General features: G+C 39.0%; 1 protein-coding gene across 1 annotated transcript; it reads left to right on the top strand.

Annotated features, from left to right (window-relative positions):
* Nucleotides 1-37,389: 37,389 nt before the first annotated feature.
* On the top strand, nucleotides 37,390-126,815 carry LOC134662406 (phospholipid-transporting ATPase IA). The gene is made up of 22 exons (XM_063518621.1): nucleotides 37,390-37,565; nucleotides 89,323-89,452; nucleotides 94,526-94,709; nucleotides 95,139-95,299; nucleotides 96,187-96,384; nucleotides 96,984-97,108; nucleotides 102,085-102,237; nucleotides 103,507-103,616; nucleotides 103,944-104,117; nucleotides 104,336-104,516; nucleotides 105,256-105,429; nucleotides 106,569-106,744; nucleotides 107,791-107,922; nucleotides 109,768-109,926; nucleotides 110,965-111,162; nucleotides 113,106-113,264; nucleotides 117,666-117,802; nucleotides 118,556-118,676; nucleotides 120,907-121,098; nucleotides 122,060-122,178; nucleotides 122,838-122,972; nucleotides 126,713-126,815. The coding sequence occupies exons 1-22, from the start codon at nucleotides 37,442-37,444 to the stop codon at nucleotides 126,813-126,815; spliced, it is 3,345 nt and encodes a 1,114-aa protein (XP_063374691.1). The 5' UTR covers nucleotides 37,390-37,441.
* The last annotated feature ends 2,672 nt before the right edge of the window (nucleotides 126,816-129,487 follow it).

Below are 129,487 nucleotides of genomic sequence, written 5' to 3'. Positions count from 1 at the left end.
TATATAATATACAAATACGTAAATACTTAGAAAACACCCAAGACTCAGGAACAAATATCTGTGTTAATCACACAAATAAATGCCCTTACCAGGATTCGAACCCAGGACCTAGGCTTAACAGGCAGGGTCACTAATACCCACTAGGCCAGACCAATCGTCCGAGTCCGTTGTTCTTGTGTAGGTAGGTACAAGCGTTTTCACTGGCAACCCATTGAATCGTTGGCTGACAGTGCCGATGGAACAACAATCGCTAGAATAGCTTAGGTGCGATAGCTTGTATGCTTGCAACACTGAAACATATATGCAAAGAGTAAAGTAAGTATATACATATATGTATGGGGTGTAAAGTCATGTTTACCTGCGTGGGGCTATTTTTTAATACCTACTTCTAATAATAAAAGCTAAGATGCAAGTTAACATTTGATAACTTGGGTTTAAATTACTACTTATATACAGCTTTTTTGCTGTTTTGATATATATGACACCGTAAGATTGTGAACCCGTTAGTTTATAATCTAACGTAGGTTAGATTATAATCTCCCTACCGTCAGTTTATAATGTAACTAGCGAGATCATAATATGACGAGTGTTTACAATTTTACGGTGACATATATATACCCCACGATATGACTAAATATGCCCCATGGGTGAATGTTAAAATGTTTGTAATAATTTAAGACCTTATAATTAAAGCCGTAGCCCGTAACTAATCCCGTTTACATTTAAATTGATTCCTTTGTGTAACAAAGATTATGTAGTATTTTACAAAAGGATGACTTACACAATGACGTCGAAGATAATTAATGCCCTTTGAATAGATAGATTATTGATTTCACGAAAGACCATCAAATTACTTATAAATCTTATAATACTTGGGTGGTTTTACGGTTTATACGACAACGGTTTCACTCACTACTACGTTTGTCGTATAAACAGTTTAAAATATGTCTCACAAAAGTTTAATATCGATTGGTTTTACGGTATTAGGTACATTTTTAAAATTCACAAGCATTATTATTTAAAAATTAAAACGATGTCATTCACCTACAGATGCGTCGCCCATTGGCAAACGATTATAGGTAACTACTGTCACTTATATGATAACACTTTGTTATCTGCCCCACACAAACAAACAGTCATTTGTAAACACGCGGGCGTCGCGTCGCATTATTTACTTAAGTATTCTAAAAATTCCTCGTCAAAGTTAAGAAAATTTGGTTTCTAGTTAGTGTAGATTTCGAAAAGTGCTCTACAGTAACGAGTGCTTGTGTGACTGAGAGATAGTTGCATGTGTGAAGTGTTGTTTATGACAGTGGGTGTTAATAACTGTTGGTGCGAATTTCTACACTAACCTATCAACCAAGTGACAACTAAACTTATGGACTCTGATATCATTGAAGATAGAAATCTTAAGAATTTAAATATTTGTTATTATTAAGTATTGTATTACATGTAGTAGGTACATTGCTAGTCATATTTTTTTTAACATACCTATCGATAACAAATCAAATTGAGATATCCCAAAACGAAGAACAATTTAGAGTGTGGCAAATACCTACTTTTGAACATGAACTGTAGAGAATACTTAGGTAATTTTTTACTTACTCGTTAAACTATAACAGGGTGAGATTCTCTATATCTAAAACTATTGAGGATAGAAAATAACTTATTGCATTGTTATGTGTAAAGGTAATATATTATGATGTCAGATATTTGGTTAGTTGTTCTATGATGATAACTGTGCCTACCTACATGTTATCGAGGACTGCCACCGCATAAAAGCTTGGGATTTGCGATGTGGACGAAACGTGAGTGCAAGTGTGTTTGTGAAGCGCTTACGGCGTCGTTCCTGCGCTGGGGGACCTGCTGCAGCGACTACCAAGTGATTAAAGGTTAGTTTGTTTTGTTTACCTACGATAAACGATATAGAAACTAATATTGTAACTGCTGTAATCGAAACTACAATGCTTTATAAAAAAAAAAAAACACTGACCTGCCGGGGCTCGAACTTGTAACGTAAAAACGTTACGTAACCTTGGTTAAATTAAGTTATTAAATAACTAATATCCTAATAATAAAATAAATACCTTAATAATAAAACACTTACCTAAAATACACTAAAATTAAAATACGTTAAGGCTATATAAATACTTAGTATCAAGTCTCAGTTTGTTTCCTCTTTTCTGCGACGCACTGTACTTCGCGCAACATTCCTTTGTTTCGAAGTAACCGGCTGTTGGCGTTCCCCGCCCCGCGCCCTGCTCCCGCGGCGGCCCACTCGCCAGCGCTGCGGACAGAGAGATCTAGCTTTCGAAGCCGGCGCACGTTCGCTTTGCCTCCGCGCAAGCGACTTTAGACGTAGCCGGCGAGTTTTAATAACGAATAATATTTATTCGTTTTTCTTAAATCTGTACTCGTTCAGTACTAATTTATTAAATTCAGTTTTGAAATCCCCTTTGGGTAAGTGTTGAACATTTCTTATGCTTATTCTAAGCAGGTAGATTTAAATGATATTTGTAACGGCTATTTCGCTATGCTACTTCTTTGTGTGATTTTACTTGCCACTTAATTCAAGTACTCTTGCATACATTTCACTCTTAATACATCTTGTTTAATTGCTAAATTGTGTTTCTTTAAAGTCTATAAGTTAATTTAATTTCCAGTAATTATTAAATTCAAAATTTGACCGTTAGATCCTATACTCAGTTTTGTTTTATAACTTGTTATTTTAAATTTAGCATCAGTGCAAAGTGTAAACTCCGTCTGACTGTACCATTCCGCACATCACCAAACTTTCACCATCATCATCACGCAGTACTGCTTCTCGCTTTGTTTCTTGCCGTGCCGGGTACAGTCAGCGGAGACATATTAAGAACTTTTCTTCACACAATGGAAATAAATTCCAGGGAGCCTAGTTACGGCTAGAACCGTAGCCGAGAAGACCGGTCTGGCAGTTCCTGAGCGGCCCCAGCTGACGTCCCTCAGCTCGTCCGCCTCCGTCTCCCAACCCGCAGTGGCTCCGGTAGCATCAGGGGAGTACTTGCGTGGTGGAACTGTCCTCGGAGCAAAATCAGTACCGGCCTAGATCGTACCCTACCCTACGACGTATTCGTGTGCTTGCGGCGGAAGTTAAGGGAGAATAAATTTAGTTCGTTATTTTAAAAACTACAGTTTCATTTATTCTTACCGCCAACCCGTAGCAAACTCGCCACTTCGGGATACCAGACTCTTACCAGCGTCTTACGACGTTACGGTACCTAAATGTCACTAGGCGCCGCCCTAAGACGTATATGAAAGGTATGGTGATAATCTTCAATGACAATGGGTAAGTCTCGGTAGCCCAGTTGGTAGGTATGTAATCGGAGGGTGAATTTTTTAATATTGCCTTTATTTCTAAGCATTATAGAAAGTATATAAACTCAGAAGAAAGAGTTAACTAACAGCATTAGGTATACCAATGAACAAAATACTAGATAAACTGCAAAAAACGGTATCGTATTGGGTCGTCCCATTCGTTTTTCGTCAAGTTCTTAAATTAGTCTTATTCTGCTTTCGTCACTCATTCTACATTGAAAGCCACCGACGATTGTGACGAATGTAGAATGGGTGACGAAAGCATAATAGGATAGGACTAATTAAAGAACTTGACGAAAAACGAATGGGACAACCCAAGACGAAAACCTACTTAAGACCTAACCTAACTAGGGCTTGCAAATATTCGAAACTTTCAGATATTCGACTTTTTCTGACGACGTATTCGAATATTCGAATAATTATTCGAATATTTTAAAAAATAAGAAAAGGAACGAGAAATCGATTTATTATCGTTTTATTCAAAAGCTTTTATCACATATTGCTAAAACTAAGGATATTTGGCAGAAATCCACTTAATTGAATAGATTTTATCATCCTACTATTTATAAGATACCCACATTTATAAAAACAAGTAAAACGCCAAAATTAGACGTATTTAATATTTCTAGATAAAACTTATTATAAATGCGTCGTTGCGTGAAATAATATAACTTTAACCATCCAAACACCTAGGTATGTAAGATATTTTTTTCAGTAGGTAATTATTTTCCGATTTAAATTACTCAGAGGCCTGTAAAAAGGCCTTTAATTTCATTGTATTTTGAATCTTTATTGACTTTATTTGTTTTGGCAAGTTATTACTCCTAATGGTCGGCTAATTATATAATATTGGAATATTTAAGGGAAAAAGTTAGTTGAGTACTGGGTGGATTATTCGTCAGCTAAAGGTGCATGGTTAGATTACCAAGTTGGGCAGGTTTGGTATGATTAAATGTGAGAATTGCGATAAGTGGCAAGGTTTAGACTTCAAAAATTCGCTTAACGTACGCTTGTACTGAATAAACAGAATGACCCTTTAACTTAAAACTTACGCACCGTAAAAATAACATACTTTTTGATTTCGTTTTCTTTTAAATTGAGTAAGGTTTCACTGTATTCACGAAGTCTATCGAGAGGAATACAGTAAAAATATTATTTCCTTCGTATTTGGGTACCTGCCGTTCCTCATTCACTGTAAATACCCGTAAAACACACAGAAACTGTAACTACAGCGGATGACATAGATTTTTTTATAGTAATAAAAAATATTCGAATATTCGAAACCTGAGCGGCCGAATATTCGAATATCAAAACAGGTCGAATTTTCGACAAATTCGAATATTCGAATTGCAAGCCCTAAACCTAACGTATATGTATTGTATTTATGTACAACCTTTACATTTTTTTTATAAATTAGTTAGACCAATACACCTAAAATAATTACATTTATGTAACTCATAATACCTATATTAAAAACGCAATTAACACTAAATAATTACAGTTCTTAAGCATGTATTTTTGCAGTTCACATATTTGACAAAAACATTGTCTACTGGATAAAGGGGCGGATTACCTAATACACACAAGCACATATAACCCTCAACTTCATAAAGAGACAATGCAATATATTTACGTTTAGCCATACTAGCCATAGCTGTGAGCAACGGTCCTTGACAACGCGACGCTAATAAACGAAGTTACGTCCAATTTTTCTGAATGTCAGGAAATATCAAAGTTTGTTTAAAGGTCGCAAAACCACTTCATCTTTATAAGCCGTATAATGGTCATGTTAAGACGAAACAGGAGCTGAGATTTAAATATTTTAGGTAAATATACCCGTCTCGCTAACGGAAGCGGCTCCTAAAACGTGCGATAAGGACAAGGCGAAAAATCCTGCGTAAAAACCTCAAAAATCGAGGTTTCGTACTCGACTGTGTCCTCCTCCAAAACTTAACCAATCGTAACCAAATTTGGAAATCTAAATGATTATGAAATTATCTGTGTCGGACCGTTTTGCTTTTTTGTCTAATTGATATCAGTTTTGAATACCACGCCTCTCATTGCTGCATAGTCAATTAGGCCATTTTGCCCATTTTTGAAGGGCTCTAGCAAAAACAAAAATATCAAAAAAAAGCAAAACGGTCCGACACAGATATTGACAATATTAATCTGTGTTGAAAAAATCATTGCTCTAGCTTCAAAACCCACGGAGGAAACAGTCGAGTACGTTTGTATGGAGAAATGACCACTCCTGTTGGCTCTTAATACACCATCTACGCGTGGTAAAAGTAGTATGTCCTGTCATACAACTTTTTATCTGTATACAGTAGTAGGCATTGTTGTACAATGCATGACATCAATGCTCTCCAAACGGAATCTACGTATTATATAGATCTGCATCCCCATACAGACCTCTCGTCAGACCGGGCCGTGTCCGGGCCGGAGCTTCCGGCACTTCATATTAGAAAAGTAAGCGCCGGAAGCTCCGGCCCGGACACGGCCCGGTCTAACATGGGTCATCCTTTATTTATAAATGATCGAGCTCAAAATACCTCGGGTATTTATAAAATTAACTAAACAGGTTTCGTTGATTTTAAAATCATTGCATAAGGCTGCTTGGAGATCATTGGTGAAGTGCTATCGTCACGAGTAGGGTTTGAGATCCGGATATCCGAAATATCCGGATATCCGTCAAATCTAAGATCCGGATCCAACGTCTCATAGGGTCCGGATATTTCGAATCTCACGGATCCGTTAAATATTGCATTGGTCGCGTTATTGGTACGCGATAACGTCATAAAATAAATACAAATATTGCTTAAACTAAACAGTAGTAACAGTAACAGTCTTAAAACGAGCTACCTGCATGCCTCCTGACTGGAATAAGGGTAATTATTTGTATGTTTTAAAGTAATTGTTATCAGGTTTTCGCTTAGTCGCCTTTGGGTCGTCTACCTGAAACATCATTAGTGCTTGTGCGTGTTGTTATCAGTGACTTTTTTGTGTTATCGTGTCGGTTCCCAGTCTTCTGTTAACATAAATAACATGTGCTTGATGTACTGCTAACTGAGTAAGTAATATTGATATTTTTTTCTCGTTATTAAGAAGCTGTAGCCCAAATTTCTTAATTTCGCGAAACTTTTGTAGTAATTTTACATTATTTTGCAGTAATTAACTGGATTTATATAAGTTTTATATATACCTATAATGGAAAATTGTTGTAATGGGGACTGAATAAATGAGTTAGATACTTTTTCTGAGCCATTTTTCTCAATCTAACGACGGAAGGTATAGCTATTTTACCAAGGTAAAGTACGTTTTTTAATAGTATAATTATATCACACCACAACGGTATAAAATAATAAAAGTACATAAATGTAACTTTTCTCCATTTTCTATTTTGTGAGCTTTATAATGGCAAATTTAAGAAAAAACGCCGAAGTTAAGGCGGTGTTTTTAGGCACCTTTAGAATTAATTCTTCTGAGCAGATATATAGATATAAATTTGCTTTAATTACTTCATTTTTGGCGTTTTCGGTTACAAATCGACTACAGCCTTCTAAAAGAAAAATGCATAATATTATTAATAGGAATACCTAATTAAGACTACACTGAATATCTTATTATACTTATTTATATCGTTTTGAGAGAACAATAATTATTATTAATAATTATAATTAACTAAAATATGAACATTTTACTAGCTGTTCGTTGTATGTACCTAAGTTGTAAATTTCGTCACCTTTCTTTATACAGATCCGTATTATCCGAATTATCCGGATCCGAAAAATTGACGGATCTTGCAAACCCTAGTCACGAGGATACGAGTCCGACAAATAAGTAAAATCATTAAACATTTCCCGGACTATTCCTTGTTACTACTGAATAATAATGTCTGATTGTGTACGACGACCTTACTAGTTAATACAGTTAGCCAATTACGCTACTAAATATTACAATTTTACATTTCTGGTGGGAGTAACAAAAATACCAGTATTTTTTTACTCCCACCAGTAAAAAAATACTGGTATTTTTGTTACTCCCACCAGAAATATAAGATTATAATATTTAGTAGCGTAATTGACTATTACCTAAACGGATTAAAACGATAAAAGCTTTAACTAAATAGAAAAGGTAAAATTTTTCGGCGCTCCCCGACCTTGTCCTGAATGAATGATAAATGTGAAGGCAAAGAGGTGGGGTCGTATAGTTTTATAATTCCATTATAACGCGTAGGTTCGGCGCGACTTCCTCGTGTCTTTTATTTGAAGCCTAATTAAAAATTATTTATTATTGTCGAGGTTCGGAAGTAGCTACTTGCAGGCTGAGGATTCGTTTTAAACGGACGACCCTGAGAGTCCGTTTAATTGAATCCGAAGCCAGCAAGTAGCCTTCCAGCCGAGTCATATATAGTGCTTTTCTCAAAAATGGTGCAAGAAATAGAAATATTTTACAGAACTTACAGAAGCAACGTTCTAATTTTCCATTAATTTTCACAGAAAAAAATACAACCATTAAAAAAATTAGCTTGCCGCCTTTAAAAAAAAAAAGAAGTGTATTTTTCTGCTGAAAATACGCCAACCTATTTGAGACACCTAAATAGTCGCGGTACCAACATTAAGCCTGTAACAGACTATCGCACCGCACCGCGACCTTGGAGCGTCGCACCCATAAGTGAGAGCGAGAAAGAGATATCTGTTTCTCGCTCTCACTTATGGGTGCGACGCTCCAAGGTCGCGGTGCAGTGCGATAGTCTGTTATAGGCTTTATAATAATAAGTGCTGATCATCTGTTTGGCTGTTTAAGGGACCTATGCCTTCATTTGATATGGCCATTTGAAGTTTTAAAAAGTTTGGAACTCGTTAAATAATGGAATTTGTATGCGACATTGCAGTCCCGAAATCTTGGAGGATACAACTAAACGGAGTAGCCATTAACAGGCTTTCCCCTCTGTCGAAAATAGGCGGCCAACGGTCATACACAATGTATGGACTGACGTTTATCTGACATGGCTATTTTTACGTTACGCATACATTTGACGTTCCCCTCCCCCGCAAAAATCGGCAGACTGTTTTGTACAGAAAATTACAGACATGGCGTCTCCGTTTGATTATATCCTCCAAGCCCGAAATCGAGACTGCAATGTTTTTAACTTTTTAATTTTTTGAATGACCATAAACGACGCACTTCGCGACCTATTTTTTAACCGGCAACGTCGACTTTGCCGTCCATTTTTGAGAAAAGATTTTTTTTTTATTCTGTAGAGACCTTTTAATGTGGTCGGTTAACGAACTGAAATAGGTATCTGACGAACCATTTGAACGAATATATGGACTTAAAATTTTAGTGCTACTATTTGACTTTATTGATTTAAATTTGACTTTATTGGAGATTTTTTTGAAACCTATTTATTCGTTATCTTTATTGCTAATCGTTTTTAATAAATATAACGATCATAATGAAGATACCTAGTAAAGTTGCCGCGAAGAGAGCTTTTAGAAGTTTGAGACAAGCTGAGTTACCGCAGCAGGTTTGAATTTACGACTTATGAGTAATCACAGTAGGAATTACTTTGTGTTACCTATGTAAAATGCTGGCCGGAGACTAAATAAGTAAAATTTATAGTTAGGTAGTATAGGTATGTTAGGTACCTATGTACTTATTTTCGTTAACGGTGGCTATGAACGTAGCTTCGCCACGAAACGCTACGCCGTAGCGCGTAGCAGGTAGATCCCGTAGACTCGGGCCAAGATTACTCTGCACAGATTTTGCAGTGATATACAGGCCAATTCGAACGTACACTGATATACCTACTAATATCACAATGACATCTATTTACATATATCTAACTGCGGCGCTATCATGGTCGTATTTTTATCACTTGTCATGTCATACGTCACCTTCGCACTTATATACTTGTTATATAGAAAGTGACAGGCATGATGACAAATGATAAAATTAAAAAGCCGACCATCTTATAGCCCTACTGATGTCATTCAGTTATAGTGCATTTCTCTTGTACTTGTCCGTACATGTATTGATCCGGGCGAGACTCACTATAACTAAATAACATGATTCAAATATCATTCTGATGTCAGTGTCCGTTCTAATTGGTCTGATAGTGAGGAAGTGCTAACACAAACTTAAATTGCTATGAAATATTACGTTTAAAGTGACACCTCTACTTTGTCACTTTAATGTCTGTGCATAGATTAGTTTTAACGGAATTTAGCTTCTTTTTTTTTGTCAGAGGTGATGAGGTGAGATACGAATTCAACTAATTTTGGTTAATTATTTTGATGGTTCATCAGAACCACTAATTTAAAAATTCAAAGAGTATAATAATGGTCAAACTTTTCTCAGTAAATGGATGCACGTGCCGTGAAGACTCTTTGGGCCCGATTCGGATTTTGTAATAGACATCTATTAGATATCTTTTAGACATCGCCAAGATACGATAACGATATGTTTAAGATCTAACCTGTCAAATTTGACATTTCCGTGATTCTGGAGATACTCTTGAACGATTTCCACAAGATATTACTTAGAGATCTAATTCACGTCTAATAGATATCTAATCTATCGTAAAAGTAACATTGGTTGCCCGAATTGCACTGCAAAAGAGAACTAGTTGAAATCTAAACTATAACGTATCTAGTACGTGTCGTCTCTTGTGAATATCTTGAAGTTCGAATACGGCAGTTTATATTTAGATGGCATTAACGGTAACAATTACATATTTAGTAGAGTTACACTCCACTGCCTGCAACCTTCGCAACTAACGCTCCAATATTAATAACAGCTGTTGTATTACCGGTGGCTGTTTATCGGTACAAGTCAATACTGCCGCGGGCTCGACCGCGGCCTCGCCCACATCCGATGCCGATTACCTGATGTTCCGGTCTATCAGAAATGTGATCAAAAGGTAGATTGTGAGCGGGTTTCATATATTTGTTTGCGGATAAACCCAACAAACTTAACATTACGGTTCTGCGGAACCCTTGTTTAATACAACTATTAAATAAGTGTTTTTATTTATTTTAAAATATATTATACAGCGCATTGGCTGTTAATGCTGTAACGTTGTGTTTTTTTTGTATATACTTATAATATAGCATTAAACGAAATAAATTAATTACTTAATAGAGTCTGTGCGGAAAGAGAAGAGTCGTGGGATTTGAGGGCGCGCCAGTGGTATTTTATGGTTTTTGCTATGCTGACAACACTGGTCACGTGATTATAGTACGACACTAGAGGTCATGATACTTGAATCCCTTTTGTTCCGGTTTTTTGCCACGGCTTTCTAAACGGAGCCTTGTGGTTGTGTCGGCTCGTCAACTCAATCCTCTAATTTAGCGCAGGCACTAGTTTTCGTTTTAAAACACACTCTTGTTTTTATGTCTCTGATACTAAAAAGTGACAGTGCGATTGACAAAACTGCTAAAACTAGTTAAGAATCTGCCCAATACAACTGTCATTTTAGTACCAAACAAGATAGAGTCTCATTTATGTACTGCCTAATCTGTGCAGTCCAACAGTTATTTTAATACAAAACCGGGTAGATCGGGTAGAAATTGGGCAATAGAACTGTAATTTTACTATCTGGGATATAAAAATAGAGCATAAGTAGGTAGGTAGGCCTTATTGGGGTATGTCCGGTTCTCTCATCTCACGATATTTTACTTCGCCGAAAAGTCACTGCTAAATATGAAATATAATTTCGTAACTAACAGAACCTAGTAAACGAACTTACAAATAAAGAAATATTTTATTACAAAACGTTTTATTCTTTGTAATCGAAGTCTGAATTAAAATAACAACTTATGTTTGAGCTAGCTTCGGTCTTTTATTCGACATACCGTAGGTACTTTTACTCAATCCTGAAAAAAAATTACATATAAATACGCATAAAATGGCAAGTATCAAGACTATTTGCCAGTTATTTTAAAAATCATGAATGACCTGCATATTTATAAAAATGAATATATTTTCAATGAATATACTTACTGATTATGTACCGGAGACAAGTTACTTAGGCGGCTTATTAAATAGGTAATTATTGAATATTAAATACAACATCAATACCCGTGAATAGCGGAAACACGTTCCGCGAATTTTTGTAAGTCGATAGTCGGCTTTTAGTCGATTCTTCCCGCTGACAAAACCGAACAATGTTAAATATAATTTTCTTTGTGGCTTTATATACGGTTTTATCGTGTTTTGAAAATATTTTATACATAAAACTTGCGGTTTTTGTTAATAAAAATATACAATGACAGAAGTTTGTTTACTTTTTACAAGATAGGTGTCATAGGTTTGATTGCCATATAAAATTGAAAATGATAGTTCCCGTTTCTGCCACGACTCTTCTCTTTCCGCACAGACTCTACATTTCGTGATTCTTAGTAGAAATGAAAATATAGAATATATGTCATTCATTTACTTAGGTGTCACCCTATTTCACAGACAGAAATTTCATAGAATATCGTTTCTCAGAAATTATTTCATATATTATTTGGTTCATATACTTTCAGTTCCAATATTATTGTTTCATAGACTATTTACTTGGTTGAAACATATTTCACAGAAATTCAGTTGAATGAATATTACTATCAAACTTTTTAAATTTAGAAACTTATCAAACAGTAGAATTATGTTTCGTGTATTCTTGTTTCGTAGACACAGATTTCATAGATTGTTATTTCATAGGAACTGTTTAATATAACATTTAGTTCGAGTATTTTCTTTTCAAATATTATTATTTCAGAACTTATTCACTTCATTTAAATTTATTGAAAAGAAACGCAATGCAAATAATTGTAATATTAGAACTGCGACCCCCGCAGAAACAAATTGTTGCTAGAAAAGTAGGTTAGGTTAGAACTGCGAGCCCCGCAGAAAAAAACTGTTGCCAGAAAAGTAGGTTAGGTTAGGTTGCTAGAAAAGTAAGTTAGGTTAGGTTAGAACTGCGACCCCTGCGGAAACAAACTGTTGCCATAAAAGTAGGTTAGGTTAGGTTAGAACTGCGACCCCCGCAGAAACAAACTGTTGCTAGAAAAGTAGGTTAGGTTAGAACTGCGACCCCTGCGGAAACAAATTGCTGCCAGAAAAGTAGGTTAGGTAAGGTTAGAACTGCGACCCCTGCGGAAATAAACTGTTGCCAGAAAAGTAGGTTAGGTTAGGTTAGAACTGCGACCCCCGCAGAAACAAACTGTTGCTAGAAAAGTAGGTTAGGTTAGGTTAGAACTGCGACCCCTGCGGAAACAAACTGTTGCTAGAAAAGTAGGTTAGGTTAGAACTGCGACCCCTGCGGAAACAAATTGCTGCCAGAAAAGTAGGTTAGGTAAGGTTAGAACTGCGACCCCTGCGGAAATAAACTGTTGCCAGAAAAGTAGGTTAGGTTAGAACTGCGACCCCCGCAGAAACAAACTGTTGCTAGAAAAGTAGGTTAGGTTAGGTTAGAACTGCGACCCCTGCGGAAACAAACTGTTGCCAGAAAAGTAGGTTAGGTTAGGTTAGAACTGCAAGCCCCGCAGAAACAAACTGTTGCTAGAAAAGTAGGTTAGGTTAGGTTAGAACTGCGACCACCGCAGAAACAAACTGTTGCCAGAAAAGTAGGTTAGGTTAGGTTAGAACTGCGACTACCGCAGAAACAAACTGTTGCTGGATTATATAAAATTAAATAGATTCAATAAAATACATTAATAAAAGACTGAATGTTTTAATGTAATTTTAATAATAAGCTGAATCGATTACAGTTTTACATGTATTTATTTAGAAGACTAATTCAACAAACATCTATGATTTAATTTCTGACAAAGTAAGTATTGAGTTACTGAGCCTTCTATGACATTAAAATATTAAGTTTAATAAAATGAGAAACACAATTCTATGAATATGCAAGCTTCGAAACAAGTTTTATATAAACTTAATATTATAAGGAATAATAATATGTGACCTGAAATTTCATAAAATGAATTTCGAAACATTAATTTTCTGAACTATAAAAAATATACAAATAGAGCTTCTACAATGTATGTGCACTGGAAGTTGATCATTCTATGAAATGATAATATGAGAAACATTTTCTATGAAGCGCAATTCTACGAAAATGTAGGATATGAAACAACGTACAACCAATCTTTGTACGTAAGTGCAAACATTGTAGGAAGAATATAAAAGAAGGAATTAAAAATGTGTGAGCTAATACGCACCCTACTGAGCGAGTTCAACCTGTAGCTCTCAAATGAGATGCAATGCGATGTCACAGTCGTGTCGGTGCATTAATAAACTCTGAATCCTTAGTGAGCAAAATTCACACTACGCGGCTCAGCACAGAGAACAGTTTATAATTGTCGAGCTAACCGATATAAGCACACTAATAAAATTGTTTGCTTGTAGCGACAACTATTACATTTAAAAAATTACACATTAGTATTAATCCCGTTAGATATTTATAGGCGTGTGCTACAATAACCTTTCCAATACAATTTCCCTACGTAAAAGCCAGCCAAATTCAGATTTACAAGCAAATTACAAGACATACCTACGCAAACAAATGATAGTAATATAATAGCACTACAAAGCAAGGCTGTCTTCATTCTCTTTGGTTTAGGTCAATATATATTCTTAGTGAAAGGGTAAATGATGACGGCTTCCCCTAGACACGTCATTAACATCGACCCTGGACGCGTGTAAACACGACCACTTATTATAAGCTTCAAGGTATCGATTACTAATTGTTAAGTCGGCTTTTTTATAGGTAGGCAGTTTGACATGAAAAACTGGCCAAGTGCGAGCAAGGATTCAATACATCTCACATGTTTAAAATAAAAACTTAAATGGCCTATAACTGAGCATTACTGTCATAAAGTTGATCAATATTTCTATTTAAATAATAAAGGCTTTAGTTGTTTGAAGAAAAATCATAAACAACTTTGGAGTCTACATATTTAATTACACAAACGGGTCTACCGCGATATAATTGTTTTTACCTTTAATTCCGACGTTTCAGCTGAGTTGCACCAGCTGTGGTCACGGAAAGACATTAAATATGTAATGTGTTTGTGTAATTAAATATGTGTACAAAACGCGAGTTTAAAGTGTTATATAGGTGAACCAGGATCTATTGAGGTTGCGCCATGTTGCGGAATTTCACTGGAACTAATTTTTTCATACTACACTGAATTGTCACCCTATACATGAGAATAACAGCGCCCTCTTGACAATTATCATATATTACTGGTCAGGCTATAACTTTGGAGTCTATTGATGATTTTTTTTTACTTTAACTCACCTAAAAGCAGTAATAATCCCAATATACCACATTCACTGCCAGCCAGCCAGCCAGGTGGGTTCTCTGTTCGAAGGGACTTTTTACTAAATTTATACGGTTTTACCCGTGTTTTCGGCTACGCTCGTAGCTAGGGTTGCCAACCGTACTATATTATATAGTATTGTACTATATTTTGGCTCTCTGTACTATATACTTTTGGAAAAATATATAGTACGCTATAATACTATATTTCCGATTAAACGTATGTTACACTTATGTTTAGTATTTTATCTAAAAGTACCATATTTTTTTGAAATGTACTATATTTTTGATGCCCTATTCTGGAAAATACTATATTCTACCAAAAAATAGTTGGCAACCCTACTCGTAGCGCGTAGCTCGCACTAGCACTGACAGGCCAGTTCGAACGTACACTGACATCAGAATGATATTCCGAATGATGTCATTTAATTATCGTGCGGCTCGCTCGCGCCAATACAATTACGGACAAGAACGAGCGAAATGCACGAGAACTGAATGACATCATTTAGATGTCATCTGATGTTATGACGTTCGAATTGGCCTGTGAATGTGTTAAATGAAACGCTTACGTTCTCGTCAAAAAGGTTAATATATTTCGGTACTCAAGTGTTGCGTTGCCAAGGTTGTAAGTGCCTTAAATAATAGACTTGTTTATGTTGCCTGTAAGTGCACTGACGTAGTCGTTTTTAGGGTTCCGTGCCCGGTGACAAGATAAGAGGCACTCTGTTTCTAAGCCGCTGCTGATCGTTTGTCAAAATAAAGATACGGGGAGGAATTAAATACCACTATAAGAATAATAACATTAGAAGGGAAATAAATAAAGATAGTATTAAAATAAAACGACCTTCATACCTTCAAGACAAGAAAATACCTAGGTACTTCCATCTTAAATACTGTCAACGCACTTACAACCCCTCTGGTGTCGCTTATTATGATACTCGTATCTCTGAACCGTAAATATGTAGAAATGTTAACGATAAGTGTACGTAAAGTAGTAATATTACAACGGAACGGAACCTAAGGCGCGCGTAATATAATAAGACTCGCCCTTGGCCAGTTTCTTGGGTTAAATGTTCCTATTATATGTATGTAGGTAGGTATATATTATAAATATATTATAGTTCTCGTCCTTAGGCTGTCTGTTTCCATTATCCTTAATTGTTGCTATATGCGAATACAATGCTATGTAGGTATATATCATGGAGTATTTTTGGAGGCCAATTCGAACTTACATTCCGATATCAAAATGATGCAATTTGGTTATCATTCGCGCGGCCATTTCGTCTCGTGCTCGTACTTCGTCTTACATGTACGCGGTCGAATGATAACAAAATGGCATTATTTTAACATCGTAATGTAAGTATTAAGTTCGAATTTAGTTCAGGGAACACTTATTTGACAAGGCTAGAGTGACAATGTATTTTAAGTGACATTAATTCAGTAATAAAATGAAAACGTGACAAGTATTCCGCGTCGACATAAATTGTTGTTCGTGTGAGTTATTTTAGTCGAAGCTTTTATAATGTAGAACAGAAAAGTAGATGAGGTAGGTCGTCTTTGAATGTCAGTCGCTGTTTGATTAATTAGTTTTTATTCATAAGTCTGGAAATGTACAAATATGCCTGTCAACGATCAAAAACGCGAACGACCAAAATCGACACGATTTCAAGTGTCATTGGAAGTCACAGACAATCCAACCTCTAGACATAGCATAGTCGCGCTACCCCCTCTGTCACACATACGGTAGCGTTACTCCATCTTCGAGTCAATCCCGTGCCGTGATTGGTCCGTGTCCTTGAACGGACCAATCACGGCACGGGATTCGCTCACCTCGTCCCCCCGCACCCCCGTATTTTTGGCAGCATCGGTTTCATGAAAGAATTGGCCTAAGCTCAGTCTAGAGGTTGGATTGTCAGTGTTGGAAGTATTTACCTAATTCCTTGTTAATTATTTTGTTTGCACCCACTGTAGGTACTGCACTGTAGGCACTGTGGTGTGTGTGTATTTCCTGAATGCAGTTTTTCATATTCCTTCCATACTCCTTCTAACCTAACCTAACCTTACGTTTACTACATTCCAGCGGCCGCTAGTCTCAAAAGTGGTTATTTTTTTTTAACTAACTACCTGTCTCTTTTGCACTCAAGTTCATATGCGTAATGGCTTCCCTGTTGTACACTTCAATTATCATTAAGAATAAATGAATTGATTGATTGATTAAGCGCAAGTGTGGTTCTAGATCTGCACTTTCATTCGATTTTCGCTGTTAACTGTACAATGCATTATAATTATTCAAACTGTTACACCGATATTAGATAAAGCCAAAGAGTTACGGTAGATATCGCTCGGGTCCCCTCGACCCGTATGGTGGAAAGATTTGCTGGCTATGAATGAGGTCTTGGTGGCTCAGATGGCAGAGCGCTGGAGTATCGATCCAGAGGCCGTGAGTTCAAGTCTCACCCAAGACAGTAACTTTTCCACTTTTAAATTTATTCAAAGAGTTAGAGTATACATGTCCTTTATCGATAGCTTTCGATTCGCTCTACATGGAAGTCACTAGTACAGTCAAACGCAGAGCCAGCATATGTCCGATGGTATACCTAATATTATGACCAAATAAATGCCGTAGAACCTTGTTACCATTAACTCGTGTATCTATAGTTATGTATAAGTATTTAGTTAAGTCTCTTCTTCCTTTTTTAAGCCTTTTGTCAATTTATGTTATTCTGAATTTCATTTTGAAAGTTATGCATGATTTAGACCTAAGTCATTTTATTGTATACAATTTTGCATAAAACTTGTATCTTATGAAATAAAGAACAATACAATATCTTCTTTTGTAATCCTTGTGTCCGGAAATTTTATTATATTTCTCACAAAGCCCACGAGGGCCTTTGATATACTTACGGTGATAGATAGGTAAATTATTACCAACGTTATCCATTTTATTTCACCGTTAGCCACCTACTAATTCGTGAAACTCTATGTTGAACAACTTTAAAGCTAAAACACTGGCGTGCAACACCAAAGTGCAAAATCTCAGAAGTCTAGGGAGTACCGAGTGAAAGCTCGGCAGTGCATCTCCGCGCGTCGAGCCAGCCGCCCGCCCTACGCGGCCCTTCAACCACCATATAAACTTTTACTACACTTTACACTAGGCCCAAAGTGTCTTTAAAATGCTTATTTATAGTATTTCCGCCGTATCTTTGATGTTATTGTTTTTAGACGTTATTGAACTGTCATGCACGAGTTTTCTTTAAGTTAAACTGAGTTTGTGCAGTGAGTTAGTTTGGAGCGGCATTGTTGTTTGGTTAGTGTTATAAACCTAAGTATTTCTAAATTAATCCTATGAAAGAGTAAACAGAGGAGGTAAATAACGTGAAACAAAGTATAACAGACAAAACAAGTATTTCTAGACAAATATAACGAGCCTTTACAATATTCAATAATAAATACATAGGTAACCATTTACCTAACATATAAAAATATTGGTTTTGTACAGTGGTTTGAATAAATGTTTTCTGATACTACTAAATTATATTGAACAAGAAATAAAGATGCAAAGTATCACGGTAAACTTCCAGTGGCGAGTACCTAAGGGCCACCCCACATCTAGCGTCTTTCGAGCGTCGGCGTCTACAACTCTGTGGCCGCTGCTCGACGCAACGTCGACGTTGCGTCGACGCAACTGCACAGCGACGTCATTTTCCATAGCGCTGACCAGACGCCGGTAGACGCCGACGCTCGAAAGACGCTAGATGTGGGGTGGCCCTAATTGTCGCGAGAGTTGCAAGAGTAAGCAATGTTGCTGACTCGAGCAATACAGTCAACTCGGTAATACTTTTACTACTTTTTTAATTGAGTTCGAAAAGTTAAACTCGTCGTGGCAGTTTAGCAGTTCAAACTGTTCTGCCTTTTAGCGTCAGTTCAGATCGTTTCTCACTGAGGTATAAGTTTAATTTCTTTAGTTTAAAATGTTTAAATGTATTTGTATACGCAAGTGGTTCGATAAGTGGAATCTTCTAATCGTCCTATACAATACTGGCATTGAAGACCTAATTAATACCTACTAGGTACAAAATAGATATTAGTATACGGATTTCGTTTTTCACGTTCTAAGTTGTCAATTTTCATGTTGCTCGTCAACTCTGACGTGTATTACCTACATTGTTGTTATTTTGATGTTTGGTAAGTAATAATTAAAATTTAAATACTCATTAGCGTTTAATTATATAGGTACATCAGGATTTAACTATTTCGATTTTAAAGGCAAACTTTCTTCTTCTGGGGGTTGTTCATCTTTAGGAATCACTACCGTAGGTGAACTATCGTTCTTTTTAACCGACTTCCAAATCTCAAAGAAGGAGGTTATCAATTCGGTTGTATGTTTTTTTTTTTAATGTTTGTTACTCCATATCTCCGTCATTACTGGACCGATTTTGAAAACACTTTTTTTGTTTGTATGTATATGCATACAGATTGGTCCCGTTTTTGTCAAAACCTAGTTCTGATGATGGGATCCATGAGGAATCGAGGGAACTCCTCAAATCTTAAAGGCATACATATAGTGATTTTTGTGTTTTTATCAACAAACCAAGCATATACATTCAAAAATCTGACATTTGATGAAGTGGAACTGCTGATGATGATCAGAATGGAACTCTTCAACGACGCATAGTTCACGTTTGGCGATTTGTCCTCTTCGTTATGTTTGTTAAGCAAGTTAAGTTTTTAAGCCACATTTTTGTCAAGCTCGAGTTCTGATGATGTGATCCATGAGGAATCGAGGGAACTCCTCAAATCTTAAAGGCGTGCGTATAGAGATTTTTGTATTTTCATCAGAAAATTAAGCATTTTTATTAAAAACTGTCGCATTTGATGAAATGGAACTGCTGATGATGATCAGAACAGAACTCTTCAACGGCCCATCGTTCACGTTTGGCGATTTGTCCTCTTCGTTATGTTTGTTAAGCAAGTTTAGTTTTTAAGCCACATTTCTGTCAAGCTCGAGTTCTGATGATGGGATCCATAAGGAATCGAGGGAACTCCTCAAATCTTAAAGGCATACATATAGTGATTGTTGTGTTTTTATCAACAAATCAAGCATATACATTCAAAAAAGTAACATTTGAGGAAGTGTAACTGCTGATGATGACCAGAACGAAACTCTTTAACGACGCATAGCTCGCGTTTGGCGATTTTTCTTCTTCGTTATGTTTGTTAAGCAAGTTAGGTTTTTAAGCCATATTTATGTCAAGCTCAAGTTCTGAACATGGGATCCATGAGAAATCGAGGGAACTCCTCAAATCTTAAAGGCACACGTATATAATTTTCTGTATTTTCATCATAAAATAAAGCATTAACGTTAAAAACTGTCGCATTTGATGAACTGGAACTGCTGATGATGATCAGAACAGAACTCTTCAACGACGCATAGTACACGTTTGATGATTTCGAATTTCGACTTTGACTTGGACTGGGACCCGGACTCGGATCCAGATCCGGACTCGTACCCGGATCCGGTTCGGACCCGGACCCGGACCTGGACTCGGGACTCGGACCTGGACTCAGACCCGGACTCGAACCTGGACTCGGATCCGGACTCGGACCCGGACTCGGACCCGGACTCGGACCCGGACTCGGACTCAGACCTGGACCTTGACCCGGAAAACCACTATAATATCTAAACTAAATAAACCACTATGATTACCTACCATAAAATGTAGGTATAAAGTATGATGAGGCCAAACCCCTCCCGCTCACCCCGTACACCGCACCGCATGCGCCGTTAAGTGGGTTAGGTTAGGTTTGAACTGCTATCCTCACAGAACCGAACAAAAGTGGATTAGGTTAGGTTCAGTTAGGTTAGAACTGCGAGCCTTACAGAAACGAAATGCTACTATAGAAAAGTGGGTAGTTTTACCTCCTTTTCTACATAGCGCAGCATCTACAATATTCTTTCACCGGGCCGTATAGAAGTCGGTTTTTTTTTCTTAAAAATTATCTTAAGTCTGTAATGTAATTTATGTTTAAATATTAATTCCAGCCTTGCTGATGTGAAGAGTGTACATTTTAGTGGTGCTTTTCGATTCAAATAGCTGCAAAAAGTAGCTCATTTGCTAGCAACTTGGCACCTTCACATGAAAGACCATCTAGGACATGTCTGAAGTGCGCCCTTGAAATCTGCAACTCTGCGGCATTGTAATATTGGTTTTCACCACAAAGTCAAAAGGTAGGCGGTGGTAGTATAGAGTTGCTAAGATAAAACTGATTTCACAACACATCGATTTCCTTGTGTTTATGCGATATGATATGTACACATGCAACTCAAAAACTGAGCGGTGAATGCCGAATGGCTCAAACCCGATAAATTATTAGGTGTGGGTGCGTATACGAAATCAAAGTATAATAGTCCGATGTTCTCCAATCATCATGGACATTAATTTAAACTAACACGTTTTTTATTCATTATTTAAACTGAAACGGGACCAAAAACGTAAAGTCACGTTCAGAACATCAGGAAAAATTATAGAAGTAAGTGCACGCAGTCAAGTATATCGTCTCTGTTTAAATAGATAATCAATAGTCACCAAGTTACTTTCAGATCTTAAAATTCTTCAGTACTTAATTACTTATTATTTTGCAGGGATAGAGTGTGGGAGCACTTCCAACCTTCATGTTTTCTTTCCGAGAATCAACCCCTACTTAATGCATATTATTTATTTATTCGACCAGGTAAAGTCCCATCATGAAGGGCTTTCGTTTACGCTTTGATGTTTAATTTAAAGGAAAAATGCTAATTTTGTAAAATATCAAGATTTACTATGTCACAAGCATAGAGAAATATAGTAAGACAAGAGTGCTCACTCCATCCATCAGTTTTGGTACCAAAAAGACTATTATTTTCATAGTCTACATCTAGCATCGAGTAGTGGAATTATCAGTACTGCTACTTGACAATAGATGTAGCACCGACCGAAAAGTCTTATGTTGTTGAGCGTGAAAATAATAGTCTTTTTGGTACCTACCAAAACTAATGTATGGAGTGAGCAATAAATGTATTTTTTCTCTATGGTCACAAGTTAACATTTAAAACTTTCGCATTTTGAACACAAACAAGAATCTATTTTGTTTGTTTCGACGCAGGTTTCACTGGTCTTGTTTACGGATTAAACGTCGGAAATAAAGGTAGGTAACTAATTGTTACCTTATTGCTAAGAGAGTTGAAAAAACGACCAGGGGGCCGACGGGGCCGATTTTTGAATTTCGATCGCTCGATTTCGTCACTCGAAAACCGGTGGAAAACGGCGAAATGCTAATTTTTGAAATAGGTACGAGCGATCGAAATTTGGAATCTATTGGTATTGACCACTCGATTTCAATTCTATTAGTAGAATTTAAATGCCTAGTAGTGGAGATATTAATTAACGAAATACACGAAATCGAGTGGTCGAAATTCAAAAATCGGCCCCCAGTAGGTATATATAGTCTTTGAAGTAAGGTAGGTTATATTATGTGGGTCTTAATGGTAAGAGCGCCGAATTAAAGTCACGTTAAGTTAAGTTACGAGGGGCGTTCAAAATATTCTCGGTATTGATATCTTACGACCTCTTCTAAAATTTCTTTCGTTACTGGCCGCTAAGGTTTATTCATTGACATTAAAAAAAAGTATAATTCGAACCGAGATGGTCTTTTGTTTTTCTGCAATTGCTGAACAAACATGAACATCATGTGCGAATTCACAATGTTAACTAAATTAGAACATCGATGCGTGATAAAATTCTTGACAAAACAGGGTAAAAATCAAAAAACCATAAAAGAGGAAATGGATTGTGTTTACCGTGAGTCTGCTCCTTCTTTATCTACCATTCAAAAGTGGTCAAGCGAGTTTAAACGCGGAAGGGAGAGTATTGAAGATGACCCTAGACCTGGCCGGCCTGTAGTAGCTACTTCACAAGAAAATATTGATAAAGTGGAAAAACTTATATTGGAAGATGGTCGAGTGAAGGTAAAATCTATAGCACAAGTAACCAATCTCTCTATTGGTACCGTACATGATATTATACATGACCATCTTAATATGTCAAAAGTAAGTGCAAGATGGGTTCCGCGAATGCTGACTCGGCTTCAAAAAGACATGCGTGTAGCTTGTTGTTCCGATTTTATTGACCTGTGCGGTGAAAATCCTGATGAGGTGCTGCAAAGAATAGTTACTGGAGATGAAACCTGGGTTCATCATTATGACCCAGAGGGTAAACAAGAGTCCATGCAGTGGCACATTAAGGGTTCAGCTCATCCCAAGAAGTTCAAGGTCATCCCTTCAGCTGGCAAGGTCATGGCCACGATATTTTGGGATTGTGAAGGAGTATTACTAATCAATTATAAAAAAAAAGGTGTAAATATCACAGGACAGTACTACGCTAACATTCTACGTCAATTAAAGGATGTAATTAAAGAAAAGAGGCGAGGAAAGTTAACCAAAGGTATTCTGCTTCTGCATGACAACGCCCCCGTCCATACTGCTCATATTGCCAAGGCAGCTATTGTTGAATGTGGGTTTAAAACTGTTACTCACCCACCGTATAGTCCGGACTTAGCCCTCAGCGACTTCTTTTTGCTCCCCAATCTTAAAAAGGATCTGCGTGGAAATAAATTTTCTGACGATGAAGCATTGAAGGCGGCAGTGGAGGAGCATTTTTACACGAAAGATAAAAAATATTTTTACGAGGGATTAAAAAAAATAATTGATCGATCTTTTAAGTGTATGAACATAGGGGGGGAGTATATTGAAAAATAAAAATATCAAACTTTTCGTACTTGTTTGTTTTCATTCTCATACCGAGAATATTTTGAATACCCCTCGTAGTTATATCTTTATTACCTACTATAATCGCATCACAAATACGCCGTTAGCAGAGATCAAAGCTTGTATGTTCGGTATCTCCTTTTTGAATCCGGGTATCCGGAAATCTTATTATGTTTCTCACAAAGGCTCCCCATCTTTCACAAACTGTGTTGGATAGGTAAATTAAATGTTTTATGAAAATAACTGTATAGGCACTCGTTTGGCTTTTTGACGAAAATAAAGCGTTTAATAAATCCAGTGAACTGTCAAATGTCTCTGCTTCTTGCACAGAATTATTATTTTTCATCCCCTGTTTTTTCTCAAAATGTTCAGTTTGAGTTTACTTTTTAACTATTTAATTATTAAATATTGTTGAGAAATAAAAAGAATGTACCTATTAATTATATAATATCTGGGAGAACGAGCTTAGCTCGGAAGACATATAAAACTGAGCGTTTTCCAGAGATAAGACCTAGCTAGATCGATCGAACCCCCATATAGCAAATTTCATCAAAATCGTTAGAGCCGTTTCCGAGATCCCCGAAATACCGTAAAACGGGGTGAGTAGGTTTCGCGGGGAGAAGTGGGTTATGAATGGGGAGAGAAGGTTTGAGAGGGGGGTGAGAAGGGATTTTAAGGCTACAGCTACAAAAATAATGTATTCCAATTTAAAATGGAGCTATAGTAATACGCATAATAAAAAAAAATCGATCCAACAATCTTCCAAAATCACCTTTGTATGAAATTTGTACGTCTCGTATGAAACACAATGTGTACCTAATCGCAGTTAGATACATGTAACTAGCATTGTTGAAATTCAATGTATGTATTTAAAAAAAATGTATTGTATTCTACATTTGTGGTCGAATGGTCGTGAAAACCTAATGAAAGCGGTGAAAGCTCAGCAGTGCGACTTCGCGCGGCGAGCCAGCCGCCCGCCCTACGCCTGCCGCCGCCCAACCGCCTCGTAAACTTTTACTTTACTTTACGCCCAAAGTGTCTAAAAGGCTTACTCATTATATGTATCGAGACTCGTAACTTCATTGTTAATGGTTTTTACACTTTATTGAACTGATGAGAGCGAGATTTCTTTAAGTAGATAAACAAAATGTGTGCAGTGAGTTGTTGATTTGGAGCGGCATTGTTGATTGGTTAGTGTTATACAACTAAATATTTCTAAGTTAATCATGTGGAACGAGAACCGTTTTTTGTGGAAATGATTACAGCATTTGCATTGAGTAGGTATTTAATATTCAATGATATTTATCTTAAACAAAATAATGCAAAAGTTTCACATAATATTCCAAATTGAAACGATATAAATAATCTGCCATACATGTATTTGTATAACTAATTGTACGGCATATACAATTGATAGGATTATTATATTATTACTTATACACGGAAAATAATAACTAAGTAGTGTCTATGTTGGGGTTAAAACTCGCGAGCATATTTACTCGTAACTTAAAACTGAATAGATTTCCAAAAAATTAATCGACAACAACTTTATATTTAATCATAGATTCTGCTCACAAAATTTTAAGAGAATTGGTTGAGAATTAATTAAAGGGATGTTTACAAAAACAACATATAACTGCTTAATAGAGCGGTTGACACTTTTATAAGAACATTGTTAATCGTTTCAGGTGTCAACCAGTGTAGTCAGTTATGTTGTTTTTGTACACACCCTTCAATTGTTACCTGCAGAAGGTAACATCCGGACATACGGAATCATTTTTGCCCAAGCTAAAACGGAGACCTTCGCTAACGCTCGGTTAAAAGTTGTTAAAAGTTTTTCAAAAAAGATACATTACTTGTTAGTATGCGGTATATTTTTATATAAGTATCTACCTATCGTCCCGAGTTTAACAGTTGTAATAATATTAATAAAAAAAACTTATAATAATCAAATAACTGAAAAATAAAAATAATCTAAATGGCATAGCTATAGCTAAGAAAGATCAAATTCTATACTTATATATTTTTTCCATAATGAAAATGGGGACTATATACCTAAAGTACCTAGATCGTTTAAGTTGACTTTGCTTTGGAGGGTTTGTTTGAAAAGCATCATATTTAGGCCGAATAATGAAATAATGAAAATGCTGATACAACCACATTTTTTAGACTCGATCAATGCTACTTAAGCAAAGTTATTCGGCTTAAAAATACTTCAAATACCTATTTATATTAAAGGAAAAATTTAAAAACTCGCCGCTTTCAGAACATCGGTCCGATCACTCTTGTGCAAGTAGGGCTTGCAATTCGAATATTCGAATTTGTCGAATATTCGACCTGTTTTGATATTCGAATATTCGGCCGCTCAGGTTTCGAATATTCGAATTTTTTTTATTACTATAAAAAAATCTATGTCATCCGCAGTAGTTACAGTTTCTGTGTGTTTTACGGGTATTTACAGTGAATGAGGAACGGTAGGTACCCAAATACGAAGGAAATAATATTTTTACTGTATTCCTCTCGATAGACTTCGTGAATACAGTGAAACCTAACTCAATTTAAAACCTAACTCAATTTAAAACGAAATCAAAAAGTATATTATTTTTACGGTGCGTAGGTTTTAAGTTAAAGGGTCATTCTGTTTATTCAGTAGAAGCGTACGTTAAGCGAATTTTTGAAGTCTAAACCTTGCCACTTATCGCAATTCTCACATTTAATCATACCAAACCTGCCCAACTTGGTAATCTAACCATGCACCTTTAGCTGACGAATAATCCACCCAGTACTCAACTAACTTTTTCCCTTAAATATTCCAATATTATATAATTAGCCGACCATTAGGAGTAACAACTTGCCAAAACAAATAAAGTCAATAAAGAGTCAAAATACAATGAAATTAAAGGCCTTTTTACAGGCCTCTGAGTGATTACAAGTTAATTTAAATCGGAAAATAATTACCTACTGCCTATTACCATGCAAACTTCCACCGAAAATTGGTTTGAACGAGATCTAGTAAGTAGTTTATTTTTAATACGTCATAAATCCCCTAAATACGGAACCCTTCATGGGCGAGTCCGACTCGCACTTAGCCGCTTTTTTTTTGTTCACAAGCCTAAGGGACGCGCATTCGACATCTACCGTAAATTCATCGCGTAGGTATTATTAGTAACCTATTGTAAAAATATCAATAAGCACTCACTCGTTATCTGTTTTAAATAAAATAGAAACGTAACATTAATAGTCAGAGTAAACATGCGTTTTAAACACAATCGCGTGCCTACATGGCCCGCTGACATACATTTTATTCAATAATTTATGCAAAGGGCTGACGGTATTGCCATTGCTTGCGCAAGTCAAGGCACGTCTTCAGGATAGCCTGAAGTTCTGAGGCCGTAGCCAAGATGTGGATTGTTTATCCACATACTCCAATCGAAAAGTAAAAATGTATCCGAATAACAGAAATTTCACGTCATATTTTAATAACAATACTCCCATGGCAGTCAGACAGTATATTAAATACCTATATTAAGATTGCTCGACATGTTTCGCTCGCTTCGACTTACCCCGTTTACCCGTTTTAATATATCTAACACGTGATATTATCCATACATTATGCAAGTGTTCTGTTGACATTTTCTACAAACGATTCTAGGCTAGGCTCCCTGGTTAACCTGAAAACTTCTTGCCCAGCCCGTGACCTAAGATGACCTATTATATGATGATAAATACGTGGAAATAATAAAGTAGGTACCGTAAAATGGGGTGAGTAGGTGCAAAACTGACATTCAAACCTCGATAACATTTTATTTTTACATATGCAAACTGAATGGTGCAGGTATATAATAAGTGTTCCGGACGTTTGTATTTTAGTTTTTTTTATTTTATTTTGGGTAGTTCCATTTCATAACTTTGACGATAAACAGGAAATCCCACCTCACCCCGTAGTCCCTCGTATTTGGAGTGAGTTGGGTTTTCATACAAAGGTGATTTTGGAAGATTGTTGGATCGATTTTTTTTTATTATGAGTATTACTATAGCTCCATTTTAAATTGGAATAGGTACATTATTTTTGTAGCAGTAGCCTTAAAAATCCATCTCACCCCCCTTTCATCCCTTCTCTCCCCATTCATAACCCAACTCTCCCCGCGAACCCTACTCACCCCATTTTACGGTAGGTAATATATTTCAGTACGGAAGTCAAAGACCGACTGATTTTTATTTCTGTGAAGGGACGAGACGAAGTAAAAATTAATTCCAGAGACGCGTGGAACTTTCATCACAGATAGAGCAATCATTTTCGAGCTGAAAGTAATCAGAAGTCGGGATATAATCCGAAACCCGTCAAGGGCCAACGTATTTTAAAAGCCCGTACCTTGACGCACTTAGGTAATCTATGATTAAAATATCACTTATTTAATACGTCGTGTTTATTCAACCCTTAGCTAAATTTTGAGTAGTGAAATATACGTAGGTGCCTATGTTACGTCATATTTAATGGCTCCTCTACACAATGGCCCAGCGCTGGACCAGCGAGATGGCCAAGCGATGGTTATGGCTCCTTTACACGATGGCCCAGCGGTGGACCAGCGCGATGGCCATGCGATGGTTGAGAGCACGCACTATGGAATGGGCCACGTGTAGATGCGTACGCGCCATCGCTGGCCCACTAGCACTACCTTTGATGTGCGGCCGAAAAACCGACACCGCGGCCACCCCATCGCAACCCTGCCGCGCCATAGTCCATCTGACACTACTACCCTCTCTACACGCTGGCCCATGTTAGTAGGCCAGTATGATGGGCCATCGTGTAGAGGAGCCATAACAGATTATTTTAAGGGACCAACCCCGAAATCGATAGAAAAAGTTGAACCACAACGCAGGTTTACATAAAATTTACAGAAATACAGGTAAAAGGCGAAGCGAAGAGGAGGAGGTTATTTCCGAAAAAAAAAATGTCGTGTTCAATTTTTTCATACGTACGTAATCAATACGACTGAATAAGACGCAAGAATATTACGGTGTCAGCAGATGCGGATGCGGATACGTGGACTGCAATCTAAAATAACGCGAATTCCTTAACCATATTCGAATTTTGAAATAGCGGTTCCCTCTATCTGGTTTTATTCCATATGAATAATAGCAAAGCAATTGCAAAGTCACCTGCTTCAACAAATGACGTACGTGAATGTAATTTTGCAATTTCATCTGCATGCGAAATTTCATATCGAGCCAAAAGGATTGAAATAATAACTCCACAGTCGTCCAATTCAATTAGTATCGTGTCAACTCACAAAGCTTACCGCCATGCCGTGACACAATCAAATACTACCGGACAATATTTAATCACTCAAAAAAATTGCGCATTTCATTAGCGTCCGGCGGAAAGCGTGTCCGACCGAAATAACGGTTTTATAGCAGGTGCCGTTCCTGTCGCTTGCCGAGTTGATCTTGTACGGCGAACCAGCATAATCATTTTTAATCTTTATAATATTTTATCTTGAGCACATTATATTCAAATCAGCTATTACAATTTTTATGATATAATTTCTGTTTTAAGATTTATTTGGTTTAAAGAACAATAAGAAGTTAAAGAACAAGAACAATAATATTTTATCGAATTTAAACTGTTGTGAGACATACTAACATTGAATAATTTTACGGCGTGCCGCAGTACGCGATACACGGCCGTCGTGACCGCTGCTCGCACTGTTAGTGCTTGAGAAAGGAGACCTAGGCTTTCCGAAACATGTCGCGCGAGTGACTTAAAACAAGTGAGTCTAAACCGTAAAATTATTCAATAATATTTTATTTCATGAGTAACTATCGCGGTAACCGAAGATACTATTAATAACCCGGTTAAGCTAGTTATTAATTTATTTTAGTAATACCACTGTATATATCTTGTTTGTAAATAAATGATTTTAAATATAAACCGGTTAATTGTATGAAAGAGGTTTGCAATACCAGGCCTTGGCCAAGATGACAATTAAAACGTAGTGGTTATATTCTCTTTGATGACAATCGCTTCTTGATTAAAGTCAATTGAAAAGTAATGAAAAGTAAAAATGTATCGGAATCCGTCAGATGCGAACGAAATACCTATGTATTATAAAAAAAAACGTTTCGATTGGTGTTTTCTAAAAACCATTGTTACTTAGCAAAGCCCCTTTTCAGTCTTCTGTTATTGCTCATGATGTCACGTTTTACTGGCTGAACTGAGAACTCGCTAGCTCGCGCAATCGTTGTCCGCGACGGGACAATGTGTAGCTTTTGGCTTAATTCGAGTCTGGGTGCGGCCCTAATGGTAAATGTCAGCAGTAGAAACGGTATCTAGGTAGGTACCTATGCATAACAAAGGCTTCCCTACTTTTGCTTGCAAATAGTTTTGTCTCCAAACAACTTTTCTACAGTTTTCAAAATAAAAGAAAGACAAAAAACTACGTAAGACTAGTTGAAATAAGATAGGTATTTAAGTGTACTAAATATTATATTTAGTTAATGTAGTCTTAAGGATAATTGCCATACCCTACCAGGGTGCCATGTGATATGTTTCTATTGTAACATTTGTAACATCTATTGTATTGTACCATATGGTTTGCAGTAAACGATATACTATACTATTACTAAAGTGGGGACACTTCGGGACCTTAATTATTAGTATTATTAGAAATTTAACGATATATAGAAAACAAACGACAGCTAATTTTAACAACGGGGTTAATGTAGTACTATTTGACATTACCTGAGCCACAATCAAATGTTTTGTCTTACCAGTTTGAAGTCACCCTGTATATTTACCTATTTCCGCCACTATATTGGTAGGGCAAATATCAATCGCCATCCTAAAAAGTAGTGCCTGCAAGGCCAATTATTGGGATTCAGTTGTCAAAAGTACAACAGAAAAAGCGGTAAGATAAGGTAAGGGATGATAGCATAGAGCATATACCTATATAATCAATGCTAATGCATAGGTACCGTATTTGAGTTTCCATTGGTTGCGAGAGCTTGCTCGTTGCAAATTCTTGTTAATCAGTAAAACGTGGCTACGAGATCCCGTTGGTAACTATATATTTGAAGCATTCCCACAGTGTGTTGATTACGAACGCAACGTTTGATTTTCCTGGGAATTCTGCAACAGGAAACAGAGTTTTGATTTTACATTGTTGTTACGAACTTAGAATTATGCCGAAAATGCCAGGCAGCCGAGTTTTGGTTTGATACCTACTCTTCAATAATATTTGTGGAAATGCTGAAAGTCGATAAAGTGCCAACAATACACATATGGATTCGACTTAATTAAATAAGATAACTTTCTTATTATTCACAAGCATCAATGTAGGTATTCGCGTTTACATAAAATGCAAGTTTTGTCTCATTGCAAGCTTCATTGGACCTATTTTAAGACTTTACCAGTAAGTAACTAATAATAAATGAAGATAAAATTATTTTTAGACCTATTCTTCCATTTCTGGAATTCTACAGTGTATGTGCCTAACTGGCGCAGTTAGTAGGATTTCACATTTTCCGATGTCTAATTTATCACTTTATAGAAATCTATACGACTACTCTTTTTAAATTGGTAGGTTTGTTAGTTACCTAAGTATTGACTAGTTAACAATTGTTAATTAGGTACTTTATAACATACCAGATTACACAGTTTGCCGATAACATCTATTTTATACTCTCAAAATACATTCCGGATGTTAATTTGAATTCAATTCCTAAAATAAATATTTTTGATGTTTACCGTTTAATGGTATAGTATTAGAAATTAGAATATTTGTCCCTATTGTACATACATAGTATATGTATAACAACTTTACTAGTTTCTAGAAATGTTATCGGCTACGGGCCTACGGGTTTATTGATAATCTGAAATAATACCTGCTAACAGGGTAATTTTTAAATTGTGTCGAGAAAAAATTTTTTTTTTAATTTTTATATTTTTGATATATTGTTACATATATCAAAAGAACATACAAAAAGCAATTTTTTGATGCATATGGTCAAGCTTAATACCCTCAGGAAAGGTAAATAAAATTAGTACATAGAGACGGTTGTGGCAAAGTGTACCTCAGTCGTGACATTTCAGCTATTTAATTAAAAATTTCACGACCACGTGTCTATATGTCACAAACGTGGACTCAAAATTCCGTGGCGGTGACAGATTTTTTAGGCCACGGTCGTGACAATTTGGAACATGTTCGATATTACCCAAAAATTACCTTTGAATTTGCAAATGTTAAATAATTAGCGTAATCTTCAATGTATGACGTATTTCTTATGTTACAAACAATAACGTGAAACTGGTACTTATTTTTAAATTTCAAACACGGCGGTCACACGTTAAGGTTGACCATTTTTACAAATTAACACAAATAAATAATTTTCGTCAGAACTTCTCCCATCAGCCATTTGCAAACAACACAGTGTTGCTGTTCTTAAAAAACTAAATAGGCTGCCAGTACCTAATAAAGATAATTTACTACCGAGTACCGCATGTTTATATTACCACGCGCGGCGGTGACACGAACACTGATCACAAAATGTATGTTGCTTAAAATTATATAAAGTCATTATATATCCATTCAATTTTTAAACAGTGTTGTAGAACAGAGATTAGTGTTTTATATTTGATATAATTTCTTGCAAAATCATTTCATATTTTTTTCTAAACAAATTAAAATATCACAAAATCCGGGGAAGTCACACTATACGGGCCGTGACATTTCGATCTTGTAATTTTTTTTTATATGTAGGTATATAATACTCTTATGACAATAAATTTAGGTTGACATAAAACTAGAGGTAAATTGCTAAGTATATTGATATAGAGATAACTTATTTTCTTAAAAATACATGCTATTCTTACGTGTAACACAAAAAAGACATAAGAATAAGAATTACCCAACAATATTAAGACTAGGTACCTGTCACAAATTGTTGTCTGGAGTCGCACTCCGAATATCCAAACCCAATGACGTCAGCACCATTACTGTTGCAGCCTTACTGTGTAGACGCGCCGGTGTCTCTGTAAATCTCCTTGATAAATTGAGTGAAGGATTCAGCGTTCTAATCGCGGCAGCAAGGCCACAACGACACCATTGCTATTTATTGAAAATCCACAGTGACGTCGCCATTCGAATGTTACCTTTATACGGGGTCGAAGTAAGTGGGTACGAACTTTAAAAAGGTTTTTAGTGGCAATAACTAATCTAATGCAAATTTATTTGGATACCTGTTATTTTGTCTGCGAAACGAATTAATTGGTGGTTATTCAAAGATGTAATTATGCAAATATTTTCATATTACATTAGTCATATCATATCAAACCAAAAACAAAAACATAACATTTAAATTCAAGAAACACCATTTCTAATAAGGATTTTTCTGGAATATGATTTGACTTATCGATATTAAACTTTCGTGAGACATATTCCCCCCGAAGCCCCCGAAGGCCCCGAAACATGTCGCCAATAGCGACTAAAAATTCAAGTGAGTGAAACCGTCGTCGTATAAACAGGTTATGATTTCACTTGTTATCGACTAAGAGTAAACAAGAAAAAGTAACTTAGTGGTAGCATCTGAAATGCAAATATTATTTTCCTTCCATCATTATTCTCATCTTCCATTTCTAGTATCTTTAGATTCGTCTGTATTTTCCATGTTGTTATGCTGGCGTACTGGGCAGTACGCACTGGCATAAAAATATGGATATGAAATCCTAAAGACACCGTTCGAATTGTGGCAATATAGCGAATGCCATAGAATATAATACATGAAAGTCAGTAAGTACTAGACTTCCGAGAGTTCAGAGTGTTTGTCACTGTTCCAGTATATATCATCTTTAAACTTACATCATTGTCTAATATAGAGGTGTTAGCCAGCCAGGCTAATACATAATATAGCGAGCACTAGGACGTTTATCTTGTGTAAACTTTAATCATTATTAAAGTGAATACCGAAGTAGTTCTTTATATGTTACCTACGTGATGTGTTCACGCTTAAACAGCTGCACTGATGGTGCAATGATATACTTCGTCACGGGTAGCATATTAAGTATTATACCTAAAATCGAGAATTTATTATTTATCCTTTAGCAAGGTTCGTTCAGTGGAGCGTAGATATACTCGTACCTGTCGCGTAGAATGATGATCCCTATGACAGTTTATTTTTATAAGGAGTAGCTGTCATGTAAAATGTGTGAAAAAAATTTTTCGAAGTTAAGCACATTAATTTATTAAGAAATGTAGCATTTTAGTAATAAAAATACGGTAAAAAAATATTTTGTAAATTAAGCCCAATCAAAAGAGATTTGAAAAAACTACAGGGATCATCGTTAGACGCGAGAGGTATAGTTATTAACCCTAAAAAGAGGATGGGTATAGTTTTTTTTTTATCCTTCTGTTGCGAGCAAAATTTGTTTGCCAGACTATAGTAAGTAGCTACACAGTAACGCCGTTAACTACTAGGTGTGTAGATTTTCACATGACAGGGAAGGCGCGGCCTGACCTGACGCAAGCTGCCGTGATTGCCGCGCCCGAGCGGCGCACCTCGCTCTGCCACCCTTCCGGCGTGTGTGTGGCCTATTCGAACTTCAGAAACCTGTCTTAAGGCCCTATATTTATAGAAAAAAAAAATCGGTCAATTGCGAGTCGAACTCGCGTTCCAAGGGTTCCGTACTTTACCCAATTTTTAACACTGTGTTTTTTATGTGGAACATGAATGAAATGTCTTTAAAAATCCCGTAGGGGTCGGATCAAAAACTACGTAATTAAGTCCAACTCACGCTTGACTGCATATTTTTAATAGGTTATCATCTATAGGTAAGGAACTATTTTGTGTATTTGTTTCACAATTTTAGACCCAGTAGTTTCGGAGATAAAGGTGGGGGGGTCGGACAAACAGATATACAGACCAGACGCACAAGTGATCCTATAAGGGTTCCGTTTTTTTCCTTTTGAGGTACGGAACCCTAAAAATCCAAACGAAACATAAACTAGTGGCTATGTGACCTGCAGATTTATGTTTATAGGTATATTATGTTTATTTTATGTTTATTGTTACTGCAAAAAGTGCGTCAATGTTCAAAACTAAACTTAGACAGTGGCTCCTCGAGCAGACGTTCTATGACTACAAAGAGCTATTTATAAGTAAACCTATGTCATAGAATAACATTAATATCGTCAGGTGACAAGCAAAAGTCACTAATTACTATAAAATATTTAAACAAAAATCAACCTACTTTTCGTACTAATATGGTTCCCTATGGCTATGAACTTGTGGTGGTACTTAGTGACTTTTGCTTGTCACCTGACGATATTATGTAATATACTTAATATAGATGGTCAAAGCAATTTGTCAGTAAATAGGAACCAAAAAACTATACTCATCCTTTTCTTTTGGGTGCTAGTACTAGTGTAAGACAAAGATACTATGATTCTCTCTCTGTCTATGTTTAAAATGGGACAGTCCTTTGACACACTTTAGATACCTACATATTGTAGTACTTGACTGACATGTAATTTTATATTATTAATAAATGATGATTTTGATTATGATTATTTTTTCTTCCTAATTGACGTGTGTGGATCGATGTACTTATACGTATTGCCTACTCGTATATTGATATTTGTTCATCTCTATTGTATGGGCAGTCGACACTCAAGTGAGGGTGAACTCACCGCGTACAAATTATCAAATTAATTTCAGAAATAAAAGTGCGAATAGGCCTCAAGGGCAGGCCCGGTATGTCATGCCTGTCGTTTAATACAGGTAAAAGCTTAATCTCCACTGCGGATTTTGCGGATTCAATAGTTGTGCCATTTTTAGGGTTCTGTTGTGAACAAGGAACCTTTATTTTTACACGACTGCAAAAAAAAAGGAGTGTATTGTTTTTGATATCCGGTGTCATTGGATAAATAGACTTGATAGCTCTTTTAACAAGAATCTGTCAGAAATCGGTGTCTCTGATATAGCCGCTCTGAACGTTCAACAAAATGTCCTCCCCTACTATCTTTTGAACCGTGGGTCAAAAAAAAACTTGGAATATATTGCTTCAAATATAAAGACCCAATAATAAAACTAATTTGAACATTATTGGTTGAGCGGATTTTGAGTTTTGGCAAAGAATTATCCCTTCTAATAAACTTCGAAGATAAGGTACGTTCCAACGTATATCTTTACCTTGGTACCTTTTGCTTATTTCGTTTTATAAAAGATAAGGTATGCAGTCCATTCAATGTGCACCTTGAGATCGTTTAGGAGGTCATAAACGATCTCACTATGCTTCGTGCCTTGAAACCCTCGCAACGCTCAAGATTTCATTTTTCGAACCACTCGCTATGCTCGTGGTTCAATTTTGAAATATTTCGCTTGCTTGGGTATCAATATTAGCACGAGAGGTTAAACAACAACTTTGCCCCCTTGTAAAACAAATAACTATTCTAACTAAATAGGCCTAACTGTAGCGCTCAGAAATCAATGCCGATGCCTTTATTTATGCAAACACTGCAGGGATCCCATTAATTTATTCATATAAATAAAAATTGATTATGGATGACAACCATAATCAATTTTTCTACGAAGTAGATTAAAACGAAAACAATATCTAACGGTTTTTAATTCACGATATTATATCAATAAGCGATGTACATCTTTATACCTTAAAAAAACGTTTACTAAATTAAACGATGTACTTATTTACAGTGTGGAAGCGGATTTGCGTCAGCTTCAAGCCGATAATTGGCAGGAAACGGCGCAGGATCGGGAAAAATGGTGTGCTCTCGTTTCGGAGGCCAAGATCCTCTTTGGGTCGCTGAGCCGTAATAGTTAGTTTTTAGTTAGTTACTTATTTAATTTCTTTCTCACGTAGGTATCTCTTTTACTGATAAAAGTGATATACATATAATTTTATATTAATATCCTCGATCGTCTTCCTCCTTATCGCCGGATTGGAGTTAAGTTTATCTTATCTTATCCTTCGAGTATTATCTGCTGGGAACTCCTTTACTCGTAGTTGCCGCCAACGTTCAGTGTAAAATTGTCGTCATGGTATACACGGGTGTAATCAAATTGTCGTTTAAATAAAACAGACGTACGTATACGCGAGTGTAATTGAATATTTTTAACGAGTATCAAGTACCTACGAGTACGTTCAGTCGGTAAAGAGAACAGTGAAAGTGTAAATAGTTTTAAACAAACATAACGTAGTGCTTTATAACTGAAGTGTAACTGAAAGAGGGTTTGACAAAACAAACCTATGTACCCAGGTCGATAGATGACCATTATCATGCAAAACATGAACCAACTAATGAATACGATACGCGCCACGCCACATGCCACGAATGACACTTTTATCCTACCTAATAATTAATGCAATTGCGGCCATCGCTAAAAGATAGGTTATTGATACTCGTATTATTGAAATTAAATGTATTTATTAGGGCATACATCTTACTACAAGACAAACTACATGACAATCCAGTGCTGGATATATTTCTAAGCGTTTTGCATTGCATTCATTAGTTTTTCACATTTTTGTTTTTCTTTTGATTATGTTTTGACGATGATAATATGATTTGTGTGAATTAATTCTGATTCCGTAAATTTGATGTCATGGCCGTGGTGTACCAATTTAATTTATCTATTTGAAACAACCATATTGCCCCTGATTTACCCTACCTATATTTATTTTACCCTTCCTATTTCAGCCGGATCAAATGTACAAAAGGCTCTTTTTACCACTTGATACTTAAACTGAAAATGTAAAAATATTTTTTTATAAAACGGCACTTTAATCAAGCGTCGATGTCGCTCTAATTTTTCAAAAGCCTCTTATTTTATCATGAATGAAGTGTTCAAGTGACTTCCACCACAGAAGACGAGTATGCGCGCTTGTTTCATATCCATTGCACGTTAGGAAGTGGAGTGTTTTAGTGATGTGTGTGTGGAGGCAGTGATGGAGGATGGCGTGGCCGGGCGGCTCGCCGGACACGGTGGAGCTGGCGCTGCGGCCTGTGGACAGCCGCGACACGCTCGAGTCGCTGAGTTCGCCGGGGACCCTCGTCGTGGAACCGCCGCATGATGACAGTAAGTGGATTCGTCTTTTTCGTCCTCTTTACTTATTCTTTAACCCGTGGAGCGCCCTAACAAGACACGTGTGCTAGTAACTAGTATAGGAGTTCCATATTACGGTAATTCTGGGGCGCTCCAGGGGTTAAGACATTTAATGGCAAAGATATCATGGTAAGTCGCATTAAATCCTAAACTGTAACGTTTTTTTGGGTCATACTTAAACCTGTTTCCTTGTAACCAACTCATAAATATTGATAGTAAGTGGCTCAGTCATTTTTGTCTTGTCAGGGTCTGATGATGGGATTCTACTGAAATTAAGGGAATTCTTCAGCTATTATTTTATATATTTATTTATTAATTAAATAAGTGACACAGCATTATAGTAAAAAACCAAGGCACTGTGAAACTACGAAACAAGATACAAGGAAACAAAAACCAATGACAAATTAACTAAACTAGATTTGTGCGACGACGTAACAGCGTGGCTCCGTAGCGTCGTCTTATCCAGTATTTTTTCCGAAAATATTAATTTGTTTTGATTTGAGATATTTATGCAGAATTACAAGCAGTACCTACCTAGGTACTATATATAGGTTTTGTACCTACCACTAAACAAGTTAAATTAAAAAAATTGAGATAATTTTGAAATACCTCGCTAGATTATTTGCGCCTGCTACCGCTTGTACGAAGTTAAGAAGAAAACTTTCAAATGCAAAAATAAAACCTGCAATATCGAATTCTAATACAATACGATATATGACGAGTAAGTACCTAAGTACCTAGGTACGAGACCTAACTTTCTTAGGGACGTTGCAAGTTTCCAAGGACTCAAAGGGTAGGTATGTACCTATTGTAGTGCTGGAGAAATCCTATTAACTTACTTAGATGGAAGTTTCATTCCAAAATGTACAATATACTTACAAGCTTTGTAGGTATCTGTAGGACAGAGTTGGACAGGATGTGCAACATTTTGCAAAGTTGCAATTGCAACGTTAGATATGGATAGAAATGTGTTGAGAAACGAAGTTTATGCTATTAAGTGAATTTATAAATAAAACTTATAAGAATCCTGCTAATGTAACTCTGTGCACCGATTTGGCAATAGGTAAACTTAAATATGACCTTCCTAGTCGATGCAAAGTGAGGTAAGACGGACTCTAAAAATGAAACGCTCAAGTATTAGGGGTGAATACTTAAAGAATAGGATATATCACTAGGCGTTTAGGCCTTAAATATATTCTATTCTATTCTATTCTATTCTATTCCTTATCTTAACCATAGAGAAAAAAATACATAGATTGCTCACTCCATACATCAGTTGTGATACCAAAAAGACTATTAATTTCAGTGTCTACATCTGGCATCGAGTAGCGGAACTATCAGTACTGCTTACGTGATAATAGATGTAGCAGTACTGATAGTTCCACTACTCGATGCTAGATGTAGACACTGAAATTAATAGTCTTTTTGGTATCAAAACCGATTTATGGAGTGAGCACTCTTGTCTTACTATATTTCTCTATGTCTTAACTAAAACGACACAAACGCAACAAGACGACGTGACAAAACGAAACTGACAATATTCAATAAAAAAGTATTAATAAGACTTATCTTTAAGGCTTCGACAGGCGCGTTTTCCGGGCGGGGCGTGAGCGGGGCGCTCCGTTTTTAAGGGGCCCACTGATTACCAGTCCGCCGGAAGATATCGGCCTGTCAGTTGTTCGGAACTGTCAGCTTTTTGTTTCCAACTGACAGGCCGATCTCGTCCGGCGGACTGTTAATCAGAGGTCCCCTATACATATAAAACGCTCACGCCCCGCCCGGAAAACGCGCCTGTGTGACGGAACTTAAGACTCAATAAACGCTGAAGTAGGTAGGTATATAAGTTAAAGGTACAAATACAAATGCATTTATTTCATTACTTTTGAACAATCTGTTCTTAGTTATAAGACTTATAAGTTAAAGATCACTAGGTACACCTTAAGTATAAAACATAGTCCCGCGTCTGTCTGTCCGCGACGAAACGAAGATGTGTATCATGAGGTCCGTTCCATTCTACGTTCAATTTCCGACAAACTTAGGGAACACCGTGCACTGTTGTTAAACATTACAGTAGGTGATACAAGGGGATTTCCACCCAGCTGATCGATAATCGCCTGCTGCTAACGAATACTCACTAGTTACATAACAATATTAATCGTATTCGTAAGTAGTTAATCTTAACTACAACAAGTCGTAACAAATTAACAAATGTTGTCTGATTAAATTAATTTAATACTAACTAGCGACCCGCCCCGGCTTCGCACGTGTTAACAAATTAATACATAAACCTTTCTCTTGAATCACTCTATCTATTTAAAAAAACCGCATCAAAATCCGTTGCGTAGTTCTAAAGATCTAAGCATACATAGGGACAGACAGACAGCGAGAAGCGACTTTGTTTTCTATTTATACTATGTACTTAGTGATGAGTAAAAATAGACAGTCGAACAATGGTCAGCAAAACATTGCAATGTAGTAATCATCAACAGCAGAGTTTTCAGCTTTTTTCATGTAACGATGACATTCGGATGAGCTACAACTAGCTAAGTAGCTACCCTTCGCTGTTTGAAATCTGCAACTGTATTATTTTTCGTCTCTACTTCGGCTTTGCGAGGCCCCGCGACCTCTAGGGGGTCGCGTCCCGCAGGAGGAAAAACACACATCTAAACTCTCAGTAAACAACTAACACCAGAAGGGCTATGATGGTCGTCTCTTTAATCATTTGTCACCATTCCTGTCACGTTCTAACAACTATGTACTTAAGTGCGAAAGTGACGCATGACATGCCAGGTGATAAAAACACGACCATGATAACGCTGCAGTTAGATAGACCTTGCATTATACCTAGTTCCAATCTCATGTGCTAAAATAAATTTATCATTTAGATTGGGCAGATTCGATTGGCGACTTTTGGTAGGTATCTGTGTTCACGCGACAGGCTATGGGCACGTCCCGGCATTTCGATGTTTTTAAGCTGAACTATCATACCTAGGATAGTTTGATACACAATAACTTAAGTAAATATGTTCTAATTTAAAGGAAATTGGGTAAACGTGTAGTTGAGGGCATTATATTTTAGTAATTAAATTTTGAGCCGTTTCCATCAAGGGGTTATTGAGCTATTAGAAGAGCTTAGAAGGCTAAAAAGGGACTCTTCGCATCGACAGTGGAATGTGATGTAATTTAGTTGAGCAAATTCATATGAAGAATGTAAAGCTGTGTGAGGCGAAAGATAAACGAGAAACTTCTATCAACACAGAGCCACGTGCTGTAACGCAAACTTCCACGGGGTACTGAGAGCAGGGTGTGTAGACAAGATGCCAATCGCTCACGCTCCGTAGCGTAGAGTAGCTAATAATCTCTCTCTATCACTCTTCCGTATTAGCGCGTCAGAGACAGTTGCGTTTGAGAGAGAGAGATACATTTTATTTAACACCAAATAAATTACAATTTACAGTAAATAAATTACGTTTCGTTGCCATTTGGCTACGGAACCCTAAAAATGAATATAACCTTTTTTTGTTAAGAATTTAATAGGGATTATTTCTTTCATTGACACTTTTTTCCTATATTGTATACTTTCCCCAAAAATTAAAAAAAAAAAACGAGAACCGGGACATATTTCATGCTAAAAGGGGGGGTTGCGTCAGGGGGAGGGGATGGGACACTAGTGTGCGTAAATCACCATACCCAAAGGTATCATACTACATTCATTGAATGCTGGCTATAATTTGTTTGTCTTCCCATACATTAGAACACAACTTGACGAAATCAAACGATTGGCATCTTGTCTAAGTACTAACTCAAACTTAAACTATCACGAGTATAACCTACTCTACTATTTAATACTACGTAATAATAGCGCTAATCACAGCACGTTGTCATTGCGCTACTAGAGTCAGACCAAGATAACTATGCAGTGATTTTTATAGAACAGACGTGCAAGTGTTATTTTAAGCGTCAAACTTCTATGTACCTCATTATGTCATTTTATTATACTGGACATAGGATACTTTATTACATGGAAATCACAATTGTACGCAGACCGAGTTGCGGACATCAGAAGACCCGGATAGGGGTGACATATGCTTAATTTTAAAGGTTACAGATTATCAGACGTTACATCACCACGTGACATCACTAAACTTAAGCCAAAACCGCTAAGCAGCCGCTTTACACAAATTAACCCCCAACACGATTTACGTGACGTCTCGAAACAGTCGCCACTGAACGGCTTCCCACAGTCGACCCGCGACACTCCACCATGTTGGTTCAGATTCTCATCATGATGTACCTCGCTACCTGCCTCGTGTTTTACGTAGCTCACGTTATAGACTATTATTTAACCGTGCTTTAATCGACTTTTTAAGTGTCATGTGGCTGGTGACAGTTTGGAGGTTCAAGCTGCTTGGTGAGTTCTGACTTCAACTCTTCGCCAGAATTCAATTGTCATCTAGCCCACTAATTAAAATTTGCCCAGACAAATGTAACTTTAATTTGTCAAAGCAAATATTTATAAAATACAATGGAATGGAAAGCCTTTCTACAAGCCCCTGGCTGGTCACTGTCCCTGTAGGTGCCATGTGTATATAACCGAAAGGCGAAAACAGAGTGCCTATCGGTTTTCTATCGGTTAAACTCGAACTCGAATAATATACTTTTCACCCCAGCAGCTCGAACAAGGGTACTTTGCTACTTAAAAACAGTGAGCAAAATGCGATTTTGTTCAATGTTTTTAAGTAGCAAAGGTCCCTTGTTCGAGCTGCTGAGGTGAAAACTTAATTATTGGTATATCTTAAAAAAACATGAGTGAATAGAGGTAAGTGATGAAGAAGGAATACATTTTTCGGGTTCTCTAATATGTTCTCACTGCTGAGGTGAAAAGTTTTGTGAACTACACGAGATCAAAGTTATTTACATCTCATGCGCTTTTGAGTCCCTTACTACGCTCAAGATTCTAAATTAGATTCACGAGCGTAGCGAGTATAGAATCTTTCGCTTGCACGGGACTCAAAATAAGCACTCGAAGAAATATCAAACTTTGATCTCTTGTTGTACAAATAACTATATACTAGGTTCGAATTTGAACATTGTTGTGCGAGAATAGGGTAGACAATCGAATGACTATTCCAATCACGGTTACGGCTGTAATTCGTGGTGGTACAGAGGGCCTACCGTGAACCACGTTTTACGTGTTACCTCCCTGTCACACTTACGTACGAATTTACAAGTCCGACAGAGAGGCAACACGTCGAACGTGGTTCGCGGTAGGCGCTCAGAATTGAACTTGTTATTTTTACGGGCCGTTATTTCAACGAAAGCAAAGCGCACGAAATCGACAAATGTTCCAATTCCCGCTCCAGTCCAACGCAATGAAACCTCTATTTTCCGATCGATTCATAATGATTTTCTACGTGAGTTGTCAGTTTCATATGATAAAGGTTTCCATATTTCATTTTGCCGATCCCTCGTTTACGCGAGAAAAAGTTATAAGAATAGACATTTTTTTTAACAAGCATGTTTACTATTATATATATACTATTAAATAGGCATTTTTGTTAAATCTAACCCTAACTTATTTACAAAACTCGTTGCAAATCCAAGGTTACGCTCCAGAGATCCTACAAAATTAATAGGACCAATATGTAAAAGTGCATTATTTAAGAATAACTGTCACATAATGTCAATTAAAGTTTTTAATCATTTACCATTAGATATTAAGGAAATTTCTGACATAAAAAGATTCAAACGGACATTGTATAACTGGCTATTAAATAATAATTTTTACAATATTAATGAATATTTTGACTTCCACACTAGCTAATGACATTTTCATTTTATTATTATTATTTTATTATCACAGTTGTTGACTGATTAAAAGATTGCATGAAATGTAAATAGATTTAATTAAGATGTATTTGTACATATTTTTGCATGCTATATACTGCTAAATGTGTGACACTTATAATTACAATAAGACCTACTGTTAACCACATTTAATGCAAATAAAGAATTTACTTTAAACTTTACTTTAAACTTTACTTTACTACTGACGTGGTACCGTAAAACGGGGTGAGTAGGTTTCGCGGGGAGAGGTGGGTTATGAATGGGGAGAGAAGATTTGAGAGGGGGGTGAGAAGGGATTTTAAGGCTACTGCTACAAAAATAATGTATTCCAATTTAAAATGGAGCTATAGTAATACGCATAAAAAAAAATCGATCCAACAATCTTCCAAAATCACCTTTGTATGAAAACCCCTCTCACCCCAAATACGAGGCACTACGGGGTGAGGTGGGTTTTCCTCTTTATCGTCAAAGTTATGAAACGGAACTACCCAAAATAAAATACAAACGTCCGGAACACTTATTATATACACCATTCAGTTTTCATATGTAAAAATAAAATGTTATCGAGGTTTGAATTTCAGTTTTGACCCTACTCACCCCATTTTACGGTATTAAACAAAACTTAAACGATATTCTCCATACAACTTTCGAAAAAACATAAGTACCTAAGTACGAGCAAAGATTAAAGTAAGTAGGTATGGTACGAGCCGGGTTCGAAGTTCGAACCACGGCGTCCGGCGTGAAATCTGCGTAAAATACCAGGTCCTATGGACTACCAATGCTTGATTTGATTTGCCAATGATGATATTTACGCTTCGCTATCTCGATGTAGATCGATTTCTAGCGATTTTTGATACGCCCGCTTATTCAAAGGATAGTACAGTCCAGTAGTATAATAAGTCAATTTAAGTCGATACTGTAAATATGTAGGTAATGAAAGTAAGACACATTACTCGGTTTGATCTTCTCTTTTGGACTGTTTTCTCTTGCTCGGTGATAAGGATCAATTTTGATTAGCAAACAAATGACAGTATATCCGGTTCTTTGTACATCCGTGGTGTTATCCGAAATGGAGCGCATTGGCTGCACCTGGCTAACGATTATTCATTTCAACAGCAGTTTATGGCACTTCATGCCATTTTCCTTTTTCCGCAGTATAATGTGAAAATAGGAGGCAAATTCAAACTGTCTTCAAAGGATAAACTTAATATCCGATATTGCTTTGAAGACATCTGCGAATTTTCTTTTACCATTCCTACAGTTAATCGTTGTCCTTAAGGGTAAATATGACCACCCATCATAATTACATTAATTACATATATCTATTATGTGTAAAATGGAACTGTTTAAATCGTGTATAAATAAAATCAATTAATTACCCGATAATATGATAAACAAGTTGTCAAAAGTCGCTTACGGTTGTTATAAGTCGACTACATTACAAGTACCTACCTACAATCGAATCTGCCATACTTTTTATGTAAGCGGAAACCCTCCACCTGGGCTTACGCCGTTCACTTCCCACGGTAAGTACCTCTCCAAGGCAAAACGTCATATAATGTTCCATTTGACCACTGACTTAGTGCGTTATTCTTCTGAGACGGTTGGAGCTACGTGCTATGCCGTAGATGTTGCTACGGAAGTGCTACGGCGCTAATAGGCATTGGACTTGTGATCTTGTTAAAGTGACACTTCGATATTGCGGTTATTCTTTGAACGTATTAATTCTGTTTCTTTGATTTATATCACTCTTCTTCCTCGCGTTGTCCCGGCATTTTGGCCACGGCTCATGGGAGCCTGGGGTCCGCTTGGCAACTAATCCCAGGAATTGGCTTAGGCACTATAGTTCTTACGAAAGCGACTGCCATCTGGCCTTCCAACCCCGGGGTAAACTAGGCCTTTTTGGGATTAGTCCGGTTACCTCACGATGTTTTCCTTCACCGAAAAGCGACTGGTAAATATCAAATGATAGTTCGTACATAAGTTCCGAAAAACTCATTGGTACGAGCCTTGGTTTGAACCCGCGACCTCCGGATTGCAAGTCGCACGTTCTTACCGCTAGGCCACCAGCGCTTCCAGATTTATATCATTGGAATTACAAAAAAGGCAAATGGGCATTTTGTGAACTGAGCATCTATATTTAATGTTGTACTCCCAACTTATGTGTTTAAATTTGGTATTTTCAAATTATTTTTACTCAGAGTTACGAGCTCCGTCGATTCTTACCGGGAAAATAAATATCCCCAATATTTCCGGTCTAATTGGTTTTGTTCCCAATACAACCTGCTACTCGATTAACCGTAAGAAAACGGACAAACAAAAAATGTATACAATTTTGGGGACCCTTTTTATCTCATAAATATATTAAGGATCGAACGAGCTCGTGATTCAGAGTGGAAATACATAATATAATATTAAGTACTTACCTAAAAAATCTAAAATTTAAGTTGGGGGACATATTTAAGACCAAAGAGAAATTGAACACTCTATTCTCTTTGATAATACTAAATATAACTTGGTCCACCAGATCTTGACAGTAGAAAAAGGCGGCAAATTTGAAAAATGTAGGCGCGAAGGGATATCGTCCCATAGAAAATTTGAATTTCACGCCTTTTTTTACTGACAAGATTTGGTTGACCAGCTATAGAAATGCCTAACTACGAATAATTTTAGTGAATGTGATAATTTATAAACTACTAATAGGGCATATTAGTAGTTTATCGTAAAAAATAAAACTTGAACTTTCTCGGAACCTCCTTTTTTGAAAATCGGCTAGATACATATATGTATATATATGTTACCTAAATTATAAAAACACACTATTCATAATATTTTGATTTATTAATTTACGTATGTTTAGCTATAGGTACTTAGTTTAGTTTTTTTTTATAAATTTTTTTATCATGTCATTTTTTTATTCAATGAATAAAGACTTGGTCTAGTTAAAACTAGATCAGTATAAATCCGATTAAATGCTAGTAGAGATACCAGAAATGGACCGAGATAATCCTGGCAGTAGGTAATATAATAGAAACCTTCATCTCCGCTAACTCGATTTTCCGTGGGGCTTGCAGCCGTCGACAGTCGGTTACAATTTGCGGTGCGAACGGAAATGCACTTTGATTGCATCAGATATTTACTTAGAACATAGATCACTTTATGATAGATGGAGCATGGGAAAAATGTCACCGTGACGCATGTTAAGATGGTCTTCAGAGCCCGTACCATGAGTACTGACAGTGTCAAAACTGACATTTACGCTATCGAGAACGTAATTTACTTTTTATACATCTCGTTTGCACAAATATGCGAGTACGAGCGAGATGTATAGAAAGTAAATTACGGTTTCGACGGCGTTTATGTCAGTGCCAAACTGATGGTAGCCGTATAGATGGTATGCGGATTCGCACGCCACTCCACTGTGCGAGCGACACATATCCCTTTACTAGATTATAGAAGAGCATCTGATTAATTTATTAGGTATATATCGGTCCTTGAAAACGACCGTTACTTTTTTGATAACATAATAAATAAATAAATATATTTTAAGACATTCTTACACCAATTGACAACCCACAGTAAGCTCAGGGAAGGCTTGTGTTGTGGGTACTCAGCCAACGATATACTAATATATGTAATGTACAAATAGGTACCTACTTAAAAATACTTTTAGAAAATACACTTGACACAGGAACAATTAAGTATATATGTGTTTATCAATATATCTTCTTCCTACTAGACCTGTACCCATTTACTTGGGGTCGGCCTTCCTTGTCCTCAATTTCCATCTAGCGCGGTCTTGCGCTACGTCTTTATTTAAATGAGCTTCTTTTAGGTCTTTTTCAACCGTCGTCCACCAGGTGGTAGGTGGTCTGCCTGAGTTGCGTGTAGTGGTTGGCAGTTTTAGGGCAAGCTTCACCATATGGTCTTCTGAACGCCTTTGGACGTGACCGTTTAAGCGTTTCTCCTTGACCTTTTCGACAATCGGGGCAATCTTGAAACTTCCTCTGACATACTGATTTCGGATTCTATCCAGTAGTGTGACACCGGCTGACCAGCGTAGCATACACATTTCTGTGGTGTGCAGCTTGTTCAGATGCTGCTTATTGGTTGCCCAACATTCTGACCCATACAGAACAGCCGGTCTTATTGCGGTCTTATACAGATGCCCTTTTACTTTGAGCGGCATCTTTCTGTCACACATCACACGCCTGTGAGTTGACGCCACTTCATCCATCCAGTTGTAGTTCTGTGCGTAACGTCATTGTCAATTTTGCCGTCATTGCTGAGAACAGAGCCTAGATATTTATTCTTGTCAGAGTCTTGTTTATTTTGGCTTTTTCGATCATGATCCTCACCGTTTGAATAGCGTCGGATGAACTTCTCTCTGCTACAAACCCGCATTGATTTTGTGTGAGCGATATAATGGTTTTTAATCTATTATTTAAGATACGCTCCCAAATTTTAAGCGTGTGAGACATTAGATTTATAGCCCTATAATTACTGCATTCTCTCTGTTTATCAATATATCACACAAATAAATGCCCTTAACGGGATTCGAACCCCGGACCATCGGCTTCATAGGCAGAATCACTACTGAGTAGGCCAGACTGCTCGTCATATGTACTTATGCATTTGCGGGAAATATTTGTGGGAGTGATGAACTACTGATAATCTTCAGATGAGCGACAATGAAATTCTTCGTGTAACTCAACAGCTTTATTTTACTCCTCACGATATTTGTAGGAAAACAACAATTGCTAATAGGAAAATAAACAACTCCACTCGCGATAATGAAACTAACAGAATTACATATTAAATAAAACGGTTAGATAAAATCTTCAGAAGAATAATTCTTTTACGTGGCAGATCACTGACACACAAGACAGCACACGCCTGCGCGATTGCGCGCATCGGCCAGTGCTCGCCACATACTGTTTTCTCGGGTTTCACCACAAAACAAAGAAGTGAAACGTTGTTCGATACAAGTGCGGAAAAGAGGAAATTCGAAACGAGTGGCGATAAATTAAAACACGACCGAAGGGAGTGTTTTAAATCGACACGAGTTGCGAATTACCTATTCGCACGTGTATCGAACAACGTTTTACAGTACATATGGCATATGGCACTTTAAAGTTTCGCCATACGTACGACGTACGACATACCATAATAGATATGCATAAAAAATATTTTGTTATAGGTGAACCAGGATCTATTGAGGGTGCGCCATGTTACGGAAATTTGTTGGTACTAATTTCTAGCAATGGCAACAATTTTCTCTATGATAGTTGTCAATATTGACAATGTAAACATTGCTTTGTCTAGTTTCGTGTGAATTATTAAATAAAATAAAATAAAATAAAAAATAAAAATAGCCTTTATTTCCCTGGAAAGTAGGTAGGTACATAGTTTTTTTTTTACTTATTAACGTATTTTTAAAAACTAAATAAAACAAAATTAAAATACTAAAAAAAAAATTAGGTGGTAACAATTGGTTTAGGTATTACGCGGGAATCATCCATTTTTGGACGAAGGCCTCCTCCATCTCATGCCAGTCGTTCCTGTTTTGGGCCAAGCGGGTCCAGTGGTTTCCGGCCACTGACACGATGTCATCTTTCCAGCGGCAAAAAGGATGTCCGTGTTTCCGTTTGCCCTCTGCTCGTCTGGTGAACCAGTGCACAACACGTTGACTCCATCGGTTGTCGTTTAGTCTTGCGACGTGTCCGGCCCATTTCCATTTAAGTTTCGCAGTCATTTCTAGTGCGTCGATGATTTTTGTTTTAGACCTTATGTCGCTGCTCCTGATGCGGTCCTTCAGCTTGTAACCTAGCATACTGCGCTCCATTGCTCTTTGGAAAGTCCTTACCTTTTTTCTACAGGATGCTGTTGGAGCCCATGTCTGACAACCGTATGTGAGAGTTGGTAGTACGTTCGAGTCCATTATTTTCTTTTTTATACAGAGCGGAAATTTGCCTTTAAATATACTTTTTAGTGACCAGTATTTCTTCCAACTTAGGGTGATTCGTCTTTTTACTTCTTTTTCGGTCCTGTCTGTAAAGCTTATGTTCTGACCTAAGTAAATATAGTCGTCTACATATTCTATGTTTTGGTTATCGACGCTGAGTGATTTTTTTATTGCATTTGTCATTGCTTTTGTTTTGTCTGGGTTCATATGTAACCCACATTTTTTGCTCTCTGTATTAAGGCTGTTTAACATTTCTTGAAGCTCTACGTGATTTTCCGATAGTAAAATAATGTCATCTGCGAACCGTAAATTACATAAGTATTCCCCATTAATATTTATGCCTTTTTTATTCCATTGGAAATTTCGAAAAATAAATTCAAGTAGAGCTATAAAAAGCTTCGGCGATATCGTGTCTCCCTGCCTTACTCCTTTCTCAATATTGAACGACTCTCCTGGTTTTTCTAGTTTTACTTTTGCGTTGCATTCCGAATAGATGTTTTTCAATAATGTTATGTATTTATTATGTATTCCTTGTTTTTCTAAAGCTTCCCAAAGTTTGTTATGTTTTATAGTATCAAATGCTTTACTATAATCAATAAATACTATGTAGAGCGTTTTTTTATACTCTATGCATTTTTCCATAACTTGCGTAACAGTGAAGAGGTGATCTATAGTAGAGTAGTTTTTCCTGAAACCGGCTTGGTCTCGTGTTTGGTTTTCGTCTATATCTTTTGTAATGCGGTTTAGTAGAGTCGTCGTAAAGAGTTTGTAGATAGTTGGTAATAAACTTATAGGCCTATAGTTGCCGATATTTTTCGGGTCTCCTTTTTTATATAGCAAAGAAATAGTACATCTTTTCCATGGGTCAGGAATTTTCTCTTGTGACAGGACTTGATTAAATAGATTAGTTAGAATTGGGTATATAGAGTCACCGAAAGCTTTTATTATGTCAGTTGTAATTCCATCTTCTCCTGGGCACTTATTTGTTTTTGATTTAAGGACGGCCGTACGAATTTCTGATTGTAAAAATGGCAGAGCTTTCTGGCTCTCCCTTATTGCATGGTCATCTTGTACGTATGTCTCTTTGCCCTTATCTCTGTATAGGTCCTGAAAAAAATCTGTAGCCACTTTTAATAGGTCCTTCCTTGTGGTTGCTAGGTTATTATTTTTGTTCTTTAGTTCCATGACCCACTTTTTGGTATTATTTAATTTTTTCATGGCTCTTTTACTTGATCCGGATGTTAGTAATTCTTCCAAGATAACATTATATTTATGTTCTTTCTGTCTATCTTTAATTTTTTCCTTTATTTTTTTATGTAGTTGTCTCAAACGTTTCCTGTCGTAAAATGTTCTATTTTGTATTTTTTTTAACTTTTCTCTTTCCTCTACGAGTTTTGCTATATCTTGGGTTATAATGATATCCCAAGTTTTACTGTTATTTTTATTGTTTGTTGGTAGCTTTCTGACGCACTCGTGGATTGTATTTACTATGTTGCTGTAGGTTACTTCCGGATTGGTATTGTATTTTATTTCCTGGTCTGTTAAAATATTTTTGAGTGATTCTTGCTCTATCGGAGTGAATGATTTGGTCTTCGGTTTATTCATGTGCTTTCTGGATATCTTAACTATTCCATTTAGAAATATCTCGCACCTAACTGGGCGGTGGTCGGATGAAAAGGGGATGTTGATGACTTGTACGTTCTTTAATATTTTTACGTTTTTTGTAAGTATATAATCAATTTCATTTCTGACTTTGCCGTTAGGTGATTGCCACGTCCATTTATTTTTTTCGGGTTTTTTAAACAGAGTATTAGTAATAACAAACCTGTTCTCTAAACAGAAATCAATTAATTTTTGCCCTCTTTCGTTTCTTTGGCCATATCCGAATTTTCCCAGAACAAGGTTTTCATCCAGGTTTGGTATACCAATTTTGGCATTAAAGTCACCAATAATTAATGTATTTTTATGGGTATTTCTTAATGCGCTGCTAAGGTCGTTGTAGAAGAGGTCCAATTCGTTATCTGGTGAGCTCTCTGTAGGTGCGTAGGTTTGTATTATTACTAGGTCGCTATGTTCGAATTTCATATCAAGACGCACGATTCTGTCTGAAAATGCTGTGAAACATTGTATATTTTTCCTTAAGTGTTTTTTAATCATGAAACCGACGCCGTTACGGCCTTTGTGTTGACCATTATAAAATAGTATGTAGTCATCATTTTCTTCTATTTGCTGACCAATTTTTTTTATTTCCGAGAGTCCTATAATGTCCCATTTTATAGCTTTTAGGCTGTGTTCGAGTTGAATTATTCTCGTTCCTTCTACGAGAGATCTGACGTTATAAGTAAGTATTGCTAAACAGCAGTTATTTTTTTGTTGCGATGGAGGGTTTTGGTCTAACACTCCCGCGGCGACCACCCGTACTGGGAGAGGTTTGTTTAGTTGAAGCGATGTAGTATGTTGATTACGTGAATTTATGGTAGGAATGGAGGGGGCCTTTGATCGTCATGCTTCTTCGTCTCTTATTACATACGACAGCATAGAGTTTCTCGCCTTGTATTTTTTATTTGAATGTATAATTAATGGTTCCTTATTTGCTTGTGTTGATGTTAGTGAAGCAGCAGCAGCAGAGGAAGATTGAATTGATTGTGGTGGGGAGACCGAGAGCTGCCTTTTATTTGTGTTAAGTCCAGCTTTTTTCTCTTTGACGACAAGCTTGTCATATTTTATAAATGCCGTGTTACCTTTGTTAATTTCCTCTTGTCGCTTTTTTTCTAACTCTTCCCTCACCTTTAATATTTTTGCTGGGAATTCCTCTTTTATATATATATTACTTCCCTTTAGTTCTTTTTTGTTTTGCAGAATCTTAATTTTTTTCCCTAACGTGCTAAACGTGACAGAAATAGGCCGTGGTCGATCTCCTTTTTTGCCCATTCTTCTAACTGCCTGTACTTCTAATTCCAATATAGAGACTTTCATCTTATTGTTTACAATGTCTATTATATTATTTTGAAGGTGAAAATATGACTTCTCGGATTCTTCGACTCCGAAGAATACTAAATTTCTTTGTATAGCGTTCCGTTCTAATAAATCTAACCGCTTTTCTTGCTCTTTTATCTGGGAATGTATATTTCCTAAGTCTCCGTTCAAGTTTTCGAATTTTTCGTCCATGTGTGTTTTAATACTTGAACTAATTTTTTCTTCTAATTCCGGAATTTGTGATACCTGTGTTTCTATAGATGCGAATTTATTGTTTAAGTCTGATTGCATCTCTCTAATTAATTTCTGTAATTCGTCCATGATCGTAATATACACCGGAGCGCCCTCTGTTGTAATATTGAGGCGTTGCAACGCTTGATTAGTTCGCTAGTTAGATCCTTGGGTTCGGAGACAAGTTATTGACTATTTGGTTTACTCTGTTCACAATAGATGGCGCTGTTCTCAATTCAATATTGTACAGTTGTAAAGTCCTTTGTTTATGTTGACTTTGGTTATGATTTAAAAAAAAATCACTTATTATAGTGTCATTGATATTGCACTGTGTCCATAGTAAATCCGCTTGCGTCACACAATCACTAAATTTGTATCATGTAATGTACGTTTCGTAATATTGTTCAAACTGTCAACAAAGTGATTTTTACGTTTTTTCCACTTATAGGGTTTATATTACACTGTCCACACTATATGTTGGTAAATGTCACTTTAGTCTTCTTTTCACTTAAGTTTTTCTATGTTCCACGTAGTTTTCCACATTTTTAATAATATTTAATACGGAGTCGAATGTTATCGGCCGCAGCCTACCCTCCTTTTCTACAGATTATGTGTGTGAATTATTATTAGACTGCAATAATCATGCCGAAAGTTTTAGATTTTACAGAGAAAAAAGTTGTAAATAGTGTATATAGTTATTTATTGGAAAAAAAACGTGCGGGAGAGAAATTTCTTCCATTAGAAAACATAACGAAATTAGCATCTGAATTGACGGGTAAGTTTCAAACTTATGGACAAATGTCACTATAGTCAGGTCGTCACGATTTGGTTGATGTCTTGTAATCATTTGATTTGTGTATTAGGTGTATCGCATGCATCGGTATCACGGATTGCTAGCGAAGGGCGTTAGGGCGGAATTAAACGACCAAACCTAAAAAAAAGAAAACAAAAAAAAGAAAATTGACTTTACGCTATTCATTTTATCTAAATCGAGTCAGCCATTTAAGCGTAAAAACCGAAGAAATATCCAAACATCAAACTTCGCACTTATTAAAGTTGTCGGAATAAAACAAAAATCATCTGCCAATTTCCATTGTCCCCACTATACAAATTGTTGCTATATAAAATTCAAAACGAGCGCCCTCTTGACAATACTCCCAAAGTTCTGGTTTACCTATATATATTTGACATTCAAAGTCACAAGAAATAAGGACTTCACTTAGACCTTCAGATTAGCTATCTGAAGGTCTCCACCAGACTTAGTTCGAAGCACCCGTTAGACAGCCATTTATTTTCTTCCGCCATTGCTCGCCTCAACGGAATTGAGTTATCCATATTGGTTACCAAGGTAAGAGATATTTCTTAGATAATACCAGATTTATAATTCCACGCACAATTGTTAGAAGCTATCTGAACGTCTAAGTGAAGTTAATATAAAAATAAAATAATTTTTATCCATATCTACCTATCTATTATATATCCATGAATGAGTATCAAAAGAAGACTCTATATTCTGTATTGGAAACCAGTTCAGAAAACATTATTTTTCTTCATTCGAAACCAGGTTTCCAAAAAAGAAAAGTAATTCTGTTGTCTAAACTGCCAGCCTATTATGGATAGCTTTATCCATCTTTATCCACGTGATAAAATAACTGTCACTGTTTAACACCGTGGGAAAGAAAGTGACGGACACCGTTTTATCACGCTGTCACGTAGACAAGAACGACCATCATATCCGTACTGGTTTCGAAAACGGCCGATGGGGCTATGCCATTTAACGGCCGAAGTTAACGGAACTCAATAAAAACACGGTGTAGAATGAGGCGAGGTTCTGTCGCGGCCGCGGCACACGCTGCGGTGACAGTTTCACGAAACTGCGTGTAGAGCAGCCGGCGATTATTTCAACCGGCGTCATAATGAGATAATGAATACGGTAGTGTCTTGGCCTTGCGAAGCCCTTCATTGATCCGCGCGTGGACGTTTGGTTTGCCTGTGTTCGTTTTTATTTTTTTTCTACTCCCGTCCTTTTATTTGTCATTTAAAGGGTCGTGCACACACCTTTAAACCCCTATCTTATAGTTGTCAAGACAAGTCTTTAGTCTATTCCCCAAAAAAGTATTTGTGCATACACGCAGTATCTTTTTGGCACTTTTAAGATACTTCGTGTAATCACCACTTAAAAAATATTGTATGAAATACATTGTTGCCAACCTAATTTTAACTGTCATCTCTGACAGATGAGTGAACCATAGACATGTTTTTTTTATTTCATTTATTCTTTTCCCGCCCGTACCCTCCATTCTTTGCTACTTCTTGAATGAAAAATATTTGTTTTTACAATTTTATTTCAAAGTACATATGTGCTTGGTCGTAGAAAAAGTATTGTATGCAACGTTGTTTAACTGAGTCAAAAAATACTCGTGGCGTCTTTATTAACAATTTTCGGCTTCGCCTCAAATTGTTACTCACGCCACTCGCCTTTTTTGACCTCTCTTAAACAACGGTTGCATAAAATAGGTACTATAATGTGTTTAAACGAAAAAACGGCCAAGTGCGAGTGAAACACGCATCGAGTTTCGTGTCAGATCAGAAGACAAGGAATTTTAATTTCTCGCTGACTCGGACTATCCTACTGAATTATATTATATATTCCAATTAGTTTGATTATTAAATCACGAGGAATTCTAAAATTCGACTTGTTTCGAACTTAGTTCAACTGTCGAAGAAAATTTAAAGTAGGTACAGTCCAGTAAGTCATTGCTCTATCAGTTACCTACTACCTATTGTTTCTATTACACGGGATTTAATCGCGTATAATTAAGTTTTAAGATTACCTCCGACGTTTCAGGACGCTCGATTCTCCTCGCTCGAGTGGTCTCGAAGAAAATCTCCAATAGATAGAATAATGTCTAAAAATCATGAAAGAGTTAATCAGTGTTTTTACTATTGATGTTGATGCTGATGGTCACAAATATCTGATGAACACCAAATAGTCAAGGCGTTAGAGTGCGTGTTCAAATATTTTTGAGCACCTCGGCCGCTCCGATATGTCTGATGGCGACTGTATTGATCTATTGTTGTATTGCGATGTATAGAGCTTACTCACAATACATTTTGTGCTGGAATTTAATCTCGTCTCTACTTAGCTTAATTCGACTCTCCCTAACAACTATGAGTAATTGGAGGCCAGACTCAATGCCAGTTCACCCGTAGAACGATCTGTTCATCTGTTGTTGAGTCGAGGAGGCTCAACATGGAATACTGAATTACTCACACATATAAGCGGATAGATGTATAACGTGCCAAGCGACAATGACCTATTGTAAAACGACACCTTTTACAAAACGCTTACCATTCAGTTAAACAAATGATTGGTATAATTAACATTATGTACTTATACCTATGTTAATTAAAAAATTTTACAAAAAAAAGGAAACCGACTTCAAAAACGCGATGGAATAAAATATTACCCTAAATATTTAGGTACCTACGAGTAAATGTGCTCCCAACTGATATATATGTTTGAAGTCTAACAAGTTTTTAGTGAAAATGTGTTTTCGGTAGTCAATAAAGTTGTACTAATTAATGCGGTTGTGCGATCACTTAGCGCCAATAGGCTCCGGCTGATCAAAACCAATGAAATTGTTAAAACAGAATCGAGCTCACGATTCATCAAACTGTTTAGTAAACAAACGAACTATTTCAGGGTAAATTACCCAGTTAACAGCGGGTCGCGGTTAGCGGTTACCTTGTGCAACTCCATTATTAGCTAACGTGACAATATTTGTGCTTTACTTATATTCTTGAGGTTTTCAATATTGAAATGTTTCGCGTATAGTATCGTACCTATAAGCGAATATCGAATATACTTAGTTACGAAACTTGAAAACAATGTGCTTGACAATAATTTAATCATAATGTAAGTAAAATGTGTAATAATATTAAATTACAATACAAGTGCGAAAAGTCGAGTAGCGATAAATTAAATCGACTCGAGTTGCGAATTACCGTACAACGTTTTACAGTAGGTACGTATATGGATGGCCATTAAATTTTTTGACATAGGCAGCACCATATGTAGGTACTGTAAAATAAATTCGGTACATTTATGAAAATATACACAAAATAGTTGACTTGAGTTGCATTTGGCCGGTTTTTTATATCGAGCCAACTTGACCTTTTTTTTCATGATTTTTTATCCCGGCAACCAAAGACTAACAATACTTCTGACGGAACCTTACTTAAAATTACACTGTTTAACTATTGTAATTAAAAATGGTAAGCATTAAGGCTGAATTTGGCTTGCTCCCTGCCATATTAATGCATTAAATTCTCAACCTCCGATACGACCTTCACCTTCAAGAAAAGAGCGTACAATCCCATCCCATCTAAAGGCCGGCAACGCACTAACAACGTAACAACTAACAACCCTTCTGGTGTTGCGGCGGGTGTCCATGGGCGGCGGTAATCGCTTAACATCAGGTAATCCGTCTGCTCGTTTGCCTCCTATTTCATTAAAAAAAAAACCTTATCCCAATTGAAGTAAGCTAAAACGTGTCTAGATTTGTGACTATGACAGTACACACACGTAGGTACACGGACAGGTGCGGGTTCTCACGAGGGCATTAAAAATATAGCCGGCCGCAACCGCGGAAAACACGGACGTACGAGTGTGTACGTTTAAAAATAAACTAAGCGGTTTTGAGCACAGTTTAAATGCAACTGCCTATCGATTGATGGTACAATGTGGTGCAAAGGATTTAATTATCTTGTTTTGTGCTTTACAGATAGTTTTAAGGGTGTCCGCTAGCTGGCCTATAGAATCCGCGGATCCTAAATTAAAATCTTTCGCTTGTTCGGGATTTAACAACAACACTCGCAAAAAAAACTAACTTTCATCTCTTGTTGCATAATAGTTAATATTTACGATACAAGTTCGAAAAATAGGAAATTCGCATCGAGTGGCGAATTTCCTATTTTTCGCACTTCGGTAGTGTTTTAAACCGACACGAGTTATATAAGTAGGTAGGTACATGTAAGTATTAAGTTTCTACCTTAACAACCAGTTTCGTTTTCTACGATTGTCACTTGACCAGTAATTGGGAACTCTAACTAAGTTAGCACAAGCAAAATGCCCAAGTGGGCAATAAAGGCCGCGGGAGCACAACTAGGGTTGCCAGATGGTCGGGATTTGGCGGGATTCTCCCGATTTTTAGCATGTGTTCCCGATTCCCGACAAAGTGGAAATTGTCCCGAAAAACAGCTGCACGTTATAAAACAATAATTTCAAGTTCCGAACTGTCGTCGAGCGAGCGAGCGACCCGTGTCGAGCGCGTCAGCGTTATAAAAAAGTCTATGGGCAGAGCAGCTGACGTAGTGCCAATAATGTAAAATATCGTTGTTTTTATAGATAGTCAACCAAATCTTGTCAGTAAAAAAGGCGCGAAATTCAAATTTTCTATGGGACGATATCCCTTCGCGCCTGCATTTTTCAAATTTGCCGCCTTTTTCTACTGTCAAGATCTGGTTGACCAAGTATAATACAATTACTTTAATTTGAATGTTTTTTTTTTCCCGACTTAAGTCTCAAAATCCCGAAAATTTTATATTTTTTCCCGATAATAGCGCCTTTCGATCTGGCAACCCTAAGCACAACAGAACGTGCCATTGCATTGGTGTCTCGTGGTTAATATAATAATAATAATAATAATAAGCCCGCAGGGCAGCTTGTGGCGAGCTGTTGGGGAGTAACGACCCCACGGACCCGAGTGCTCCAGAGAGTCCGTCAGGGTCTCCGTCTCTGGCGTGTCTTCGTCGGTTGGAGTGGAACCCCAAGGGGACCCGCAGGACTCTCGGCTCTGGCTTGCCTTAATTGGCCGTCCAGAGAGGAGTCGTTAGAGCTATATGCTCCAGGGGTGGAAGTGAAATTTGCGTAAGCGCGAGTTGGCACAGTGGCTGTTTACAGTCACTGGGTAGAAAGCGGTGTACACCTCTCGACACCCCTGAGCCGCTCACACCGATGTTGCTCCTGGTCGTCTTCGCGACGGCAGTTTCAGGGGCCCATCTAGTGCGCGGCAAGTCACCACCTGCCTCGATAACTTGTGTAAACCTTATTATGGCAGGTGTCCGTACGTCTTTGCAATAGCCCAGTCTCATAGTCCACCCAAACTTCAATCCATAGACCGGTATTCTGTTCACTTTTTTTCTACAATAGTCCCAATGCCTGCTGAGACCGGTTCATGGGTGTCTATTGTTGCACCTGTAAACGGGTCCCAGCAGGCGTTCTACATGACATTAAAGCTCTCCAAAGGGCCTCTACGTGTTGGATCTATATCCCCACGCAAGCCTATCAAAAGACCGGGATTTATAGGCCCGTGATCCCAAAAAAGGAGATACAAATAATAATAATAATAATCTTTATTTCCAAAAATACAAATTACAGAGTGTGGCGGGGTCTCCGCACTAGGCTTCGCCTGTGTCGCGGTGTACCAGGAATACATTTTAACCAACAGAATGATAGTTACTAACATAAAGTCCAGCTTTTGGCAAAATAAACTTATAACTAACAATCATATTGCATCACAAAGAAAGTAAACTATATTATATATAGTTAAGTACTTATGTATACATTAATTTTAAAGTACACTATCTAACATAGCTTCTGTCTCGGCATAGCTAAGAGAACTTAAGAATTTAAATAAGAGTTAAGTGTCTTGAGAGAACGGAGGTCTTCTTATAAAACACCGATGAGGAGGTATTTACTTTATTTGATTTTACAATTACGAGTTTAATTCAATATAGTTTAGAAGCGCGAGGGTGTACCGGTACACCGAGCGATTCGGAGCTCACGTGTAGCCTGGTCGCTGGATGCGAACAAGATGAGGACTCGATGAGAACTCTATGAGAACTGTCTTCCGCTGGTCGGGATGGCCGCTTATATTCATCCCGAAACCGTGGGGATGCGTTGTCTGGAGTCACGTAGGCCATGAGAAGTTTCTGGAGCGTTTATGCTGTCGCTGCCATTAAGATAATGAAGAGTCGATCCCGTGGGACCGGCATTAATTGACAACCGCCATAAAATAGGTGATGCATTACATGCGCCTGTACTTGTATCAAAGGGTGCGTTTGTTTATCCCATTAGGTGCGTCTGCATTCCTTCTATCGACGCTGAAGATAATCTTTAATGTCTTGCCGTCGGTGTGTTGCTGGAGGTCGGGGATACGTGGGAAGCGTTCCTTAACTCCTCCCCCCTTAAGAGAGAACTAAGGGGAACTTGTTACGCCCGTGTTCTCGATGCTGCTACGGCGTTGGGTGCACTTGAGGTATATGGCGCACCCGATGAGGCACATAAATATGCTTATGCTCCACACGCTGGGTATCCAAATATGTTGATGTATGTTTGATTTGATTGTTGATTCTAATGGCTTCAGGTGTATTTGTAAATCTTCATCCGTATATTGGATCTTATCTGTTTTTTGTTCTAAGTGCATCTGTATCTGCTGGACTTCTTCTTTGAATAGATTGTTGGTTTTCGAGATCACTTTAGTATATAGGTTCGCCATCTGTAGTTCACAGCCGGGATTAAGGTGTAGTTTATATGGCCCTTGGATGACTTCGTAAAACGTTTCATTGCAATTGATGGTTACTCGTTGTGGTCCTCTTGAGTATAACAGGAAATTGCCGTCGTTTATTGTTGTGATAGCTTCCTCTTCTTCTAGTTTCGTCGTAAGGCACGTGTGATTGTTTTTGAGAAGCAGAGCTTGATGGATGCAGTCAGGTGTTTTATTGGAGTCCTTCCACCAAACGTGTTTGCAGACCATCATGGTTTTCTTAGCTTTGCATTGTTCAGCACTTGGGTAGGCGTACCATGAGTTTTTAATGAGGATTGAAGGTTTTTGGATTTCGAGGATTAGACCATCATGAGTCGGGAAAGGGATGAGGTTGTATGCATTACCACTTTTGGCTTTAATTTCCGCTATTTTTGCAACAAAGTGTATGACATTACTAAAAGTGTAAACCATAATACGATCGACTTCTACATTGTTTGCCTCCTCAAAAATGTCTTTACAAGGTATTCCTGGCTTAGCTAATGTTATGCCTAACTCTAAGATATTAATTATATCTTCCATTAATATAAAAGTAGTTAAAATATCAATATTTGCCTTATTAGTAAAACTTACTTCGTACATAGTGTTTAAACGTTTTGTAATGCTTTTAAGCCTTAAGTCAACTTTGTTAATAGTTTCGTTTAAGTTGTTAAGTAATGTTTCTTGGTTATTTGTAAGGGTTTGAATATTGTTATTAATTTCTTTTAAATCATTCGCATCAGGGTTTCCAGCTATAAATTTAACAATTGTTCCAAGACCATCAATAAGGCCGCGTTTGGATCGACCAACGTTTTGGTTCATTAATCCTTTTAATCTTCCTAATAAATGGGTATAAAGACTGTTAATGTGGTAATTATCAGTTTGAACTCTATTAGACATTAATTTGTTAAGGATGTTAAGGATTTCGGTTAGATTACATCTTTTGGTTAGATATCTGTAGCCTTCTATTTCTGCAATTGGTCCTATTTTTTCGAGGTATATGCCATTGGGATTTTCTAACTTCTTGATTTGGTAGGGTTGACTACCCTGGACTTGGAGGAACCTGTAACAACAACAGGCCTCAATTTATTTGCTGCTCGTCGTTTACCTCGACTATCCAAATATATTTTTGGGGCTTTTGTGTCGCGAATGTAGGTTTTTCGGCGAGTACAAAATACGTTAGCTTGTTTATTAGTGGTTGGGAGTTTTTCGTGAGTTTCGACTATTGGGGCTGGTAATTCGGTATTCTTATTATATTCGTCTGTTCTTTTTATTTGAGCATCCCGTTTTATTTTGTATATATAATCGTAAACCGTTTTTAAATGTTCTCTATGTTTTTCCAATAGAGTATTTAACAACTGTGAATCATGGAGAAAGTTAAACAAAGGTTCCGTTTCAATATGTCCAAATAAGATTTCATGTGGAGTTAATTTTGTGTCTGATTGTATCGAGCTGTTGTATGCTATTAATGCGAGTTTCATTTTGTCATCGTGCGGTAGTTTATTTTTATATTGTTCACTAAGCAATCGACAATGTTCTCTCAACGTTGAGTGGAATCTTTCGACGATTCCGTGTGATGCTGGATTATAAGGCGTAGTGAAATTAATCTTAATGTGATATAAATTAACTAATTCCTTAAGTAGTGCGAATTCTTTTCCTGCGTCAGTCGTTATTTCTGCAGGGACACCATAGTGTGCAAAGTAAGAAAGAAGTTTTGACATAACTGTTGAGCTATTTTTATCTTTTAATCTTTTAACTACTGCGAAACGAGAGAATCCGTCTACTATAGATAAGTAAAGCTTGCCTTCAATATCAACAACATCGCAAAAAATATGATTAAGTGGTCGCAAAGCTATTGGTGGCAATAACATTGGTGGACGCATTGGATGCCGTTCGTATTTGCCTGCCTTACAAATAGAGCAGTTATTAATATATTCGCGGATATCGGACATAATATTTTTCCACCAATATTTCCTACTAATATGCATTAAAGTTTCGGTAATACCGCGATGATTCGTTTTTCCTTCGTGATAACTTTTTATGATATCGATTCGCTTTTCCTTTTCAACTACGGTTTCCACTATTTCAGTACAACGAGTTATACGAATTTGAGGATTATGTTCTTTAGTGAGGATCTTTACCATTTCTTGATATAATTCATCTACGTAAAAGAAAGCGTAATAGTGAATACCTGGTTTTAAATACTCGCGTGCAAGTTTCCTGAGTGCTTCTCCTGGTCGTTTAGATGTATACAGGCTAACTTCTATGATTTCGTTACCGTCTTCCTTTCGCACGTTTATATTATCTAATTTATTGTGTAGTTTAAAATAAATTTGATGTGGCTTTTTATTTATGACATCATTCATAATAGGAATTCCCTGGTGTATGTTGTCATCTTGTGAGTGCTGTGTTTGGGTTTCTTCGCGGTTATCATTGTAGTTAATTTGTTCATCCATGTCGCTACCGTTCTGAGCTAATATTGATTCATTATCGTTAAAATTAATTTTTACCCGTGACAAAGCATCTGCGTTCGAGTTAATAGAGCCTTGTTTGTATTTTATTTCGAAGTCGAATTCAGCTAGTCGAAGTCTCCACCTAGTTAACCTAGAATTGGGGTCTTTTAAAGACATTAACCAAGTTAAAGGTTTATGATCGGTGTAAATGATGAACTTACGACCATATAAGTACGGTCTAAAGTGTTTGCAAGCCCAAACTATCGCAAGTAGCTCTTTTTCAGTTGTAGAATATTTAGATTCTGTATCAGATAAAGTTCTAGATGCATAAGCGATTGGTTTTTCGACATTATCTTCTTTCTGAGACAAAACCGCTCCTAACGCTATGTCACTAGCGTCTGTGGTAACAATAAATTGTTGATCAAAATCTGGATACTTTAAAATAGGTTCGTTGGTAATTAATTCTTTTAGCTTCTGTACTGACTTTAAAAACTCATCATCTATTATAATCTTGGCGCGTTTTTTTAAACATTTAGTCAATGGTTTTGTTATTTGAGCATAGTTATTAATGAATCTCCTATAATAGCCTGTCAATCCCAAAAAGGATCGTATTTCTTTTTCGGTTTTTGGTACTGGGAAATTAACTATGTCTTGTACTTTGCGTTGGTTAGGTGTTAGACCGTTAGGTGTTAACTCGTGTCCTAAGTACTCTACATGTTTTTGAAGAAACTCAGATTTATCTGGTTGTATTTTTAAATTATGTTGTCGCAAGCGTTCAAATACTTTTCGTAATTTTTGTATGTGCTCGTCCAACGAAGTTGAGTAAATGATTATATCGTCTAGATATACGAGGCATGTATTATATAAGAGGTCGCGTAATATTAAATCCATTAATCGTTGAAATGTAGCCGGAGCGTTTTTTAAACCAAAAGGCATGCGTAAAAATTCCCAATGTCCGTGATTAGTTGAAAACGCAGTTTTTTCGATATCTTCCTCGTGCATTTCTATCTGATGGTACCCACTCGCGAGGTCTAGCGTAGTGAAGTACTGAGCTCTACCTAATTTATCCAATATTTCCTCTATATTTGGCAGAGGATATTTATCTTCGATTGTTTTTGCATTTAATTGCCTATAGTCTATGACCATGCGCCATTTAACCTTACCGGATGCGTCAGGTTTTTTAGGTACAATGTGAACAGGACAACTCCAAGGGGAATTAGACTCACGGATAATGCCATTTTTAAGTAACTCGTTAACTTGTTTGTCTATTTCCTCTTGTTGTTTTGGTGGTTTCCTGTAATTGCGCACATAAATGGGTGTATCATCTGTCAAACGTAATTTATGTTTAACTGTATGGGTAAAGGTAAGTGGCTCTTGACCCGTATGAAACACGTCTTTAAATTCGTGTACTAACTTGGTAATTTTAGCTTTTTCTTCCATATTCATGTGATCCGTTCGAATCGTTAATTTACTAGCTTCCGTTTTGTTTATTTTAACATTGTCTAATACTTCCGATACAGATTTTAATCCATTCGGTATTGATTGTAAGAAATTATCAAAATTATTTTTGAATTTTTGGGGCCTAGGACTTAGGTTTGTGACACCTAATCTATATTTGCCATCTATCACTGACACTAATGCACAATTAATGAGGACGGTGTTTGTCCCGATTTCAGGGATAAAGTATTCGCCGTCCGGTTTGTTAGATACACATGTAATTAGATTATCCGAGAGCGGATCGATTTTTGAGATTTTCTCCGGATAGTCTATGCTAATTGGAATTATTTTGTTTGGCATGATAAGTTCACCCTTTTTTGGATGAATTATTGCGTTAAGCTTTAAAATCAGGTCCCATCCTATCATTCCCGCATATTTGGGGTCAAAGTCATAGATCAAAAATTCATGTTCTATGTCTTCGCCTAACGGGTATAATTTTAAATTAATAGCTCCTCGATGTTTTGTTTTACTATGAGCAGTCGTAATTGTAAACTCTTTATCGATAACTTTATTATTAAAATTCCTATTAGACTTCAATATTGATGATCCAATAAGGCACCTATTACTACCAGAATCTATTAAGATTTTTCCTCCCCATTCATCTATAGTGATATATGGGAGATGATCTTTATCTAAATAATTTAATTTTACGTCAATTCGTTTTGTGGTCCTGTTTCTTGAAAAAAATCATCGCCATCATACGTGTTGGGGTCATAATTATGTTCGTAATTACCATTATGTTCATTGGTATTTATTTGTGTATTAAAAACTTCTACCGGTCGCGGTCTTGGCGGACGATTTACAGGTCGCCTACTAGTCGCGGTTCTCATTGAAATATCACTATCTAAATGGTCAGTTAATCTTTGAGGTTGGTGTTTTGGCGGGTATGTTTGTCGCCATTGTTCCGGAGTTGGTCGCGGTTGGTTGGCCCAATGCATTTGATTGTTGTTGTTATTTAACTGCAGATTAGGATAAGATATTTGTGCGAATTGGTTAGATTGGTGTTGATTTACGCGGTTTTGATTGCAATTCGGTTTTAGTATAGTATGTTGATTATAGTTTTTATTATTATAGTTAAATCTTGAATTAGATTTAAATGATTTTTCTTGTTTTCTCTGGAAGTACTCGGGGTGGACTTCTAACTCGTGTTTTAATTGATTATACGCGTCATCAAAAGTGGTGTGTTGCGCGGAACGGATTAATCGATCAGTCGCGATATCCAAGTGTTTACATAATTGGTCGATGCAAACGTTCTCCAAAATGGCTGTTGCTTGCGGTGAATCCGCTTTATTTTTCGCTGCGTACAAAAGTTCTTTTATTTTATCAGCAAATCCTAGGGCACTTTCGTTAGGGAACCGTTTAATGCGAGTGATTTCAGAAAGAATTTGTTCTATACTTCTAGTGTCACCAAATTTAGACCTTAAGGAATTTACAATTTCTTCTACCGTGTTGTTTGGCATGTGAGCAATTGCTTTAATTGCTTCCCCGCGTAACTTGCTTTTTAATATAATTGGAAACAGGGCCCTTGCGTCAGCGTCTGCTGCTCTAGCTAACATAGTAACTTGATTTAAAAAGAAATCTAAAGTTTGTCTATCACCTTCATATTTGGGCAAATATTTTTCGATCGTAGTATGATTCAGAGCCATTTTGATATTAAATTAATTAAATCCTATCACAGAATAGAACTGTCTCTTTTTTTTTTTAAAGAAAATAAAATGGTGGAAATGCGTACAAAATAATTAGGAAAATGAAAGGAAAATGTAGGAAAACTCACAGGGTAGCCGCCAGTGCGATGAGTACTGTGGTCTTCATAAGGCAGTGGTCGAATCTCTTCAGGTTGAAACCTTCCAGTTCGCGCCGACGATGTGTAGCCGCTGCTCGCTGGGAGACTCGCCCGTCGCTGTCACCAGTTAAGTGTCTTGAGAGAACGGAGGTCTTCTTATAAAACACCGATGAGGAGGTATTTACTTTATTTGATTTTACAATTACGAGTTTAATTCAATATAGTTTAGAAGCGCGAGGGTGTACCGGTACACCGAGCGATTCGGAGCTCACGTGTAGCCTGGTCGCTGGATGCGAACAAGATGAGGACTCGATGAGAACTCTATGAGAACTGTCTTCCGCTGGTCGGGATGGCCGCTTATATTCATCCCGAAACCGTGGGGATGCGTTGTCTGGAGTCACGTAGGCCATGAGAAGTTTCTGGAGCGTTTATGCTGTCGCTGCCATTAAGATAATGAAGAGTCGATCCCGTGGGACCGGCATTAATTGACAACCGCCATAAAATAGGTGATGCATTACATGCGCCTGTACTTGTATCAAAGGGTGCGTTTGTTTATCCCATTAGGTGCGTCTGCATTCCTTCTATCGACGCTGAAGATAATCTTTAATGTCTTGCCGTCGGTGTGTTGCTGGAGGTCGGGGATACGTGGGAAGCGTTCCTTAACTTAAGAGATTTTTTGCTTCTATGGTGGTGCTAGATCTAAGGTTACACTGTTTAAGTATGGAATTGTAAGTTGTCACTCTGATGCGATCTCCAAAACGTTTTCCAAATGAGGAACGTACTTCGGGAATTGGTAGATTGAAAATGCGTTTTTTAACTAAGGTGTTATATAAAGGCAGTGTTTTAGAGACTTTGTGTGTGTATAAACAGATTTTGTGTATGAAAAGCTGTCGGACGGTTAAAACTTGAGCTTGGGCGTAGAGATCAGAGGTTGGAAACCGATAGGATTTTTTGAGCATCACTTTTAGAACGGAGCGTTGGGCCCTTTCGATTTCCAACATACAAGTCTTTGCTGCACTTCCCCAAACTGTAATACAGTAGCTGATCACAGACTGACAAAGCGCAGTGTAAATCATTTTTAATAGGGATTCATCTGCTGAATTACGGAGTTTTTTGAATATATATATTGACTTTCTGATTCTTCCGGAGAGATTATGAATATGGTGTTTAAAGTTCAGGTTTTCGTCAACTAAAAGACCAAGATATTTTATAACATTAGTTTTCTCAATAGAATTACAGCTGCAGGGGTTTGTGGGAAAGTCAGTACATGAGTGGATTTTTATTGTAGGGTTGAAAGATGGTTGTGACGAGGCGGTTTTGTGAAAACAGAGGAACTTAGTCTTGTTGCAGTTCAGGGTTAGGAGATTGGCACGGAACCAGTTAGATGCTATTTGCATGCCCCTTTCTGTTGTGGTGACTGCGTCTTTCCAGCATGTATCATTAAAAAGTATTACCGTATCGTCTGCATAGCACAGAATTTCAGCATTTGGAATTTTGAGATTGAGGACGTCATTCATGTATATCGTAAAAAGAGTGGGGCCAAGAATACTTCCTTGCGGAACTCCGAATTTAACCTGTTCAGTAGAACTTTTAAACGATCCTACCCTGACAAGTTGCATTCTTCCCGTCAAGTAACTTGCGAACCACGACAATGGGACTCCATGCACGCCCAGATTTTGAAGTTTGCGAAGTAAAATTGGTATAGACACAGTATCAAATGCTTTAGCAAGATCTAGGAAGACGCCAATACATTTTTGGTTATTGTCCAAGGAGGATGATATTAGATTGATAAGAACAGATGTGGCGTCTTCCGTAGATTTGTTCCGCCTGAACCCGAACTGTCGATCCGACAGAAGACTGAATTTTTCAAGATAATGGACTAAACGATTGTTAACTAGTTTTTCTAAAATTTTGGAAAACGCACTGAGAAGAGATATCGGTCTGTAGTTACCAGGAATATCCTTTGGTCCCTCTTTATGAATAGGAGTGACGGATGCAGTTTTCCATTGGTCCGGAAAGCATCCGGAGCCAAGGCTGAGATTGTAAATGTGGGTTAAGGGAACAATAATATAATTTCTAACATACTTTATCAGCTTATTATTAATCCCGTCCAAGCCTGGTGCACTATCGACTTTTAGCTGTGTGATAATGGCATCTATTTCCTTGAAATCAGTTGGTTGCATAAAAAAGGATTTATCTGTTCCATTACTTAGTTGCAGATTACGCGCTAGGTCTTCCTCAGACGTTCCAGATTGTGAGATAATATTACTAGCTAGTTTTTGACCTACGGATGAAAAGAATCTATTACAATTATTTAGGGACTCTTCAGGATTTGGCGGCGAAATAAGTTCGATTGGTAAAGTGTTTTGTCTATTTAGGTTACAAATATTTTTAACTACATTCCATAGTTTTTTGGTATTATGGTTATTAGCAGAGAGTTCATGTTTTTCGTGTTGTTCTTTTAGTTTTTTTAAGAGATTATTGCAGAAGTTCTTGTATCTACTGTAGGTTAATTGCAATACTGCATCATGTGGATACTGTTTTGATTTTAAATGTAACCTGTCACGGTGTTGGATACAACGAAGAAGTCCAGGCGTCATCCAGGGTTTCAAAGTGAATTTTGATCGGGGGATTTTTACCAGTTTTGAGTTAATTTCCACAACCTTGGTAATAATTGTCACAAAAGTGTTGGCTGCGATGTTCGTGTTATTTTCATCTAAAACTTCACTCCAGTCAGTTGTTGAAAGCTCCTGGGCGACACCTTCATAATCAACTACGTTTTTAGTTCTGTCTGTTTTAACGTGATATGATAAATGCGATGAAATTTCTATAGCGGCTGCTTTATGATCTGTTATATTGAGCTCACACACAACACCGGTTACTAAGCGTTTAGTTTTAATAAAAATGTGGTCCAAACAGGCTCGTTCACGCGTAGGTAAGGTGATCGCGGGTGCTAGACCATGTTCAGCGAGAAGGCAGAGATATTCTGAAACATTGTTATGCTGGATATTAGAGGATAGTATGTCAATGTTAATGTCACCGGTGATAATTAATTGATTTACATGTCGGAGCGTGGCAAGTGTCTGTTCTAAGTCCAGAAGGAAGCTATTCGTGCATTTAAAGGATGGAGATCTGTATAAACCTAGAATTGTGGCCTGATTTGGGATATCTATTAATAAACAACAAGCTTCTTTAAAACGGGGTTCAGAAACGGTCGCGTTCCAGTAGTCTCTGACATACGCTATGACACCGCCATTTTGATTTATGTTGTGTTTTGTATAAAAAGAGGAATATCCTGGTATCTGATCTACAGTTAAAGTATCTTGTATTCTACATTCCGTCAGAACTAAGACGTCAAATTCAATATTTGTTCGGTGTATGTTAAGGAGAAATAGGTCAAAATTTTTATTAATACTTCGAATATTAAAAGTTAAGACTTTGAAGTTCCTTTTTTGCTTAAATACAGTTTTGCAATAGTCCGGGGATGGAATTTCATGACAAGGTATATTTATTACAGAGTCTAAATCGTTTGCCAGTTCAGCTCTAAACATATTCAAAAAAGAAAAAAACAGTTTTCCGTGTTGAAATAATAGAGTTCTTAGATTGTTTACTTTCGACTTGACTAAGAACGTGTAATACGAATATACCTTTGAAAACTATTGTGCACACAACATACGCATACGATGTACAATATAACTTAATAGCGGCTAACATGTATAAATAATTAGGTGTATGACAATGGCTCGGTAATTTAAAATCTTCCTTAAATATTACACTAAGGAAACGAGGAAATGCACGGTACAGGTATTTTTGAGATCTAAAACAAGACAGTTTTGTCATGAAAGTCACGATATAAGAATTCAGATAAACCATAAGACATATGATATGAATCATGGTGACATTTATATATTTTACCAGCAAGATTAAAAAGGTTGAATCTAGATTAATTACACAGGTTACTGAATGTAATAATAATGTAACTTGATTGTAAGTAATATGTAAATGATATATGTGGCGTGAAAAATGTAGTTTTATAGTTTTCCTTAGGATTGTCTTTAGGACGGTTGACCAGGGTTTACAATTAACATTAAAAATAAGCATCTTAACACATTGATGTAAGTAATCTTGGCATGCTGTAATATTATTACATAGCACTATACTAGTTTTATGATAAGTTTTTGCACGAGACAGATATTTTTGAGATCTATAAAGTGACTGGAGAATAACGCTTAAACTAAAATATATTAATAAAAGTATGTGTTGACTTATTTTTGTCATGACATAAATTAGTAATAAAATTATTACACTTATAAAGCCGCTACTAATAAGGCATGTCTCGAAACGGCTCCGATTGGCTATTTGGTGCTGGTCCCTGTCCCTTGGCTAACTTGTCCAGCATTGTTTCCGAAGATATTCGTACTATCGAACTGGTTTCGGAGCGACGCATGTATATGGTACCGTTGGAGGTCCACACGAATTTGAAGTTAAGCTGAGCTCCAGCGGCTCGAGCTTTACGTGAGCACTAACTTGATGCTGGCACGGTGCCTCCGTGCTTCCAACTGTTCACAAAGGGGTTTGCAGCTGCACTCTATTGCTATCTGTGTAATGTGACCTTACATTTATAAATTTATTTTAAGCGCTGGTGGTCTAGCGGTAAGAGCGTGCGACTTGCAATCCGGAGGTCGCGGGTTCAAACCCCGGCTCGTACCAATGAGTTTTTTTTCATAATTCATAATTCATAATTTTTTATTGCAACCATGGTACAGTATAGATGTCAAGTATAAATGTACAATGTCTCACATGGACCCTGTAAGGGCACAGCATAGCTTTCTTATAACAATATTATTATATTTACATATTATCATTAATTTGTTTCTATTATATGACAAAATTATATTGTATGTATTACATTATCTCAAAATCAGGTTCAAATTCCTAATAAATGTATTAGCTTATATAATTAATGTACAATATTCATATAATAAGATTAATTTTTAGTTATTATTTAGCTAAGTATTTATAAATGTCATTGTTTTAATTATAATAAATTATTTAGAATATCCTGTAACATTATCATCGAAAAAGTCCTTTAAGTCGTAATAACATTTATTTATTAGAAAGTCTTTCAACATTTTATTAAATTTTTTGTCACTTGTTTGAGCTTTGATGTCGTTTTTAAGGTGATTATATATTTTAACTGCCATGACGTTTGGACTTGTACTATGAAGTTTTAGTTTAGAAGTTGACGGCAATGCTAGATCATGCTTAAACCTTGTTTCGAAGCGTCGGGGCTGGTCTACTAACTTTGTAAATAGGTCCGAATGTTTTCTTACGAATTTACAAATTTCGAAAATATACATCGAAGTTAGTGTTAGAATTTCGTACTTGATGAAGTATGGTCTACAGCTATCTGGAATCCTAATATTCGCGAGGATGCGTACGCATTTCTTCTGGAGTAAAAATAAATCGTTTGCGTCTGTGCTATTTCCCCAAAGTATAATACCGTACTTGAGCCAAGAGTAGGCATAAGCATAATAGGCTATTTTTGCCGATTGTAGACTAGTTGATTTTTTTAATTCTCTCAGGGCATAAATGAACTTGAGCATTTTATTTTTGATTTTCGTAACATGTGCTTTCCAGTTTATGCCTGTGTCAATATCAAAACCTAGAAGGGTGAAAGTTTCTACACATTCCAGTTTGTGGCCGTTAAACGAATAATCAATTTCTAAAGCGCGCTTTTGTACTGGTTTAAATTGCATAATTTTTGTTTTGTTTAAATTTATTTCCAGATTGTGGTCATTGAGCCAGCTGACTACTTTATTCATTGTGTCATTTAGGTCTGTGTCCAGAGTGTCGTTATTTAGACATGATGTGAGAATTGAGACGTCATCCGCAAATAACACGCATGATTTGTCTATGACTTTAGGGAGTTCATTTATATAAATTATAAATAGCAAACAACTAATTACACTTCCCTGGGGTATAGAGTGATTTATGATTTGCTTGTCTGATTTCACGTTTTTCGGAACTTATGTACGAAATATCATTTGATATTTACCAGTCGCTTTTCGGTGAAGGAAAACATCGTGAGGAAACCGGACTAATCCCAATAAGGCCTAGTTTACCCTCTGGGTTGGAAGGTCAGATGGCAGTCGCTCTCGTAAAAACTAGTGCCTACGCCAATTCCTGGGATTAGTTGCCAAGCGGACCCCAGGCTCCCATGAGCCGTGGCTAAAATGCCGGGACAACGCGAGGAAGAAGAAGAAGACATTTATAAATTTATTTTATTTTATTTAAAATTTGATTCATGCAAGAAGGCATAGGTAATATATTACAAATACTTATTACCTACTACCGTTACCTACATTTTATAAACTGAAAACTAAACACTATGTAGGCGAAGCGACAAAACATTCCACGACATTGAAGTTCGCAAATTGCGGGCATTTTTCTTTGTCACTCTAATTACGCCTTCATTGGAGTAAAAGAGAAAGATTCCCGCAATTTGCGAAATTCGAATTTCGCGGTAGCCCCTCCGACTCTAAAATAATCTAATACCTTTAAATGAGCAATTCTTGTTTATTTATATATATGTCGAAGAGGGAGAGGGGCTAAATGTGCGGAGCTATTGATAGCGGGTGGTGGGCATGGTACCTCGATGTATTACTTCACAGCCAAAATAGTAGGTATGCCACCAACGCATGAAATAAACATTCAGACTCGTTAACCATACTAGTAGTGCCTACTATATTTCAGTACTAAATAATCAAAACGACCAATCACTATTTAGATCCAAAATTATTTAATTTAAAATAAAAAGATCACATGAAATCGTTCAAATCTTTATTTTTACAAAAGTAAGCTTCTAATGGCACATAAGAAATCAAAATAACACTTGGAATAAAACACTTAGTTAAACGGTTAAAGAACGTGAGAATCTATAAGCTTTCAGAATAATCCTTCAGGTATAAGCTTGGAGGATACAACTAAACGGAGTAGCCATTAACAGGCTTTCCCCTCTGTCGAAAATAGGCGGCCAACGGTCATACACAATGTATGGACTGACGTTTATCTGACATGGCTATTTTTACGTTACGCATACATTTGACGTTCCCCTCCCCCGCAAAAATCGGCAGACTGTTTTGTACAGAAAATTACAGACATGGCGTCTCCGAAGGGTATAAGCCTTCAGGAACGTAGCGAATTAGACACGAGCTTGGCTAACGTCCGATCTCTAGCGCGGTCCGATCAAGAAGAAGGAAGCCAGTTCCAGCGGCGGAGCCAACCGCTCCCGCCTCCAATTCAAGTTGGTAAACCTGCCTGACCAGTCTACCAACATAACGACAAAAATGCCCACTCGTGCCTACGTTCACTCAAGATACACATCTTGACGTTCCAAAGCCTTCTACCTGTCATCTTAGTTCAACAATACGCCTATAGATGGTGGCGTTATTCACTACGCAACTTTATTATTTCGTTACAAGCAAAATAATACGTAGCCAAACATTGCTAATCTACTTTATACAGGCGTTTAAAGCTATGAACTGTAACACTGCAATACGTCCTTCTGGTGTCTCGCTCCGACATATATATATATATATATATATTTCGGGGATCTCGGAAACGGCTCTAACGATTTCGATGAAATTTGCTATATGGGGGTTTTCGGGGGCGAAAAATCGATCTAGCTAGGTCTTATCTTTGGGAAAACGCGCATTTTCGAGTTTTTATATGTTTTCCGAGCGAAGCTCGGTCACCCAGATATTAATTATTATTGTTGTTACCTACATTAAGCTGGTTCTCAAAATAATAATTTTATTTAGTGTGAACCATCTGGTCGCATTTTATTGCTGAAGTTTATTATAATAAGCATCAAAAAATCAAGTTGAAAAATTAACTAGAGCCAGAAAACTCACTTAGTTTTCTGGATTTAACAACAACTACTACAACTAGAGTCAATAACAGGCATCAGGACGGCCTAAGTAGTTACGGGCATCTTACTCTTTTACTCCATTTAAGGCGTAATTAGAGTAACAGAGAAAGATGCCTGCAATTTGCGAACTTCGGTGTTCGCGGTTATATACTTGGTCAACCAGATCTTGACAGTAGAAAAAGGCGGCAAATTTGAAAAATGTAGGCGCGAAGGGATATCGTCCCATAGAAAATTTGAATTTCGCGCCTTTTTTTACTGACAAGATTTGGTTGACCAGCTATACATAGTTATAGTCAGTTCCATATTTACCGTAACAAGCCTACACATACAATTTAGAAGAAATCGGTCTTATATGTAGGTAGGTATATATATAATCTCCGATCTCCGAGTAATCGGTGAATATATCAAAAAAAAATATTCCGACTAATTGAGCTCAATGAGGACCTCCTCATTTTCTTCAAAGTTGGTAAACTGGTTCTGTCGTGGGTAAGTATATTTTGTGAATCTGCTTGGCAGCGGCAATGAACGGAGAGAGTATGTACCTACCTACCCAACCCACCCACATCCAGTAGACAATCGAATGTTGTATCAGGCTCTAGATCCACTGTCTCGTTAATTTGCGTGTTATTGGAAATGACACGCTGAATTGAACATAATCACGCTTAAAGCCAAATCTAACTACAACAACGAATCAACCGAACCACCTAATTTATTTGGGTACTTAATTTACCTACCTACGCGTAAAGTACTTACTTATTACCTAAGTATGTGCCACTAAAAATAATTGCCTTAAAATAATTTTCTCATTTCAAATAGGTACTTACGTAAAAAGTTTTTGGCTCCAAAATAGCCCAAGCTTTTGTTCATTCATTTAACATTCATAAATATGTATTTATATTATATGTATCGTGTATATTATGTGTGTAAAATTTTTTAAATTAGCTTTGCGGTTTATATTAAATTTTGTTAGTAGTAGTAGCAGTTGCACCGCCCACAATCTCTCTGCTTTGCCTTAAGGTTGACTGGTAGAGAATGCTTTTGGCATTAAGTCCGCCTTTTGTACGATAAGTTTTTCTTTTGTGCAATAAAGTTTAAATAAATAAATAAATAAATAAATAAATATCTGATAATTGATCTGAATCTGAGAATTAGTTCGAAGTAAATAAATAAGATTTAAAGTGTTTTTTTAACGTTTTATTAGTATAGTAAGTAAGTAGAGTAGCAATAATTATATTACTTAGAGCTAAATTGTTTAAAACAGACTACGATTACACTAAGTTTAGACTAGGTCCTTACCTACGCCATGCTCTTCACGAAAAACTTGGCGGGCGGGTCTCAACTCTGAGCGTATCGGAATCAAATCGGAATCTTATTCAAGGTTCTTGAGGAAAAATCTATACTACTGGCCACACTTGTTTATTTATGGCAACCGGATTCAAACTGTCACTGTCAAAGTAGTTTCAAATTACGTCACTTTGGCGCTAGTGTTGCTGGCTAATAATAGTGATGTACGTTTTGTGGATATCGATACTGAATAGATGTTTATTTTCTACATAATATTTTAATGTTTGAAGATTGATCCATTAATTTAGTTTTCTATTACATTAGACCGTCATTAAGTTTAGCTTATGTATTTAAAAAGTTTAGAATATTATAACTTTTAACGATAGGTATTTGAACTTTGAAGACTTTTGCTCCGACTGGTAAATAATTTACAGTTACTTACAGTAATTATTAGTTATTACAGTAGGTAATTGTGTTTTATAAATTCAATGTTATTGTGTGTATCTAATTACCTGTCCGATCCCAAGGGCTCAAATATGAGCCGTAAATAAATTTTCCAGATTTCCCACGAACTTCAAAACCTTAGGTTCCGTCAACTCCCATGGCTCAAATGTGAGCCCGCGATTTCGTACACCTATATTTCCAACGGCTCATATTTGAGCCCGAATATACGTTCCGTTTTAAACCTTATTTGTGACACGTAAGTCGTACGCTCGCTAACTGTCAAAAACTTGTGGGAAATACGGAGCTCGCAAAATGGCGGATTGTCAAATGTGACAGCGCTATCCTGTGTTGCCAGTAGTGTAAACAGAATTACCCGAACGTCTGAAATTTCTTTCGTGAATCGGAAGATATTGCTAACGAATAATTAAAAATGACGTGTTATTGTACAATTTAAGATAAAATACATATAAATGAAAATTATAAAGAAATATTTTAACTTTTTAACCATAGATATAATGTACCCATGTAACATGTTATGTTGAAATAAAGTGGCAATGTTATTGTGACGTAGGCAAGTGAGACTCTGGGAAGAGAAGACCATGTTTTATTAGACCATGTATTTATATCTTTCATTAACCCAAAAATGTGTATTATTATTTTAGGATATTTTATAGTGTGCGGAAAGAGAAGATTCGTAGAATGAACGGGCTTCCCTACATTTCACGACTCTTCTTTTTCCGCACAGACTAATTCTTTTTGCAAAAAAAATGTCGATAACGATGAATCCCAGCGCTTGTATGTGGGCGGCGCTGCTCCCCGGTCGATATCGATACCAAGTGTGTATCTTCGCTCCGCTCGTATAGCGGTTGTTTGTGATGTCAACATTACGACTCAAATTAGAAATTATAACTATTTCCATTATTTCCACGGCCATAATCTAACCGAAATAATTAATAATATTACAAATTACGCGATACTCGTATTTCGAATCGACTAAAGACTTAGAATGTTGGATCTAAGCAATTTTTGTAAAAGCTTATTTTTGTTGGTTTTTCACAATAGTAAAATCGTTTAGGAAGTAAATAATGTGTGTCAAATTTAGTGTTTACGTAGAGGAAGTGATCTCAGCGCGGTGCGCGTGTAACAAGCCTGTTTAGCGGTGGAGTGAACTGTTAATTAGTGATAAATGGATCTCCGGGAGTTGCGGGACCGCATGATGGCGCCCTTCACGCGGTTCTACCGGGCCATGGTGCTCAAGATGAACCAGCGTAAGTCTGCTCACTGTGTTCTGAAACTCATCTCTTAACCCCTCATCTCAGGGGCACCCCTGACTCCCAGGCGTTTTTGAATTTTCATGTTTCTTGTGTGACCCGATATCGGTATCGCGAATGACGGTGCGATGCTCAGGTCATTTGTCGTAGGGATTATTGAATCCTGTTTGTAGTAATTTGGTGAGTGTAAAGTGGTGGGTAAACAGGTGAGATGGTTGTACCTACCTATTTTATTCACTCTAGCATATAGCTTCCTCCTGCTCTTACAACACTTTAGTTAGTATTCCGCCATACACTGTAAAGAGACAGAGCTATGTTTTTATACTGGGTCTATGATAGAGCTATGTTTCAATTTTTAGGTAATACAATATAAGTATATGCATGCAATTGTATTAATTTCTATAATCAACTTTTACTATAGCAGAAATTCTGAAATCACAAAAAAAAAACGCCTGGTTTGTGTATATCGTGTACCTATTGTGTCAAGTTGAACTCGGTATGGGCATAGAGAAAAAAATACATAGAGTGCTCACTCCATACATCAGTTTTAGTACCATAAAGACTATTAGCATCTAGCATCGAGTAGCGAAACTATCAGTACTGCTACTTGACAATAGATGTATCCACCGACCAGAAAGTCTTATGCTATTGAGATAAGACTTTCTGGTCGGTGCTACATCTATTGTCAAGTAGCAGTACTGATAGTTCCGCTACTCGATGCTAGATGTAGACACTGAAATTAATAGTCTGAACTGATGTATGGAGTGAGCACCCTATGTATTTTTTTCTCTATGGTATGGGACACCAATTTTATTTTTTCAGGGTTGCTCTCATAAGGCAAATTGCTCATAAGAATGGGTACAGTTGTGTAATATATATCTTGTATCACATTAACAATTGCATCCTGTATAAAATACAAGGTGATGTCATTGTTGATTAATTGTTGATATGCAAAGTGGTTTATCATTTTCATAACTGCAACAAGCAATTTTCAGAAGTAAGGATTATTTTATGGAAACCCAGTCTTAGCAAGACTGAAGTGATCCCATAAGACCTCCGTGAACAAACTTTTGTACGGAGCTCTAAAATTTACGCCAGGTTAAAGCAAACTGTAGGAGTCTCACATAAGTCTTGATGGCTCAACTCAAACTGGATGGTATAATGCCTTCTAGCAATTTCATTAAATATAACTGAATTGTTTCACAGGCTTATATCAGTGACTTCTCCGTATTTACAGTGTTCATTAAACACATGCTTGATAAGACTTGTGATAAGGAATTCCATATCAAACCAAACTTAAATTAAAATTGTTGAACAGGAATATGAGAGTTTCTAGGTATAAATTAGTTTGTTCTGTTAGAAAACAGATGCCATATGTTGCATCTGGATCTTTGACGAAAATTGCTCTGCTCTTAAAACAATTTAACTAAAGTACTAGAAAGTACCAATAAATAAATAATTTCAATCCTGATCATATAATAATATCAATGTCAGTCAGTCAGTTAGTTAAAATTCATAATTTATTGACAATTTTTTTTTGTTGGCAATCTTTATTTCTTTGATTCGAAATTAGTTTGCATCTAATAAATATATATGCAGAAGTCTAGTCAAGATCCCCCTTTGTCACTTACCATAAGGACGAGATTTGCTTGTATCTTAATACAAATAACCTGTCAAAGCATCAAGCGACGTAGTGGGACGTTTAGCTTGGAAACAAGTTGTCTATAAAATTTGCCTTATTGAGCTTACACTGGGATTAGGTGTACAAGACAACCTGAAGATGTCCCAAAAATATTGATTTATGTGCATCTGAAATGAAATGAAATTAAATGAAATGAAATGATTTATTAATAACAATAGTTACATGTCACATACCATTTTTGGTATTATACATAATTTATACATAAATTTATTGAGTACACGTTCGCAACACTTTGACTTATATTAGAATAGGTAGGTTAAAGAACTCTTCATAACTATAAAATAAGTGACTCGCGAGCCATATTTTTAATTTATTCTTAAAGCCCCTGAATATTTCTTCATTACATGTTACATTCATTCATGAATTAATAAGTATGTTTTACCTTGTAAATGTATTTTCCTTGTGTTACCATTTATACCTATGTTCTCATTCAGTCCAAAAATAATAACACTAGCATATGCATCAAATTAATGTAACAGCAAGACAAGGAAAATATATTTATATGGTAGAATAAATATTCTACCATCCATTCTATATTATATCTAAATAGATATAAGTATATTTATATATTGGGTTATTTTTAATTGCCTAGGGTTCATTTAGTGTATTAACAATACACATCTAGAAATAGGTATATAGATAACATCCATAACCGATCCATACCAGGCGTGTCTCACTCCGCGATTTCGTCGCTTTGCTACAGGTAGCTAAAAGTACATCCGTTCGGCCCCAATTTTGGGGAAAGCCATAAGCCGCGCGTGGCGCTGTCGCCACCTAGCGGCCATATCTGTGCTGATCGTAACAGACGCGTTTTGTTAGAGAGTGAGTCTTCTGTACTTAGTACTATTATTTATTCTGTGTCCTTACTAATTAGTGCTCGTATAAAACTGTGTTCAGGTCTTGAAAATCAAAGTGAAATACGTATTTCTCAGAGACTATTTGACGTAGATAGCTAAAATGTGGAACAGGTATACCTATGCAGGTTGTACGCGTACAGGTACCTATAGCTATAGCTTACAGTGTATTACAGTGTTAGTGGTGTAACTACCACCACTAACACTGTAAATAGCGAGGTAACTCATGGGTTAACACCGAGGTTTAATCCATGAGTTACCTTTTGTAAAGACGGGAAGTATTGCTACGCCATGCACGCAGCTGCGGGCGTAGGCTTGTGTTTCATCTAGCCGAGGAGGACGCTCAGGTCCCGCGCCTTCAACTTGGCCCGCTGCCCGCCATCATGATACTCTCCGAGCTATCCAGGGAACTCAAACTATCTCCACATCAAAATTCATCTGAATCGGGTCAGGGTTTTAAGCGTGAAGAGGCATCGCATTTACGATTGACCGAGCAGACGCAAAGCTTCATTCTTTCAGTTTTCAGTCCACCGTTTTCCTCTATAGGTCGCATTTCTCAATCGGTTCTCGTGAAATTTTGTGAGCAGGTTCGATAATCATACCTATAAATTTATGTGGATGATTTTTTTTTTTTAATGGCGGAGCCAAAGTGAGGTCTACAGCTCATAGAGACACCATGATCTTTGAGTATATAGCCTAAGGAGATGTGATAACGTAAACTCTTCGAACAATTTTTTTCGCCACTTTAAGCGGGGGGCGAGGTAAACACCTACAGCACACCACCAAAAGATAAGTAACTCAACAGACACAGATTTAGCTGTTGCGACAAACGCACACTACAAAAAAAATCAACACATCAAAAATTACACGCACACAGACAGAGTTTTCACATAACTATGCAGCATACATACGAACATGATAGTGATGGGTCACATCTGAAGATTGAGTCAAATCAGTTTGGTGAATGAACTGAATTGTCTTATACTACCTATTTATTATAAAATTGTAAAAGTGAAAATTCTGTACATTGAAGATATTAGGTAGCCAATAAAATGATTGTTTGTATGTATGGCTGTCTGTATTTATGTGTCTTTGTGTCTTAGCCCGCACGCACAGCTAAACTGTGGAATGAACTGTCGCCCGCGGGTTTTCCGGGCTGATACATAGGTAAAGATATCGTCCCATAGAAAACTTGAATTTCGCGCCTTTTTTTACTGACATTATTTGCTTGATCAGCTATATTAAACAAACTGCAGTGATTGAATGATTCATTCAATCATTCAAATGTTGAGTCGCTTTTTTGACTTTGTCACATCCCTTAAGACCGATTCGTCCCCGTACCACTGTATTCATGTTTACATTTTTCTGTCGTTTATGTATCGCAACGGTTTTTTCTTTAAATGGAGATTGTACTTCAATATACATTTAATAGTTAGTATAAATACTTATATATGATAGGAAACGCGATCTTGTTGCGAATTTGAGCTATCAGATCGCCTTTTACACGATAATTCTGCACAAGTCACCATTTTTTAAGAGAAACGTCTCGCGACACGGAACGATGCATAATGGCGGTGAAGCGACTTCAACTAGTTTTATATAACGTGTTTGAACAGTTGACCAATGTACTTTGCCGGAGGGGGTCGCCCGTGTATCACATATCCTTAGGCTATATACTCAAAGCTCATGATACATTATTGTTAGTAGGGAATTAGGGATTGAAAATGCCTAACCAAGGAACGCACAAGTCCAATCTTCGTTTGCCTCTTTCGCGCGATCCTTCCAGATCTTATTTGGCCAAGTCATGACTATTTAAATCCTCCAGATAATCTGTCGGAGCCAGTCTATGGCTTTCGAAGAGTCGCAAGCGCCTAGCTTAAGCTACCGACGTACAGCCATTCGATTTTCAATTTGACAATTCGTAAACCTTATTGCGAACACATAAGGTCCACCAAAGGTTAGTGTTGAACCTTGACCGGCGCCTTTAGCGGTCGCGACCTAGGTTTCTATTCTAGACGACCTAGTTGATTACAATCAACGGCTTTACTTTTCCACTATTTGACGTTAAACAATGCTCGCCGAAATTAGAGAGTAGGTAAACACAGAAAAATTGAAGTTTGTTTGCTTGTTACCGATATTTGAGGATACTAATTTATTAGCTCAGGACCGGGACAAGTGGCGTACTAGAAGAGAGGCCAATGCTCAGCAGTGGGTGATAAAGGGCTGATATGATGATGGTGATGATGAATTTATTAGTCGGGGGTTTGACAGTAATTCACAACCGAAATAATTGTGTATGACTTATAATACTTATAAAATGTGTTAAATGTGTTTGGATAGCTATGGTGGAGCCGTTAACCACGTACATACAACCACCCCATACTTATTTTTTTAATCAACTACATATTTTAAAATTGCACCCTGTAAAGGTTTATGACACCATAATACACTGGCGCACTTGGTCAGTTAACCAATGTCTGTCAAATTATCCGAACTAGCGACCCGCCCCGGCTTCGCACGGGTTAACAAATTATACATAAACCTTCCTCTTGAATCACTCTATCTATTAAAAAACCGCATCAAAATCCGTTGCGTAGTTTTAAAGATCTAAGCATACATACAGACAGACATACAGCGGGAAGCGACGTTGTTTTATACTATGTAGTGATAAGTGTCGTACTAGGTCATAAACGACGTTCAAACATGTTACAGAAAAGTGGTTGATAAGTACTCTATGTGAAAGAGGGTTTAAGCAAATTAAGGCTCGGTCTTAGCAGAAGTAAAGATTACCATGTTTGGCCAAGGCCGGTATTTGCAAGCTGCATACACCGCGTACCTAAGATCCCTATCTAGTCATTATGCAGCGGCCTTGAATTCAACGAATCGCAGGTTTAGACTCTAGGCACAGATAGCTTAATAAGGGGCTAACGCAAAATTGTAGTTTTTATAATGAATTTTTACATGTTCTAATTGATGCTGAATGCCATGAAAAAATTCACACGGAAACTAGACTATATTTGCAAGGGCAGAGACTAACCAACATTTTAAAAGGTTAAATTTAGGTCGATAGAAAAAAAACACGAAATCACCTTAACCGCCGCCATACCATCGAAGGTTTGCTCACATTATAATTATAACCACTTGATAAAATGACAAACTTGGAATGGACAAACGTTTAACATACAAAACTACCAGCTTTTGCCAGCGGATTCCTTTAAATCTTAAATTTTATAATTTAAACGGCCTTGTAGCACTAATAATATTAGACTAGGTATAGGTATCTACTAGTACGTAGGCAAGTATACATATATGTAGATCATATTGACTTATTGACGTGAGCTCGTAAAACCACATTGTATGTGCTCTGACTCTCCTGTGAGTCACCATCTCTCGTCAGATCAATATGGCTAAAAAAACTTTTATACCTCTTTGATTACGGTAAAGCTGAAAAGGTTAGATAGTATATGTGAATATGTTTGTGTCGCGTGTCAAAATTACAACGAGAGAACAAATAAAATTATCAATCAATCAAATTATTAGTGTCTGGGTGGTATAGAGGACGTACTGGGCCACTGCAGGGTTTGGTCACTTTTTCTTTAGAATATGACATTATTTCATTTATTATTCAAAATCACTTCGAGTTTAAACTGTTGTGAGACATACTAACATTGAATAAGTAATTTTACGGTTTTTTTTTATTTAATAATTTTACGGTTTATTACGGGGTATTTTGCTCGCACTGGTAGTGCTTGAGAAAGGAGACCTAGGCTCTCCGAAACATGTCGCGCGAGTGACTTAAAACAAGTGAGTCTAAACCGTAAAATTATTCAAAATTACTTATTCATTCAATGATTCATTCGTAGCCTGAAAATTATTGAGTCGATTTTAGTGAACAACCTGTCAATTAATTCGCCAACATAAACATAAACATTTAAATAAACATAAACGTTTTTTCTTTAATAACGCTGCGCCTTAAAGATTTTACAATTGTAACATTATAAATTTTTCACAACCAGAACCATTATTATCACCATCGTCCACACTGTTAACACATTTGGTACGCGCTACGAGTGTAGCCAACAACATAGGAAAAACCGTATGTAGCGAAAAGCGCCTACGAAAGTACAAACTGATAACCCGCCTAGCGGGTCGCTGGCAGTGAATGTGTTAACTGACAATTCGTAAAGCTTATTTTAAAAACGTACATTCCACCGACAATCAGAAGTGTTGCTGTTAATAAATTGTCCATGTGATGCGTAGGACGTAAACATTATACTATATGTACTATCAGATCAGAGAGATAGTGCAAGCCGGTGGCAATAACCATAACACTAAATTGTCATGACACGACACTATATGGTTGCGCTGGAAATTTGCCACTGCCTATTTATGAAAACTGGCCTGAACCGAATCGATCTGCCGGTACCACGAAGGCTATCCAATATCCATATATCTCTCGACCATATGGACTCCAGGAACACCTAAAGTCCTCGTGAATGGTCGAGCCCACAGCGCAGCGCCAAAAACGCTTATGAAGGTGACATACGGATGGCAACTGCAACACGGATGCTGGTGCATCCTTGCAGTAAATGCAGATCGACGTTTGAATTTTTGCCGAAATGTATTTTCTTATTTTATTCTCGGGGCAGAGGCAGACCCAAACGGAGATGGCGGGACAACCTTGATGCATTATGTGTGGAGTGGCGGGAGTGTGCATTGGACAGAGCCAAGTGGCGGGAAAGAAGGGAGGCCTTTGCACAGCAATGGGACACACTAATAGGCTAAATAAAAAAAATGTAGACAAAATAATAATTATATGAAAAAGCTCTTTCAATAGGAAAGGAAACAACGATGCTAAGTGATTTATGGCCTTTGACGATGATGAGATCTCCATGTGCATACCTAGTTAATACAATATAGGGTCTGTGCGGAAAGAGAAGAGTCGTAGAATGTATGGGATCCCCTACATTTCACAACTCTTCTCTTTCCGCAGTCCGCACAGACTCTACATGTGTGTAGATTGCATGAACGTGCAGGTTAAGAGATGTCGAAATGGGATCAAATATCAGATTACATTAATGTGAAGTTCGAATGCCGCTCCGGTCACCATAATCTTAAATTATTGATGTTTATTTATATTTGATGTGTAGGTGTTTGTACTAGTCATTACCTTATAGTTTTATTACGTGTTCGACCTTTTCACTGACGTCATTTCATCGACGATTGTTATTGATTGGTCGACGTTGTATGATTAAAATGAAATTACTTTAAATACTAGGTAAATTCGTTTTAGGTGTGTGCTGTGTGTTTCTAATTTGGTATGTTTGTGACATGTACGTTCACACCATATTAAACAACTTGAATTTAATTGACAATTAATAATGTTACAATATTCTGCATTCTTTTACAAATTCCATTTACGAATAGTAGAAGAATATCTTTAAAATTGTTATAATGTTTTATTTTATTTTCCTACTTATTTAGGGTATTTTTACTACTGTTTTCGTATTTTTGGTTGATTGATTATCGATTTTTTCAAGTCTGATTAGTGATTAATTAACTAATGTATTTTTGCCACAAAAAAACGATCAATCAAGCCGAAATCGCCCATCCCTACTTTAGTTATTCATCACGCGTCCTCTGAATGATTACTTGTCGCGTTGTCCAAAATAAAGATGCTAATTATATTTAACAACCAGACCTGTTTATTTTACTTCTGTTCTTTGTAAATATACAATGCAACCACCATAATATGCCGTAAGCGATCCTATTATAGACACATAAGGTTTATATTATGCTTCTGAGTCATTATCGTTTCTCTGTAAAAATGTTGAACGTCTAGTAGACGGTTGGAAATCGGCCAAACTAATATGTATACTGCTTACGACAATAGATTTATAAAAACAAAGAGTGATAAAATAGTAGTTTATGCAACAGTGATATAATAAGGGTTCTTAAAATTCAAGGGTCGAAGTTACAAAACGAGACGTAGTCGAGTTTTGTAAAAAAAGACCCGAGAATTTTAAGAACCAATTATGAGCTGTTGCATACATTACTTTTTCTATGACAGCTGCAGCAAAAAAAAAAAAAAAAAAAAAAAAAAAAAAAAAAAAAAAAAAAAAAAAAAGTTATTATTAAAAAAAAAGAGTTATTATTAAAAAGAAAGAGTTATTATTAAAAAAAAAGAGTTATTATTAAAAAAAAAGAGTTATTATTAAAAAAAAAGAGTTATTATTTAAAAAAAATTGAGTTATTATTTAAAAAAAAAAAGAGTTATTATTGTAAATGAAAACATACCTCTTTCAATCAAGATGATCGGAACTTGTATCTTTAAAAAAAATAAAGCAGTTGTATTATACTCATAAGATGACTGCTAGCAGTCATCTTATGAGCCTATAGACAAAGCATTCAAATGACATTGCTTTAGATATCACTGTCAGTCATTTAATTGACACATTTAAGTGCTGGAGTAGAAAAAAAATCTTAAGACATTCTCTACCTACTCTTATTAATGTTTGATCACAGTTACAAAAATTACCTCGTTATGTTTGCGTGACAACACTAAGTACTAGGACAAATGTAACAGAAACACTAAAGTAATATAAAGTGATCCCTCCACTTCGACCAAAAGAAAAAAGCGGCCAAGTGCGAGTCGGACTCGCCCATGAAGGGTTCCGTATTTAGGGGACTTATGACGTATTAAAAAAAACTACTTACTAGATATCGTTCAAACCAATTTTCGGTGGAAGTTTGCATGGTAATGTACCTCATATATTTTTTTTAGTTTTATCATTCTCTTGTTTTAGAAGTTACAGGGGGGGGGGACACATTTTACCACTTTGGAAGTGTCTCTCGCGCAAACTATTCAGTTTAGAAAAAAATGATATTAGAAACCTCAATATCATTTTTGAAGACCTATCCATAGATATCCCACACGTATGGGTTTGATGAAAAAAATTTTTTTTGAGTTTCAGTTCTAAGTATGGGGAACCCCAAAAATTTATTGTTTTTTTTCTATTTTTGTGTAAAAATCTTAATGCGGTTCACAGAATACATCTACTTACCAAGTTTCAACAGTATAGTTCTTATAGTTTCGGAATAAAGTGGCTGTGACATACGGACGGACAGACAGACGGACAGACAGACAGACAGACATGACGAATCCGTAAGGGTTCCGTTTTTTGCCATTTGGCTACGGAAACCTAAAAAGCACTGTCTTTCTGGAAAATAGCAAGACTGTCTCTAAATGGTTAACAATTACCATATTATATTGCAAAGCGAAGGCATAACCCAATTGTGCCTTATACGTAAAGTTATTTAGCATAGTCCGTATAATGCCTTGATTGGTCTTACATGGCTGAATAATAGAAACACCAATCAAAGCCACTGCCGCGATGTTCATGTACTTGATTACGATGAATAGTAGTAGGTATCAGCTAGCCTAGTCAAGATGACAATCGTACAAACGACAATCGAAAAGCGAAAAAAATATTGCTCCATACATTTTGGCAGATCAGACAATTCTGCTGATATCGATGATATCGACGATCGAGAGGAGAGCCAAAATTTTCTTCCGGCAATTTGGGGTTTGCCCCATAGTAAAAGTTTCTTAGTATGACTTATATGTTTACCTCGCAAAATGTAAAAAAAAAACCGGCCAAGTGCGAGTCGGACTCGCGCACGGAGGGTTCCGCACCATCAACAAAAAATAGAGCAAAACACGCAAAAAAACGGTCACCCATCCAAGTACTGACCCCGCCCGACGTTGCTTAACTTCGGTCAAAAATCACGTTTGTTGTATGGGAGCCCCACTTAAATCTTTATTTTATTCTGTTTTTAGTATTTGTTGTTAGATGGCGTTGGCGTCAACACTGTATGTATTGATTTAGTTTAGTAATTAAACATATTTAATATGTGGCCTCATGTCATTTTTGGCAGGAATTTGACATTTGACAGTAGTTCAAACAAAACTGGTCTGAGTTACGCGGGAAAATGGAGAAAATTGGAATTCGAGGAGTTTTTCAGTTCTTTTTTTGGAAGGCAAAACTGTGAAACAAATCCATAAAAGGATTTTACCTACGTTGGGTAGTTCGTGTCCTTCCTAGGGAACGATTTGACTTTGCGTAAATGAGTTTAAGCGAGGCAGGACATGCATTAAAGATGCACCTCGCCCTGGAGTCCCGAAAACAGCACTTTTACCCGAAATCATCGATAAAATCCATGATTTAGTTTTAGCCGACCGAAGATTGAAAATACGCGAATTAGCTGAAGCCACAAACATCTCTTCTGCTTGTGCATTTTATTTTACACGACGATTTGCACAAGAAAAAGCTTTGTGTAAGGTAAGTGCCGCGATTACTGACTCCAGAACAAATGCGTATTCGCATGTGATGTGAACATCTGATGAAGATTTGCAGGTGTTTAAAAAAAATCCAACAGATTTTATTCGCCGTTTTGTTACTATGGATGGAACCTGGATCCATCACTACATCCCGGAGATGAAACATCAGTCGAAACAATGGGCTGGTCATGGTGAGCCAACTCCAAAGAAAGCCATATGCATTCCGTCTGCTGGAAAGGTGATGGCGTCTGTGTTTTGGGACGCAAAGGGACACTTTTAATTGCCTACCTGGCCAAGGGAAAAACTATAACTGGAGCATACTACGCATCACTTTTGCAAGTCCAAACGCTCCGGTGCATTCAAGTCGTGTCGCTGCACAAAAATTGTCGGAGTTACGATTGGAACTTCTTCCACACCCTACTTATTCACCAGATTTGGCTTCGTCGGACTATCACCTCTTCCCGAAACTGAAAACATTTCTCTTAGGGCGAAATTTTAAGTCCGATGAGGAGGTTATATGGGAGGTCAATGCGTATTTCGAGGCCCTTGAAGAAACGCACTTCCGTGAAGGCATAGAGAAGTTGCAGACTCGTTGGGACAAGTGCGTAGAACTTCGGAGGGATTACGTAGAGAAATAAAATAAATACATTTGCAATATTATTATTTTTTGATATGAAACCAAGTTACTTCTCAAACAACCCTCGTATAGCGGCAATAAAAATACATCATCTGTGAAAATTTCAACTGTCTAGCTATCACGGGTCGTGAGATACAGCCTGGTGACAGACGGACGAACGGACGGACGGACGGATGGACGGACGGACAGCGGAGTCTTAGTAATAGGGTCCCGTTTTTACCCTTTGGGTACGGAACCCTAAAAAACACGTACTATTATATCATCCAGCTGGCCTGAGATTGAACCGGCGAAGGTATAGGTATTCAAAATCTTTTACACAAAAGGAATAAAAGACCTTAATGCAGTGTTCATGTTTCAAATAAAACACTATAGTCTGTTTCTGTCGCATGCGATGCTGAAACCTAATTAAAACCCATTCGGATTGAGGTAAAACGGTTTTCCCGTAGGTAGGTTCGTTTTTAGGGTTCCGTACCCAAAGGGTAAAAACGGGACCCTATTACTAAGACTCCGCTGTCCGTCCGTCTGTCACCAGGCTGTATCTCACGAACCGTGATAGCTAGACAGTTGAAATTTTCACAGATGATGTATTTCTGTTACCGCTATAACAACAAATACTAAAAACAGAATAAAATAAAGATTTAAGTGGGGCTCCCATACAACAAACGTGATTTTTGACCGAAGTTGAGCAACGTCGGGCGGGGTCAGTACTTGGATGGGTGACCGTTTTTTGCTTGTTTTGCTCTATTTTTTGTTGATGGTGCGGAACCCTCCGTGCGCGAGTCAGACTCGCACTTGGCCGGTTTTATTTTGTTTTGCTCTTATAGAACAATCAACAATCACATCATGGAACCGGAAAGGGAAACACCCCATATTGCTCTATAAATTACCTAACAGTATATTTGAACATTGTATTTGTTTGTTTACAGATGAAGACGAAGCGACGACATCCGGGCTGACGGACGGCGCGCAAGGCGACGTACAGAACCGCGTCATCTTCGTCAACCGACCGCAGCCGCAGAAGTTTCTCTCCAACAAAGTGTCCACCGCCAAATACAGGTACGGACGTATCCGACTACCGGACGGCGCCGGATGAGCTACAAATCCGCGTGGTCTTCGTCATTCGTCAACCGCCCGCAGCCGCAGAAGCTCATATATCCAACAAATTATATGACAGTAGGTTCTATAGGTAAACTCAAGGAGTATGAGTCATCGGTAATAGGGATGAAGACACATGTTGAATTTTATAACAAAATCTATTAAAATAGATAGCAAACGAGCAATTTATATCACAATAATGTGGATATTAAAATAAAATATTGAAAAATTACTAAAATACAGGACCTGAAAGTTTCAAAATTTAGGTTTTTATTAACTTCCAAAAACGATAAAAGTAAGGGTACCATTCGATTCCTTACATTTCGTCCAAAAAAATATTATATTGCAACTATATACATAAACGCAATATTTCACCGACAAAAACGCAATTTTCTTGTTTTGACCATACTACAAGATGGGCTCCCAGAGACCTTGACGTCACGTTCCCTAATCATTTAGTTTAGTGAAGTGCGACTGTCGGCCTTTGACTACAATTTCTGACTTTTGTGTTACTTTAATGCAATGGGTCCTATATAGACATTTGATCCTAAAAACAAACCCGATCGATTGATACCATAAATGAAAATTAGTCATGTAGCCTATTTCATGGAGACTTATTTATTATACACTAGCACACTTCCATTAATAACAGGAGTTGACTTTCGTTGGTTGATAAACACAACAAAGAGTTCTAAATTCTGTTATTTCAAAAGTGCTGATAACATCAACGTGCCCATAAAATGTTAATGGGCCGAAAGTCCTTGCTCCAATCTAGGCTATTAAAACTACCTACACTATACAAGTTTTGGGAACAAATAAAAATATTTTCGTTTTTAAATAATCTCACTGCTATATCTATATAAATTTGTACTTTGAAATAGATGTCATAGGTATACTACTTAAATAAAAACTGATAAAGCCCTACAGTGGTGGAGGCCGAATTCGCACCGGCGGCGCGTCTTCAGCTATCGCGGCAAATTTGTATTTAGGGAGTATGCATAGGTAGGTATAATCTATTTATTTCAGTTTACTAAGTATGTACCTACTCAATGTTATAAATACCTAGTTATAATTTAACTTGTCCGACTCACGACGCATCCACTGTAACGGAACACAATACCGTCGCCGTAGCACACCATCTAATCTGCCCTGCCAAGTGGATAATGTCATTTGTCAAAAGCGTACAATGGAAACATCCAGAAATTCACGTAGCAGACTATCAAGGTGAATCAAATCCATGCGATTTTTTCTTTTACTTGGCATGGCAATTAGCATTAAAATCGCGTGAACGGTAAATTCATTTGCGTCCCTCTGACTTTTAGATACAATATCAGCAACCTTGGTCCATTTTACATTATGAAATTCGCAGTAAGATGAAGATATTCGCGATCTCGCATCTGAGCCCGTAGAGTGGGCATTTTATTTGATTGGACTAAGTACTGTAAAAATTTGAGCAAGTCTTGTCAGAGTGCTCATTTCTAGCAGCTTCTAGCAGCAGGTAGTACTAAAACGCCTATATTGTACAAAACAGTTACAAATACATAACAATTAGTAAAATGCAATGTTTAAATGTGAAAGTTTGTATGTTTAGATTTCTAGCTGTTTGGATGTTTATATCGGCTGCTTTGTTTCTTAGCATTGGGGTTTCGTTTCCGGTGCGGTAATTTCCGGGGATTTGAGAAGCACAGACTTCATGAATCATTAGTAATATGTAGTAATAAATAACATTAAACCGAAAGCTAGGTTGAGTAAAATTTTTGATGCTAACACTAGGTACCTATACAACGTGTTACACTCCAGCCACTGAAAACCTCAAAAGGATTGTTATAATTCACAATTAGTCTAGAGTGTTTATTCTCAAATCGGTGTATTATTTCAAAGATATTGCTGTTTCTTTTATTTTCATAATTCTAGTCGATTAGTAATTCTACATTATTTTATTACGTATGTGTAACGTAGTAACCGTTAGCGTATCATCGCCCACACAGATTACTGACAATTCGTAAACCTTATTGCAAAGATATAGAGTCCATCGATTGTCAGTTTGTCAGTTAAGAGTGTTGCTACAAATACAATAGAACTTTGTCATAGTAAACTTCAAGTTTGACACTCAATTGCAATAAGCGAACGCAATACTCAGTTTCTAAGTACTCACGCTCAACATGTTCTTGGGAAAATTGTACTTAGCATACATATCTTGGCAAATTTCGTTGTCCAACATTATGTCAGAGCGCAAGAAAAAATTTCCGGATTTCCGAGATCGGAAATGTCGGAAATAGTCCGAGAATAATGAAACCCTATTTGGCATGCAGAACTATTCAAAGCTTTCTACATCGAACATCATCCACTAAGTGGAATATAACGTTGTGTGGCACAACAACTGCTTCGACGAGGTCGGGAGCAAAAGCCGCATGTAAATATGTAAATATGTAGCGAGCGTCTCATCGCGTCGTTTCTGAAGGCATTGAAACTGTCAACAAAAAGCGATGCATTAGCATATTGGCAGTAGAGATACCTGAAAACCGATCCGAAGTTTACCTGATATTAACGTGAAAGTTCACACGACAATACAATATAATGATTCAGTTTTAATAATTCAATATGGTTTTCATCCTATGTTAATACGACCCGCTTACGCTGATTGATCCTGACAAAATGTAGTCAGGGGTCGTCTCATAAGGCATATCGGTCGCACTTATTAGTGCACGTGCGATGCCTGATAATATGACTCGCCTGAAATCAAAATAATATTAAAACCTATTTATATATTTAAAATGAAATCGATCTCGATAACTCTTTTTCGCACACCATTACCTAATATAATAAAAACAACTGATAAACAACGTTTTTTTATGTCAGATCTGAGATAAAAAAGGCAACAAAATAAAAATCGACCCATATTACTCGTAGTACCCAAGGGTAGAGGTTACAATAGCCCTGATCTTTTACTACGAGTACAATTCTTACATTTTTGTGTTAGACTATACTTCACCATCATTATATATACAAAGGTGCACATTATTGTGTATTTATTAGTAATTGTTATGTATTTTTGTGACCTGTATACCTCTCGAGTCTTTGCATAGCTTAAAACTGGATAGATAAATGTAAGTTGTACATGTATCTATTTAAACAAAAATCAAGAACTGGTTCTACAAAAAAGTTTTATATGATTATCAAACCGGCTCACAAAATTTCACTCAACTTAAGAAAATACGACCTGTAAAAGAGAACATTACAGCTGGAAAGCATTTTTGTCCAAGCTCAAACGCGAACACTTTGCTTGCGCTTTGCTCGCTCGGTCATAAAACCTTAGTTCAGTTTGGAATAATTCTGACGCCAGGTAACCCTCGCCGTCCTTGCGACAGGCCGCTGCCCCCCATAACCTTTAAGTAACGACCTAACGACAGTAACGAACCAGTCAAACATGGTCAATTGTTGACTTACGCATTTCATGGGGCATTTGATAGTTGTTTGATGTATGCGGTCATGTAATTAGCCATATACAGGTGGATTTCAGCGACGGCAGATAACAGATTGAGATACATACCATGCTACGCGAAAATGGTTTTAGGTGGCCTTCCCTAACTTTTTAATTAACAACACAAACATACGGTTGATACACATTGAGAAAACTTCGACAGATATTTACCCAGCCGGAGCTTTCAATCTTCTAAGTGAGAACGTGCTACAAACTCCCACAGTTGAACCATTCTATTTTTGGTGTACATAGGTCCAAACTTTGGATTGAAATGCATATTTTGTAACATATTAAATACCAGTACGGATATGATGGTCGTTCTTGTCTACGTGACAGCGTGATAAAACGGTGTCCGTCACTTTCTTTCCCACGGTGTTAAACAGTGACAGTTATTTTATCACGTGGATAAAGATGGATAAAGCTATACATAATAGGCTGGCAGATGTTTACTTACAGTTACTATAAAATCAAAGTGTTTAACAATGAATCCCTATTCATTTAATGGTTCAGGTAATGTTTAGTTATTACTTATTCTTACTGAGAATAATGAGTGCCCATAACTTCATAGTAGAATTACTAGAAAAGAATATGGCCCTTATTTCGACTTTCCATTGGCTTACATCCATCCAAGTGCCTGTAAACTAGCAATATTGGATTACAAAAATGGGGCACTTTTTATTCCTAAGTGGCATCAATAATACTTACTCATGCTTTGCACAAGGATATACTAAAATATCTCAGAATGCGAAGAACTCTTGAATCCAACGATTTGTGGAAGACCAAGTATCAAGAAGTAGAATGAGCCCGCTGTAAAATATAACGTTTACGTTTAACAACAGACATTGCCTACTGGTATGTCGTCCCTGGAATAAGTTGTTTACAATGTTTACGCGAGGGACAGGCATCTGGCGCGGCGCCATATCGGGTGTCGCGGCTATGAGACATGAAAATGGGTCAATGGACCAGGCTATCGGATTCCAATTTTAAGAAGTTTTGGGTCAATATCATGGGCGTTATGAAGGCCTAATTTCGCTGGACACATTTGCGACAAACAGAAATATCATTTGCCTAGAAGATGACCAATGTGCCCTATGATAGCTTCCAATATAAATACATAAAAAATTACATTAAATACATTTAATTACATTAAAATTATATACACAGTTTTCAAGTTAAATTATAGGTTTCGAATACTGGCTTAAGATTGTGCCAAGTGTGGAGTTTCTTAAGATCTTGTAGTGTATATTATCACGTCTAAAATTCCACTTACAATGTTACCTATAACATAACAAATACCCTAGTATTTGACTGTATTTAAAATAAATTATTTTACAACATGCATGAAATAAAGCAGCAGTTATTTTTAGACACAATTTCTATTTTAAAACTCGCATAAAACTATAAAGAGTAGGTAATTTGATTGTGACGTCACATGCTAATAGCGTTTCATAAGTGGTGGTCTCTATATAAATTGCATAGAAGCAAAATCGTTTTGACAGTTTGAAAAAAGAAACTGATTTGACTAGTAGTTAAATACCCTATTTCTTTTCCAGCGTGGCGTCGTTCTTGCCGCTGTTCCTTTTCGAGCAGTTCCGGCGCTACTCCAATTGCTTCTTCCTGCTGATAGCGCTGCTGCAGCAGATCCCCGACGTGTCTCCCACGGGCCGGTGGACGACCTTGACACCGCTCTTCTTCATTCTCTTTGTGTCCGCCGTCAAGGAGATCCTCGAGGACTTTGTGAGTGTTGTGTCTGATCAAGCCCCGTAGACAACATGACAATCGCTAACGCTCCGTAGCGATCGAAACGCTGCTGTCACTGTCACACTAATATGGAAGAGTGGTAGAGAGACACGAAGCGATTCGATGGCGAAGCGCAAGCGATTGCCACCTTGGCTAGGCCGCCAGATCCTGTGATCCAGTGTCCTCCACGGGCCACTGGACAATCCTCACTCCTCTTTGTATCCGCCCTGAAAGAGATCATCGAGGACTTTGTGAGTGTTACCCGTAACCCGTTCTAATATAATTATAATAAAAAAAATAAAAAAAAACATACAACCGAATTGATAACCTCCTCCTTTTAGATTTGGAAGTCGGTTAATAACATGGGCTTGTGGCGCTCAGATCGAGTTTTCGCGGAATCTTTTTCTAACGTGTGGTATTTTCTAGAAACGACACCGTGCCGATGACGAAACGAACAACCGGCGCTGCGACGTGCTCCGGCAAGGTCGCTGGATGTCGCTACGCTGGTCCGAGCTGCTCGTCGGAGATATCGTCAAAGTGCTCAACAACCAGTTCTACCCCGCTGACCTGGTGCTGTTGTCCACCAGGTGAGGACTGCTATAACCGCCAGGGCAGCTGGATGCTGGTCCGAGCTGGCCGTTCGAAACAGCGTCAAGGTCTCGGACAAGCTTTGTACCTACTGCTGGTTTTAATCGACTATAATTGGTTTTAATCGGCTGAGGCGTGAGTAGATGACTTTTTCGCCATTAGGCGGAAAAGAATCGCCTCCATGCTGAGACGGGTGCGCGGCAGCAGCAACAGTCTTCTCAGGGTGTTGGCCGGGCGCCTCGACTGCCCGGTTACAAAGTTATGGGTGGAGGTGGCAATTGGGAGAACTAAATAGAGCATGGCAACCTGCGCTCCTCCTCTCGCAATGGCCACACATCTGCCAAATACGTAGCTTTTAGTTTTTAGTCATAAGTTTTTATTTTTATATTATATTTTTATTTCGTTCTATTATTTTTAGTAATTAACATAGTTTTTTAAGTTTATACCTACTAATAACGCTACGGATCAATGATCTGAAATAAACGATTTTTATTTTATTTATTTATAATTATGGATTCATCGCAAATGTTTAATATTAGGTATGAAATTCTCGAAATAAAAGAAAACAGGGAGAAACTCACTTTCTCGAGACTCGAACTCTTCAACTTTAGGATACCTACCCGCCGACCTCCCAATAAAGCTAGCGAGACGTGGTATCCGCCTGCGCGCACAGTTCCGTCATATCCTTCCTCTAAATACACGCCTAGAGACATACAATACCGTTAAAACACTGCTATTATATTGGATTTGTTCCGCAGCGAACCACAACCGACTAGCGACATCTACAATGAGACTATTTAAACATTGATTCACGATTGCTGTCGCGGGTCTAATATAACGCGCCAGTTATGAATACGCGATACGATTTATTGTGTTCGCTCCGCAGCGAACCTCAAGGAATCGCTTTCATCGAGACATCGAACCTGGACGGCGAGACCAACCTGAAGATCCGACAGGCGTCGCCAGAGACGGTCCGGCTCGAAGACGCCGACGCGTTGGCCACTTTCGCGGCCACCATACAGTGCGAGCCACCCAACAGGCATCTCTACGAGTTCAACGGTCTGCTTAAGGAGGCCAATTCCAAGTGAGTGATGCGACTTGAAAAACCATGAATTTAGTCTTTGTTCAGGATCCTAACAACAATTTTCAGTTACGTATTTGCATTATTTTTAAATCAAATTTGCCGCTTGCTATCGTCTGCAAAGCGTTCATCCTGGTTACACTCTGGAACCTACTCGTAAATATTCGGTTTCAGGGGGATTTCCACCCGCGGAGACTATCTCAAGAAACTACAGGGGAGGGGGGAGAAACTATAGCGGGGTTCTTCAAAAATGAGCAACAGGTTACAGACGTTAATATGTTACGGTACCAACGGCAAACAAAACTAGGAGCGATCATTATTTAAGCTGAACTGACGTTGCCCCATTGCAACGTCTGGTCTGATTGTAATAAAGATTGATCCTGTGATGTTCATGTATTCCTCCTTCCTTGGCCTTTGCGTCTATTGCAGACGATTTATGGTGCAAATCGGAGAGACAATGACCTCTCCAGACTTAACACCGCCTGGGACGGAATTAAGGAAACGCAGGGATGCCCAGCACCTGCATTACCCCCTCGGCTCATGTATTAGGGCGATTTTAACTAAACATCGAGTCCATGAGTAACCTATGTTGATGTTTCCAGGGTGATAGCACTGGGGCTGGAGCAGATGATGCTGCGCGGCTCTATGCAGCGGAACACGGCGTGGCTGTGCGGCGTCGTGGTGTACACGGGCCACGAGACCAAGCTGATGAAGAACTCCACCAAAGGTCAGTGCCATGATTCAACAGGCATTAGTACAGACCACAGACAAGACATCCTCTGGACTGAGCATAGTAACGCTACCCCCTCTGCCACTTATACGGTAGTTTGACTCCATCTTCGAGTCAATCCCGTGCCGTGATTGGTCCGTGTCTTTGAACGGACCAATCACGGCACGGGATTCGCTCACCTCGTCCCCCCGCACCCCCGTATTTTTGACAGCATCGGTTTCATGAAATAATTGCTCTAAACTCCGTCTAGAGGATTCCTAGTCTATGGTACAGACCCTCCAATCCGAATGGCTTCCAGAAAAGTAGGTTAGGCTAGAACTGCCAAATTGCAACATCCTGAACGACAGCCATTACTCTTCGAGAGCTAGGGCGTAGCTGCGACGAACTGCTGCCAGAATGTTTTATGTTATCGTCCGGACGACTGGGTTTCAAAATTTTACCTGCTTAATTTTAACTCTGTCAAATTGACAGAGTCATAAATAATGATAATGATAATGATAGTCATTGATAATGGTTAAACATAATTTAAAAAGTAAGGAGCGTAGAGACATTGTTGACATGTCTGTGGAACGCCATATAGAACTTTCCTGCGTTGAGTTGGAACAATTTATAATCATATGCGTGTACAGACCCCCATCGGCAGACTATAACTTATTCGAATCGGTCATAGATGAAGTGCTTAGTGCTGTTTTTAGAAGTCAGAAAATTATAATTGTATGTGGTGATTTTAACATTAATTTGCTAGAAAAATCGCCATTATGTGGAAGGTTACTAAATACTTTTAAGTCCTTCAATTTAGTCAATTTATTTTGTGAACCTACTAGAATCACGGCAACCAGTGCTACATGTATAGATAACATCTTCAGTAACCAGGATGCGATTTGTAAATCTGTTATAAATACCCTAAGTTCTGACCACTGTGGAGTAAAAGCCTCGTTCAGCGGGAAAATTGAGGAAATTCCACAAGACACTATGTGCAGACCGATTTCCGAAAGGCGTTTGGAGTTATTCAATCGAAATATCAAGAGAAGATTATGTTATCTTTCATGTACCCAGGATAACCCTGACTGTTTGAGCTCAGAGTTGTTTAACTGTATTAAAAAGGAATTTGATGCCTGTTTCATTCCAAAGAAGTTGCAGGGCAAGATCAAGACTAAATTTAGCGACTGGGCTACGCCGGATATTCACGAGAAGAGACGCCAACTCTATGATTTATATGATTTGAGAACAACAGATAAAAGGCCGGAATTTCTAGAGTACGTAAAGAATTTTTCAAAATCTTTTAAGATGATGTGTGTCGCCGCTAAAGCTGATTATTTGTCCAAAAAGATTCTAAATTCCAGCGATAAAGTTAAAACTGTATGGCAAGTAATCAACAACGAAACTGGAAAACGTAAAATGAAGGATCCGCATTACAACCTACGAATCGCTGACACTTTAGTAAGTTCCGACCGTGAAGTGGCAGATCATTTCGAGCAGTTTTTCTCGAATATACCGGTAGAAACAACAAAGTCACTTAATTCATCGCCAGAGGTCGCTGAAGAAATTCTGAAGACAACCGTAGCGGAATGTACAGAAATGTTCACATTTTCTTATGTCACTCCGAATATAGTTCTTAAAACTTTCAGATCATTAAACTTAAAGAAAACGGAAGATCTCTGGGGATTATCAGTAAAAGTATTACATTCTATTGTAGAATCGATCGCACCATATTTAGCCGGGATTTTCAACAGATGCATTGATACTGGAATTTTTCCAGATATTATGAAACACAGCAAAATTATCCCACTGTTTAAATCTGGAACGAGAACAGACCCCACCAACTTTAGACCAATTTCTATACTACCGGCGTTAAGCAAAGTTTTCGAGAAACTTATTCTTAATCAACTTTTGTCTCATTTTAACAGAAATAAATTGCTTGACAATAATCAATTTGGTTTTACCCGAGGTCGGTCAACTACTGACGCCGGTGCGGTACTTCTAAAACACATCTTTGACGCTTGGGAAAAAGCTCAAGATGCTGTTGGAATTTTCTGTGATCTATCAAAGGCATTTGATTGCGTTGATCACGAGAATTTAAGAAGAAAATTATGCCGCTATGGGATAAAAGCTACTGCCCTTGATCTTGTTTCTTCGTACCTTTCGGATAGAACTCAGCGAGTAGTTATCAATGGAGCTCAATCGGCGGGGTCTCCAGTAGCTCTTGGAGTGCCTCAAGGTTCCATTCTTGGTCCCTTTCTGTTTTTGGTATACATTAATGATCTACCAAAACTAGTGCAAGATAGACATGATATAGTGTTATTTGCAGATGACACGTCTCTTATATTTAAAGTAGACAGGAAGGAAAACAGCTTCGATAACATTAACGATGCACTTTCCACCATAGTAGACTGGTTTACGGCAAATAACTTACTTTTGAATGCCAAGAAAACCTAGTGCATCAAATTTACGCTGCCGAACGTCAAGCAGGTAAACAACAGCAATATTAAAATAAAAGGTAATACGCTGGAATTCGAAGATCGAACGGTTTTCCTTGGAGTCACTTTAGACGCAAAACTGCAGTGGCATGCACATATAGCCACTCTAGCCGGCAAACTTAGTTCTGCTGCCTATGCAGTGAGGCGAATCAGACAGCTGACAAACGTAGAGACGGCCAGGCTGGTATACTTTAGCTACTTCCACAGTGTTATGTCGTATGGAATCCTGTTGTGGGGAAAAGCGGCAGACATTCAGACAATATTTGTGCTGCAAAAACGAGCTGTACGTTCTATCTATGGACTGGGCGCTCGAGCATCCCTGAGAGAGAAATTCAAAGAAGTGAACATTCTTACCCTTGCATCTCAATACATACTTGAGAATATTATGTATGTTCGGAAAAACGTCCACGAATTTAAGCTTAACAGTGATATCCATAACTATAACACTAGAAACAAACATAAACTTTCTGTGCCCGCCCACCGCCTCCGTAAGGTTAGTACGTCTTTCGTCGGGAACTGTACACGTTTTTATAACAAAGTTCCCACTGATATAGCGAATTTACCACTTAACAAATTTAAGTCACACATTAAGCGCTCCTTGTTGAGTAAGGCGTACTACACTGTAAATGATTTTATAGATGATAGAGATGCCTTTAAGCCGGCAGCTTGATTTCGATAGTATAATAAGAGTTAATATGTATTGTTTTTCTTTTCTTTTTTTTTCTTTTCATTGTGAATTAATCATGCTAGTCTCCAGTAGAATTGACACATGAGACCATCATGTTCTCTATTAATTAGGTATATTGTTTATATTGCTTAATTTAATTTTAGTTTTTGACACTTGGAGACCTTATACATCTCTAAGTTTTAATTTTATTTTTAATTTGTTTGTACATATTTATATTTTTAATGATTCTGACACTTGAGAGACCTATACATCTCTTAGTCAATATAGGGCATTTTGCTTAGTAATTATGTGAAGATATACCGTTTTTCATGTAACATACAAGAACAAAATGTTGTGTCTCACAGCTATACGTTATTACAATTTAAATATTAATATGGCCCGGCAGCTTGAATATGTCATGCTCGCTTAAAAGTCTTTGCTTACGGTGGCGTTGTTGATCGGGTCGCCACTTTCCCGAATGAAGGTTGAGAGAGGCGATGGCTGAGATACGCGTCATACTCGTGAACGGGTGCTGTTTGTGGAGACTGGTCTATTTAAGCTAACACGAGCTATTATATTTAGTAACTTTATTTTTGAGTATAATTACATGGACACACCTCATTCGGTTCTCGTATGCTATTTTATTTTTACTATCATTTTCTTTAATTTAATGAATGTTTTAATTAGGTATACAGGATTTTGACTCTTGGAGACCCTATACATCTCTAAGGATAATTTGATTAACTACTATATATTTTAATCTTTTAGTTATGATGACACTTAGAGACATTTACATCTCTAAATAATTTTAGATTATAGTTTTTGTATCTTTGTGTTTTTTTTTTTTTCAATACTATTGTTATTGCGTTTTCTGTAATTCGACATTTAGAGGCTTTATACATCTCTATGTTAGTTTGATTTGATATTTACGGCTTAGTTGTATTTTATAATTATTGATGTGTTTTTTTTTTGCTGTATGTAAATTCCATATTGACGTGTAAAAGTGCCCTTGTGGCCTATTTGCTGAATAAATGTTGATATTTGATATTTGATATTTGATAAATTGGAGCTTATGTATTACCTATGTGTGGAACGCGGGTCGTCAGGAGGCTATACTCCATGTTCGGAACTGTCTTCTAGTATATAATGTATGAAGACATAATTATGTTCGGCTAATGGCTATACTTCTTTGATTTATACCATCATGCTTTGACATACATTTACGAGTAACTATTATACATTAAAACATACAGTCATGAGTATGAAAAAAAGCGCTGGTGGCCCAGCAGTAAGAGCGTGCGACTTGCAATCCGGAGGTCGCGGGTTCGAACCCCGGCTCGTACCAATGAGTTTTTCGGAACTTATGTACGAAATATCATTTGATATTTACCAGTCGCTTTTCGGTGAAGGAAAACATCGTGAGGAAACCGGACTAATCCCAATACGGGCCTAGTTTACCCTCTGGGTTGGAAGGTCAGATGGCAGTCGCTTTCGTAAAAACTAGTGCCCACGCCAATTACTGGGATTAGTTGCCAAGCGGACCCCAGGCTCCCATGAGCCGTGGCAAAATGCCGGGATAACGCGAGGAAGATGATGATGATACAGTCATGAGTCAATATCACGAGCGTTACGAACGCCTAATTTCTTTGCCACATTTTTGATGAAGTGCCTTTATATTTTGACAACATTTTTTAAGTTTGTAGTCAAAGATCAAACGACCAAAAATATCATCAAAATTTAGAAAAACTTATTCAAAAGCATGCCCAAAGAAATGTGTGGGACACGTTTGTGACATTGTCCCTGTCCCTTATGCACGATGTTTTCAACAGCACCCTTGAAGCGATCATCGATAGACAAACAGACGAACACGCAGATCCTGATGCTGTTCATTCTGCTGCTGGTGCTGTCTGTGGTGAGCGCGGCGTTCAACGAGCTCTGGCTCCACCGCCGCGGTAACACGGATTGGTACATATCGCTTAAGGGTAAGTCCATGTTTCTATTTTTTTTCTTCTTTTCGGTAGTTCCCGAGTTGGACTGATCACTCGCTGTAGTGGTTACAAAAAACCGGCCAAGTGCGAGTCGGACTCGCGCACGGAGGCTTCCGCACCATTAACAAAAAATAGAGCAAAACAAGCAAAAAAAAGGTCACCCATCCAAGTACTGACCCCGCCCGACGTTGCTTAACTTCGGTCAAAAATCACGTTTGTTGTATGGGAACCCCACTTAAATCTTTATTTTATTCTGTTTTTAGTATTTGTTGTTATAGCGGCAACAGAAATACATCATCTGTGAAGATTACAACTGTCTAGCTATCACGGTTCGTGAGATACAGCCTGGTGACAGACGGACGGACGGACGGACGGACGGACGGACAGCGGAGTCTTAGTAATAGGGTCCCGTTTTTACCCTTTGGGTACGGAACCCTAAAAACTGGATACAAACAGCCCAACGACGAAGAAAGCGGACACTGAGTGAAAAAGGGTTAAAAGTAGAAGACAATTTTTGTGCTTCGATCATGCTCTTTAACAGAAATATCGGGTACGCGGGCTACTTGGGCGTTTTTTTTTTTGTTGTCCTCTACACTTTTTTTTCAAATTTGGGATTTTTTATGTTATTTCTACTCAGAATCACGAGCTCTTTCTATCCTAATAGGAGAAAAAAAGTGTCCCACAATTTCCATACATTTTTCGATCTTTCCATTCCGCGACCGCCATACAAAGTCTATGTAAAATGGTGACGTAATGGAAATAAAAATCTTAGGACACTTTTTTTCTCCTATTAGAATAGAAAGCGCTCGTGATTCTGAGTAGAAATAACATAAAAAATCCCAAATTTGAAAAAAAAGTGTAGGGGACAACAAAAAAAAAGCGACCACTTACCAGTAATAATAATACCTAGAAAACTTCATCTCATCCCGTCATAACCCTTTGCCCGCCAAAGACGTGCACAGACGCGCACGGTTACAGTGCAATATAAACCTTTATGCATTCCAATAAGGATTAAGATGGCACGTTATGTATAATAGATGTATGATTATGTATAATCGGTCAGGAAATTATAAGTTAGCAAGAGCAAGACTATAAAAAATTGTAGATTAAAGCCTATAGGAATCTGGTAAAGGGCAATCTACAATTAACTTTTATACTTACTTCGAAATATACGTTTGATAACATTTGAATCACATTTGTTTAAATGTACGTATATTTAATAAGTACACAATTAAAGTTATACAAGTTTTTTTTTTGTTTCAGACGCGGTTTACCTAAACTTCGGTTTTAACTTTTTGACATTTTTAATATTGTACAACAATCTTATACCTATATCGTTACAAGTCACTGCTGAAATAGTTAGGTTTTTCCAAGTGAGTATCATTTTACTAATAAGTCAATTAATTTCAATAAAGTCATTAACTGGAACCTGTACATTCATGATTTAAAGTAGAAGCTTTTAGATTTCTTAAAATAATTGTAAATATTTGTTAATCAACCTTTGGCATAAAAATGCATCATATTTGTTTGCTATATTTGTAGCTTTAATTTCTAGTGTCCTAGATTGCATGGTCTCTAAGAATCTTTGATTTTGGATAGAAATGTAATCTATTGACATTAAAAAGGTGGTTCTCAAAATTTTTTTCAAATCTCTGTCACCTAAAAAAATTACAATCTAAAAAGATGTACGTATTGTCCAGGCGAAGTTCATAGCGTTGGACAGCGAGATGTACCACGCGCCCACTGACACCCCGGCGCAGGCGCGCACCTCCAACCTGAACGAGGAACTCGGCATGGTGAAGTACATCTTCAGCGACAAGACCGGCACCCTCACCGCCAACATCATGGAGTTCCACAAGTGCTCCATCGCCGAGGTGAGTGACCCGGCGCGGGGACGGACCGGGATGGTTATGTGGGACTCCCTGTTGTGGGCTAATGAGACCCCAGGTTTACCCACTAAACCCCTCTGTTTCCGCCTCGCTGCTATACGGCGAGTGATGACTACTAGAGAACCAAATACTTATTAGTCTTACTAACTTAACGAACTTCCAAATCAAGTACTGCAAAATTGATGTGCTTTATTTGTCCACAGATAATGTACAACCGTCCAGGCCCCGACGAACCGCTAGAGCAGACGCAGCTGTACCAGAACCTGTTACGGAACCACCCCACGAGTCCCGTCATACGGGAGTTCCTCACCATGCTGGCCATCTGCCACACCGTCATACCCGAGCAAGATGGCGGCAAGGTCAACTACCACGCCGCCTCACCAGGTAATGTACCATGCATGATGTCTGGAACCACCCCACAAGTCCCGTCATACGGGAGTTCCTCACCATGCTGGCCATCTGCCATACCGTCATACCCGAGCAAGATGGCGGCAAGGTCAACTACCACGCCGCCTCACCAGGTAATGTACCATGCATGATGTCTGGAACCACCTCACAAGTCCCGTCATACGGGAGTTCCTCACCATGCTGGCCATCTGCCACACCGTCATACCCGAGCAAGATGGCGGCAAGGTCAACTATCACGCCGCCTCACCAGGTGATAATGAGCTTACTATGGGAATAAGTCGATTTATTTTAAATTAAATTGTACCGTAATATTAATAGGGTGTCATTCTGAACCCCTAACAACGTTTGTCCTAAAGTCACTTGCCCTAACTGGTTTGTCCTAATGGGTACATGCCCTAACGATCAATTGTCATAACGATTATTTTCCATAATGTAAGGTTCTGAAAAATGGTTAGGTTTTAGAACTTGCTGCCACAAAAGTGGGTTAGGTTAGGGTTAGAACTGCGACCCTCGCAAAAAAGAAAATATGCTTAATAACATTAGGATAAGCAATCAAAAATTAGGCAAACCAAAGTTAGGGTTTTTAGTGTTAGGACAACTGATCATTATGACAAACAATATTAGGGAATGCAAAGATAGGAGAAAAGACTTTAGGGATTCAGATATAGATCCTATTAATAAATGTATTGTATTTCAATAATTGTGTTGTTGACAGATGAACGTGCGCTCGTGCTAGGCGCGGCGATGTACGGCTACGTGTTCACAACGCGGACACCGAAGACGGTCACCATCGACGCGAACGGCGAGTCACTCACGTTCCAGGTGCTCAACGTCATCGACTTCACGTCCTCGAGGAAGCGCATGTCGCTCATCGTGCGCACGCCCACAGGTAACTCACACATGCGGGTCACTCACGTTCCAGGTGCTCAACGTCATCGACTTCACGTCCTCGAGGAAGCGCATGTCGCTCATCGTGCGCACGCCCACAGGTAACTCACACATGCGGGTCACTCACGTTCCAGGTGCTCAACGTCATCGACTTCACGTCCTCGAGGAAGCGCATGTCGCTCATCGTGCGCACGCCCACAGGTAACTCACACATGCGGGTCACTCACGTTCCAGGTGCTCAACGTCATCGAGTTCACGTCCTCGAGGAAGCGCATGTCGCTCATCGTGCGCACGCCCACAGGTAACTCACACATGCGGGTCACTCACGTTCCAGGTGCTCAACGTCATCGAGTTCACGTCCTCGAGGAAGCGCATGTCGCTCATCGTGCGCACGCCCACAGGTAACTCACACATGCGGGTCACTCACCTTCCAGGTTTTCAACGTCATCGACTTCACGTCCTGGAGGAAGCGCATGTCGCTCATCGTGCGCACGCCCACAGGTAACTCACACATGCGGGTCACTCACATACGTTGCAGGTGCTCAACGTTGTCGAATTCACGTCAGCGGGGAAACAAATGTCGCTTACAGGTAACTCACAGGCACATACTCGAGTCACTCACGTTCCAGGTGTCATCTGTGCACTTGAAACACAAGTCGTACGGAATTGAACTCGTGTATAACTAGTGTTTTCTATGACATTTTCAGAAGGCGGGCATTGCTTTTCGACCGTGTGTATGTGTGTAGTACCTATGTATGTATGTCCATTTCTTTGGCATGCCCTGCAGTCTAGAAAGCTAGTGAAAAGACCATTTCAAAAATATATTTATCATATCAATAAATAAAACTAAAAAGTCTGATTCATTATTGTTAAGCAGTCGGGTTTTTGTTTATATAATAATTGACTTGTTGTCATCGAGTACTTATAAGTACGCGCCTCTAGTTTGCAGAGCTAACAGTAGTATGTATTTATTCAATAGTCAATAGTCAAAATATACTTTATTCATGTAGGCCTAGCAACAAGCACTTATGATTCTTCAATTTAGGCATATTACAAGACACTTCTGAATGTAAAAACGACTACTAATTACCCTACACCAAAGCCCCGAAAGGACCGTAATACTTCATGTAATGTTTGCAGGCGAAATAAAGCTATATTGCAAGGGAGCGGACTCCGTGATCTACACACGGTTAGCGCGCGGCCCCGAGCAGGCCGTGTTCGGGGCCGCCACGCTGGCCCACCTCGAGGCTTTCGCGACCGAGGGGCTGCGGACCCTCGTGTTCGCCGTGGCCGAGATATCTCCCGCTGTGTACGAGGTACTGTGTTAGGTGTATGAGGTATTGTGTGTACCGCGATCTAATACTCACACGGCCCAAGCAGGGTGTGTTCAGGCCTTCGAGGCCGAGGGGCTGCGGACCCTCGTGTTCGCTATATATCCAGCTGGACTGTTTCACTGCGGTTCTGAAAAAAAACAGTATTCGGGTATATCATTTATTTGGTAGTTCCGGATACTTCAGAATGTTGGGTGATTCCGAAAATTACCCAAAGTACCATCATATTAGAGTCCATTTTCGGAATTTCTCGACAATCTGTAATATAGATATTCTTGGTAGATATTCCACGAATCCGCACGAAGCGCTTTGCTTCCTCTTTCCTTATGCGCACTGCCAAGGAATGGAATTCCTTGCCGGCGTCTATATTTCCGAGCTCATATAACCCGGCAACCTTCAAATCAAGGGTGAACAGACCCAGAACACCTTCTGGGCAGACTCGCTCCATCGTAGGCCACGTCTTCGCCTCGGCTAGTCTGTGGCCATGAGTAAGCCCATTTTTAATAAAAAAAAAAAAATATTTGGAATCGAATACACGTTGATGGGTGGGTTGTTGTAACTGGTTTAATAAACAGTACTCGTCGTTGACTGGGGTGAATGACCTCAAACATTGTACTGAACATGGATAAGACTCGGGATTCCAAGACTCTTGAATATTGCGTTTATGTATATAGTTGCTATACAATATTTTTTTGGATAAAATGTAAGGAATCGAATGGTACCCTTACTTTTATCGTTTTTGTAAGTTAAAAAAAACTTAAATTTTGAAACTTTCAGGTCCTGTATTTTTGTAACATTTCCGTATTTTATTTTAATATCCACATTATTATGATAAATTGCTCATTTGCTATCTATTTTACTAGATTTTGTTATAAAATTCAACATGTGTCATCATTACTCATCATCCCTATTGAAGTAGGTAATATGAAAACCCGGGGTGAAAAGGTATATCCATAATAAGCTTACGCACCGAAGTCCCGTGAAATGGCACTATCAATTCCGATCACTGGTTATGAAAGTGCGTGTTACAGGAATGGGCGAACACGTACCACAAGGCGAGCGTGGCCATCCACAACCGCGAGGAGAAGATCGAGGAGGCGGCCAACCTCATCGAGACCAACCTGCGCCTGCTCGGCGCCACCGCCATCGAGGACAAGCTGCAGGTACCTGGGCGTTTTTAGGGTTCCGTACCCAAAGGGTAAAAACGGGACCCTATTACTAAGACTCCGCTGTCCGTCCGTCCGTCCGTCCGTCTGTCACCAGGCTGTACCTCACGAACCGTGATAGCTAGACAGTTGAAATTTTCACAGATGATGTATTTCTGTTGCCGCTATAACAACAAATACTAAAAACAGAATAAAATAAAGATTTAAGTGGGGCTCCCATACAACAAACCTGATTTTTGACCGAAGTTAAGCAACGTCGGGCGGGGTCAGTACTTGGATGGGTGACCGTTTTTTTGCTTGTTTTGCTCTATTTTTTGTTGATGGTGCGGAACCCTCCGTGCGCGAGTCCGACTCGCACTTGGCCGGTTTTTTTTTTTAAAGTTGTCTTTTACACTTTTTTTTTTCAAATTTGGGATTTTTTATGTTATTTCTACTCAGAATCACGAGCTCTTTCTATCCTAATAGGAGAAAAAAGTGTCCTAAGGTTTTTATTTCCATTCCGTCACCATTTTTAGGGTTCCGTAGCCAAATGGCAAAAAACGGAACCCTTATAGATTCGTCATGTCTGTCTGTCTGTCTGTCCGTCCGTATGTCACAGCCACTTTTCTCCGAAACTATAAGAATTATACTGTTGAAACTTGGTAAGTAGATGTATTCTGTGAACCGCATTAAGATTTTCACACAAAAATAGAAAAAAAAACAATAAATTTTTGGGGTTCCCTATACTTAGAACTGAAACTCAAAAATTTTTTTTTTGATCAAACCCATACGTGTGGGGTATCTATGGATAGGTCTTCAAAAATGATATTGAGGTTTCTAATATCATTTTTTTCTAAACTGAATAGTTTGCGCGAGAGACACTTCCAAAGTGGTAAAATGTGTGCCCCCCCCCCCCTCCCCCCTGTAACTTCTAAAATAAGAGAATGATAAAACTAAAAAAAATATATAATGTACATTACCATGTAAACTTCCACCGAAAATTGGTTTGAACGAGATCTAGTAAGTAGTTTTTTTTTATACGTCATAAATCGCCTAAATACGGAACCCTTCATGGGCGAGTCCGACTCGCACTTGGCCGCTTTTTCGTAAGAGAGATCACGCCATCACGCCGCCATTTAGCTTAGCGACAACATTTTGAAAACTGACGTAGTCCCAGTTGCACCATTCGTACTTAAGAGACTGATCAACGTCACCCGGCGCGCCGCGGCGATTTACTATGAAACTCTCCATGCAATAAAATTTAGCGAACTCTTTAACGAAGACAAACAGTGTGGTGCAACCGACCCTTAGACTTTCAATTTCCCGTACTCATAATTATCAATTCATCATCATGTACTCATTATCAATTCATCATCAATATCATCATGTATGAGCCGGGCTCATATCGGTGCAGCGTGTTCCATGTATTTCTGTTATGTGAATGCGCCTTATCTTGATACGCCTGCGTCAGTTCCTTACGCACTACCTCAGAAGTTCATGATTGGTATTTTTTGTCGTCACCGCCTAGGTCGCCAATTTTTATTAGCTTTTATTTACTTTCACCCGTTAAAATGTAATGAGATCTTGCAAGTTAACATTTTATCCATATCGGATTTCAGTTTAAATAAATTCATTAAACATGACACCGTCATAGTAACATAGTCATATCATTTAATTGTAAGGTTTGACTTGCGTGCCCAAGTCTCCATTTCCAAGCACTAATAGTGCTTAGTACCGGTAGTGCGTTAGGCGCGCAAAAAGATAACCGATTAAGGGTCTTGCGCTGTCGTTCCGAGGCTCCCACAACATGAGTTTATCTATAATATTAGTTTAATCCTTAGTAAATTCTATGTCAATCCACAGGACGGCGTGCCAGAGACGATAGCGGCGTTGCTAAAGGCAAACATCAACGTGTGGGTGCTGACGGGAGACAAACAGGAAACCGCCATCAACATCGCGCACTCGGCGCAGCTCATCAACGCCAACATGCCGCTCGTGATCCTCAACGAAGACAGCCTGGATGTAAGATTATTTATAAGTGGCAGACGGATGCCACTCCTTTTTTTTGGCACCGTACACACTCGCGGATGCAAGTAGGAACACCCCTGGATTTGCGTCATTCAGGCGTCCGTAGGCTACGGTGACAGGCGGACCGTATGCTTGTTTTCCACCGGTATGGTATAAATAAGCTGTGAATTTACAGTCATTGTAAATCATCACACCTCACCACACCTTGTTTCACATCACATCTTGTTTGACACGGTAAACAATAAACAAATTCTATTCTATTCTATTCTATTCATTTATTAATTGTCATTTAGTCATTGTAAAATAGGGGGTGCTTCGATAAAATCCTTTAGGTAATAGGCTACATGACTATTTTTTTTTTATGGTATCAATCGATCGGGTTTGTTTTTAGGATCAAATGTCTATATGGGACCCATTGCATTAAAGTAACACAAAAGTCAGAAATTGTAGTCAAAGGCCGACAGTCGCACTTCACTCGCGAAACGCCCTATACAAAACGGCCAGAGGCCGTGACGTCATCGCCCATCTTGTAGTATGGACAAAACAAGAAAATTGCGTTTTTGTCGGTGAAATATTGCGTTTATGTATATAGTTGCTATACAATATTTTTTTGGATGAAATGTAAGGAATCGAATCGTACCCTTACTTTTATCGTTTTTGGAAGTTAAAAAAAACTTAAATTTTGAAACTTTCAGGTCCTGTAATTTTGTAATTTTTCAATATTTTATTTTAATATCCACATTATTGTGATAAATTGCTCGTTTGCTATCTATTTTACTAGATTTTGTTATAAAATTCAACATGTGTCATCATCCCTATTGAGTGTACTATCACCAAGTCAAGGTAATTCCATTCGGGGCGGGATGGAGATGGAGCCTGTCCATTCTGTATGAAATACTTAATATATCTACATATGTAATAGTTATAATGACTATGTATTAACAGTATAAGTGTTTTGGCATATCTGGAGCTGTAAACTTATACCTGTATTTATTTAAAGAATAAAGAATATTCTGTGCTATTACTTCTCAGGCCACACGAGAGATCATCGCTCGTCATTCAGCCGATTTCGGCGAGAATCTCCGCAAGCAGAACGAAGTAGCCCTCATAGTGGATGGCAAGACGCTTACCTACGCCATGGGCTGCGACCTCAAGAAGGACTTCCTGGACCTCTGCATCTCCTGCAAGGTGGTGGTTTGCTGCCGCGTCTCACCCATACAGAAGGCGGAGGTGTGTGTACTATAGTAAAGTTACTGTGGGACTCGTGGACAGTAAGATACTCACTTTTGCCATGGGCTGCGACCTCAAGAAGGACTTCCTGGACCTCTGCATCTCCTGCAAGGTGGTGGTTTGCTGCCGCGTCTCACCCATACAGAAGGCGGAGGTATGAGTACTATAGTAAAGTTACTGTGGGAGAGTCGTGAACAGTAAGACACTCACCTACGCCATGGGCTGCGACCTCAAGAAGGACTTCCTGGACCTCTGCATCTCCTGCAAAGTGGTGGTTTGCTGCCGCGTCTCGCCCATACAGAAGGCGGAGGTGTGTGTACTATAGTAAAGTTACTGTGGGACTCGTGGACAGTAAGATACTCACCTACGCCATGGGTTACGACCTCAAGAAGGACTTCCTGGACCTCTGCATCTCCTGCAAGGTGGTGGTTTGCTGCCGCGTCTCGCCCATACAGAAGGCGGAGGTATGTTTAGTAGTAAAGTTACTGTGGGACTCGTGGACAGTAAGACACTCACCTACGCCATGGGCTGCGACCTCAAGAAGGACTTCCTGGACCTCTGCATCTCCTGCAAAGTGGTGGTTTGCTGCCGCGTCTCGCCCATACAGAAGGCGGAGGTATGTGTACTATAGTAAAGTTACTGTGGGACTCGTGGACAGTAATATACTCACCTAAGCCATGGGCTGCGACCTCAAGAAGGACTTCCTGGACCTCTGCATCTCCTGCAAGGTGGTGGTTTGCTGCCGCCTCTCGCCCATACAGAAGGCGGAGGTATGTTTAGTAGTAAAGTTACTGTGGGACTCGTGGACAGTAAGACACTCGCCTAAGCCATGGGCTGCGACCTCAAGAAGGACTTCCTGGACCTCTGCATCTCCTGCAAGGTGGTGGTTTGCTGCCGCGTCTCAACCATACAGAAGGCGGAGGTGTGTGTACTATAGTAAAGTTACTGTGGGACTCGTGGACAGTAAGATACTCACCTAAGCCATGGGCTGCGACCTCAAGAAGGACTTCCTGGACCTCTGCATCTCCTGCAAGGTGGTGGTTTGCTGCCGCGTCTCACCCATACAGAAGGCGGAGGTGTGTGTACTATAGTAAAGTTACTGTGGGACTCGTGGACAGTAAGATACTCACCTAAGCCATGGGCTGCGACCTCAAGAAGGACTTCCTGGACCTCTGCATCTCCTGCAAGGTGGTGGTTTGCTGCCGCGTCTCGCCCATACAGAAGGCGGAGGTATGTGTACTATAGTAAAGTTACAGTAAGACACTCACCCAAGGGCTGCGATCTCAAGGAAGACTTTCTGCGAAGTGGTTGTTTGCTGTCGCGTCGCTCCAATACAGAAGGCCGAGGTCAGTCAGTCCACTGTAGGTAACGCAAAACCACCCAAATCAGGCGTGTCTCACTCCGCGATTTCGTCGCTTTGCTACAGGTAGCTAAAAGTACATCCGTTCGGCCCCAATTTTGGGGAAAGCCATAAGCCGCGCGTGGCGCTGTCGCCACCTAGCGGCCATATCTGTGCTGATCGTAACAGACGCGTTTTGTTAGAGAGTAAGTCTTCTGTACTTAGTACTATTATTTATTCTGTGCCCAAATGTAGTTTCTAAAATTGTCTCGACAATCTTTCAAAAGTATCAGCTACCCTGGAATACTTATTCAAAATTCCAAGTAGAGATATATGCCTACAGTTTGTGCTCAAAGGTATCTCTTACAATTAAGTGAGACATTATAGAGACAAATTTTGTTAAACTATTAAATAAAGAATAGGTAATTATAGGTATAAACAATACTTTGGCACGTAGTATGATCACTTTTGATACTGACTGTACCGTCATCAGTTTTGTTTATCAAACTATGGGGCATATTTTACTTTTAGAATATACCTCTATTACAATCAATAACTTTTTTATACATAATAGGTGTCAGATATAACAAGTGGTTTGGTCCAGGTGGTTGAGATGGTGTCATCGGCGACGGGGGCAGTGACCCTGGCCATCGGCGACGGCGCCAACGACGTGGCCATGATACAGCGCGCCAGCGTCGGCGTCGGCATCTCCGGCGTCGAGGGACTGCAGGCCGTCTGCGCCTCCGACTATAGCATCGCGCAGGTACCTACAGCACGCCACCGTGACACAGCGGCCAGCGTCGGCGTCGGCATCTCCGGCGTCGAGGGGCTGCAGGCCGTCTGCGCCTCCGACTATAGCATCGCGCAGGTACCTACAGCACGCCACCGTGACACAGCGGCCAGCGTCGGCGTCGGCATCTCCGGCGTCGAGGGGCTGCAGGCCGTCTGCGCCTCCGACTATAGCATCGCGCAGGTACCTACAGCACGCCACCGTGACACAGCGGCCAGCGTCGGCGTCGGCATCTCCGGCGTCGAGGGGCTGCAGGCCGTCTGCGCCTCCGACTATAGCATCGCGCAGGTACCTACAGCACGCCACCGTGACACAGCGGCCAGCGTCGGCGTCGGCATCTCCGGCGTCGAGGGGCTGCAGGCCGTCTGCGCCTCCGACTATAGCATCGCGCAGGTACCTACAGCACGCCACCGTGACACAGCGGCCAGCGTCGGCGTCGGTATCTCCGGCGTCGAGGGGCTGCAGGCCGTCTGCGCCTCCGACTATAGCATCGCGCAGGTACCTACAGCACGCCACCGTGACACAGCGGCCAGCGTCGGCGTCGGCATCTCCGGCGTCGAGGGGCTGCAGGCCGTCTGCGCCTCCGACTATAGCATCGCGCAGGTACCTACAGCACGCCACCGTGACACAGCGGCCAGCGTCGGCGTCGGCATCTCCGGCGTCGAGGGGCTGCAGGCCGTCTGCGCCTCCGACTATAGCATCGCGCAGGTACCTACAGCACGCCACCGTGACACAGCGGCCAGCGTCGGCGTCGGCATCTCCGGCGTCGAGGGGCTGCAGGCCGTCTGCGCCTCCGACTATAGCATCGCGCAGGTACCTACAGCACGCCACCGTGACACAGCGGCCAGCGTCGGCGTCGGCATCTCCGGCGTCGAGGGGCTGCAGGCCGTCTGCGCCTCCGACTATAGCATCACGCAGGTACCTACAGCACGCCACCGTGACACAGCGGCCAGCGTCGGCGTCGGCATCTCCGGCGTCGAGGGGCTGCAGGCCGTCTGCGCCTCCGACTATAGTATCGCGCAGGTACCTACAGCACGCCACCGTGACACAGCGGCCAGCGTCGACGTCGGCATCTCCGGCGTCGAGGGGCTGCAGGCCGTCTGCGCCTCCGACTATAGCATCGCGCAGGTACCTACAGCACGCCACCGTGACACAGCGGCCAGCGTCGGCGTCGGCATCTCCGGCGTCGAGGGGCTGCAGGCCGTCTGCGCCTCCGACTATAGCATCGCGCAGGTACCTACAGCACGCCACCGTGACACAGCGGCCAGCGTCGGCGTCGGTATCTCCGGCGTCGAGGGGCTGCAGGCCGTCTGCGCCTCCGACTATAGCATCGCGCAGGTACCTACAGCACGCCACCGTGACACAGCGGCCAGCGTCGACGTCGGCATCTCCGGCGTCGAGGGGCTGCAGGCCGTCTGCGCCTCCGACTATAGCATCGCGCAGGTACCTACAGCACGCCACCGTGACACAGCGGCCAGCGTCGACGTCGGCATCTCCGGCGTCGAGGGGCTGCAGGCCGTCTGCGCCTCCGACTACAGCATCGCGCAGGTACCTACAGCACGCCACCGTGACACAGCGGCCAGCGTCGGCGTCGGCATCTCCGGCGTCGAGGGGCTGCAGGCCGTCTGCGCCTCCGACTATAGCATCGCGCAGGTACCTACAGCACGCCACCGTGACACAGCGGCCAGCGTCGGCGTCGGCATCTCCGGCGTCGAGGGGCTGCAGGCCGTCTGCGCCTCCGACTATAGCATCGCGCAGGTACCTACAGCACGCCACCGTGACACAGCGGCCAGCGTCGGCGTCGGCATCTCCGGCGTCGAGGGGCTGCAGGCCGTCTGCGCCTCCGACTATAGCATCGCGCAGGTACCTACAGCACGCCACCGTGACACAGCGGCCAGCGTCGGCGTCGGCATCTCCGGCGTCGAGGGGCTGCAGGCCGTCTGCGCCTCCGACTATAGCATCGCGCAGGTACCTACAGCACGCCACCGTGACACAGCGGCCAGCGTCGGCGTCGGCATCTCCGGCGTCGAGGGGCTGCAGGCCGTCTGCGCCTCCGACTATAGCATCGCGCAGGTACCTACAGCACGCCACCGTGACACAGCGGCCAGCGTCGGCGTCGGCATCTCCGGCGTCGAGGGGCTGCAGGCCGACTGCGCCACCGACTATAGCATCGCGCAGGTACCTACAGCACGCCACCGTGACACAGCGGCCAGCGTCGGCGTCGGCATCTCCGGCGTCGAGGGGCTGCAGGCCGTCTGCGCCTCCGACTATAGCATCGCGCAGGTACCTACAGCACGCCACCGTGACACAGCGGCCAGCGTCGGCGTCGGCATCTCCGGCGTCGAGGGGCTGCAGGCCGTCTGCGCCTCCGACTACAGCATCGCGCAGGTACCTACAGCACGCCACCGTGACACAGCGGCCAGCGTCGGCGTCGGCATCTCCGGCGTCGAGGGGCTGCAGGCCGTCTGCGCCTCCGACTATAGCATCGCGCAGGTACCTACAGCACGCCACCGTGACACAGCGGCCAGCGTCGGCGTCGGCATCTCCGGCGTCGAGGGGCTGCAGGCCGTCTGCGCCTCCGACTATAGCATCGCGCAGGTACCTACAGCACGCCACCGTAACACAGCGGCCAGCGTCGGCGTCGGCATCTCCGGCGTCGAGGGGCTGCAGGCCGTCTGCGCCTCCGACTATAGCATCGCGCAGGTACCTACAGCACGCCACCGTGACACAGCGGCCAGCGTCGGCGTCGGCATCTCCGGCGTCGAGGGGCTGCAGGCCGTCTGCGCCTCCGACTATAGCATCGCGCAGGTACCTACAGCACGCCACCGTGACACAGCGGCCAGCGTCGGCGTCGGCATCTCCGGCGTCGAGGGGCTGCAGGCCGTCTGCGCCTCCGACTACAGCATCGCGCAGGTACCTACAGCACGCCACCGTGACACAGCGGCAAGCGTCGGCGTCGGCATCTCCGGCGTCGAGGGGCTGCAGGCCGTCTGCGCCTCCGACTATAGCATCGCGCAGGTACCTACAGCACGCCACCGTGACACAGCGGCCAGCGTCGGCGTCGGCATCTCCGGCGTCGAGGGGCTGCAGGCCGTCTGCGCCTCCGACTATAGCATCGCGCAGGTACCTACAGCACGCCACCGTGACACAGCGGCCAGCGTCGGCGTCGGCATCTCCGGCGTCGAGGGGCTGCAGGCCGTCTGCGCCTCCGACTATAGCATCGCGCAGGTACCTACAGCACGCCACCGTGACACAGCGGCCAGCGTCGGCGTCGGCATCTCCGGCGTCGAGGGGCTGCAGGCCGTCTGCGCCTCCGACTATAGCATCGCGCAGGTACCTACAGCACGCCACCGTGACACAGCGGCCAGCTCGGCGGTGGGATCAAATAATGACACTACTTCCCGCTGTACAAATTTACCTTCATTAATACACAGTTATTGCTGGACACGTCACTATGACAGTTGCACCGCTGTATGTATTTCTCTCGGTATCAGTGTCAAGCGTGCACGCTCGGAGCAGGGTTCGAAAGGATAATTATCAATGATAGTTCTCTTGATATTTATCGTAATTTTTATGCCTGATAATTATAGATTTGATAATAACCTAATAACATTTATAAAAAAATAGCAAAACGCGTCCTATTATTTTTTACTCTCGAAGAAAACAAATATAGCACCATGCACGGGATAATTATCCGATAATTAATAAATAAATATCAAAGACTATAATTATCTGGATAACTTCGAACCCTGGCTCGGAGCTAGATTGGGGTGTTCACGTTTTCCTCCTAAACTCCCACTGAATGTATTTTTCTCAAAAATGGACGGCAAAGTCGACGTTGCCGGTTAAAAAATTGGTCGCGAAGTGCGTAGTTTATGGTCATTCAAAAAATTTAAAAGTGAAAAAAATTGCAGTCTCGATTTCGGGACTGCAATGTTGCATACAAATTCCATTATTTAACGAGTTCCAAACTTTTTACAACCTTAAATGGCCATATCAAATGAAGGCATAGGTCCATTAAACAGCCAAACAGATGATCAGCACTTATTATTATAATGTTGGTACCGCGACTATTTAGGTGTATCAAATACGTTGGCGTATTTTCAGCAGAAAAATACACTTTTTTTTTAAAGGCGGCAAGCAAATCTTTTTAATGGTTTTACTTTTTCTGTGAAAATTAGAACGTTGCTTCTGTAAAATATTTCTATTTCTTGCACCATTTTTGAGAAAACACTATATATGACTCGGCTGGAAGGTTACTTGTTGGCTTCGGATTCAATTAAACGGACTCCCAAGGTCGTCCGTTTAAAACGAATCCTCAGCCTGCAAGTAGCTACTTCCGAACCTCGACAATAATGTACTATTTATGTGTAGTTCCGTTTCCTGCTGCGGCTGCTGCTGGTGCACGGCGCCTGGAACTACTCGCGCATCAGCAAGCTGATCCTGTACTCGTTCTACAAGAACATTTGCCTCTACGTCATCGAGCTCTGGTTCGCCATGTACTCGGCCTGGTGAGACGCACTACATTTTATACTACTCTAAAAACAAGTATACTATAGAGGTGCCACACGCGTGCGAATAGAATATACGCTATGCGGTTAAATTAAAATTACGTTTTAACATTATTGACTACATACAAAAAACTACCTACGTAATTTAGTTGGGTTCAATGTTGCCCGCCAACCTTTGGTGTGGGAACATTAAAACAACTACTGTTTTGACGTGTCAATTAGGACTTAGGATAAGTCGTTAATTAATTAATTTTGTATTGAAATGTTCTAACGTTTTATCGTATGGTGATCGAGTGTACACTCACAAGGGATTAAGAAACGTATAGAATACTTCCCATTGCAAGTTGATAGAAGCGATGTACAGCACAAGAAAAGAGAAGAAAAAAAAATTTTTTTTTGTGTATTACAAAAAATGCAAATCTATAGTTATACATGCAATACGAGATAGTTTGACCTAATGGAAACAACTAAATCTCACATTAGGATAACAGGGAATAGTATAAGGTAAAAAACCGGACAAGTGCGAGTCGGACTCGCCCACCGAGAGTTCCGTACTTTTTGATATTTGTTATAGCGGTGCGGCTACAGAAAATACATCATCTCCGTGAAAATTTCAACTGTCTAGCTACGAATCATGAGATACAGCTTGGTGATAGACAGACGGACAGTGGAGTCTTACCACAACCCTAAAAAGAAATCAGTGTAAACTAAAATTTAATAAAATTCAATAAGTGTCATGTATCGTATGTTCAGGTCGGGCCAGATCCTGTTCGAGCGGTGGTCGATAGGTTTCTACAACGTGATTTTCACGGCGTTGCCGCCTTTCGCCATTGGCCTCTTCGACAAGCTGTGTTCACCAGAAATCATGATCCGGGTGAGTTAGTCAGCCAACTGGACCTTGATTTGATCCCATAGACTAGGAATCCTCTAGACTGAGTTTAGAGCAATTATTTCATGAAACCGATGCTGCCAAAAATACGGGGGTGCGGGGGGACGAGGTGAGCGAATCCCGTGCCGTGATTGGTCCGTTCAAAGACACGGACCAATCACGGCACGGGATTGACTCGAAGATGGAGTGAAACTACCGTATAAGTGGCAGAGGGGGTAGCGTTACTATGCTCAGTCTAGAGGATTCCTAGTCTATGTTTGATCCTAAATAAACGCGACACCTCGTTTATTCTTAGGAGGGAACGATTCGTGGATTCGTCTTATATTGTTGGATTCAGCTTTGCTTTGTCCGACAAAATCGCTCATCCACAAATTATAGTTTTCCGGCGAAATAATGTTCAAACGAGATGTTGCCTGTGTTTAAAATAAATTATTTGTATGAAATTAAGCACAAGAAAATCAATTTATTAATTAATTTTACCATGTTATTATTATTTGACTATTTCTTTTTTACACACTGATTACGATAGATATGTTATGAAATGTTTTATAGGTATTAGATAGTAAGCTAAATATTGTGTGCCCTAACAGGGTGTCATGAATTGACCAACTTAACTGTAACATCTTATTATGTAATTTATGTTCATGACTATGCAATAAATGAAATATGAAATATGAAATATCATTAGAAAAAAATAGACAGCAGTTATTTTTTGACATATATTTTTAATTAATAAATAAGAAAGAACTGGAGTCTGCCACGCTTAGTTTTTATGCCAAATGTGACGTCAAGTATAAAGCTTATGATATGTATGCATTCTTACTACCATGTTTGTGCAAAGTTATCGTGGTCAGAGTCTAACATAGAGGATCACTGATTTAAACTTTCACGATTTTTATACATTATCAAATTGTACAACGGGACTTAATCGCGTATTTAAGTTTTGAGATTTACCTCCACCCTCCTCCTCTTTTTATCTTAAAATTTAAATACGCGATTAAGTCCCGTTGTACAATTTCATAATACATAGTGGTTGTTACTTGACCGTGACGTTACTTGTTCTGTTTTTCATATACAGTCACGAGCTTTAATTTGGGACCCACCTAAGGTTGAATATCGTGTAGCAAACTGACGCTATTTAGAGCTAATATTTTAACGCAGTGTCATAATTCATTGACCTAATGTTTACCATCGACATTTACTTACGTTTACGTTTCTAGGGGCAACCACTCAATTACGTCAATTTGTGAAATACTTGAATCTAGCATTTTAACTGGATCGGTCATGAGGGGTGGGGGAAATGACCGAACGGGATAGTCTTATGTATCTTTCGGTAGGAGTAGCAGCGAAAGCGCTATTATTGTTTGTCCTTGTCACAGTCTCACATTTTTTTATTATTCCCAAAGCAAAGAGGTTATCATTTCAAGGGTCGATTCGCTATGACTTTTAAATGTCCTAATTTGACATTTCAACACCATCGAACTGAAGTTTCAACCTTATTGCATTACGAATGTTCTAACAACATTTAATGGAAATGGGTCCCAAATTAAAGCTCGTGAATATCTATTTAATCGTACATCCTATTTAATCGTTTTGACAGTTCCAAAAAAATAACTATTTTACTATAGTTCGTTTTTTATAGCATTAGAAATATGATTCTAGGAAACAATCTTGATGTGTCTTGAAAAACACATTTTAAAAATAAGTTACGGTAAATATGTAACAATTATGAATCTAATACGATCTTTTATAGTCTTCTGCTTTCACAAGTAATAGTTATTGATTTTTAAAAAGTGTTTTTCAATTAAAAGACATGTCAAAATCGCTTACCTTCTTTCAAGTTCTTTCTAATGCTAAAAAAAAAGAACTATTTTACGGCACATTTCGGTTCAAAGATCTTTATTTCTCAAAAGAATTGTAACAATTCACTTATATGAGAAACTTATAATTATATGGATTTAAACTTATGTAACCTAAAAACTAAATATTTACAATATGTACAAAGTGAGCGCTAAAACAAAACAAAACAATTTATATTTAGTGCCGCTATACAATTATACACAGCGCGGGTAGATCCAGACATGGAAACATGCTATAAGTACTTGGCGTAAGCGCGGTGTGCGAGCGCACTTGGAAACAGCAACAATACACGGATATAAAGTAAACCGTGATGTCCTGCATCCAAGTACATTTATCTATTTGTCTATGTCCGCAGCACCCTGTGCTGTACCTGCCGTCGCAACAAGGCCTGCTATTCAACGTGCGAGTGTTCTGGGTGTGGATGATCAACTCCCTCATCCACTCGGTCCTGCTGTTCTGGCTGCCGGTGCTCATGACCGAGCAGCACGTGCTGTGGTCCCACGGGAAGGACGGGGGGTACTTGGTCCTCGGCAACATCGTCTACACGGTACGCGACCAACTATTAGAATAACTATAGAAGCCCCCTGTGCTATATCTGCCGTCGCAACAAGGGCTGCTATTCAACGTGCGAGTGTTCTGGGTGTGGATGATCAACTCCCTCATCCACTCGGTCCTGCTGTTCTGGCTGCCGGTGCTGATGACCGAGCAGCACGTGCTGTGGTCCCACGGGAAGGACGGGGGGTATCTGGTACTCGGCAACATCGTCTACACGGTACGCGACCAACTAGAATAACCATAGAAGCCTTTAGGCCTTTTTTTTAGTTGGAGAAATGCGTTTACGCATGCTACCTGGCCCGGGGGAACCAGGAGCACAGAATAAGTAATAGTATTATCATACAGAACGGACACGCACCGCCCCGCCCCGATTCGGATTACCTCGCCCGCGACAGGCCGCGACATGAATGTGTGCGTAAGTCGCTCTACTGACAGCATGTCAGGATTCCGTCAGAAACTCAATGACGCGTGTACAGAAGTGCCGCGCACACATATAAACGCAAATCATTTTTAGGGTTCCGTACCCAAAGGGTAAAAACGGGACCCTATTACTAAGACTCCGCTGTCCGTCCGTCCGTCCGTCCGTCTGTCCGTCCGTCCGTCCGTCCGTCCGTCCGTCCGTCCGTCCGTCCGTCTGTCACCAGGCTGTATCTCACGAACCGTGATAGCTAGACAGTTGAAATTTTCACAGATGATGTATTTCTGTTGCCGCTATAACAACAAATACTAAAAACAGAATAAAATAAAGATTTAAGTGGGGCTCCCATACAACTAACGTGATTTTTGACCGAAGTTAAGCAACGTCGGGCGGGGTCAGTACTTGGATGGGTGACCGTTTTTTGCTTGCTTTGCTCTATTTTTTGTTGATGGTGCGGAACCCTCCGTGCGCGAGCCCGACTCGCACTTGGCCGGTTTTTTTTTAATGATGTCTTACAAGCGGTTGTTCGTTTCAGTACGTGGTACTAACGGTGTGCCTAAAGGCCGGGCTGGCCACACACTCGTGGACGTGGGTCACCCACGTCGGCATCTGGGGCTCGCTGGCCATGTGGTTCCTGTTCATCCTCATCTACAGGTATGGAATGGAAAAACAGCAATGTTCTTGAGATGCCATAGACATGTTGCGGCAAACATTTACAACGCCTTACCGACCGAAATTAAGTCTCTTTCGCCTACTAAATTCTTCCCTAGTCTAAAGAAATATCTTATTGAGCTGTGTCCGTATAGCCTTAATGAGTACTTTATAAAACTTAATGTAAGATAGAATGAATTGCATGCTAGCTAATATTGAAAATATTGTATTTTAATTTAATTTATGCTACACCGATCTGGTAAAATTGTATTGAGACAATGCGACATGTAAAATTTGTACCATCTTATGTAAACATACAATTTATGGCAAATAAATAAATGAAATGAAAATATACCTTGTACTTAGTAGTTTAAATCGTGGGTTCAGACCTAGCTCGTGATGTACCTACAGGACAGGGTTCACCAATCTTCAGGGGCCCGGTTTTTTAAATAAAATTACCATCGCGCTCCGTTTTTACTTGAGTTTAGAAATTGTATATGTATTATACAGCAGAAATAGGTCGGCGGTGTCGGATCCGGACCGCGATCCGCCATTTGATGACGCTTATACCTTATACCTACGGGACAGAAAATATTGTTAATTTTTTTTTGATAAATATCCTGTTTTTCTTGGTAGTTATAATATAATGTTTGTGTGTGCAGTAACATCTACCCAGTGGTGCTGATCGGCAGCGTGATGCGCGGCATGGACCGCATGGTGTTCACCTCCGCTGTGTTCTGGCTCGGGCTGGTCCTCATCCCCGTGGCTACCCTGGCTCCTGACCTGCTCGTCACTGTGTGAGTCACACACACACGCACACACACACACACACACACACACACACACACACACATCAGTGTTGCACAAAAAACCCATAGCTTTATTAAAGCCTACTCAGCAATAAAGTACTTGCTTAATCTTATTAACACATTTATTACCAGCGACCCGCTAGGTGGGTTCTCTGACTCTGTTCGTAGGCGCTTTTGGCTACATACGGGTTTTATAGTGTTATCAGCTACGCTCTTAGCGCGTAGCTCGCACTGGCAGTAAATGTGTTAAAAAGACTACATATACACATGCAAAAGGGACTTCAGCTTTCTTACCTATACTTTTAAACTTTAACTCATTTGTATTCTTAATATTAATTATGTAAAAGTGAAAAAGCGCTCCCTGCTCATCCCTACATCCCTTGCCCATTCTAAAGTAAAAGATGCAAAAAATGATTCTGGTATCCTAGCCACTAGCCCATATCGGATGTTGTGTTAAGACGGGGCTAACCCAAAATTGTAGTTTTTTTATTATTGAATTGTTACAAGTTTTTACTAAGGCATATTCGATGAAAAAACTCATACAGAAAGTATATTTGCATTTGCACGACACTCGGTGTAAGTGCCCCCGTAGGGCCAACTGTGCCTATCCTGGATCTAACTGACAACTAAAGCTTTGGATTCCTCCGAAAACGGTGCCGTCATATGACGGCCGTCATATAGCGGCCGCAAAAGACGGCCGTCTTTACAGTGGCGACATGTGGAAAGTACCACGGCGTCATAACACACCGTCATCCACCAAGGTCAAAGCGGCAAATTTGAAAAATGTAAGCGCGATGGGATAACGTCCCATAGAAAATTTGAATTTCGCGCCTTTTCCTACTGACAAGATTTGCTTGATCATCTATAATTTACTTGGAGGATGAAATATCATCAGAAGAGGAAAATAATCGTAGTACGGAATCATTTATTCAAATCTCGTGTCATTTATTCAAAATGGCGTCACCGCTATCTAATAAAACGTTCACGAAACTATCGACACCGTCATGACGGCCGTCATCTTACGTTACGTTGACAATCAACGTAACGTAACGCCGTCTAGGAAACCGCGCCATCTTGTATACATAGACAACGTTCTAGTGACGTCAGTCTACGCTATATAGCGGCCGTAATATGAGGGCACCGTTTTCGGAGGAATCCAAAGCTTAGGGGTTATACTTATATGTCCTTTCACCGTAATTAACCATTCCCTTTTCCTTACTGGGTAAAGTGCGGTCACGGCAATAGGACCTTTAACCCTTTATTTCCGGTGGTATAAAAGTATAAAGATGGGGCGAATCGTTTGACCGCCAAAGACGTCAAATGACGCACGCAGCTACACCCCAATACCAACCTTCGTGCATTCCGACAAAGTGATGACGCGCCGTACACGATTAGCGTGGCGTTTAAAGGGTTAAAAGTGTGTTTGCACGAAATAAGTTGATTCACCTACTTATCTTAAAACGAGTTGAACATTGGTATCTAATTGTGCCCCTTTCTCTCAAAGGGCGCGGCAGCAGGGTTTGTCCACAAGCCATGCCCTTCAGGTACCCCATGCATTATTGCTACGAGAAGACGACCGGCCAAGACAAGTTAATATCAACTCTATTTACTTTGCAGTAGAATTGGTTTTAGATTACATAGTGTACCTACTATCCACCTACGAACTAGAAATTGTGACTCCTCAGATTACCTATTATAAATATAATCAGTTATCAGTTACTAAATTGTAGTATATATTTAGTTGGATTTAATCATGATTTGATAGGAGTCCATACGCTAGAGAATATTAAAAATCCAGAAAAGTAGTTTTGAACGTAGTTCTGACTTGGTTCTGACCTATATACGTTTTTTGGTAATTTGATTGTATAAAAAAATCTAGTAAGTTTAATTAATATGTGTCTCGTGTCGTGTCGAGAGGCGAAATATAACATGAATAATTGTATGAAATTATACGAAATGTTAGCTTCTTCCTGCGACTTCGTCTGCGTGGAATATTGATGATGGCTGATAAAAACTACCCTCAAACTATCCCCAGGCCTCAAACTGTCTTTATACCTAATGTCATCTAAATCGGTTCTGCGGTTTAATCGTGAAGCGGTAACAGACAGACGAGTTACTATCGTCTAATATTAGTAGGGATAGGGATAACCCGACACGTTGGAATTTCCGTCTCTTTCAGTCAACTAATTTCAAGAGAATCGGAAAGAGATGCAAACAGGGTGTGAAGTCAATATTTCACGTCTCATATCGAGACCGAACGACGAGGAATCCATTAGATGTAATAAATATTTTTGTTTACGCCCTATCCTTCTCCTTTTCTTAAAGAAGCTAACGCCTTTTTAGCTCGGGTTCGCCGCCGGAGACGCGTAGTGGCTCGTCCCAAGCGTACTTGGCCCAGCTACCGACGCTCCGAACGTTTACCCACCCTCTGTACAATCGGCCGGACGGGGAGTTGAGCGAACGAGAGTCCTACGGTGAAATGTGGCGACAAAATGATACAGGTGTTCACCTTTATCATATTTATATAGAGATGTCTATCACAAAAAAACGGCCAAGTGCGAGTCGGACTCGCGCACGGAGGGTTCCGCACCATCAACAAAAAATAGAGCAAAACAAGCAAAAAAACGGTCACCCATCCAAGTACTGACCCCGCCCGACGTAGCTTAACTTCGGTCAAAAATCACGTTTGTTGTATGGGAGCCCCACTTAAATCTTTATTTTATTCTGTTTTTAGTTATTTGTTGTTATAGCGGTAACAGAAATACATCATCTGTGAAAATTTCAACTGTCTAGCTATCACGGTTCGTGAGATACAGCCTGGTGACAGACGGACGGACGGACGGACGGACAGCGGAGTCTTAGTAATAGGGTCCCGTTTTTACCCTTTGGATACGGAACCCTAAAAATTAACAACGTGGGATTCGAACTCACATCTTTGGATTGCCGGGCAACACGCTTCCAATTCTACCTAGTAACCGTCCGTCATTCACAGCGATTGTTAACACTGAAATCGTAATTGGTATTTCAGTCAAAAATATCCCTTTTCGCACCTAAATCATTATTCTCCTTTTTCCTGCGCTATTTTTCACACTTTTACCACAATTAGGCACCTCAATGTTAATCAACAATTACTCGGTTTTTTAGAATAGGTACCTTGATTCACACGAGTTTATGTAACTCTTAAGTTTTTAGGTTATTCGTATGTAATATTAGTCAACTGATTGATTCTATTAGGAGGAAGTGTTCTGATTTTCCGAAATCTACTTGGCTCTTTTACTACAGGCACTTGTTCAGAAGTAACGTATCGAAAAGTCGTTAATAGTGTATAAATCGTCACTTTTTCCTCTTAGTAGAATCAATACTATTCATGATTCTGAGTAGGAATATTCTAAAATTTCTTATAACCCTACAAGTTTTTCTGAAATCAGGTCAAGATTTAAATTATCGATACGGATAAAGGGCCAATAATATCTATAGGTACCAGTGGCGGCGCGTCCATAAAGGCCGATTCCCACCGGCTTGCCCGTTTTGGACGTTTGAGCAGAGTTGTAAAGGCAATATGTAAGCCAAATTAGCCCCTATGGCTTGCCTATGGATATGTTTGACGCGCCGCCACTGATAGGTACACTACCTTAATGTCTCGGCAATAGGGTAGTGACTAGATATTTCTGGCGCTTTGTCCGCGTCGATATTTTAAAGCCTGACTAGCCATCGACCGTGCGTTCCAGCATCCACAACAGCGCGTTCAAGTCGATGACGGAGGCCGTGCGCGAGAGCGAGATCAAGCAGCGCGACCCCGCCGACCTACTCGACCAGCCGCGACACTCGTGAGTACTATAATATCGTCCACACGTTTCACTGACCGTAAACCTTATTGCGAACACGTAAGGTACGATGGTCGGTTAAGTGTAAGGCCTGAGTGGACGCTCGAGTTGGGCGTGCAGCGGGGCGGAGCGTTCGGCGTGCATGTTAAACAAATGCAAGCGTATAGTAGCGGCCTTAGTGCACGCTGCTCAAATCACTTGTGAGCCCGACGCCACGCTGCACGCCCCGCCGAACGCTCCGCTTCGTGCGTCCACTCAGACCTTACACTAAGAGTGCTACACTACGTGCTCCTTAAGGCCGAACTACACGGCTGGCAACTAAGCTTACGAGGTCATCTTGACCTTGGATCGCAATACATATAATAATTTCGTAGCTAGTTTGGCAAGAGGTATGTTTAGGACAGAGGCAGAGAGATATAACTGCCCTTTTCTTATGCTAGTAATATAACCTCAAAAAGAGGGATAAGTTTTTGAGTATAGTTATTTTAGTCTACTGTTACTAACAAAACTTTTTTGCCAAACCATAGCTACCACTACATAGGTGGACACTATACCTAGGTCGCGGTGGTCCGGAGCCTGGTTGCTAACCGTGTAGGGGGCTTTTATTGTGTGGGGTAGGGGAGAGCTTATTGGACACCATACTTTGTAGATTAGAGGTGCGCGCAGATCTTTACTGATATCCAGAATTAGGAAGTGTAAAAAGTTAAATTTAGGAAAAAAAATTACTCTTTAATACTCTGTATAATTTTAACGACGATTAACTTCCAATCAGCTCTCCTAGGGGATTTAATTCTTAATCCAACATTGGCGGAAGAACAAAACAACGATCACATAATCCTGGTCACGGCACCACGTGGTGTTTAAATGTACCAAACATTAAGTATTATTAATATTTGAGTTGATCGACGTATTATAAAAAATCAACGTGTATAATTTGTTTGGCTGCAGTGCATTAGCGAAGATATTTTCTAAAGATTTAAATCTGGTCAACTCAAATTATTTCAAATATGCGTAGGTATAACTTCGCTTCGCCAATGTTGAGTTACGGGATTACAAAGCATTTTGATAAAGATTGCAGAATTTAACCACATTTATAATCATATAATCTGATATACAGCAGAAATATAACGCAATTTACAATGTACACGATTTTATCCTAAAAAAGGCTTGTTTAAATAATTTGGAGTCCATTGCCTAAGTCTACAGATATTGACGTCTTACTTATCAAAGTTATTTGGACGTGAAATATAATTTTGATTAAAAAATGGTTAAACTGTGCTACTCAGTCCGAGACAGGGCGTTGGTTTCAACGTTATAGGTGACGTTTAAACATATTCAACTCTATATAGCTCATTGTCTTAGCTCGTGTTAGGTTCTCTAGATTCCTCCTTCTTAATGTACTTACTTATATAATAATAGCTATCACATTGCACTGTAATCAATGGGCAAGGATGTTTCACCCCACGACATCACATGGTTTACTCTTCCCTCGGTAAATATTGGGTATAAGGAAGAGAAACTCACACGAGCTGCAGACGAATTTATACACTATTACATTAAATATATGATAGCTTTCGAATAACGATTTGACAGTTTTTTAGATATGTTGGCATCGTACATGACGTGTGGCTCTAACGGAATGTTTGAATGTCTGTTTGTATGCATTGTTTGTATGTTTATTATACTACAATCATAGGTATGACTGAATAGTTATGTATCTATATGACTATATTCTGTATATATTAGATATTACATTTTCATGTAATATACGCATATATTTACAATAATACAGGTCTTCAAAATACATTTACTGCATATCATAAAACACTAGGATTCTTTCATGTGTATAAATACGTATTATAAAATATCCACATAATTATGTAATATATGTACCTGTACCTTAGTATACATAAAGCTCATTGCTCCATTCCCTTAGCACAATATATCCACCTCGCGATACCACGCTCGACGATATATCCCAACTTTCTTTTATCCTAAAATAATACACAGTTTTCGTCAAATGATCTGTGATAGGTCTGTGATATTTACAAAGTCATTATTGCATTTTATGTTCCACGATTGTCATTTTTCACTCACTGATTGAACCTTTTAACTGCTAAAAATTATAAGTCGCAACTTTGGGAATGCATGAACGCGTAGTAAGACAGTACGTGCCACTTATACAGTAGTGGTTAAAAGGCTAGTCAGGGTTGAGATTACCGTCGAGCTAGTAACTGTTGAGTGTTTAGTGCGCACGCAGTACTAGTTTTAATTTCATGTTATGTTTGGTTCGCTTCGCATCGCCCGCGGCACACACAAACTAACCCTACAATGTCTGGCCTACATGTCGTATAGTCCCCCCGGTAACCACTGTAGCTAGAGTAACCGCTCCCTGTGGTAGTCGTACACCACACAGTAACGTATACTTGCGCAAAACCACCCTGTATCGGTAGCCGCGCGACGTAGCACAACTGTATGTAGACTACATGTAAGCTACACATTAAAGGCGAGACGCGTGTGCGACATAGATATCATAATCTGAAAACTTAGAAACAAAAAATAATATTACCTACCTTGAAAATTTTGTTACTGTAAAGCGGCGATTCAGTCTAATTAATCGGAACTTATTATTAAGGTACTGTATCGTGATATAGCTTGCGATAGATTGTCATTGTCACT

The sequence above is a fragment of the Cydia amplana genome, chromosome 3 (assembly GCF_948474715.1).
Source record: "Cydia amplana chromosome 3, ilCydAmpl1.1, whole genome shotgun sequence".
NCBI classification, from domain to species: domain Eukaryota; kingdom Metazoa; phylum Arthropoda; class Insecta; order Lepidoptera; family Tortricidae; genus Cydia; species Cydia amplana.
Note: the sequence above shows the minus strand (reverse complement) of the source record. Positions and strands in the feature narration are given on the sequence as shown.

Coding starts and splice junctions, on each gene's coding strand:
- LOC134662406 (XM_063518621.1), top strand. CDS start 37,442: ATGGCGTGGCCGGGCGGCTCGCCGGACACGGTGGAGCTGGCGCTGCGG. Junction 37,566..89,322: donor GGAACCGCCGCATGATGACA/GTAAGTGGATTC, acceptor GTTTGTTTACAG/ATGAAGACGAAGCGACGACA. Junction 104,517..105,255: donor CTACCACGCCGCCTCACCAG/GTAATGTACCAT, acceptor TGTTGTTGACAG/ATGAACGTGCGCTCGTGCTA.